The sequence below is a fragment of the Platalea leucorodia genome (assembly GCF_965183815.1).
Source record: "Platalea leucorodia genome assembly, chromosome: 13".
NCBI lineage: Eukaryota > Metazoa > Chordata > Aves > Pelecaniformes > Threskiornithidae > Platalea > Platalea leucorodia.
This window is the reverse complement of record NC_138835.1, coordinates 5,330,774-5,436,092: the sequence shown is the minus strand read 5'-3', so window position 1 is coordinate 5,436,092 and position 105,319 is coordinate 5,330,774. Positions and strand designations below refer to the sequence as shown.

Here is a 105,319-nt window from a genome sequence, read left to right as displayed (position 1 = left end):
GTTTTGCTTACAGTCATTCAACCTGCTTAACAGCTTGCTCTGCTCATTTGTGGGACAGAAGAGATGTTTGGGCCTCATCCTTCCACTGGGAATGCAGAGCAGGAGCTCACAGGAGCATGATTCCACCTTCTGCTGTTGCATTTCAGTGTCTGCTCCAGATGCTGGGAGCAGCCAGGGAGTTTAGGTGAAGTGGCAATAGATCTGCTTGAGAGACCTGGGGCAGACTAGTGTAAACAATTTCCTGGGTGCAAGTGCAGGAACCAGAAATAGGTACTGTCCTGTTCTTACTGTCTTGTGCAGGTATGTTCACGCAGGAGGACCCTGCAACATGTTGCTGAGGCTGGATCCTGTTGGTGCAGGCATGCTACTGCAGCTCTCCCAGGAGGTAAGAGCTCCTTCATGCTTATTTAGCAAGCCTTCATTAACAATTATGTCACTGACTAAAAGAGTGAGCTGGGCTCGTTCATTCCTCATCCCACCTGCCAGCCTCCTGGGCTGCTCCACATCCTGTCAAAGTCAGGCATCTTATGAGGATTTGCTCATTGTCCCACATCCTTCCCTTCATACCCTCTTCCTGGTGGTAACTAGACCCGTTGATGTTACAATGCCCAATTCTATTTCTGTGTATTTCCTTTCAAAGGAGAGAAGGAAGAGATGTCTGAAAGTGCTTTTTCACATGTTCAGTATGGGGCAGCAGCCTAGGGGAGAGGCACACTGTGGTCCTTCTCATGACAGCTGTGAAATCAGCACCCTGAGCATGGCTGGATCTCAAAGGGCCACCAGAGTGACTCCATGGCTACCCGTTGGCTTCCCTACATGGCATGTGGGTGGTAGGGACCTCAGAGCAGCAACTGAAAAGAACCTATGGGCTGGGCACACCACTGAGCAGTGAGCCAGCGGAGGAGGTAGGGTTGTCTACCTTCCCTGTCATCACTAGCAGTTAGAGCATTTGGCGTGTAGCTCGCAACTGGTGTCCAGTGCCCTCCTTCAGCTGAGTGGGTGCAAAGCTGTCTCCTCTGATTTGGAAGAGTCTTAACATACAAATGGAAAAAAGAAACAAGGAATTTGTGTGCTGCTGCTGTGTTTAGAAGAATGATTCTGTAATACCATGGTCAGGAACCTCGGACGAAAAACTGGGAGACTTGACTTTGCACTGCTCTGAGTTCTGTGCTGCCACACTCGGATCTCAGTGCAATAACTAAGATTTGGACTTTTCTCATCTAGCTGCGCTTGCTGTTTACATCTGGCCAGTCAATTCTGCACAGTGGAACATTGCTATGCAGGTGCCTTCCAGAAATGCCTGTAGATAAATGCGTTTGAGCACCATGATGTTTTATGGTGGAAGATGTAGATTTCAGTCTGAAATAAAGAGGGGGGAAAAGGCAAATCTGGCTTCTCATGTTCCCAGGTGAGTGCTCTCCAAGAACTGCACTGTCATGAAACCAGTCGGCAGGCTCTCTTCTATTTGTGCTTGAAGAGGAAGCAGCAAGTACATTTTGTGGAAAGCCCAGTCAAGGTGTTTGTGTTTGGTGAGCTCCAAGAACATCTGTAGCGGGACGCAAGAATGAAGTATTGCTTAATGCTTGGATCCTGACTGAGCTCAGGTATCAGTCAGAGTATAGCTGCTTAGCGACATTGACTTAGAAGTGGGACTTGGTGTGTGTGTTTAGCCAGAGGGAGTTTTCCTCTTGTCTTTCTCTGTTGGTTGCAGAAAGTGTGTGTAGACAACACTTCTAGATAAGATACTTGCTTTTAGCTGGCAAAAATTGGCTAATGTGAGTCCCACATCCTGTGTTGGCCAATCAGTCTGTGGAGTGCCAATTATAGACATTTATTGCTTTGCCAGACAGCAGGGACAGGATACCTCTCATCTAATTTTAGATGTCTGCGTGGTAAACCTCTGTCACTGACTTTGGCAGCCTGAGCTCTCCTTCTGAGAGAACCTCTCTGAGCTTCTTCCTTCTCTCAGTGGAGAGAGATAAGCACTTTCCTGGCACATTTCATCTGACCTGTGTCAGATGTCTGCTGCAGAGTGAGGTAACTGACTCCCTGGAGTCTGTGGCTGTGCCTCTCCCCACCAACACTGAAGAAGCTCAGCCTGACAAGGCTGGAGATGTTTACATCTTATGTGCTGAGGTCCATGAGAACTTATTGGAGGGAAGGTAGATCATTACCGAACACCAGCTAGAGACAGTGGTGACTCTTTACTTCACAGAATCAGCAACAGTTGTTTATCTGGCAGAAAACAAGCATTTGATGGCTCTTAAAATTCACGCTCTTTTCAGCTCTTTAGGAAGGCAAGAAGTAGGGTGATGTTACCCTTCTTTCATGTTACCACCAAGGTGACGTTATCACCCTGGTAAAGCAGCTCCAGAAAAAGGCCCATCAGGTTATAGCTCCTTCCCTTTGTTTTTTCCCCAAACTTCCTTACATTGTGTTTGGCTGTTCATCTCACATTTTAAGTTAATGTTATTCTTTAAGCTGCTCTAACACTTATTTACACCTGTAAAACTTCTATGCCAGTAGCTTTATTATAATTTTGTCCCATATCTGTTGTCCACAGCTGCTAACTCTGCACCTGCTTGCTGCATTGTAGCACAGCTCTGGCAGGCAACTTAAATTTTCTGATTAAATGTACCTTTGCTTTTCTTCTTCCAGTTTGCATAGTCCTGGTCAGAGTTCGTTCTGACTTCGGGGATCTAAAGACTAGACAGCTAATCTAAACTAAACATCCCACTCCAGCTGTAGTCCATGGAGATTTATAGTCCCTTGGGGACATGATTCATTCCAGCTGACTTAGAACTTAGTGTCTGAATGTGCTGGTTTACACTTAGGCATGACTGTGTTTCTCCATTGACTATAGCTCAGTGATTATTAGAGAGCAGACATTTAGTTTTTAGACGACTTAATTTAGCCTGGATGAATTTAATCTACAGGGTTTTTGTAACTTGTAGATAAAAGGCTAAATGATTAGATCAACTATCCAGCCAGTTCTTCATTCTCTGGTTAGCCTCTGTGGAGTTTAGTAGCTCCAGGGTAAGTGAGCTGAACGGGGTGGGGGAGGTCCACATTGCAGTCTGGGGACTCCTGTGTGCCTCCTGTGCATAGTTTTTCATGTACTGCGTTGTGTGCTGGGCGGTGCATTCCTAACAGCGTTTTAAATTGCATATTAATGTCTGCCTGTATTGTTTCTCCAAAAATAGCTCCATGATGCTTTTGGGAAGCTGGAGTTAACTAATTCCAAAATACACAGCATGTGGACAGTATCGTCATTCACATAGCACCAGACTCCTAAGTTTGAATGTCCCTTCCGTGAAGGATTTCCAGGGAGATGCTAGAAGAACACAAGAGCTATTGCTCTTGTAGCCTGTGGTATCTAATGACATGAGCTGTGCAAAGATTCCTGCTGTGCTTCATACAAACACTGTGACCCTGTGATATCAAAAAAGATGGTGTTTTGGCTTCTCTGCCGGGTGCCGGTCTAGCAGAGCCTGAGCTCCCAAGAAATACTAAGGAGGAGCGTTAGCTATGGTTCAGGGATGAATAAGTTTCTTGGCCGAGTCTGATTACCCACTTGGGATATTTGTATTTCATTATAACTGACACTGAGAAGCATGTTTGATTTGGAACAAATTTCAAGCAGGAACAAGTTTCAGCATCTGCATTTCCACTGTGAGCACAATGAGGGACAAAACAGGTTAGAGCCTGCTTGGCCAAGGGTGGGGACCTCTCAGGAGGGAAGGGGAGGGCAGTACATTAATCAGTTACAAGGAAAGGGAGGGAGCAGCTTGAAGAGCTGATCTTCCTCCCCTTGCAAAAGGACACTCTAAGCACCAAGTATTAGGTGTGTGTCTGAGGAAGCCAATGGAGGGACCTGGGGAAAGCCAGCTCCTCCCCCAGAGTGGGAGGCTGTACCTGGTAATTAACTCCCAAGCGGATGAGTGGAGCTCATGCTGAGTCCTGAAAGAACCTGTTGGGAGGAGCTCAGGAGTGCAAGAGGGTGAGAAAAGATCTGGACTCAGACAGAGGACTAATGCAGCTGGAGAGGCACTTCTTACCATCACCAGTTCCAGTCATGTTCAACTACCTAGCAGTAGAGGTGAGACCCCAGTTCCACCGTGGCTATGGGGGTCAGCAAGCGGTGTCTGGGCCACTGAAGAGCCGCCTAGAGCAGCTGAAGAAGCCGTGGTGGAGGGAACCTACCCCATTGGTGCTCCAGCACAGTGAAACAGCCAGGCTTGCCATAGACGCCTTTCTTGAGCAGGGGGAACGCGGCTACCTGAGTGCCATCACTGAGGAACGGGAGCTGCCTTTTCTTTCCACCCTGGACATGGAATATATGAGCCATCAGAGAAACCAAAGCTTTCCAGATCCAAATGAAATGAAAGACAAAGAGGCTGACCTGGGTGATGCAGATGCTGGAGACAGGTCCTCCCTCAACTCTGAACTAACGTCTGGCACCTACTTTCCGCTCATGTCTGATGTGTACCCTCCAGAGCTGGAGCTGGGGTGGCCAGGGACGCCACTCCTCACAGTGTCTGGCCAGACTCAAGCCACTGTGATTTTCCAAAGAAACAAAGCTAACAGCATTAAGGATTTGCTCCGGTCTCTGATCAGCCGGGCACGGACGGTATGTAAGCTGCGTCCCTTGGGTGGGGTTTTGTGCCACAGCACCCGAGTCCTAGTGGCTGGTCCCACAACTGTACACCACACGCTCCAAGCTGTTGCTGCTCTCTAGATGATCTCTGGCATGATGTGACTGCTTTTTCTCTAGCAGATCTGTAACTGTTCCTGCTCCTTTCCTTTCCTGTAATTTCCTTCCGCCTGGGATTTCATGTCATACAGGCAGTGCCCTTTAAGGCACTCTGTGTCTATATTTGCGGGTATGCAGAGCACGGTACCAAAGCCTGGAGCAAGTGAGTGGCAGGGTGTGCAGCATTAACGCTTAGCTGTCCTCAGCTGGCAAGTGTGCACCAGCCAGCCCTTTTGCCCTCTGCCAGGGAGTTTGCATGGCCAGGGCTTTTCTCGACCCCTGGACATCATGTCAAGGACAAGAGGATACCACTGGTGAGTTGCTGTGGTAGAGAACATACGACCTGAGTAAACTTGTGGGACTGAAAATCCCTGCCTGTGGTTTGAAGTAGGTTAGAATACATCATCATATCTTCTAGACTTGATGTCTGTGCTTCTCTGAGGATGAGTAAGATCAACCCATTTTGCCCCATCACACAGCTTCTGCAGAGATTGCCAACCCTTGGATGTAATAAAAAATGGACAACTACAATACTTGCCTACCAAGCGCAATCCTGGCGTGAATTTACTCACTCGATTATGCTCCTCCTTGTTTCTTTTTACTTTGCCACTATACTGTGTGAGTAGTCCGAGCAGCAGCTCGGACTACTGTATCTCAGACACATTTTCAGCTTCTATTGTCTTTGTCCTCTTTATGGTTCTTTTCATCTGTTCCATGTTAATTTTCTTTTGTAGTCTTTCATTTCAATAGTGTGGCAATATTGAGTAAGGTTTTAGTGTAAAGTTCACTTTTAACTAGTCAGCTTCTAGGCAATTTCTCTTATCACTCCAGTAGTTTCTTATTTAACTTTACAGTCACTCCTTAAATTCATTACTGCCTAGTGCAGAAAGTGGTAGATAAAGAACTGTTAAGCCTGGACTTCAGCTGTGTCAAGAACACAAGCTGTTTCCAGGCAGACTGAGCTGAAGTGTTATCTTCTATCACCATCTGCAGAGTTGAACAAAGTTATGTTGTCCCCAGCAGATGAAACTGTGGCCATGCTGCAGCTCAGATTGCTGTGCAGCATCATAACATCATCAAAGAACCACATATCATTGAAATTTGGGTGTGATATGTGATAAATGGGGATCTTCTTTTTCTTTTGTCCAAAAGAAGACCGTTTTGCCACGTAAGCTACTGCTCAGTTGTAAGCAGCCATTGCCTAATGCCTGAACTTCTGTTGCACCTTTGTAGGCAAATACGGGAAGTTTTGTCCAGGAAGTAAGTGACAAAAAGCTTTGTTTGTCCTTGCAGGCAGCTGATTTATGATATTGTAAATGATCTGAAAAGTCCTGTGACACTTACTGCACCCTTTTCAGCAATGGGGATTAAGACATCATCATGGCAGAATGCACAAAGTAAATGACTACCAAGAAATGTCCCCTTGTCACAGCACGTGTCCTGGATCTCTGATGATATTATGATCCTTTAAACCACATGAAAAACATCTTGCTGTTTTCTCAGTTCACAGGAACTTCTCTATTGCTGCAGGGGAGTTACCCAGGCAGTAGGTGCTTTATTGTACTTTAAGTACATTTTGAGCTTTTTACTTTTTTTGTTTGGTCTGAAAAAGCAGTGACAGTCTTCAGCCCTTTATGTTCAAGCTGGGGATTTTCACACAGTGTTTTTGACGGTTGCGTGAAATGTGAGAATGAGTTTTCAACCATCTTATTGGTTTATTACTGGTGTTTTACTGGCTTCTAGGTTAGCAGCTCTGGCCAGTGCTTCCCATAATTAACTATATGATTGGCGGCAGGTCCAGCTCATTCACAACCCCAGTTACACATCTTTAAGTAGTTACTGAGTCATTTTGCTCATCAAACCATCCAAAAGTATGTTACCTGTATGTCTTTTAATGACAAAAGAGCAACCAGAGGTAAAAACATCTTTTGCTTGAAGTGCCAGTAGCAACTGTGCAGAGAACAGCTTGCTTTTTTGCTTTTCCACTGCTGTTTCTGCATTTCAAATATTTTCTCCACTAGACTTTAAGCTCTCATCATATATCCCTCCTTTAGTGTTTCTCCTCCTGTGTGCTTACAGCTAACATAGAAGGGGGATACAGTGCTGGTGGGGTGTGGGAAAGATGTTGAGATCCCTGAATGCTTTTCCTGGGTCCTGTAGACAGGAAGGCGTGTGTCTTGAAATGTTGTTTGCTGTTTTCTCCTGTACAGTCATACAGAACAACATCAGCTGACATATTTTGCAACAGCGTATTTGTACTGACAAATCAGCAAAAAGGGCATTTGTTTTATTGGTACCTTTTACTGGTGCGGTTTGTCTTTCCACTTTGCTGTATTTAACCAGCTGTCTTTGAAGATGTATTTTCAGATTTGAGCTTTTCTCTTTGCAGACATAAGAAGATGCAACACAGACACACCTTAGCCTTCATTTGATAATACTATTACAATTTTACTTTTGTTGGATGAGCTCCAATCTATTTTGAACTGTCCATGCTTCTTCTTTTGTCCCTCTTGTACAACTCTGACACTAGCTGCACATATGCATTTATGTGTGATGGTAGAATGGTCCCTGATGGTCCCGCAGAGAAGCAATAATCGCTTCAAATGGCAACACTACAGTAATGACCAAAACCACACTGCTATTGGCAAATACCAGTAAAACCAGCTGTGCTGGTTAGAAACCAGACAGATGGCAACCCCAGTGGGGTGCTGGTAAGTGCTGTAATTCCCAAAGTGATGACTGCAGTAACTGCTGAATTGTGAGTTTCCAGAAGTGGATTTAGAAATGTGATGATTTAACCCTGCGATGTCAAGGTGTGAATTTTCTAGAGCCTGTGGGGCAGCTGTGTCTTTCAGTGTCCTGACCCACCAAGGCTGTGCCATGGGCTTGGAGACCGTGATGAGCATGGTGAGGAACAGGGATGCTCTGCGCCAGCCCCAGCCTTGCAGCTCCCACCACTGAAACCTAGGGGGCTGGAGGCATTGGACATATGTTGCTTAGGTTTGTAAGGCCAGATTTACTTAAATGCCCAAGGCTTTTAAATGCAAGACATGAGTTGTCAGGAGCCTGAATTGGAGATGGTACTTGGGTACCTAACTTCCACTCCTTTATAGAGCTGTTAGAAATCATCTTTGAGGCTTTAGACCTTGCTTTTGTGACAATACATTCTTAGGAAGCTTCAAGGGGAAGACTTCCAAGGTCATCTTCCCCCAAAACTTCTTGGCTTTGGGGTTGAGCTGATGTTATTATAAGAGCTGCCTGCTTTGTTTCTCAAGAGGATATGGTGATCTGAGTGGCCCTTACGGTTGCCCTGTGGCACCCATGCTTAGAATGAGCAGCCCCACCATGGGTGCCTGCATCTCCACCACACAAGGCTGTGGCAGGGCACAACCTCCCCTCTCTCCCCGCTGCAATGCTCCTCGCTGCAAACTGCAGTGCACATGGGGCTGCCAGCCTTCTTGCCTGACATCAGCTGTGGGTGCTTGCCAGCACCACCAGGAGCAACTCTACCCAAATCCCTCCTGTGAAGGGATCGCACATGTGGAGGCCGCGAATAGAGCCACAGCCTGTTCCACCTCCTCATGCTAAGTGAAGACCCACTTTGGAAAACATGAGTCTGACTATCACGCAGGGCTCCACCCAGCTTGCACAAGCTGGCGTCCCGCTGCCTGGGGCACTTTCTCCTATGCTGACGCCAGAGCCCTGCCATCAGGCTGCCAGGAGATGCAGGCCTGCCTGGCAGCCAGCTGCATCCAGCCCAGGACACTGCATGCCACATGTGGTGCCATGTGCAGCCATGCTGCTGCCTGCTCAGCCCCATCCCTCTCACAGCAAGCACTGCAGACTGGCAGTGCTGTTTTGGGCAAGCAACAGCCCCAAACTCTGCTAAACCCTGTGAGCACGGCTAGAGAAAAGCAAGATGGCGTGGGCCTTCTGTGCATGCTAGGTGCAAGCAGTGCCTCTGAGCATGTGGGGTCTGGGGACAAAGGAGCATCGGTCTCTCTTGGCTCCATCATATTGACTTCCCAAGCCAAGTTTAGATTGTCACCAGGGCCAAGCCTGCCTCAGACCTAAGTTTGAGATGAGCTGAAATATCGTGAGGCAAGTATGGCTGAGAGGGACTTGCCTGAGGCCCTATACAAGGTTTCGGCTATAGTTTTTTCTTGGTGCTTCATCATTAGAGGATGGGTGGCCCATCAAAGTCATTTTGCTACATTGCCTTTGGTCTTTGGCTGAAGGCCAGTGTGGAAAGACATGGTGAAGTCCTGCTTTTTTGTGTGGGTCTCAGCAGTACCTAATGCTGATAGCCCAGCAGCAACATTAATTTGGAAACTGGAAGATGCTTCTCACTGCTTTCAGAGCTCTTCCAGGGCTGACTTTGCTGTCCATGCCAGATGGGTGCATTTCAGGAGGGGAAAAGAGTTTGCCAGTGCCTCGTAAGACTTCTGGGAAGACAACACTGACAAGGGCTACCAAAGAGGTGCCCTTCGGAGTCAGGCTCTGAAGCCTGTACCTCCCAGGGTCAGGGTGAGAGGGTGGAGATGTGATTTTGGCCTGGACAGTATCAATGATTTTTTAGCTCTTGATGACAGCTGCCTTGTGTCCCACATGGATACCTGGGATCACACCAGCCTCCAGGAAGGTTCTTCCCCAAACCCTGCCGTGGTGGCCCAGGCCTGGGGTCTTCTGCGAGATGTTGAAGACCAATGACAGTGTGTAAGGCATCATCACAGAAATGGTCTTTGGGGACAAATCAGATAGAGCCAAGAAATCTTGTCCATCTGCAAAAGGGATAAATCCCCAAAGGAGCAGAAAGCAACCTTTTGGCATTGCTGCCCTCCTCTGCCACAGCTCTGGTGCAGAGGGTCTCTCTATGGTGTGTGCAGGCAGAGCGGGGCTGAGAGGGGCCAGCTTGCCAAGCAAAAGACTGAGCAGGAGAACATGGAGAAGCCAATGGGGCCCCTCTCTGCCCATGGCAGCTGCCTCCACTCAGGACCTAGGCTATGAGTATGAGCCTGGAAAGTGGCAGCTTATTAATGAAAACAGAGCAGAAGAGTTACTGGGCAGTGGGCGATCTGGGGCCAGCGTGCCAGTCTGGAGGAGAGACATGAGCCTGTCCCCACATCCAAGGACAGTGATACTTGGAGGTCCTCTGCTCTTTTCTGAAGCTGTTCCAGGTCAGACCCATGAACGTGATTCAACCTGTTCCTATTCAAAGCTTGAACCACTGCACACGTAAAAGTCAATCTCACTGCTGTCCTCTGCATTTAACTCTTTGTTTGAAGAGGAGCAGCTGAGCAGAAGTGGCTCACCCTACCTGCTCTGCTCCATAGGGTGGACTAAGGAGAACTGCATTCATGGCCATACTCTAACGTAGGCAGAGGATGTGTTTGAAAACAGGATACCTACCTCCTCATGGGGTGCATGATAAGCAGTAGAACAAACTCTGTCATGCATTTTGTGTGCAAGGTGTAGTGCAGGGCATGAACATTGAGTAGCAGGGTAAAGTAGGCCATTGGAGCTTTACTCCAAAACTCAGTGCTTTTTGGGTCATCTTTATTTGGGCATCCTCTACTAGGTGCAGAAACTCAAAATCAGAGTTATGCACACAACTTACAAGTACCAGTTACCTTATTTACTGCTAAGATATGGTAAAGACTGTGACTAACGTACTTGGTCAGTAGTTCCACTATTTTTTCACCTTTTGAAATGAAGCTGACCTGTCGGTAAATCCTTCACTACTTTACCTTTTTCAGTCCCCTAGTGTGTTGCCATCTTCCATGATTTCTCACTGTTAACTGTTAATGGTTCAAGGTCTAAGTCACCGGACTGCTCTGCAAGCACCCTCAGGTGAAGTGCGTCAGCTCTGATAAATCATCCAGCTCAGCAAGTGCTCTCCTACCTGTCCCTTCCTTCTCCATCATGTCCCCCTGATTCCTGTCACTAATGGTGATGGCCAATAGATGGATCCCAGCAGTCCCTTCCTGATCCAAATAATGTCCGCCTTCATGTTGTCTGCTGGCAGCCTCACTCTATGAGGAACAGTGGAACAGCTTCTCCAGTCACATCTTAATCTATTTATGGTTGATTTCCCTTCATCCATTGTTCTAGTTCCCGGTCATACTGTACTTTGAATTTTCTAGTTCTGGGTCAACTCACTTGTAGTAGGTACTTGTCATGACCTACCTTCCATTTTCTGTATTTTCCTTCCAGTTTTTGGAGAATTCATTTAGCCAAGATGGTCTGCTGCCTCCCCTCCCATCTCCACAGTGGGATGGGTTGCCATGGCCTTCTTCAGTCTCATTCTTTAAAGAACTGGCAGTTCTCTTTAAAATTCTTTTCCTTTTTAAAACACCTCCCTTGGAGACCTTATCTTGCAAGTCTTCAGTTTATTGAGACAGATTTTCTTGAATTCTTTTTTTTTTTTAATAATGTCAGTGTTATTCCTTCTTCCTACTGTTAGGTTTCATAACTATCACTTGCATCCTGGGCTGCATGAGCAGGAGTGCTGCCAGCAGGTAAAGGGAAGGGATCTTTCCCACATGCATTATTCTACGATTTTGTCTAGTCGCCCCTCGGATGTAATCTTGGAACAAGGACATGTACATACTTGATCAAAATACCTTCTCCCTTACCTGGCAGTGCATCCTTCCTGAAAAAATAATACTTCTTTATATTAATATGCTAGTCATCTATGGAGTCACTCATACCGATTGAATAATGATTTTGGTGAGTCTTAGCTCTTCTGTTTATATGCTGTATTTCTGGTATATTTGCTTAAGGCAATATATATTGATGATCCTTGTTGCATCAATGATATTCAGAGTTTGTTCGCATGCATTACCCTTTCAGCTATTTCTTTCTGTGAATGATAGATGAGACAGGAGGTAGCTGGATGGGGAATGTCTTCACAGTTACTAAAAGTGATTTTATCTGCCATGGTGGGGTAAGGGCTGTTAAACACAAAGGTCCAGAAGCAATCTCCATTCATGTGGCCACAGACGCTCAGTAACTCAGGAGGTTTGAATACTTAATTCATAGTTTAAAGCACAATTCACTTGGGCATAAGATTTCAACAGTCTCTTGTTTCCCCCTCCCCCCCCCCCCCTCTTTTCTCCTGGCTAGGTGATAGCAATTGTGATGGATCTGTTTACAGACATGGAAATACTGTGTGACCTGCTGGAGGCCTCAAGCAGACGGCACGTCCCTGTTTACCTGATCCTGGATGAAGAGTACTTGAAGCATTTTGTGGAAATGTGCAATAAAATGGCTCTTACTCAGGACGACTTCCCAGTAAGTTTTCAGTCACACACTGGATATGATAAACAGGTCTTAGAATCGATAAAAACCACATACCCTTTGTTCTGTTCCCTCTGCCTGGTCCCTAGGGCTTATCCCTTCTCCCACTGTCCCAGGCTAAGAGACCACGGCTGTTTGGTCTAGGAAATTCGTATCTGTCTGGAAGCACAAGGGAAGGAGTGGAGGAGCCTCCTAGTCCCATATCTTGATGTTTTGTGGTCCTCATTTCAGTTACACACACAAGAAGTGTGAAGTCAAGCCCAGTAAGATGTAGTGCATTACTGAACGCTTTACTGGGCTGGTGCAGGTAGGCAGACAGAGGTAGACCAGAAAACTTACGTTCATGTGGACCTGTATCATCTCCTTTCCTTGTCCCCTCTCAGCCCCTGCTCTAGGACATACAATTGCAATACTTAAATTGCTCATAGTTCAGAGCCCTGAGCTCAGTTTAGACTCTGGCCAGAGCTGCCGTAGTGCAATAGCTGGGTGGGGAAGGGAAGCAGTGAGTCCTTTCAGATGTCCTGATGCAAAACCTACCATTTCCTCCTAGCCCTGCTGCACTGCGTCAATGTAAAACCACATGTTAAAAATCTCATCTTAAGATCTGCTTTTAGGCTTTGCGATTCAGTTGTGGGTTCATAAGGGATTTGGAAGAGCCTGATTCACCACTCAGTGGGGTGCCCATCAGCAATGGTGTGTGGTGCCCAGAGCAGGCAGACAATAAAAATTAATGTGTCAGTGAGACAAGCTCTCTTGGGAACTTGCAGACTCAGAAATGCACCCCAGTATCTTGCTGCTCCCCATACAGCCTTTCTGGCTACCACCTATCAATGGAAGTTGGTTTCTTATTGTCATTTGTTAGTCCTGCAAGGCCAGCAGTCCTGGCTGTGCTCCTTCACTGGGTGCACAGGATTCCCTGGAGGACTGATTCTCTTCCAGCCACCAATTTCATAGGTTTTCCCTTCGTCTTGGTGGGGAATGCTTGGAAGTTATCCAGTTACCTCAAAACCGTTCTTAACTAAAAAACGGGCTAGGGAAAATGCAAAAAATAATGTTTTACAGCATTCAAAAAGATGCAGTTACAAATGTCTTCATTTCCCCTCATTTTTAACCTGTCTATAGAGACATTAATTTAGAGAGGCCTCCTTCTTCCCCCATGTTGGTGATGCTCTGACCTTTCTTGCTTCTCACAAGCCAAACCCATTTCATCCTGCCTCTTGAGATGGCAACTGTTAGGGAAAACTGCTTCATGCTGAAGCATGTTTGCTTTCATAAACAACTGCATCACTGAACCTATGTGGTGGATCCAGACAAATTCCATCTCTCCAAAATTTGTTTTATTTGCTTCTTATCCAAGAGCCTGGCCATTGTTTTTAATTAAAATTAGAATGAGTTTACATCCATGGAGATGTCTACGTCTCTTTGTTAGGCCTGATGTCATGTCTTGTGCTTGAATGGCTAATTAACACTTGCCTCCCCCATTCAGTGACTCATCAGCAGGTCTCAATGTGAAGTGCCTCTTAAGCTAATGCATCTCAAGCAGTACATTAACATAGATGCTTGATATTCACATCTAAGTGGAATGAGTGTACATATTTTATTTCTGGCTCTGAGTGGTGACAGGATATGATGGTAAATCTCCATTTGGAATAATTGGTGACAATTTGGGGTTTAACGGGGAATTTGGGGCAATTGCCTTCCCAGCATCTTACTTCTAAGAACATTGTGTGAGCCTGCTGGTGTCAAATCCTAGTGCTGAACATCAGCAAATCCCACAGTGGTGCATTGAGCTTTGGCAGCAGTCACAGCAGAAGACTTAACTGTTGGATTTTTTGAAATGGCCATCTGCTGAACCTAAATCTACTGTCTAAATTGAGTGAGAGTGGTAACTGGCAGTATGGCTTTCCTGCAAGACTGCAGGATTCTCATCTTGTTTGGGCAATTCAGGGCCTGGATTGCCAAGAAGAAGAGGATGGAAAAAATGAGCCAGATATCAGAAAATCACCCAGCCTTGGAAAGGATAGAGGGAGTGAAGAAATACCGTGGCGACAAATCTATGGGACATCCCTTGGCTGAAGTGGTTTTAACTTCCCAGGGCAGGGGAAGCTCCTCCCAGTGAGAACTAGTACCTCAGCACTGGAAGGAAAAAAATCCCTGTGTTGATTGGCAACAGGATTAGGTGAACACCTCCCCAAGCATCCAGCGTATCTTGCTCTATATCAGCAACTTGTGGTGGCATTTCAGAGTATCACAGATTAATGGAAGTTGGCAGGGACCTCAGGAAGTCATCAAGTCCAACCTTCTGCTCAAAGCAGCATCACCTGTGAGGTCAGACATAGTTGCTCAGGGCTTTACCTGGTCTAGTCTTGAAAATCTCCAAGCATGGAGACTGCACAACCTCTCTGCGTAACTTGTTCCAATGCATAACTGTCCTTATGGGGAAAAAGTTTCTCCCTTCTCATAGGTGACAGATGAGGACATGTTCAGGGACACAAGAAGGCAACAAGTGAGAGCCACAGTGCAAAGTTTGTGAAGCTTCAGCTCTCTCCCTGCTACAAGTTTCCATGAACTCAAGATAAGACTGGACAAGTACTTAGAGAAGAGGTCCAGGGCGGGTTCCCACTCAGACAAACCACAAGAGGCTCAGAAAATCCCCTGAGCAGAAAACAGTCAGCAGCAGTATTAGGGGGCAGCATCATAAATGATAGCCACCTTCCTGCTCTTCCCCAGCTGCCGTTGCCCACTGCGAGAGATGGACTGTTGGGTCAGATGGACCCCAGTCTGGAGAGCTGCTGCTATTATGAAGCCCTGAAGGCAATGGTGCTCCTTGGGTGGGTGAGGAGACTTCCTCAGCATGATGTGAGAGTCAAGCCTTTCCCACCCTGCTGCGATGAGCTCCCCAGCAGATGTTTCCAGGAAGCCCACCTCCTGCCCACAGGGCCTCTGACGGAAGAGGAAAGCCATCAGGAATGGAGTCACCTGCCGCAAGGTGACTGCCTCCTGTTCCTCACCCCCAAGGCACAACTTCCACATCATGAACCTCACGTGAGGCCTGAGACTGGGCGAGCCGGTCCCTGGCTGTGTACAGGCGGCCTGGGGAGCCCACACATGCTCAACCTGCCCGGGAGGGGGAGAAGAGGGCGCAGCGATGCCCAGGAGCAGCTCCTGAAGGGGTGGCAGGGACATGGGTCTGCACCCTGCGGAGAACATCTGTAGGCAAATCACAACTATTCATGCTTGTCTTCTGTCTGCAGCACTGGCTGTTACAAACTGCTGTGTCTGGCCAGACTGAAATCTGCTGCATGGCGGAGGGGAGGCTGCCACCTCCACCAGGAGCACCCACCGGCCATGGGCAACACCCACCTCCACCAAGAGGCAAAATGGCCCTGGCAGTGTGTACCAGCTACCGTGGGTGTTCATCTTTTGTGGGGCTGATGCTAGGCAGGAATGAGCTGCCCACAAAGGGATCTGCCGGGCCAAACGCAGGGGGTCACAGATTGTGACAGCTCCTGGTGTGCCAAAGCCACTGCAGGCAGCAGGGGAGCTGGCCTGGAGGGGCAGTAAGGGATGAGCTGGCAGGCCAGCGTAGGTGCAGCCTTAGGGAATTTTATTTACATATGAGATGTTTTGTTTGGCACTGTATCGTATAGACCAGGCCAGTAAATCTTTCCAGTTACTGTTCTCTTCTGCCTTCCCCAATTGAAGTGCAAATAACTTTTATTATGGGCAAGAACCATACAAAAAAGGCTCCTTATGGATACTGAGAGCCAAAATTTCCCATTTTGTACTGGGCAGTCAATTTCGCAGGCTGAAGTATCAGAGAAGTTCTTTGCAGTCTTTAAAACAGATGAGGATCAGGTCTGTTTCACTTGAGTACAGCAGCTGAAAATTTTAATATAATTTTTAAATATACCGATAAAAAGCAATTCAAAAATGTAGACATACCTTTCTGTAAATCTCTTTTATTGAGCAATATTTTGGTTTTAAGAAGCCTGTCACTGTATAAAATCAGAACAGCACATTCGATTGATTAGAAACTGGCTAGTTGTTATGGGTCAAAATTTAGTTTAAATGCAGAGCCATCAGCTAGTGTGGTTAGTTGAATATTATCAATAATCTGGAAGAAACTGTATAGTCTTACATACTTCAGAAATTATCTGTAGGCTCATAGGATTCTCCAAATTTTTTTTCAAACCAGCATTTGTACCGAAGTGCAACTTGTTAATACTTGCTGGTATTTTTATCTTACAGTGTGACAAAATATTTGGTACGCAGAAGCCAAGAAATACTTAATGTCTTGCTGCATTCTACCTCTGGGAGCAGAACTCCTGCTTGAGGGAGTCCGTCAATGATGCATAAGGGAACATTTCAGTTTAGTTCAATACACGTCCCCTTACCAACTCTGCTTTCTTTGGTTTCAGAACATGCGCATAAGATGTCTGAGTGGAGACACATATTACAGCAAAGCAGGCAAGAAATTTGCAGGCCAGATTCTGGAGAAGTTTATGCTGATTGATTGTGACCAAGTTCTTGCTGGTACATACAGGTAAGAAAAAGTAGCAACTACTGTGACAAAGACTGGCGACACTGAGAAAATATTAATTACCAAAATACTGAATAATGTAGCTCTTATTTTTTTTCTCCATGATAATGATACACGGTTCTTCCTCTTCATTTCCCCTTATAAATGACAGGTTTCATTTTGGTGCTTTACCTTCTTCTACTATGTCCTCTTGCTCTTACCTTGCTGTTTAGCTTTCAGATAGCATTAACTACTTGTCTGCCAACACTGACAATTCCTGGACACCTCTCTCTCTGAGTATCACTTCATTTCTTAAAAATGTAAAAAATGTTCTACCAGATCAGATGATGCTCCACCTAGCCTAGATTCTGTCTCCAGCTGATGCTCTTTATGGAGAGCAGCCCAAACTGCTCTCTGTGATCCATCCCCGTTGTCCTCCCACAGCACGTGCAATCGTTGCATACATCCCTACTTATTCCCTTCTGTACCTGTTCTGTACCTATCATCCATGAATTTGCCCTAACTCATTGTCTGTTCTAAACCAATCTCCTACTAATTTCATGAAGCGCCCCTAGTTCTAGTGCTGCAGATTGGTAAAATAGCTGTCCTACATTCAGCAAAGTCACTGCTTTCACAATTTTCCAAGCCTCCATCTTACACACCCTCTCTGCCCTTTTCTTATCTAAAGTAAAGACCTCGGCCTTTTCAGTCTCTCCTCATACAGCAGCTGCTGCATCCCTCAGTCATTTTAATTATCTTTCTCTGCACCCGCTCTAACCTCACTATGTCCTTCTTGAGATGCAGAGACCAGAACTGCATGCTGCACCAAGGTGTTATAAAGGGTCAAAATGTCCTCTGCTTTGTTATTATCACCCTTGCTGACAATAGCCAACATTCATTGAATTTTTTAGCTGCCATTGCGCACTGAGCTGATGATTTCAGTGGACTGCTGACAATGATTCTGAGCTCCTTCCTGAGCTCTTCCAGGTTCAGCATCATACAGGCCTGATACAGATCATTCTTCCCTATGGGTACACCATATTTTCCTACACTGAAGTTCATCTGCCACATATTTGTCCACTTGCTCAGTTCTGTGAGGTCCTTCTGGATTTCCTCACCTTCAGTGAGGTATCCAACCACCTGAAGGAACTGAGGATACTCTGCAAACCTGGGGATTTCACTTCACCCCTCCATGCCTGAGGTCACCCATAGGATGAAAACCAGTCCCAGCATCAGTCTCTGGGGCCTCACTGCTGACTCTTACCGCTGCTGAAAAATGACCAAGAAGCCCTACCCTTTGCATCCTATGCTTTCACCAGCTCTTGGTCCATAATACGACCTTTCTTCCGTGCCCATGACAATTTAGTTTCTTAAAAGGCTTTGGTGTCGAACCTTGTCAAAGGCTGTTTGAAAACCCAAAAATATGTAGCTGACTTTTATCCATGTGCTCACTGGCTCCCTCACCGAACTCCAGCAGGTCTGTGAGGCAGGGCTTGCCATTACAGTAGCCCTGTTGACCTTTTTCCAAGAGGCTGTACTTCTCCATGCCATTGGTAATCTTGTTCTTCACAGCACACAGGGTGGAGGTCAGCTCCAGTGGTGTGTGGGCCTCAAGATTACATCCAGAGCCCTCTCTGTAGATGGGATCATATTGGAAACTTCCCAGTCCTCAGCAAAGCAGTGGCCCTGGTACACAGGAGTGAAACACATCTCAGTGTCATCAGCAATGGATGCAAAAAATTCATTGAGGTTCTCTGCTATGGTCTTGCCAACGCTGAATGCCCCTTTTGACCCATAGGTCTCAAATGGACCCACCAGTTTCTTAACTGCCAGTACAGCATTTTTGAACAACCTACAAGCCGTAGTCATCTTGGGTTTTTTGGACTGCTCCTTTTCAGATCTTTTTGACTAATTGCTGCATTTTTACATAGTTAACTTTCTTGAAATTGAATATGCATGTCCTGCATTTATTTAGATTGCTCTCTCCCACTACAGAGTTAAAATTGAGTTGTGGGTATTATTACAAATGAGCTTTTCCACTTCTACCTCTGGAAACAAGTCTTATGCATCATTCCAGACCACATCCTGAATAGCATCTTTTCTTGTGGGTCAAACAATTTAGACTAGTTAATTCTGGCAAGTAATCATTTACTGCTTCCAAAAAGTTTTTCTCCACAGCTCATCCCAGTGAACCATTAACCTACTATGTATATGAGTGGATGAAATCTCCCACTATTACTACCTGTCCTAATTTTGCAGCCTCTGTAATCTCAGTTAACATTGTCTGATCACCATCGCTGTTCTGAGCAGAGGAACAGGAGTACTGTTCTTGTGCTATATTTTTATTACTAGACTCTGAGTTTTCCACCTACAGATCTTCCTCACAGTATTTTCATGGTGTTGCACATCATATTATCCTTCACAAACAGTGCAGCTCCCCAGGACAGACTGTTCTGATATTTCTGTGAATTTGGTGCCCTGGCAATACTTTATTCTCCTTCCACCAGGTCTCCTTGAACACTGCTCTCCCTCTCCCTTTCTCTCTCTTTTCCATCTCCCAGCCACCACGTGCTGGACCCTCAGCCTACCAGTGTCCTCACCAGTGCTGTAGCTCCAAGCTGCACCTTCTCCTCTGCTTCTGACTTCATCACCTCCAAGTGTAGAGGTCTCACCTTATCAAACAGTGAAAAGTAGAAGTACCCGGTTGAAACTGGTTATGTAGAGTCTCTATATAAACAATATGGAGAGCAGTGTCTGGCAGCATTTTGACCATCCTAAGACATGTATCTAAGAACAATGGAGTGAATCACTGCCTGGAAACATCTATCCATCCCCCTTGGCTGCAGGGGGCAAGGATTAGATAACTAAGACCGCTCATTTTTGAATGGCTAAAACTGAGCATGTGTCAGCTGGATTGAACTCCACAGCTGGAGGAACTTCTTATTTCCCTGTGGCCCAAAGTCAGGGTATAGCTTAAAACACAGATTCAGTTCTCTGCTGTCCCAGTAAGCACATGATGTTCTGGACTAAAAGAAACAGTCTCTCTTTGTGGAATTTGTTCAACAGTGGTCAGAAACACTTCTACAGGAGAAAATCAGGAAGTCTGCTACTGGGTATACTGCAGTCTGGTACTATACCTAGTATAGCAGATATTTAGATTACTCCCCCTACAGATGGGAAAGCTAGATTCAAAGGATGAGAATAGTTACTGAGTAAAGCCAAAGTTCCAGGGTGTCTTGGGACGATACAGGAAAGAGGGTAAGAGTGTTCTTACCCAGTGGCTGGTTTTACAGTTTAACAATATTGTGTGCAAGGATCAGAGGTTTCAGAACCTCCAGGGTTATATGTTGTATGTGCTTCCTTATGTTCAATTTGCCATAGGAGACTTTTTCCCACCATGGTTGGCCTCCACAGTACCCTCTGGCAATAGGTTATGCAGTTTAATTTATGTTTTGTGTGAAAAAGTGATCCATTGTATTTACATTAGACCTATTGCTAGATAATTATATTTGATGCCCCCAAATTCCCATAACCTGGGCACAGTAAATCACTGTGTCCTATTTACTTTCTTGACTGCATCCATGATTTTGTCCTCCTCCATTATAATCCTTCATGTGAATTCTCTCTTCTCCAGCTGAAGTATCCTTGGCTGTTCAGTCATTTCTCACGCAGGAGAACTTCCAGGCCTTTAATCATAATGTCTATCTTTTGTGAGACAAATTGACCAGAACTGCATGAAGTGATCAAGATAGCCCCATGCACTGCACTTTAGCATCATGGTATAATGGTGACTTCAGTCTTTTCATCTGTCCCCATTTTGGCAGTTCCTAGTCTGTTGTTTGCCTTGACTAGTGCTAAACATTGAAATGATCATTTTTTTAAACTGTCCATGGGAACTCTGACCTCTTTCCTGAGTGTTAATATCTGAGAACTCATCAATATACAGAGACCGTCAGGGTTTTTGCAACAGTTTGAATTTTTTGACATTGAATTTTGTCTAACATTTTGTCACTTATTCATCCCATACCATGAGATCCTCTTGCAGCTTCTGATTATCCAGTGTTCTTTTGACTACCCATGATAATTTTGTCATGAGCTCCGACATGGACTGTTTCTACCATTTGTCAGGACTTTTCTGAATATGTTGAACAGCAGCAATGCCAGCACAATATTTGTGGGATTCCAGTGGGTAAATTAAAACTATTACTAGCATTTGTATTCCATCTTTAATCAACTGTTACTCCTCAGGAAGACCTTCTTTTGTACTCCATGATCACTTAATTTTTCTAAGAGTCCTTGCTGAATGACTGTGTCAAAAGCTCTTTGAAAATTCAAGTATCCAACATGAAGCAGATCATATGCATCTATGTGCTTGCTGCCTCCTGAACTGCAAGAGGCTTTTGAGGCATGGCTTCCTTCCACAAAAACATGCTGAGTCTTCATAGTTAGCTATTTATGCATCTAATAATTTTACTCTCTATTTGCTTCTACTCGTTTGTTCAGTATGGAAATAAGACTGGCTGGTTTGTAGTTTTCCAGGAGCTCATTAAGAGGTTCACATTTACTACTTTCCATTCCTCTGCTACTATGTTCAATTTTAAATTATAGGTTATTCACTGGTCAATAATTGGAAAATTGCTGACTTCCAGTTTTTGAAGGCTGTTTACTTTCATGTTTTCCTTTAATGCGCCTTTTAACTATGGTGACTTTTTGGATGTTTTAAAATGTCTTTATTTTGATAGGTACATTTTCTCTGAGACTCTAATATAGCATCTTTAAACAATCTTCATGCTGCCTCAAGCATTTAACCTTTTTAGTTACTCTTTTAAATTTCTTTTTAATAGCATTCCTCACTTTCTCTTTTAAGTTAAGTATTACTGTTGTGGATTATTTCAGTCCTGAAAGAATATTTGATATGGGTACGTCATGGTTATTTTTTTGCCGAGTGGCCTTTCCAAAGAAACTTTCTGAACTGGTAATGTTATTTCTCCTTTTGTTGGTTTTCTGGTTAGTTTCTCCAAAAAGCAGTCATTTATAGTGTCTAAAATGCAGTTTCTGCAGCTCTCCTAGTAATGGCCCCCATTCAACATGGGTATAACTGAATCTCCCTTTATTCATCTGCTTTCTGCCCTCTTAGCCTCTCAGCGCTTCCTTAGCATGGCATATTTACCATCAGCATTCTGCTCAGAAAGTTCACAGTATAGCCCCAATACTATGTTTTTCCTATTTGGGAGTGGAATTTTAATCCAACAGGAATATATTTCATTTGTTGATATATCATTTACCTTATATGACTTTTCTTTTTTCATGTATTGTGCCACTGCCAACATATCCTCTATTTGTCCTTTCTGTGTAATTTCCACCCTTGCAGTTCTACTGTTCCTTGATTTTCTTCTACCCAGTAAGTTTCTGAGATGCCTCCTGTGTCAGTCCTCAGTTCAGCTCAGGTATTTCACAACATCTACCTGTTTCTTTAGCTCATAACATTTATGTGTGCATGTAAACATTTGTATCCAATCTGGTTGTTCACCACTGTGCACTTTTCTAAATGCAGTTTTATTTGTTCAGATGTTTTTCATCGATTCTAATTTCTTACCAAAGTGTCATTGATTTCCATCCTGTCCTTATATCAGAATACAATTTTCTTGCTTTTATTCCTAAGGTAAAGTGGGCAATCTCAAACTGTGTGGCCTTCCACACATCACAGTTTTGCTCCAGATTCTAATTTAAAGCCTCCCTATATCTTCTGCATTATTTGGTGCAGCAGCCAGGTTTCGTTTAGGTTAAGATGGAATCCAGCTCTCTTTATAGAGTCATTATGTTCCTACAGTTTTCCATTTCCTTATGATTCTACCATCCTTTCCCTAACATAATTTCCCTAACCATGTCCTGAAATGCTCTTTTACTTCTCCATCCCATTCTAAGCATGGAAGAGGGAGCATTTTATAAGGCTACCAATAAAATCCTGATCTTTTTTAGCTTCCTACTTAGGTGCTTTTATTTTACCCTGAGACTCATCCTGTGTCTTTTGATGTTAATGGGACCTATACAGACATTGACCAGTGGCTTCTCTGTAGTGCTCCATAACTTAGATGTAAATGTCTCTACTATCCTTCATCCCAGCGAGCAACTCACTGTTCATTCTTTGCTGTCATCCTGCCTGAGCATTCAATCATGGAGGACTACATCTGTCTGCTGTCTGTCTCCTACGGACACCAACACAATTTAGTACGTTCCATATAGCTTGGTCTGTACAACCTGGGGACAGTTACCACACTGACCGTCGGTTGTCTCTTTTCCAGACTTAACATCTGCTGTTCCTCAGGGGATTCAAGTCATGTGAAGGGATTACGCATGTCTTGTAGACCACAATGTAGTTCATACACCCACAGGATGTTTTCTTTTTTTCCCAACACTGTGGCGCCACAGACGTGTCTTTTCTTAAGAAAGACACGCTAACCCTAACCCCCAGAGCTGCTGCCTGCTCATTCTCCGGCCTGCGTTTGTGCACCTGATCATGACTGCCTGGAATGTATTTTCCTTGAATATTTTCCTGTTGAATCGCATCCATTTTTTTCAGAACCTTTTTCAAACTCATATCTGTGCTGTCCCTCTCCATTGGATATGATTTGTGAATTTAATGAGTGTACACTCTTCCATTATTTAGGCTACTCATGAAGATATTGGATAGCACCAGAACCAAGATGCTAGATCCCTCTAGAGTTTCAATACATCCTTCTACGTTGACAGTGAATCCAGGTGTCTAGTCTCTCTGCATCCTTTCTTGCAGAGGGGTATTTTCCTACTCTATCCTTGACTATTCAGGTATTCAGTAAGTGTCTTTTAATTCTTCAGCTGTAAGAAGAGACTATTTTCTCCTCAAATGCGTGCTCAAATCATGCCTGAAATCCATTTTTAGTTTCTAGTTATATCTCTAGCCATCAGATTCTCTCTTCTATGAGCCCTATATGCAGTACTACATGCATGCAACAAGAGTAGTATACATATTGACATTTTCATATTGAACCCCATAAGTATATTTTATATTATCCTGGGCTCCAGAAAAAATAGTATGTTTCTTTGAGCACATATTTAACATAACAGAGTGAAGGATATGACGACATTTACTAATGCAGCAGATGAGAGCAGCCTAAAGGCAAATGGGACTAAAAATGGGGCTAAACAGGATCTTGAACAGGAAAACTAGAGTAAACATTTGCCAGGTTAGGACTAGAGAAAAGAGGTGGTATTGTCAGCCTGAAAGGGAGTTACGTGGCTGTTTGAGTTGCCTTAGAGGAGATTAAATTTCTCAGCTCAAAATGGAAGATAGTCAAAGTATCGGTATGTGTTCTGTCACTGGCACAGAGAGGAAAGAGCTCATTGTTTGCTATATTGTAGTGAAAGAAACTCAAGATTTGGGGTTGAAGCCGACACGACAACTGAAACTGAAAAATGAGAGGAGAAAGTTGAGAGCTAAAGCTCTGCACCTGACTTCAGTACACAGGAATTATAAAACGAAGTACATAAGTGTTTGGCAATGGACAGGTAAAGCTACATGAGTTTGAAGCTGGAGGAGGCTTGGAATTTCTTTAAAAGAAAAGTGCTCATACTCTCATGTATCCATGTCCCAAGCAAGAGGAAAGAGCTTTTAAGAGTGAGTTCCAGATCTAACTTGATGAACAGTCACCTCAAGAAAGAAAGTATAATTAAGCAGAAAGTGAGTACATAAGGAATGGAAAGCGTAGTGTATCAGCAAGGAAAGCCTAGGCTGGTATGTACAGCAATAAAGTGGGCATTGCCAGAAGATAAGTTATGTATAACCTTGCAGAGCACACCAAAGCAAAGAGGAGGAAGTCCTCAGGCACGCAGCTGTAAGGATGAATAAGAAATAAGAGATAACTGAGATGGGATGCCCAAATTAATTTAATACATTGCACTGTTTTTAATCAAAATGAGGATGAAAAATGAGGAGTGGAAATGATTTCAAGTGCATTGGAAGCAAGCTTAAAGAGCTTACTACGATAAAATCAGATTATTGTCATCTTATCAAAGAAAATGTCACTTGAAATTAAAGGTCTAGTAAGGAGTGTTATGTAGTATCTGCATTTAGCAATGAGCAAAAATGATACACAGAAGTTTGTATTGGCATACAGAAAGAAAAGAATGCCTCTGACAGCCAAAGTGACAGAAAAGCAAAAAAATGAGTACGAGAAACTACTGAAAAAAACAAAAAAACCTGCTGCAAATTGGTATCTCATCAGCTGGAAATAGCTGAAGCAGAGAAGCTGAGCATGAAGAACTGCAAGTCACCTGTACAATACAGCTGTAGAAAGGCCACTGCAACCCTACCGTATTGCAGTTTTACAGAGAGGCACGCAGAAGAACTAATCATGTTGTCGAAAATGCTGCTGAGACTGAGACTTCGGCTGAAATACCGTAGGGTGCTCTTGCCGCTCATGCTCGACCCAAGCTAGAGCACCAGGGCAGGGGATGCTGCGGTAGGACAGGCAGGTGTCTCCCACCTCCTGGGAGGTGATGTTGCAACTCCATCTCCTGGCCAAAGGCTGAGCTGCACGGGTTCCTGGAGGGTTCCTGCTCCAGGAGTGTCTGAAAGCAAGGCAAGGAAGGGATCCTGTCCTACAGCGATCCTTTTCCAGACTCCTGTAAGTTGTGCCCCAGGGTGATTCAGAACTGGATAAGGCATCTCTGTGTGCAGCAGTTTTTTTATGGAAAAAATAATGGCAGGAAAATCCTACCAGTTTTAGAAACTCACATGAACTTTTAGCATCCACAGTGGCCTGCAGTAAGGAGCTCCACAGCTTGCCTGTGTGTTGTGTTGTGCAAGGAAGTGCCTCTTCTTGTCTGTATTGAATTTGTAACCTGTTAACTTCATTCAGTGCCTCATTTTTATACCAGAAGACCAAGAATGATCATTCCCTGGCTATTTCCTCCATGCCATTCATGGAGGAAAAAACCTTTATCAGTTTGTAGCGATGGGAATAGCCATGGCTGGCAAGGCCACATCGTCCTATCGTGGAAACCTGTACTGTGGCAAGGAGGAGGGCTGTGCCACTGGGGGGACTTGGATCATAGAATAATAGAATCATAGAATCGTCAAGGTTGGAAAAGACCCTTAAGATCATCGAGTCCAACCGTTAACCTATCACTGCCAAGTCCATCTATACTATGTCTTTGAGCACCGTATCTATCTGTTCTTTAAATACCTCCAGGGATGGAGACTCAACCACTTCCCTGGGCAGCCTGTGCCAATGCTTGACCACTCTCTCAGTGAAGAAGTTTTTCCTAATATCTAGCCTAAACCTCCCCTGGCACAGCTTGAGGCCATTTCCTCTTGTCCTATTGCTTGTTACTAGGGAGAAGAGCCCGACCCCCACCTCGCTACAGCCTCCTTTCAGGTAGTTGTAGAGAGCAATAAGGTCTCCCCTCAGCCTCCTCTTCTCCAGGCTAAACAACCCCAGCTCCCTCAGCGGCTCCTCATATGACTTGTGCTCTAGACCCTCCACCGACTTCGTTGCCCTTCTCTGGACACGCTCCAGCCCCTCCATGTCCTTCTTGTAGTGAGGGGCCCAACACTGACCACAGTACTCGAGGTGCGGCCTCACCAGTGCCGAGTACAGGGGCACTATCACCTCCCTGGTCCTGCTGGCCACACTGTTCTTGATACAGGCCAGGATGCCATTGGCCCTCTTGGCCACCTGAGCACACTGCTGGCTCATGTCCAGGCAGCTGTCAACCAACACCCCCAGGTCCTTTTCCGCCAGGCAGCTCTCCAGCCACTCCTCCCCAAGCCTGTAGCATTGCATGGGGTTGTTGTGACCCAAGTGCAGGACCCGGCACTGAGCCTTGTTGAATCTCATGCAGTTGGCCCCGGCCCATTGGTCCAGCCTGTCCAGGTCCCTCTGCAGGGCCTTCCTACCCTCCAGCAGATCGACACTTCCACCCAACTTGGTGTTATCTGCAAACTTCCTGAGGGTGCACTCGATCCCCTCATCCAGATCATCAATGAAGATGTTGAACAGGACCGGCCCCAGTACTGAGCCCTGGGGAGCACCACTCGTGACCGGCCGCCAACTGGATTTGACTCCATTCACCACTACTCTCTGGGCTCGGCCGTCCAGCCAGTTTTTAACCCAGTGTAGAGTGCACCCATCCAAGCCGTGTGCAGCCCGCTTCTCCAGGCGAATGCTGTGGGAGACTGTGTCAAAGGCCTTATTAAAGTCCAAGTTGGAAGGGACCCACAAGGATAATCGAGTCCAACTCCTGTCCCTGCATAGGACAACCCCAAAAATCACACCATATGTCTGAGGGCATTGTCCAAATGCTTCATGAATGTTGTCAGGCTTGGCGCCATGACTACCTCCCAAGGGAGCCTGTTCCAGTGCTGGATGATTCCTTCCAGGTCCTGTTGTGACTCAGAGTGGGCAGACCCCCATTGGATCTGCATGGGAATCTGGGACACAGTATTGCTTGGACTGGGGAAAAGAGCTATAAGAGGCATCAGTGGCAGGGACAGTCATAAGGCCAGGAGAGTGTATTGCTGGATCTGAGGCTGCTCCCCTTACAGGGGAAAGGACAGTTCATGTGGATGAACGGCACTGGTGCGGCCTCATCTTGAGTACTGAGTGCAGTTTTGGGTGCCACAGTACAAAAAGGATACAAAGCTACTAGAGAGTGTCCAGAGGAGAGCCACAAAGATGGTGAAGGGTTTAGAGGGGAAGCCGTATGAGGAGCGGCTGAAGTCACTCGGTCTGTTCAGCCTGGAGAAGGGTAGACTGAGGGGAGACCTCATTGCGGTCTACAGCTTCCTCACAAGGGAAGGAGGAGGGGCAGGTGCTGATCTATTCTCCCTGACAACCAATGATAGGACCCGAGGGAACGGCAGGAAGATATGCCAGGGGAGGTTTAGGTTGGACATTAGGAAAAGGTTCTTCACCCAAAGGGTGGTGGAGCACTGGAACAGGCTCCCTCGGGAGGCAGTCATGGCGCCAAGCCTGACAACATTCAAGAAGCATTTGGACAACACCCTCAGACATATGGTGTGATTTTTGGGGTTGTCCTATGCAGGGACAGGAGTTGGACTCGATGATCCTTGTGGGTCCCTTCCAGCTCAGGATATTCTATGATTCTATGAGAGGAGATGGCTGGGTGTATCTATATCGTGCGTTTCTGTAGGGAGGCAGTACTTTGGTCAGAGGGTCCTGGGAGAAGACAGAAGGTGGAAGTCACTTCGTTTGGGGAGGGAAGGGAAACCTAAGCAAGACCTGTTGTTTACCTCCTGCTAAGGTGAGGCCAGAGACCTTGATGGGTAGCTGTTGTGATGTTCCTGCTGGACCATTTGAGTCTGAGACATGAGACCTCCTAGCCAGAATGAGGAGGGCAAACATGACCACTTGCACAGCTCCGTTTTGAGGTCTGCTGGCAACAGTGGTGCCAGGCTGGGTGAACAGGGATGGCAGGCATTATCCTCCACCTGGCTGACCAGGGTCCTCTTGCAGTTCACAGGACAATGCTTGCAGTGCAAGGGATGCACTGCCCCTCCAGAGGAGAGGGTGCCTAGCCCTCTGAGTGCATTTGTGGTTCTGAGGAGTTCAAGTGAACAAAAGTGTATGAGTGAGTGGAGTAGGTCCTGAGTTGGGATATGTCTAAGCACTGTGCAGTGCAGATGCAGCACTCCTGGGAGCCAGGCAGTGCCCCTGGGATAGATGCCTTTGACAATGTCGATACAGGCTATACAAAATCTCCCCTGTCTGGACTCTTGGATTTCTTCAAAGAACTCTCACAGCTTTGTGAGAGATAACTTTCCTTTGTAAAAGCCACCTTTCCTCTTATATCATATTTCCCTATGTGGCCATTAATAGTATTCTTTAGAAGAGTATCTACTAATTTGTGCTGTTATAAGACTTAATGGTCTGAAACATTAAAAAAATTCTATCTTATTAGCAACCTTCCACTCTTCTGATAACCAAGGCACTTTCAAGTGAGAGATACCACATCCTGATTAGCAGTTGAGCTATTTCATCCTTGCATTCCTTTGGCACTCTTGCGTTAATGTTACCTGGTCCTGCCAGTTTGTTACTATCTGCTTTGTTGATATGTTTTCTAATCTCTTCCGCAGAGATTTCAACATGAGACTGATCCTCCCTTATGTTCTGTATAAAGGTGGGTTCAGGGCAGGGATCACCCCAAGCTCCTGTACAATAAACACTGATGCAGAGGAATTATCTGAGCATTCCTATTACACATGGACCATGTGCTAGCCCCACGGAGAGCTGAATATTATTTCTTATGCCTTTCGCAATGTGTGACCCAACCTTTTTGAAAGATGGGCTTTCTGGTCTTAATAGCTTCTCTTCTGTCATTTAGCCATCCCAGCTGTTTTCTGGTTTGTTTTTTTTTTTTCCTCACATCTCTCTGTGAAGTTGTATGCACTTGCTTTGAGCTTCCAGTATGGTATTTCTGAATACTCTTCATGTCACCCACAAAGGTTTTTCACTCTTTTACTACGTCTTCATTTTTACTTAATTTACCTGTTTTGATATTAAGCAGAAGAGTATTGATCTTTTCATTTTATGTTGCTCTTTGGGGTGGTGTGTATGCTGAATGTAAGTATATTACTTTCTTCCAAACATTATGAACCATAACAACTGCATACTGCTCAGGAACAAGCCAAGAGCTCGTTTTCCTACTAAAAGTTCCCAAATAGCTATCTTGTGAAGTAAACGTTGATGAGATCCCAAAACATAGTGCCAGTATCTTGTCCTGAAATGACATTTACTTGAGAATAATTGGAATCTCCCATTCCGATTGCTCTCCTGTAGTTTTTGTGATTTCATCCTGCTCTTGTCAAAGTCAGTATCTTGCTTTAGCAGTTGATAACGCAGTCCTAAGCGGGTACTTCCATCTGTGAAGGCTCTGTTTTATTTAACACAATTAGTCTGCTAATCTGGGTTGACTATAGCAAGAATAAAAGCAGCAGCTGATGACTGGAATGACCAGGAGCCTGGGGAGCCTAATCTGTAAGAGGAGCATCCCTGTTAAATCTAGGAAAATGAAGATTGGGAGGAGAAATGTGGTTACTATCTGTAGATATATGGGGGGAGAGCTAATTAAGTTATAATTTTGGCACAGACAACAGGTATGGAAATATGCAGAATCACAGTTAGTGAAAGTTCTTCCCCAGCTCGGGCAAAACCTAATTCATTTTAAGGTGGAACATAACTAGCTCCCAGAAAAGATCCCAAGACATTGTACTGCAAGAGCAGGGACTGGACTTGCTGAACAAAGGACTTGTGAACTTCTAACACCATGCATCTCTTAACTGGACAGCAAGGAAAAGATGGAAAGAGTCTGGGAAATCTCACAGCAATACTTATGAAAAACATCGTCAGCCTTCCTGACCTGGGGTATTCCTGTGGGGCTCTGGAGACCTCTGCTCCTCAAGGCAGCGCCTAAGATGTCCATTCCTCACCCTTCTGCTTGCCTAAGCATCTCCTTCAAGTCCATCACATGTTGCAGATGTTAAGGACATGAGAACGTATCTCCTGCCAAGGCAAACAAAGAGAGCAGGAGACCAGGCATGCTTTGATATCCCCCCAAACAGTCTCCTTGCCCTCTGTGGAAGGTATGGTTGCAGTGTACTGTGCTAGCCAGATCTGAGCTAGAACATCTGCAGTAGAGTTGGGCAGAAAGAGCCCTTCAGTGCCCCATGCTTCGTGTCTCATTGTCCCATAGCCACACCATCTCCAGACAGTTGGAGATCTCCTTGCCACTGCCTGCTTGATAGAAACCGCGCACACTGCAGTACCCCCCTGCACAGGCTGACAAGCCTGCCCACAAACGGTTAGCTGGTATTCTCCAACACACGGACGGGATGGGGAATGGGAAACGATGGTTCCTTGCTTATAGGCAGAGAGCGCTGGCAAGAGGAAGCTGGAGAAGAAAAGGCCTGAAACATGCTGCTGTGCTTTTTAGGCAGGGACCAGTTGCTGCTCTACATCTTTCATAAGGCTGAGGAAAACCAGTTTCTTCTTCATTGTTTGTATTTTCATACAGTTAATTACATCACCAACCTGAAATTAAATGACCATTTTAAGGTTGTTCTTTTGTAATTATGTAATGAGTACCTTCATCTCTACAAGTAATCTGACTTGCATACTTCAGACAAAGTTTTAATGACATAAATTGGGTAGAAATAGATCATTCGAATGTTAAAATAAATGCTAGGTATCTTGGCACTCTGTGAACTAATGTTACATGTAGGTTTTTTTCTTTTTTCGCAGTTTCACCTGGCTTTGCAGCCAAGTCCACACCAGCCTGGTGACCCACTTCCGTGGTCAAATTGTTGCAGAGTTTGACAAGGAATTCCGGTACTTGTATGCAGAGTCCAGAGCAGTGACCAGCTTCTGTGTGCCAGATCCTGGAATGTGCCCCTCTTCTCAGAATACCTCAAAAGTTGCCAACTCCCTTTTAAAACCCTTACAGGTGAATGATGCTGAAACCTCGAGCCCTTCCAGCAGCCTTTCCAATGTAAGCATCAGAAGCATAAAAATGTCTCCCTTTCTGAAAAATTCCAGCTGTAATGTACACCAGGAAAAGCAAGATTCAAGTTCTGATTCTGATAATAAGAAGGGGAAGGAAGACACATCTCTGAAGCAGCAAGGAGAACCACCAGACTCACCAAACAGTCCTCCAAATAAATCCACTCCAGCCTTGTATCACAAATCAAATCTCATGACAGCAAGGACATTCTTGCAGCCAGAGCCTTCCCCTGCCCTGAGCTCCAATAAACCTAGTTATCAAGGGGACAATAAGGCTAACAGCAGCCATTGCTCCCCACTAAGACAGGAGCAGACAATGCAGTCCCTTTTGGAGGGTGCCAGTAGCAATGGGACAAGCATGAACCAGAAAGGGCCTACTGCTACCTCCAGGGAACTGACAGCAGAAAATGACAACACTTTTTATGGGATGGAAAAAAGACAAAGTCCCGGACAAGGAAAATTGGACCTGCTATCCCCATACAACCAGCTAAAACGAGATAAAAAGCCTGCAGTTCCTTGCTATGATAAACTCACTGAGGACATGCTGATGGAGAAGAACAGCGCGTACGGGGCTGAGAAAAGAATGACTCTCGGGCACAGTAAGCTGGATCTGATCACCAAGTACAACAAGTTAAAATCTAAACATATACACAGTCGGTTCGAACTCTGACCTGGGCCTTGAGGTGTCCTTTGGTCTTATTTTCAAGTGGTTGGTTTTCCCCACCAATCATCATATCTGGGGTTTGAAATCAAAATATGGGTGGCAAATTAGTCTTGTTCCTATTAAAAGGTGTCTGTGCCGTTTCTAATATATGCAGATGACTGATTCAGATGAGATTAGCAAGTACAGTTCAAATTTTCAATTACAAGATCATGGCACGAGGGAGAAAATGACATAAACATAATCCACGCTTCTGTGTTCTTTTTACCCTTTTGGGAAAGAATCATTTCCCCCCAAACTTACAGCAAAAACCATTGCTATGTCTAGAAACTGTATGGCTACTGAGGTCTTCAGGGTGAACCCAGGTTCTCATTGTGCTGAGCAATTCCTCTCCCTGTATCCATGTGCTGAAAATGAAATAGTCAAAGGCAGGGTGACATTGTTAAAAATAAAGGAGCTGTTGTGCTGGAAAGAGCTGTGTTGGGTCCCTCGTGGGCAGGTGAGCACCCCGAGCTTGGCCAGGGCCCCTCTGTGCTGAGCTGTGCGATGCCAGGAGGATACGGTTGGCATGTCTGGGCGCATGGTTGGCATCTGCACACAGCTGACATTGGCACGTAAGTGGTGTCTGCACACAGGTGGGATCACCACACGGGTGGTGTCTGTACACGGGTGGCGTCTGTACACGGATGGTGTCTCCACACAGGTCATACCTGAACACAGGTGGCAGCTGACACAGGTCATGCCTGGACACGGGTGGCCCCATACATGAGGGGCAGGCTGAGGCACTCGGGTGGCATCTGGATCAAGGGTGGCAAGCCTGCACACAGGTGACACGTCTGCAACCGGGTGCTGTTGTACACGGGTTGTGTCCTCACAAAGGTGGTGCTCAGACACGGGCCGTGCCTGGACAGGGATGGTGTGTCTGCACACGGGTAGCATCCGGACATGGGCTGTGTCTGCACACGGGTGGGGGTGGCCCATGGTGGCGTGTCCAGGCACACAGGCAGCAATGGCATGTCTGGGCCCATGGTGGCATCTTCAGGGACAGGTGGCCTGTGAGGGCACGGGGTGGCCTCAGCCCGTGGTGGTGTATCGGGGCTCCTGGTGACGCGTCATGGCCCTCGGTGACAGGGTGGAGGCCAGGGCGGCGTGTGGTGCCTGGGGACGCGCTGCTGTCATGCAGACCCGCGGGCTGGCGCCGGGACAGCTCCCTCCCGGGGCCGGGGCCTGCGCTCCCCCTCATGGCGGCGGCGGCCAGGGCGACCGCGCCTCCCGGCCGCTGGCGGCGCTATCCCCACCGGGCGCGGCCGGGGCCGCTCTGCCCCGCGCCTTCCGCCCGCCGCCGCCGGAAGCGGAAGCGGCGACGCCGCGTGCGTCCGGCAGAGGGTGCGGCAGCCGTCGCCAGTCCGGCCCGTCCCCGCCGCAGTGCCCGGCCCCGGCCCCGCCATGGCTGTGCGCGCCAGCTTCGAGAACAACAACGAGCTGGGCTGCTTCGCCAAGCTCACCAACGCCTACTGCCTCGTGGCCATCGGCGGCTCCGAGAACTTCTACAGGTGAGGGAGTCCCGAGGGCCTGGCCCGGGCGGCCCGGCTGCCGCCGCCTCGGCGAGCCCCGCGGCAGCACCCTAACGTCGCTTTCTCCTTGCAGCGTCTTCGAGGGGGAACTCTTCGGGACCATCCCGGTGGTGCACGCCTCCATCGCCGGCTGCCGCATCATCGGCAGAATGTGTGTGGGTAGGTGACGGGGCCGTCCTTTGCCCCCGGAGCCTGAGCCCGGCCGGGGCCTCGGGGCGAGGAGAGCCCTGGAGGGGCTCCGGTGGAAACAGGAAAGCAGTCCCGTGTTCGGTTGGTGCACACTGTGACATACTGTGGGTTTAACTGTGTCGGGGAGTCCAACGGGCGGCACTCTTCATCCTCAGAGTTTTTATTTTAATGCTTCAAGTGCCTGAAGAGGAGGAGTGAAAATGGAGAATCTAAAACTTGCCCAGTAATAAAGAGCTGGGATAGTGGGGAGTGTTTGACTCTTAGGGCTTGAAGATGGGCTAAAGACATGCGTAAGTCTACTTTCTGGTAAACTGGCAGAAGTTTCATTTTTCTTAAGGTTAGTGGTCCAGTGCCAGCACTGGAGGGGCAGAGCCCGGGGAGGGGGGAGGCATTAACAACTGTGAAAATCAAAGAAAAGTCTGTCATCTGTCTCTGGCTAGTGAGACCCTATACAGTCAGACAAACTTCTTGCTTGAATTTTGTTCCTGTGAAAAGAATGTCTTTGTCCATCTTATTGCATTGCCACAGTAAAGTAATACAAACAAGCAGCATCTGTACGTTTTGTGGGGCATTTGGCATCTATAGGGGAAATTCCTAGTCAAAGTGTTTCATTGAGAAGCTCTGGCTTCCTTTAGTTCTGTTGAAAAAGAAAAGTGATTAAAGATAGTGCTATTCACCTATTTCTACTCTGAGATAGGTCTTTACTTCATCCTGGTGTTCCCTTACCTGTGGTGCTGTGTTATTTTTAAATTGTAATGTTATTTGTCTTGGGCTGAATTCTGGACTTGGGAGGAGTGGATAGGGCAAGGGCAATTCAAGCCATTATATGAACTTCAGGAAAGTAGGAAGCCCCATGGGAACATTCTTTTTTTTTCTTTTCTCTTTTTTTTTTTTTTTTTTTTTTGGTGTCATTTTAGGAAACAGACATGGACTGTTGGTCCCAAGCAGTACGACAGACCAAGAGCTTCAACATATCCGCAATAGTCTTCCAGATTCTGTACGAATTCAACGAGTAGAAGAGCGCCTGTCAGCACTGGGCAATGTCACTACCTGCAATGACTACGTAGCTCTTGTTCATCCAGATCTTGACAGGGTATATGGCTCTATAATGCTTTTAAATTCATAGTGGATGCACGTGCAACGATTGCTAAGCTGCAGTTTGGGTTTGTAGTTGTTGAGGATTGCAGTATGTAGCATGGGGATCAGAAGACCTATGCTAACAGCTGAGCTAATGTCACATAGGAGGCTGTGCTGCCTCATGTTTCCTTTCTTCTCAAGAGAGAAGTTTCAAAATTGGATTTTGGACTTCTGACTTGGTTTCAGTTGATCTGCCTCTTTTCCTATATTTGTCTTTATTTGTGGATGTGGACCCTGCCCCAGGTATAGCGTGTACCCTCTTGTTCAGCATGCTGTAGTGAATTCTCTTTGTAGAAGGGAAGGAGTGGAATATGAAAGTATATTGTCAGGTGCAATTTGCTTTGCAAATGTAAAATTGAATGAATAAAAGAGAGAGTGCCTGTGTGTAATAAAGAGAGTATAAAGAAGAGTTTAGTAAGGACTACAGCAGTAGTTACAGGCTACTGCTGAGCTAGCTGGAATTTGTAATAGTTGAAAGAGGCCATGGATGTGGCGGTGTGCATGTTTACAGAGGAGTGAAAGAAAAATGGAAGGTTCTTGTATGAAAGTTTAAAATAACGGTAGAGGAGACAAAGTGGCTGCTACTTTATGTTTGAGAACTGATATCTTAATAGCATTAGAGAGAGGTGTGTTGTGTGGCTACAGGTAGTGAAGGTCCTTACAGTGTTTGCTTTCAGTTTGTGCTAAAGGTGATGAAGTAAGGAGACTTGGTGTTAGGAGTGCAAAGGAAAAAAAAAAGAGGGGGTGGAGGGAAGGTAATGGTCTTTGCAGTATATTATGTTTTAAATAAGTGTAAAAAGTAAGGTAAGATGGCCAGAGAATCAAAATCATTCACAGTGAAAACCTGGAGGGGAAGAAAGTTCTTAGAGTTATACAGAAGGATAGGACAATTTTGTCCCAGTGGTCTGGGAGGAGTGGCTCACAGGGAATGCCCAGAGAACAGGTATTGACACAATCGATGCACTGCCAGCATCCTCCAGAAAGAGGGCAGAAGAGCATTTCTCAGTAAAGGCACAGTGTTGTGTTTAGTTATAGTGGCCCAGCTCAGTATACACAGGTAACCGGAGTTACATCTGGAGTATAGAGGTTGAGTAAGCGTTTTATAATGATTGGATTGCAATAGATTGTGAAAGTTTGGGCAGGCTTTCAAAGGGGAGGATCCCAGGTGATGGTTGCATGCAGGAATAGCTTGACTTCAAATTCTACAGTACTGTTTTGCTGAGGACTTTATTCTCTCTTTCTGTTTGCAGGAGACAGAAGAGATCTTGGCAGATGTACTGAAGGTCGAGGTTTTCAGACAAACGGTAGCAGATCAGGTGCTGGTAGGAAGTTACTGTGTTTTTAGCAACCAAGGAGGAATTGTGCACCCCAAGACTTCAATTGATGATCAGGATGAACTGTCTTCATTGCTCCAGGTCCCACTTGTGGTAAGGCATTTGTGGGTTTGTATTTTCTTTTGCCACTCCCTTTCAACCTAGTTCTCAGTTTTAATGTTTCTACATCTCCTAGGCTCCCTATATACTGTTTTCGCTGCAGAGCTGTTCCAAGTGGGAGATGAGAAGACTTGAACAGAGCAAGTCTTCTGAGACATTTTCCCTGGCTTTTCTGAGTCCGAATAAGCTGCTTGGCACCTTTAGTTTGCTTCTGAAACATTGCTCTTCTGGGATTATGCAAGTTGTGCTGATTGATTCATACAGAATGCGAGATTGGCTGTGGTTTGGCCAAAAGCAGTGTTTAAAAAAATTAAGTAATAAAATCCTGTGCCTGCTCAATCGGATTTGTGAATTTCACAATTGCTATGCCTTTATGCTTCCTACTTGTTAGATTTTATTTCACTGAATGTCACACAATTTTCTCTCCGGAGATTAAAGGCTGTCCATCAATCTTTTTATCTGAAATCTTTATAACTTTGTTGATGGCAGAAGCTTTAATCTTTTCAGGAGTGTGAATTGAGGCCCTCTTCTAAAGACTTGTAATAAGGATGTGTAACGAAATGTGTTGCTGTCAGCATACCCTGTTAACTCTGGTGGCTTTGTTTTTGCTAGGCTGGAACGGTGAATCGTGGCAGCGAGGTCATTGCAGCAGGAATGGTTGTAAATGACTGGTGTGCCTTCTGTGGGCTGGATACAACCAGCACTGAGCTCTCCGTCATTGAGAGTATCTTCAGGCTGAATGAATCTCAGCCAAGTACCATTGCTACCAACATGAGAGATTCCTTGATTGACAGGTAAGGATGAGCCAGGTCTGTGTATAATCATGATCAAAACTAGTAAGATTTTACTATAAAAGGAGCTATTTTCACAATTGATTTATCTTTTTTTTAAAATTATTAATTTATTTTATTTTATTTTTTTTACTTCCTCTTTCTTTTTGTTGGATTACTGACAACAATTACCTCATTGCAGAAGGGTTTGTTTCCTTGTAGCTGATGATCCTTCTTAGTCCTGTATGGAGAGGTTTTTGTTGCAGTTATAATACTTGTGAGAAATAGTATCAATTTCAACTTTCAGATACTTTTTCTTCTAGCTGTTCAGTGCTTAGCTATGACATGGATGGATTTTTTTAAACAAGTCTTGTTTTAAAAGTTAAAATGCTAGTGACTTTGCTTGACATCTTGGCTTTTGATTGTTGTGACCCATAAAATTATTATTTCAAATGCCTGCTGCAACCGTTTCTGGAGCCAGAAAGACTTCGGAGCTTGTCTGCTGCTGCCTTAAATATTTTTAATTTTTTTTAAGCCTTTTTGTCAAAAGCTTTGTCCAAGTTACCTTTTAATGGGAGGCAGGTTTTCTTGGTTTCTGCCCGGAATGGTAGTGATATAGGACCTTCCCCATTCATTAATGTATGCAGGTTTTTTTGCAAGGTTTAGGCGTACATATAGATGAATGTCCTATGCAAACTTCATTCGGGCTTTCATCTTATTACAACTCTTATGATCATTGCTGTGGTGCTAGAGGTGTGTTCTTGAGCTACCTCGGCCATTGTAACTTAGTGGCTGAGTTCTCAGTTATCATAAGAATGTATGGGAATGGTTCATGGTATAAGGAAAGAATAAGGAATTCCTTGAACAAAGAACCCTTTGAAAGAGTTCTTTGCTGCCCCCTCACAGTACCTGTATAAAGGCTTGATGTCTCTGAGCATAACAGAGCCATAATTAAACTTGCTCTGAGCTTTTGATAACTACCTAGACCAGGCTGAGTGTGCATTTTGCCTTTGCCAGCTTGACAAGTCTGTTCTTATGGCTGGCTGTTAGCAGCCACTAAGTCTGCTTGCCTCTTTTCATAGACCCTTATATTCTAGGAAGGGAAATTTCTACTGGGCCTTTGTAATTGGAGGCTGAGAACTGACTGCTGGTGTTTTGAAATGCTTTCTGCACTCTCTGGCACTTATCTGCTAAATCTTCTTTCTGTTTTATCTTTCTAGCTTGACATGAACAGTGTTGGTTCCTACTTTCCAGAAAGCTCCTAAGGAGTGAAGTGTCAAGCTGCACTGTGGATTACAGACGTCTAGACCTTCTGATGTTGTTTCTGCAGGCCTAGCCCAAGGAAGAGGCTACAAAACCAACTTTTTGTAGTGTTTTGTAAATTAAGTATTACTGCAAAAACTGACAAATAACATACATAAGTTACAAATAAGGAATGCTCTCTATCCCTTTGCTGACATTTTCCAGTTCTTCAGCTATGCTTTCTGGTTTTGTGATGCTGACTGAGCCCCTCGAATTAGCCCACAATATTTACTCTTGTGGCTCTTGGACATTGATCACTAGAGATTATTTTACCTTAAATAATGCATTAGTGTTCTGCTGCACAGCAGTCTGTTTCAGCACGTACGTGGCACTGCCCTCTCTTTCCACACTCTTGTTAAAGAGTGGTGTTTCTGCTGTAGGTAGACTTAAGAGCCCCTTGTATGTCCAATACCAAAAATATAGTAGTTTACTTGCCACAGAATAATGCAGAAGTCATCACCTGCTCTCTTGGCCTGACTTGCAGCTGTTCCCACAGGGCTGGTGATTCTGAAGTGATCAGCTCTGATTAGAACTGGAGTTTCTTAAAGTCAGTCCAGGGGCTTCTAACAGCAACAATGTGTGACTGCCTCTGGAACAGTGGTATTTGATCTATTGTCTGCGGATGCCTAGTGATATGTGTGCTGCTTCTGAGGCATCTGCAAGAGAGAGCCTAGAAAAGCATGCTGTTGCCAGTGGACTTAAATTTGTTCTACAGGAGTTAGCCACCTACACTGGAAAACTCAGAAGTCAGCAAATCAAAAAGGATTTAAACCGCCTCATCTTGAGTTATCTTGGAGACAAAGGTTAAGTAATACGGTTCTAACCAGTTAGTCCATTCAGTCAGATGTTACAGATTTGGGAGCTTGCTAATTAAGAGCTCTGCCCTTGTCGGGGATTAATGATGATGAAAAGGAGCTGTAGATAATACTTTCAAGGTAGAAGACAGTAATTCGATTCTAAACAGAGCTATTGCTCACTGATCTCTCAGTTGCTTTTCTTCTGCTTGCCTGTTAAAGGTGTACTGAAGGCATAGAAATGCCTCCACTTCCCCTCCTAAGGGTATGTGGAAGCTTCTCGCTTGCTTCCACACAGCTACATTACTCTCAGCTGAGTTCTCTTGAGGAGTGCTGTGCTGAAGGCAGTATGGGCAGAGCTCTTTTTTGGCCCTGGTGTTTCAGGCTTTGTAGAAAATTAATTAAACTTCCATTTTTGTTTTACTGCCTGGATGTTTAGGGAAGGCTTTATAAGTTTTGTTGATTAAAGGTTGCTCCTTAAACTTTTAAATTAAGATTGCCATAGGATCTTCTCTGATCATAGCAGTCCTGCCATCTGGTCTGTCTGGAATGGTAACTGAGCCAGGGGCTGCCATTTCCAGACAGCTCACCTTCCTTCTGCCATTGGGGAAGCTGTAAGCAGCTCATAGCTCCTTGCTACTACGGCTAACAATTTTTGGTGTTTATGGCCCCTTTGATATAGTGGACTACCTTTCCTGGCACTCACTGCAGGTCTCCTCCTTAGCATATCTCAGTATTTAGAGTGAGAAGCTGCTTTGCTTTGGCCACCTCACAGGGCTCTGTTCTTAGGTATAAATGGCAAAGAGTCTGACTATTGCTATTGGTGCTAGCGTGTATTCGTCAAGTGTGAAATGAGTAAGGCTGAAGTTTTCCTCTCCAACTTCTATAACTTTTTTTTTCATTCCGGTTGATAGGCAGGAATCCTGGTTTATATCGCTGATCTTGATGTGTGTTACGTGTTAAAAATTGCTTAGAACAAGAACAAAACAAGAACAAAACAAAAAAGAAAAATAATCCAGTCTTTGTGTATTCCGAATCCTTAAAAAGGAAAGATACTCGTACAGTATTGGGGGTTGTGATATGCCAAAGAGGATTAGAGACAAGAGAGCCCACAGGGATATGGAGAAGGTCTGTTGTAATGTTATTTTTATTTCTCGAAAGGCATTTGGCAGGTTTTTATGCCAAAGGCTTTTAAGGACTGTGGGTGAGTGATCCCATGGAATGGGAGGGAAGCCCTTTTACATGCTTGAGGATGGGGAAAAAAGAATAAATGGTTAGGTTTTCCAGGAGTTTCACAGGGACCTCTGCTGGGAGCCACGATGTTCAGCGTTATTGTGTCCTGTTTGGGAAAGGCAGTGGATTAGTGCAGGGAAGTTTGCCCATACTGACTTATTCTGACTAGTAATGGTGAGGACTGACTGATGGGTTGGTAGAAAGGTAAATTCAGTGCAGCTGAACATGAAGTGAAGCATATGGTGCTTAAGAATCCAAATTTCACGCCCATAGTGATGAACTCTGAGCAGCACAAGAGCAAATTGGCCTGAAGGTATGTATTTGAACAAAGTGTGCGCTCAGTCTTCAGTAACAGTCAAAAAAACGAACAATGTTTGGAGTTCATTAGGAAAAGAAAGCCCAAACAAAGCATCATTATCTGTAAATCCATGATGCATCTTTATCTTGAGTACTATGTGTAGATTAGATGCAAGTGTTGCGCAGTGGTTGCCAAGCTTTTCTGCAAATACATATTTTTGGTAATGCCTATCTACTTCATTGTTTGTTAAATTTTGATTCTTCTGTAAACTAAAAACTCCAAAAGAAGCCAGGGGAAAGGAGTGAGATTCTCATGCTATTGCCGATTACTTCCCATGAGAACCTGCCTAGCAGTGCCGGAGCTTGCAGGTGCAGCACCATGAGGATGAGACCGTGAGAACAACAGTGTGAAACAGTAAGGGAGAAATGACAACTCAGGTGAAGCGTTACAGAATGGCAGAATTGCAAGTGGCAGGCCCTTGGCATTGTGCAGCTTGAGGCACTTAAAGCACTGGGCAACACTTGATTGACCCTTTTTATGTGCTTTATCTCAAAGGTGGCACACTCCAGTGGCGATGCCAAAAGAAGGTGTTAAGGAATAGCCAATAAAACCAAGGTGTATGTCTCCAGTGCTGGGTATTGCTACTGCAGGTTCTCAGGATTCTTAAAAATGAAATTGCTGAACTATGAAGCTGTGGGTTACATACCACTGCTACCTACCACTTTGGCTATCAGGCAGTGGAAGGCAACATGTGACTTCAGGTATTACAAAGGGTTGCAGGAATGATCTGAGGAACTGCATCTGACTCCAGCTGCGCTGGACAAATAAGTCTGATACTATGAGAAAGGTTGGAATCAAGCTCCGGGATGAATGTGACAGGATGGAGAAGAGTTGTCCAGAGGTTTTGAGGGAGGAATGAATGTCTCGCAACTCAAGGTTCAGTGAGGAAGTCACAGGGTGTGTAGCTTTGGCTGCCATAGTGCGCTTTAATGTCCAAAACCTTTTGTTAGGATCTTTCACAGAGCTTTTTAAAAACCTGAGTCCTCATGGTGTGAGATGGGAGATCCCCTTGAAGTTTAATGTGTAATTTGTAAGTTAGGAACAACTAATCCCTCGTACAGTGAAGGACCACCTCTGTTCTGGCTGTAGTGATTGTGTATCCCAGCACATTTCTAACTTACCTGGAAAAGTGAGCCTACTTTACTGGTGATGAAATTATTCAAAGTAGTCAAAAACTGGAAAAAAAAAAATTTAGAATGTTAAGTGCAGTATAGTGTATGTAGTGGGCTGCTTGGCAGAGGGGCTGCAACTGCTGCGCTCAAGGTAAACGTGCCAGGACTCCCCCCGGCTGTACAAATGGCCTGTGCTGCCGGGTGGTGTGTACCATGCCAGGAGCACACCTAGAAGAGCCTCTTGCTTATGGGATTAGAGTTGAATAAGCACTGCTGTTCCCTGCTCCCCTGTGGTGGCAATATGTCCTGGTGGTGCGTTTCTGGACAGGAACTAGAACGTGGCCACCTGTCCATGGGAGGTGCTTTAGCCATGCTGATGGGACGCACACCAAGTAGATTCTCTGCTGATCAGGTACTGTGTTTCTGTAGCATAATACAGGACAATAATGCTGGATCCCAGCAAAGTGCTCAGGTGTGGGAATATTAAGGAATTATCCCTTACACAAATACTGATGTTTGTGCCCAGATCCAGGTCACCCCAGGACTGCACAGGTGCTGATCTTCACAAAAGAGAGATGACAGCGGCGTGAATGGGATTGTACTCAGGGGAAGTGGGTCAACTGCTCACCTGCCTGCCCTGGCCCCCTCCAGTGCCAACACTTGTAACCGTAGAGGGCTGTTCTCAGCCCCTTATACACCTACACAAATACCTCACACCCCTGGAAAGCTCAAATATGTAACATCTGCTCCAGGAGCCAGTCATGAAGCAGTTAAAAAAGGCACCAAACTATTTCTCCAGTTCTTTGAAGCAGCAGCTCTTTGAGGAAGGATGAATTTTGGCAATATAGGGCAGGCGGCTTGCCTTATTGCAGTGGGGTGCCTGGCTCCGCAAGGCGATACGCAGCTGTCTGAGGAAATGGCTCAGCTTGCTACAGACGCCAGCATTGTGCTGCCTGCACAGCTTGTTACTCAGTATAGGGTTTTGAACAGACCAAAAATCTACCTTTGGGCAGGAGGAAAAAAAAATACAAACAAAACCAGACATTTCTCTAGGTTGTAAATTTTTTTTTTTAATGATGGCTGTTGGAAGTTGCTCAAAGGTTTGGGCTGTCACAGTCTCAGAAGAGTTGGCAGCGTACAGATGAGTTCGATGTGCCATGTGGCTGTGGCGTTCATAGTGTGCATTCTACCACGGATATAGTACACATAGCAACGTACGGAGTAGCATGTGTGTGGGGTGTCTAATCAGTAGCTCCGATTTCATTTGGTCCTTTGCACTCCTTCACCCATCATGAGACGTTATCACATTTTTTCACTAAAATTCAAAGTTTTGCATCTACTAGCTTCTCACTTATTTTGTAAATATGTTTGTAATATTTTTTTTTTATGTTTAAACACAATAAACAGCTTGGCTATGGAAATCAATCATGAAGGACAAAATACAGTTTGAGACCACGTGTTATGCAGTCCTAGTGGGCTTCACTAGAAGTATCTATTGTCTATCCTGCTTCACCATAGCAATATTTGAGCACTAGTTAGAAATTCAGAATGCTAATAATCTTCCTGCTTCTTCATTCCTCATCATTGTAATTGGGAATATTTTTAGCATGTTTGTCATCATTGGATTTTTTTTATAGCTGACATTGTAAAGCGGTACTTTTTGTATACTAACTGGACATTCTGTGCATTGCACTTCCATTGCACTGAAGAAAATTCAGTTATAGGCAGAGGGCTTACGCTAATCACCTATTCCTTATAGTGAACGTGCAAAGCAGTTCGTATGCTTACATGAATGGCACTTCTGTACAGGGCTGGACTTCATTACATTGCATTGCAAGAAACTCTTCTTCCACTCTTATTTAACATGGTAGAAATATCAGCATCAACAACAAAATGGACTTCAGTTTGTGGTTAGGACACAATATCCTAAACCATTCACAACTGTAAGAGGGATAAGCAGAAGCTACTGTTGTAGGAAGAGACTTGTGAAAAGTCACTAGCCAAAAGTTCAGATGTTTATCTAGCCTTTACCTGATTTTTATGTCTCTGTCAAATGTGACTAGTGATGAACTCATTCTACGGTGTGGCATGCTTCCTTTGGTCTTTGCCAAATATTTGCCTGTGAAGAAGTGAGCAAAAACAAAAAACAAATTTCGAAGGCATACAATGTTTGTAACATCTACAGGGATTGGATTTAGTTTTATAAACAGGCCTAATTCTTACTGTATTTGACTATTTCAGCAAAATATAATGACGATCTCACTCCAAACAAACATTTCCATTCTCCTGAAACCCAACGTACAAATTCCACAATCTAGTTACACATGCCACATAACAACAATTCATCTTTTCCCAGCATCTTAACAGGGGCAGATTGCAGTCTACTCTATACATATTCTTCAGTATATCGGTAACCATTGGTTCATTGTTTCTTGCTGATGGGAGCTTAAAACAACATCATATGACATTTAAATATTTATTTCATGAATGGCTCCCAAAACAAAAACATGTATTCCCATGAATGTTTTTTTAGACCCAATTACTTTGTCTTCAGATTGTCCCAACCTAGGGCTTGATGTTGCCAGGTAACATTATGGTGTCTGGTTTGGTGCTTCTTGAGCTTCTGCTCTGCACTCGTTTACCTCTTTGAGTGCTTAGTGGTTCCTCATGCACGGTACTGAGTGGCAGCGTTGATCAGTTATGAATGTAAAAAACATCTGACCAGCAGGTATTGGAAAATCGTATCCAGGTAATTCCCTGGATTTTGTAATAAACTAAGAAGATCTTTTAGAATGGTTCAGCATCAGAATGTCTTCTGCTTACGATACTGAATTGTTCCTGTTCATAGATTTCATGATCTTAATTCATTTATGAGACAGCTATTAAAAAAATGGTTCTGTTCAGAGGCGGTTTAGCTACACTGGAGAATGCTGGGTTTAACCGGGAGCACTGGTGCAGGGAACTGAAGGAAGTTTCCCAGCTCAGTTGAAACCTGTCTTGAAGACTCTGAGGTTAGCAGAGTGAGCCTGTGGAGGATGGCACACCAAGACTGACACGCGACTGAGGCAGTAAGAAGGAAAGAGGCTCCACACTGCAAGGCTGCCTGTATTTTTTTTCAGTTTTCCTGCTTCTTTCGGTCCCAGGCTGTCCAAAACTTGTAGGTCACTGAAGTAGTTTGGTAGGCCTTTGAATGCATTTTTTTTTCTTATTTGTTTGTCCATAGTCCTCATCAGATCAATGAGTTGAAATGTGCAGCGAGCTGTGTCATACCCATTCCTGGACAGGTCTTTTGTAATACACAACATTTTGCTGCACCTCTTTGTTTTTAAACTGGAAGATCGTGTATACCAAGACAAGGATACACAGAGACAAAATGCAAGGGATCACAACTGCGATTGCATTTACAGTGCTAGGCACATCGTTTATTGTCACCATAATATCCACATCGTCGTGGGGGAGGCGTCTGTCTTTGCTTCGTTCGACATCCTTCTGGTTACAGCCCATCCAGTCTTTGAGGATTGACCTGGGGTAGCCTGGCTCCACACTCAGCCTCTGGTTATCGAACTTCCAATACTCCTTCCCTTTGTAAAAATAGGTATAAACTAGGAAACAAAACAGAGAATATTTCTCACCATACCGTTTCCAACTTGATAAGCTGTGCTTGTGTGAGGATGTGCAGAGAGCCTGAAAGGCTGGAGGTGGTAGCTGCCTGGGCCAGTAAAACACATTCATCCAGGGCATCCCAAAACCATTGAAAAGTGAAGGTGGTTTTGGAGCTAGGATTTAAAGAAGAAACCATAACCCTGGCTTATGTGTGCGATGTTGCCCACAGACACCATTCCCCTTGGCCAAGACAAGCTGTGAATAATAAAAAAAAACCTAACTAACTTTAAAGTGAGCGTTCTGCAGTGAGTTATTTTTTACTAAAGCATCTGTAAATATGTGCTCAGCATTACCAAGCAATTAACATGATTGCAGAATGATAGCGTGTGCCTGAGTGCGACAGTGTTTGGAAGAATACTTAAGGTTCACCCAGCCTGAGGGAGCAGATGCTGAATAAGATGAGTCCTTTTGGCCCCAGAATCCAGAAGATTTGGCCTTTGTTAAGGAGCAGTCTTGTCCTGCTGCTAATAAAAGGCTGATGGTTTATGCTACGTGTTGTCTGAAGTACCCCTCGTCTCCCCAGATGACTCCTTTCCTAATCACTCTCAAGTGATTGGGGAAAAAAAAAGAAAAAAGGAGAAGGGAACAGTGGTGAAAGCGTTGGCTCCTGCATCTGTCCTCCAGCTTGGCTGGCTCTCACTGCAGTCCTCCAGCTTAGCCCAGCCCTACAGCCCTCATCTCACACTGCAGCCCCAAATTTAAACACGGCCTCAATGGCACAAGCCCCTTCTGTTAGTTCTTTCCCCAACTGGAAGAAGAGGAAGAAATCTTCAAATCAGAGAAAGAAATGTGTTGGAAGGAGCCTCTGGAGGTCCAACCCCTACTCAAGAGTATAGCTAACTTCGAAGTGGATCGGGCAGGTTGGAGCCTGTAACAGAGTGACTGAGCTAGCTACAGGGAAGAAACTAGAAGGAAAATGTAAGTTAGGGTATCCTTGCAATCACGGCCCAGGAAAACTTGGGTAGGGACTGTTCTGTTGTGGCAGCAAAACCAGAAAAAGTCCCCGTTCCATCCCCCAGAGCTGGCATTACGATAAAGTGGTTTAGCAGCCAAGGAGGTACCTGGGTTGGGATGAGGTTCAGGAAGGATCTCAGACTGTTGGTGCTTGCCGGTGCCACTGTGACCCTAGGACTTCTGAGACTTGATTCCTACCTCAGGAAATATTCGAAACACCCCACATCCAACAACCCAACTCCCAAGGTAGACAAGCTATTACCGATCTAACAGGCGTAATGACTGCAGATACATACAGCCTTCTTTGCTGATGAAAGCTCCCTGTGGAGCCTGAGGGATTCCTCTCCACACGGTGATGGGCTTTGGGTATCCTGGATCTGTTGCTCTCTTGTCCTCGTTGTACCTCCAGTACCTGTCACCCTTGAAGAAGTAGGTTTTGCCTACCGGCTCCCAACGCAGAGCCGTGTCGATGCCTTCCCGGGGCAGACAGCTCCCCAGCTCCACCAGACTGTGTGGGTAGCCTGGCTCTGCTGTCACTTCTTTAAAAACCCAGTATTTATCTCCTAGAATGGGGACACAAACAACAAACAGGTTTGCCAAATTAGTAGTTGAATTGATATAAATGTAAAATAGCCACAATGAACCACAGCATGTTGAGGACTTCCAGGCTTAACTGTATTATGTGAAAAAGCTGCTCGTTCTCTTCATTTTGAACCTGAAACCTCCCAATTTCATTTGCTGCTCCTCAGGTCTTGTTTTGCAAGAGATGTTAAACAACCCTTTCCCATTTACCTTCTATAGGCCAGTCACGCTTTCAAAGACTTCTCTCATACCCTCTGTCATCCCTCATTCAGGCTGAGGAGTTCCTTGCAAGAGGTCAGCCCATACTTTTTGATCATTTCTGTTGCCTTTCTCTGAGCCTTCTCAAGTTTTAATACAGTTTATTGAGCTGAGGGACCGAAGCTGCAGACATAAATTCAGATGACCAGGTACTGTGTTTTTGTACGGGGGCATGCCGATGCTTTCCAGCAACTCTTCTTGCTTACAACTTGCTCTCAAGTTACAGGATCCTGTTCAGACACTGTCACAGTGCAAGGAGCTAATGTGGGCCCCAGCATAAAGTTGGTCATTTTGTCTCTTTAGGAGACAATTGTCCAGAAATGTGGTTTGGGAGTGCCCTATAGCTGGAGAGGCCCTAATGCCCTGCTGAAGCATGTTCAAGGAGATAGATAGGTGGGAGACTGACACTCCCTGGGAAATAGGAGCTAATTTCTTGTTATCACATAGAAGCCGACTTCCACTAATATTAGCTTTATACAGGGATTGTCCTGGCAAGGCCAGACCACACTAAGCTATATTTTAAGGATTAGTGGCTGCTTGAAGTGTCCCCTTGGAAAAGGACAGGGATACAGTGTACCTGTTTTCACCATCTTCATAAAAGAAGACTGTGATGTGAGGTAGGTGTGGTAGGCTTGTCCTGAAATGTACTATACCTTTGAAGAAAACGAATTTTCCGTCAGACCGCTCATAGGCTGCATCAATCTTTGCGGGGAGGCCTTTCCAGAATTGCTCAATTTGCATAGGATATCCCTCCTGCACTCGGTTGTTGCGCAGACGCCAGAACCAGCGATCCTAAGAAAACCAGAAGTGTCTTCAGACTGAGTATTTTTATCTTGCAGTCAAATCAGGCTGGGCATCAAGCATTACTAATCCCTGCCTAGGCCCCATAACCATTAAAGACAGAAGTCCTGGTTCAGGTGACAGCTCCAACCCAGCCCAACACTGTCTCCAGTGAGGGAAGTGCTTCGTGGGGAAGATGGCAGCCAAAAGGGTGGGAAGTTGATTGCAGGTGCTGTGAAAAAGGGTGGAAAGAAGGAGAGGAAAAAGGAGCAGGGGGAAGCAAGTCCACAGTTATAAGTGTTATGAATTCATTTGCTATGAACCTCTCTGCGTGTGTCGTCACTGAGGTGTCACACTTGTCCTGGTACAACTGGTGTTCACCTATCAGACCCCAGGAGAGCCATACAGCCTTAACATTACCTGGTGACTGTGTGAAGCACACAACATCCAAAGGCAGAAAGGAGTTTTTAAATAACCCTTTAGATATGAGATCATTAGTTAACGCCATAGTGATGCTCAGGGATGAGTAAGAGCAGGACAGAGCCTGTGAGACTTCTCCCAGATACTGTCCCAGCCTTCAACTATTTTCAGTTCAGGCATTTTCTGCAACTGATGTGTTTTGTCCATTTAATGACCTTCAATATATCTCTCTCCACATTCACACCCTTTGGGCAGAGTGAAAGCTACAGGTATTTGGGAATGGGACTATGTATTTCCATATTCAAGCCACTCTAATGTGGGTTATTGAGCAAAGCCTCTCCTTCCTCCCTGGCTGTAGTTCACAAGCAAGGCTGACTCAAACTCACCAAGAGCTTCAGGTAGGCTGAGTGCTCCCTGAAGCCCAGGGTTCAATGCATGCCATCTCTGGAGGCAAAGAAAGAGGCTTAATCCTTGGTTAGGTACTTGTATTGCTTTCTGGCTTTACAGGTAGCTCCTGAATTCTCTGCCAGCGCATCCAGTTCACACTTTGGTGCACAGGCTGCCTGGGCATTTTGTGAATCCCATCAGGCACTGTTTCCAAATATTACAGAGCCAATCTGCTTACATTTCCTTCTAATATTGCTCATTCATCAACCTCAGAGGAACAGAGCTATTTTCACAGACATTTCAAATCTCACTACCTTATATGTCTATTAGTCTTTTCCAGCAATAAAACTAAAGAAAGACTCATGGGTAAGAAGGAATTCTTAGTACCTTGAAAACAAACATTTCTCCTCTAAAGAGAGCCACAGTGTTAAAGTTGCCATCACAGATGTTCGGTTTTGTGCCAGGAGGAGATGGCCTATCACCCAGAGGAGGACTAGGAGGTCTTGGCTGTCTCTCGTGTTTTCTTTCCGAAGTAGAGTGAATTCTGCGAACAGGAAGAGTCGGTAAAGGCCTGGTTGGCTCCAGGGGCTCAACAGGAGGACCTAGAAGTGAAAAGAAAAATGTTTAGCAATATGTGGATAAATTTGGATTTTCTGTGCTTCCCTCGTAGGTTTTAAAAGGCAACAGGCTGGATGAATAGCATTGTGAGGAATTTACATACTCCTTAAGCAGAGCTCATTCCCTAGAAATGGGGAGCAGAACGAGATGCATCCATACGTGAAAGACGTTCCAAAACAGATGAGTGATAAGAACTGAAGAAGAGCCAGTATGTTTTTGTAGGTCTTCCCAAGGAGGCTGGAGCTAAAAGGAGGGAGGAGCCACACCAATCACGTTCCCAACTGAAATGAAAGGTAATAAGCCTTGAATAGAAATGTTTAGTAGACTATAAAAAAAACCCCAAACCAAAACCAGAAAAAAGTTAGGGTGCGACAATCAATGCTACAATTGAAGGGGAACTGCAGGGGAATTTAGAAATTAGAAAGCAATTACTTTATTACAATTTAGTCCCCAGTCTTTGCTTTCAGAACACCATGGGAACTCTGATGAACAGCCGTGATAAGGGACCATGTTCTAATTCAAATTATACCCCCCACAAGCACAGCTCTCCCCTTCAGTCCTTACCCAGCTCAGATTTGAGATCTGACAAAGCTGCAGGAATGTAAAGAGCTATAAAAAGACAAGTGACAGACTTGGATCAGAGGTCTGCCATAAGACAATTTCATTAACAGTTAGTGATAAAATCTGGACCCAATCTAATTAAAAGAGTCATAGATTTCTTGTTGCTCCTCAGAGAGAGACACAAGCTAGTAAGGCAATAAGCAGAAGGCTACTAGAAGCAAGAGATTTTGGCAAGTTTTCTGATGTAATCAAATGGGATTTAACTGGTCATTTGCATGGATTATGGTTTCTGTCTCTTTCTGAACAGTGCTTTTGAAGGAGCTATGTAGAGAGACTGCAGGACAAACCTCCACCAGTGGGCAGAACGGGGTCTGATTTTCATGGTTGCTATATCAGTCTCACTGGTTTAGGGGTTCAACAGCATTGCCGATGTGCTTCACACCAGCTGGTATTATGGAACACGTGCACTGGTCAAGGCTCATCCTCACAGACTGAGAGTTACCCTGTTGTGGGTGATTGCCTTGCCCATACCCAGAGAAGGAATTTATGAGTAAGGATTTAGATGATGCCCATGGAGGCTACGCACCTGTGGGATTAGAAGAGAACTTTTGCAGATAAATATTTTGAAATATGCTGCCTAAAATGACGGTTAGGTGCCCAAGTCCCCATGTCAACTTAGCTCTTAAATGTTACATTTTCAAAGGGTTCCTATAATGAATGAGTGCTTAACATGTCCTAGAAGGGTGATGGCATTAATGAAAATCATCACAGCTAGTGACAAAGAATTCATCAGAGAAAGCCATCATATTTGTTATTAAGGTTGTAACGGTAAGAATCTTGTATGTAGGTTTCATGGATATTATCTTCAGAAAGTACCACTTAGATAACATAGTCCAACTTCCTGCAGTACCAGGCCAGAAACCTCCACCTGCAAGTCCTGCGATGAGCGTAGTGTTTCTGGTGCAGGTACAGCACATTCTCCAGATTTCAAGCCATAGAAAATCTATAATGCATAGCAAATTGTTCCAATGATTAAGCCCTGTCACTGCTAAAGTCTGTGTCTTACCTATTGTCTGAGTTTGTGCCGCTTTAGATTCAGTGTTTTTTTCCTCATCATCTTTAGCATCTCAATATTTAATCATTTACAGATCTTGATGAGGATGCTTTTTAAATTCTCCTTAATGAGCTAAATAGACAAGTTCTGTTTGTTGCTGCAATGTCTTTTGGTTTTAAGATCTTGAGACTTACTTACTCTTACAGCTCTTTCCTAAAGCTTTTCAAATGGATCATTATATTTCTTCAAGGCGACTTTTCCTCATAATGTGATATTTTGTGCCACATGCAAGTTTTATTGGCAAGTATTTTTATTTACTTCTTTTATTACAAAACTTTAATAAAAGACATCAAATATTGCTCACAGAAATCTTTTACATGAGGATTCTCTGTTGATAATTATTCTTGGAAAGCTGTCTACATGAAAAGGATAAAAATATTATACTGATACTGTGCATTTCTCATCCCCCTCCATTCTTAGCTGTTCAGTGCCCGTTATCTTAGCAGACCATAAAATTCTTTTAAATAAAATTCCCAAACTGTGATACTGCTGCTGCTAGAGATCTGTGAATTTTCCCCAAATGGTATGCAGCAAAGGTCTCCAGATATTGCCTGTCATAGGTGCAACAGGGTCGGAGCCCTTGTTAGCCAGGCAATATGGGTTCATCTACACCCGTGTTTCAGTTCAGCTCAGGAGTGTGCTTTTGAAGAGATTCTCTGTCATTTGGAATTTCTGTGCTTTGATTCACACTGATGTTAATGAAATGCATTCTTTTTTGGACAAAACTAAACTTGAAGATGCACTTCTGGAGCACATCTAGGATACTGCAGCTGCAAATAGGCACAGCTAGAGCTAATCCACAATAATCACCCCCTTCCCTGAAATGCATACAGAGTGGGTGTCAAGTCCTCAGCACTCTATTTACTTAACACCATCCCTAAATACTGCTGTATCTACAGATGTGCTACTATTATTCTTGCTAGCAGCCATAGACGTTGTTTGCAAATACAGCCATAAGCAACTTATTGTGGTGTGATGCACATGGGCTGTGCAAAGGCATCTCCTCCAACAAGTGGCACGCTAGCTGGCACTTCTGGTTCAGGCTGGAAGGCTCATGGAGGTAGGCTTGAGTTGGTACAGTGGGATATGCTGCAGAGGAAGGGAGGGGAATGGGGAAAGAGGTCCCAGACAGATATTACACAAAGAAATCTGGGGTTCTGGTTTGTCCAGATGGGACATGGGAGCACAGTGTCCAGCTCCTGCTTTGGCAAATTAAAGGAGCAGGAAACTGGTAAACCTATTTTGGCTGCCAAAAATGGCACTTGGTGCCAGTTATAGTACCTGAATAAATTAAGTTTGAAAACCAGCAATTTACATGCTTGGTGAAGACAGGAAATGGTTGCATGAAGAAAAAGGCAGTCTTGACTGGGACCTAAGCAAGGAAACAATAAGCAGTGACTTACTGCACACTGCAGGTCTCTCATTAAACAGCAGCGTGATCCTTTTACTCTTGTGCTGCCATCCACATGGCTTTGAGAGGATGAGTTTTGTAAATAACATTGAAAAAACTCTAATGCATGTCCTACATGATAGGATTCCCCTGCCAATGGACTGATACAAGGATCATCTTTCTAAATGAGACTATAGCATGTTGCTACAGAAGCACAAGAGAGGTATAGTTATTCGTTCTCTCCCCTGTGCAAGAGGCTAACGCTGCCATGCACTGACCAAATCAGAGATGCATTTCTGTTGCCATATATGGATCAGATAAGCCTCTTTGGTGGTCAGTTTAATTGACACAGTGGAGCAATTTCATCAGACAGCTATTTGGTAGTTTGCAGAAGACTGCCACCAGTTCCAGCACAGAATAGAACCCTGTGTTGTGAGAGGCAACTAGACGCAAATTCACATGATTGTAAGGAGGACTCCAAAGAGCACTGTTGCCTTTAAAGAGGGTGAGATGTGTAGCAATCTGCAATGCAGAGAGGTACACCTGCTGTCAGAGGGAATTGTCTGGGAGGGACCCAAGAAGTCACTGTGTGTTATGTATTCAAACTGCTTGCTGGAAAGACACAGAGTGTGAAAGGGAGCGATTGCCAAGTTGGGGTGGTTCTGCTTCTCAGACACAGCAAATGGATAGAGATACTCAAATCAACAGCAGTTCTGAATTTCCAGAAACAACAAGCCAAAAACTCCACACTTTGAGAGGAGAAGAGAGCAAGAATAGAGTTTTATTGAGATGACCATGAGCAGTAAGATGAGGGCATGACATTAATTTTTCCCCCCTCTCTTTTAAAGGAAAAAAGGGTGAGACAGGAGTAATATCTGAAGAAAATTATGCGGAATATTTCTGATGGGTCACAAAGACACATAGAATCTGATAGTAAGGTGCAGAATACGGACTATAGTATTGTGGTCATAGGATAGAAATCTAACATCTCATGCATGATCGGAGTTATTATCTCTCTTCACAAGTGAGGACCACTCATATACCAGGTTACAGCCTGCCCTGCCCCTGCTGCAGGACAGCAGTCATGTTCAACTCTCTCACGTTCAATTTAAGTGCCCAAAGTCTGTCACAGTCTTCTGTAGAGAAGAGGAAAGTTAAAATAGCACCTGCAACCCAGGGGACCAATGTAAAAGTTTTAATTAGCCCTAAGTTGCCACTGAAACAGAATGCAGTACAGTTGCAAGGCAGAAGCAGTTATACACACTGCGGTCAGGATGGTGCAAATCAGCAATGATTCAGGTGAACCAGAGATTTGCATTAACTGAAACATTCGCTAGTGCAGTGGAAAGAGATCACAAGTCAGGACCAACAACAGAAGCTGGGCCACCGTACGTACTCACTGCTTGCAGTGGCCAAACTAGCGCTAGCATATTGCTCTGAAGGAGGTACCCAGCACTGAGAAGGCTTCCCACACATTTTCCAGGTGGTACTGCAACTTGCTTGGATGCAGACTTTGTCATTTCACTTAAAATATTCCTCTTACTCTCTTTCCCTGCCAGCCATGGATTTTTCCTTGCTATTTTTCACTTCCCTTCTTGTTTTTACGCATTCTGGGCTTTCTAATTTATCATGATTGAAGTCTTGTCACCTCTTGTGGTTATACAGATTGCATTTTTATTTTTAATTCTGCTTTCGGTTTGTCACTGAGTGAGGGTGGACTTACAGCTAAAGGTGGAAGGTAATCCTACAGTTATGCACATGCAATGAGAGGAGCATACATACAACATGAAAATCCTCTGGTCCAAGTGCTAGGCAGGCAGAATTTGGTCTACGGCTAGGGGGACGGAAAGCAGAAGCACAGCCTGTCCATTGCTGAAAAAAGATGCTGTCTCGTAAGACCTAAGCCACTTCAGAGCACAACCAGGCAGGAAAGCAGAATGAACAGACCCTATATAATTTGCCAGTCATTACTATTTCCAGAATCTCATCACAGCAACCTGCCTCCAAAACAGACGGCTAAAGGCAGGATATAACAGGTTTATTAGCAGCAGAGATGACCGCGTGAAGAAAGAGCTACTTAAGAGATGCTGGCACCTTGGTATTTATTACAGGAACTGATTACACCCACCACTGATATAACTAACCAGGCAGTATCGCACGCAAATCACAGCCTCTATCACTACGTTCCCAAGCAACTTCAGAGAATCAGTCAGAGCAAAGCTCATTGAGAGAAAAATTAAGTGAGAGAGGCTATTGCATGGGTCTGCAATTGGGCCTGAACCTGGTCACCTAGTTATTGCATGTGATCCCAGCACCGGAGCCAAACCCACCCCCGGGGCTGAACCTGCAGCCACTTCCACACAGGAAGCAGGTAAGAAACCTCCTGGAGCTGGAAACTCTACATTCTGGAGGGAAGCAACTTGCTGGGACTTTACAGAAACTTTGTGGAGAAGAAGACTTTCTTCTTCTCTATCACAACCAAGGCAAAGAATGTCAGAAAGCTTTTGCGTCACAGCAGATCACCTTCAGAGTGTGACTTCCACCACTGGCACTTAGCCTCCTCCCTTCATGCTTCCTCTGTCGCAGACCATCTGAATACCAAGGTGACCTGTGAAGATAACACAGAGAGAGGAGGCATTTAGGAGCCACTGTGTCGATAGTTGAGGACAAAATATAATTGTACTGTCCTCCTGGCTATTGACAGAGTGTTCCCTCAACTGCACAACACCTGCCTGGAGGTTCAGCATCTTGCATGGCTCAGCATCTGTCACAGCCAGCTCTCTGTGAGCCAGGCGGCTCTCCAAGCCTGCTAGTGCAGAGGACACCCTTTGTTTCAGATCAGGGAAGATAATGATCCACCTGCAAACAAAGGCCTGTCTTTATCTTCTTAATATTCACTCCAAGAATAAAACTGTCATCCAGACTACAGGCAGGCAGTTACACTTTTGAATAACGTACAGAGGTTTTTTGGTTGTAAAAAGCTGAGCTGCCTGCATGTTTCTGCAGGACTGTACCAGCTGTCCAGGTACACAGGAAAGGCTCCTCAGTTTCAAATCAAAATGTATCATCCAAATGAGCCAGGGAGAGTCAGAGAAACCCACCTGGCTGCTCTGGACTCCAGGGCAGTGGAAAGCAGTCCTTGTTCATATTAAATGAGCTAGCTGCCCACAAGCTATCTGAGGGACAAGAGACAGTCCATCCACAACAGCTCAGAGCTCGCGAAGGACTCCTTTTCCCTGCTTGCTTGGTAAACCTGGCCACAGACCACTTTGCACTTCTAGGGTTAGACCTCAGCAGTGAAGTGAATTAGCTATTTCAGTTAGTTTGAGTATCCTTGCCACAGTGCACTACAGTCTGCAGAACAAGCCCCAGCACCCACAGCGTACTCAACGGTTGGGCAGTTGAGGCCCTTGTGATCATCACTGGGTGGCAGGAAGGGTTTCTCGAGCCTTTCTGGCATAGATGTTCTCCTCTGAATGACCAACTGCCACCCAGGTGAAAAAGCATTCACCTGGTAGACAAGTGTCCATGGCTGAAATCCTTGCTCTAAGCAAAAGCTCTCCTGAGGTCTGTAAAGAGGCGATTCACCTTGCGGTTGGGTTCTCTGCTTTGCGTGCAAGAAAACTGGGTCCAGAATTCCCAGGCTTAAGCAGGCAAATGATGAGAGTTTGGGGTTCTGCAAGATGGTCCTGCTGTGGTGCTTGCAGCCCAGTTCCCCTCTGGAAAAACTTTAAGAAGCCTGACATCTGCTCCACTGCAAAACAGAACATTTTTTTTTATATTCAGACAGATCTGTAGGATGAGAGAAGTATTTCATGCCCAGCCATAACATAAAGCAGTATTTCTCCACCAGCTGAGAAATCTCTCAAGAGAGGTGGGCTCCCCCTCAGCTCCCCCTTCATCAGGAGTCAGCTGATCACTGTGATCAGCTCCCTCCTCTCACACCCCATGTGTGTAGCTCCAGGGCTGATGTTGGCATGAGTGAGTCCCTGTGTCGTGGCAGAGTCCTCTGGGTGTCAGGTGGACCCCAAGGACAGCACCCGGAACCAGGCGGTTACTCCCTGCCTGTTTTTCAGAGGAATGGGAATGGAAACCTGGCATACGGCAGATGAGACTCAGTGGATGCACCGCAGGTGGAGTCTGGTATTTCCTGCTGGGTCCAACAGAGTCTCTGGACAGGAGGAAAAGTGCAAATGAAGCGGTGCAACACAGAAAGGGAGTCTGGTATTTCTGCAACATGCCAGAGATGTGGCACCAGGGCAGATTCCTCCAGCTCTCTTATTGCCACGCATTTTCCTTCCGCTACACTCCTACGAGCATAGCACCATGGGGCATGGATCCAAAAGTCCCCGATCTTGCAGCTTCTATAGATAAGGTCTTGGATGTTACTCTAGTCTCTTCCCACGTTCAATAGGGCATTATCAGAAAACAGTCCTATGCCTAATCTTTCCAGGTCCTGCATGACAGCAAAGCTTGCTCTGATGGTCCCACTCACAATGCAGTGTCACCACGTGGAGCAATTTGCATCAGGTCTTTCTGCTTTTTCATCACAAGCCATCTCACACATACATGTAGGTTACAAGGATCTGGGATTGCTCTATGGGCTGCCATTGGGAAAAGGTGAGGGAGATTATGAAACCCATGCTTGCTGCACAGGAGTCATGAGGCTGGCAGAAGGTGCTATTTGCTAATAGACACTGTGCCCTGCTGATCCCCTGTTCTTGGATGTCAGAGCTGGTGTTGTCTAGTTCCTGGGCCAGGGGCTGGTGTGGTTTCACAAGCACCCTGGACCTCAGCCCTCATGGGATGCAGCATGTACACTGATTGGGAGCTTTTCTCCTGAGCTGCAGAAAAGATGTGTGAAGTTGACACATCCTCAGTGAGATTCGGGAGGACCCAGATCTTTGAGGTTTCTCCAGGCCTAATGATTTGGTCTATCTTTGAGTGATTAGGAGACCTTTCCTTTGTGACCTTAGGCTTTGAAAGGGCCTTGAAGGTAATGGCCTAGTTTACCAGCTCCAAGCATCCGTGTGGACATGAGTTGTTCCTGCACCTCATATCAACCCCTCTGCTCCCCAGGCATAGTGTCAGAAGAGTCACTCCTAACATGAGAGGCTGCTTCACAGCCTACTGCAAAAGGGTACTTAGAGCAGGACGTGAAGAACAGGGGAACCAGTGCTGAAGGATGATCAGTTCAGGCTGTGGGACAAGGCCATGGCTGAGTATGTCTCCTCTCTCCATCTGCACTGTAGCTGCACGCAGCCCTGACTTCAACACTAGCAACATTAAAAGAGGCAGTCAACTTAACAGCAGGGGCCCTACATAATGGTATTATTTCCAGTTTAATTCCTACCTGGGCATGTCACTTGTGACATAGGCATATAAGTATAGTGGGAGACATCCTTCTGAAAAAGACATGTAAAGAACAGTCATGATATTTCCCTCATTTTGTCAAGGAACATGCTACAGGAAGCACCTATCAAAAGATGGAAATGCCACTGACTTGTCTTACAGTCTGCTCTGTCACACACGGTGAGTGGCTGGCCTTTTTATCATTAGTTCATAAGTGGAAATAACACTTTAAGCATTGACGTTATACTAACCAGCATGAAGCACAAATGAGAGTTCACATCACCTACTGTCTCTTTAGGTGAGTTTTGAAATAAATCCAGCAAAAAATAACTTAATAATTCAATAAATCATTACATGACAGATTTAGACATATTTCTTTTCTACTGGATAAACACAGATACAACATAAAAATATGTTTGAAATGCATCATTCTCAAAAGAAGGAGACAAAATGGACTTAAGCTTTAGTAGAGCCCCTGTTCTTTGTTCTAGCAACTTCAGTGGAATGAAAAATTGGAAGTTTTAATTAAATTCATTTTTAAAAAAGAATGCTACAGGCAAGACAGTGGCTCTGGCTCCATGACTTATTTTGCATAGTAGGTTCCTAAATAATATGTATTGAGCACATGCTGCTGCACTGGAGAGAATGTCAAAGCAGCAAGAAAGCAGGAGGTTATGATTTTTGGACAGGTGCTCTGGTAGATGGGCTTTTGGCATTCCCAAGGCACAACAAAGCAGATTGGCACTGTGGAAATAAAACACATTAGTTGAATGTTCCTGCTAAAGCTACAAGAAAGATATTTCAGCAGTCCCTTCTCAGCTGTAAGAAGCTCAGATGAAAGGATCTGTTCTCATATCTCCAGTTCCAGGGAGAAACACAACCTGCATTTTCCATCTTTTCTTTGTGAACCATAAGAGTAAAACCTTTTAAACTGAACTTTAGTTTTTGGACCATAACTTTGTGCTAAGGGCCAAAATCTCTACCTGGGGAATCAAAGCTCCTACTGCAGAAGCTGTTCCTTCTTCTCCTTGCAGGACTAGTTATCTCTACAGCCACCAACACCATCCCCTACCCACTCCAGTTCAAAGGCCTCAGAGAAGAGCCTTGTGTGATTCCATGACAGTCAACAAACTAAGTTGTAGTTACTACCTGCACCAGGTAGTAATTCATTCATGCTGCTTTTTTCAAGCTGAGTTAAAATTTTAAGCATATTATATTGCATACAGAGAATCTTAACATAGTATGTGGCTAAAGTTTAATGTCACTACGCAAGTGAAAAATAAGTGGAAGTGTAATGGTGCTGCTGCCAAGCCACAGGCAGTACAGTACTGAGCTCTCTGCTCTGTCTTAGCTGTGCACAAGACACTGTGCAGTGCTCTCACAAATTGTCAGGGCCCTGAGGACACTAATAGGTCTTAATGGCCCTGACCAGCATCACCCAGTACCCCCACTCCCACCCATGGGCCCAGGAGCCCCATTTCAGCGCAGCCCTGGGCATTGGGTCTCTGCCCAAGCTGTGCTGGGGGAGTGCTGGTCCCCAGCTCAGCCACAGCTGATATTGGCTTGAACCACAAATGTGAAGAAGCATGGCTGTCAATTCCTTATCTGCTCCCTTTCCAAAAAGGTATCTGAAAACAGATAAACCAGTAATTTTTTCCTGATTGCACTTTCACTGCCAGCAATAAGTTAAGATTATTTTTTTTCTTTCTGATTAGTCAAAGTTCACAGGAACTAAACCAACATTTCAAAACAGAAACAGCATAATGACATTTTAGCAGCTTTCAAAAATGAAAACTTAGGTATAATACTTAATGAAAGTTCAATACTTACTACCCCAGCAGTTTATTTCAAAACCATCCAGAGTCTCTGTTATCCTGAATATTCGAATATACACTATGTTAAAGTATGCGTAATTAAATGATACCATAGGACAATTGCCATGCAACTTCATCCTGGTAATGAACAATAAAGAGAAATCTCCAGCTGCACTAATGGGAAAAGCCCGTTCCTCCTGGGTGTCTTATTTTAAATGTTGGACCTTACTTGGGTATCTGCCTTACAGTGAGGATGAACTGCACTTTACAAAAGCCTTTTTTTCCCCATTGCTGAGACAGTAGCCAGGGAAACTAGCCCAGAAAGAGTTTTCTCTTCTTTAGGCATCTACATTTGAACAAATTAATCTCATTCCATTCACAAAAAAAAAAAAAATCAGACTCGAACAATTGACATACAGTTTAGACCTCTAAAGTCTTGCTGTACTGCTTTAGAGTCTTATAGGTCTTGGCACAAATTCTATTAGCAGCAATTTAAAATTCACTGGCAGATCACTGATGCAAACATTGACTAGTGTCAGGTCTGCCACTGATCCCAGCAGCAATCCCTTAGAAACACCAGCTTTCCCACTGACGATCATCTTCTTATAAGGTTTTTTTTCAGGTCTAATTCATATAATATCTGCTGTACTGGTACTGGGAGCTAATATTTGAGTCCAGATGTCAAGCAGCTGCAAATGTTGCATAGCTACATAGCATAGTTGCTCTACGCTACATTTACTAAGTAACCTCTCTGTCAAGCTTGTACTTTCCACAAAGAATGAAATGAGGGATGCTTGACAAAGCCTGTTTTCCATGGGCTGCCACACACTGTACCCATTAGCATCTTCTAGCTCAGCCTCCCCTTGACTGTGGCTCCTGAAACCTGCATTCCCCTCTGCTCCCAGAGTCTCCTTCAGCCAATAATTCTCTGAAAGTCCCTGTCTTCACACCCTGGTATCCATGATCCCATCACATGGTACCACATCATCTCTAGCCCCTTGGTTTTCTCCCATAATCCCTCTGCCTCCTTTTCTCTCTCTTTTCCATGAGCCCATGTCTTTGTGGCACATGTTGTACAGCAATGTTCAGCTGGAAGTTAAAAGAAGTAAAGTGTTCCCTAAGCAGATCCAAACACTTTTTCCCTACCTTCTATATATGGAGAAAAAAATGAGTGCATAAATACTTTTTACCTTTCCTTGATGTTCCATGTTCTTCACATTCTTCCCCTCTATTTGCACTGGCTGTTCCTAATGGACAAACCTTGGGTACAGCAATTGCCTGTTTTTCCCTTTCTAGTGCTCCTTGATATTGGGGACACAGTGAGGGATGGAGCAGCAGTGAGATCAGAGTTTTGGTTATCCTGACTTGTGAAAAGATATTGCCACTGGGATGGTCGTCTGATACTTGGCTGTGGATCAAGGGCTTTAAACTGTTCCCCATTCATCTATGGTAGGAAATCCAGTCCACCAGCTGCAAGCATTTTGGGGGCTACCCATCTGTGGCTGTAAAATACTCACTAGCCTCGAGCTCAGTGTAAATAGATGAGTGGATAGTGTTGCTCACCATAGATTTTCTGAATTCCTTGGAGGTCATCCTGGGGCAGTTTGAAGTTGTGCGTTTCCATGTACTGGTAGAAAGGAGCCATGATAGCACTGGGATCGTTGGAGTGTTCCAGACCCAGCGCATGCCCCAGCTCATGGACTGCGACCAGGAAGAGATCATTCCCTGTGGAAGAAAGGCACAGCCACGTTAGTACACAGCCACAGCCTGACAGCCACATTAGTACACAGCCACAGCTTGACGCAAGCCCATGTCCCACTTACTTATAAAGCAAGAAGCAAATGCTTTGCTATCCTATTGCACAGCAGGTCATAGCGCCAGGGTCAGCTCCTGGAGATGGTTTTAGTCCTGAAAGTCTGTGCAGCTTTTACAGACATTGTCACAGAACGGGCAGGAGGCTCCTAGCCCATGACCACCCATGACCGTGAGCACCCTCAGACCAGGTAAAACAGGCAGCTGCCTGGAGTGAAAGGATACTGACTGTAGACTCTTTTGTAGAGAGTTTACAGAAACGGCCAACAAAATAGGCTGCTCTGATACCACTGCCTCCTTATCTGAGTGCTGCCAGGAGAGGTGAGAGACTGCTAATCCACAAGGGTACCTGGTGGGAAGGGAGCTTTGTCCCCCTTCTGGGTCCTCTGGTGCCATGCTCTGATCTGACCTGGACCACCAAATCCTAGGGGAGATCTGTAAGGCACCTGGCAAGGCAGGAGGAAGGACAGAGAAGACCCGGGCTAACACCCACCGTAGTGCATGTAGTACCTGGGACAACCCCATCTCCTCTAGCACAGGCTCCTCAACATGCTTTTACTTTGCTGGACTCCTAGCACTGCCATGTCTGCGGGAGGAGGTGAGCACAGGTAGCCCATCCTGCAGGAGGCAGAGCCACATAGGGATCCCAATGGCAGGAGGGAGAAGGAGGAAGGAGGAAAGAAGGGACATGCTCCTGACAGGAAGAGAAAGGGCTGAGGAGCTCTGGTCCAGAAGCTGGTAGGGGTGCAAAGTAGGGGTACCTTCAACTCTATGTTACAAGCGTACACTCCTCTTCAGTCCCGTGGGTCTGGGACCCTCATCTCCTTGATCTAGTGTGGTCCCTGGATGTCCTACTCCGTGAGGGAATCTTGACATGGGAGGTGACACAGGCAATGCTGTGTAAGGGATGAAGACACAGCCAAAAAGGACAGATGTAAGAGTCTCCCCATGCCAATAAAATGCCTGAGCCCTCAATACTGCCTGAATCGGGCTTCTCTGCTTTTTTTGGCAAGGCACAAACCAAGAGCACTTGCAATCAGACATGGGAGAAAACAGTGGGCAGTGGCAGCTCAGTGGCTGCTTTGCAGCATCTCCAAACAGCGTATCTCCATTCCCCACATCTCCAACTACGCTTGTCTTAGAGGTAGCAAAGTTCAGTTTTGTGTACACGGCTGAGCTCTCCTTGGGAAAGGTGTTGCAACAGTGATTTATGTAGAACTATCTCCACTTTTTAAATACTTATTGCTTCACTGTTACCCATAAAAACGTGACAACACAGATTCAGGGGTCTGCAAGTCTTCACAGCAGGGTGCTTTGCCAGCATCTCAAGATACCTAAAGTCAGTAACAAACAGTGCTCAACTGGTCATACATACCACACCAAAATGGTTAAATTATCTAAACATTTGAGTTGGAGGCTGTAAGCACCTGAATATGCAAGACATTAAAATATACAAATGCATTTGAAAAAAATGTTCAATTACATTGGTTCAAATACAAATGTCCAAAAACATACATAGGCTAAAATTTAGCCAAATATGTATTTAAAATTCCAGAATTTCTGTATTTGGGAAATCCAAATGGGGACTTACTTAATAATTTTTTCTCATCTGTTGCTGAAAAATCTCATGTGTGCAGAACAAGTCAATCAAATGTCCAACAGCATAGTATAAAATACATTAAGTAGTTTCATGGTAAAGTTTGGAGGACTGATCACTCTTCATAGGTTTTCAAAAACACTCAAGGTTAGAAGATGCACCCAGTTTTCGAAAGGGATTCAAAGACTCGAAGTGCTATTGAAAATTAAAAGGATTTACTCTCCTATATCACTTAAATGCTCATGAAAGCATAATTTTCATTGCTACAACTACTCACACATGGAAGTCCATGGTAAAAGTCACTCAGTACAGAGAAGACTCTTCTCATGAAGGTCAGCTCTGTACTGAGTGACTTTTACCATGGGCTCATGGGCTGTGCCTGTGCTAAGTGCTTGGAGACTTTTCCCTCACCAATTTGGTGCCATTTTCCTCCTTGCTGAAGTATCCGAAGAGTCTTTGTACTGACAGCATGTCTAGAACTTGTCTCTATGTAAGTCTACATATAAATCTATGTAAGTTACTGGCCTCTATGTGCTAAACCTTTATCAGGGGCATAAGATCAGACACTATCTTAATTTAAATTAAATAGCCTTCAATCACTTGTTTCTGCCCAAAACAAATGCCAGCTGGAATACAGCTGGAAAACAGAATCACACAGACTCACAGAATGGTTGAGGTTGGAAGGCACCTCTGGAGATTGTCCAGCCCAACCCCCCAGCTCAAGCAAGGTCAAGCAGGGCAGGTTGCTCCAGATTGTGTCCAGTCAGGTTTTGAATTTCCAGCGTCTTGTATTGGGAAGCCCTGTACATAGCACTCCAGATGTGCTGAGCAAAAAGGAAGGATCATCTCCCTTGACCTGCTGGCAATGCTCTTCCTAATGCAGCCCTGGATGCTGTTGGCCTTCTGAGCTGCAGGGGCACAGTGCTGTCTCATGTTCAACTTGGTGTCAACCAGGCCCCCAAGTCTTTCTCTGCAAAGCTGTTTTCCAGTCTGTCGGCCACCAACAAAGCCGAGGTGCAGGGCTTTGCATTTCTCTTTGCTCAACTTCATTAGGTTCCTGTCAGCCCATTTCTCCAGCCTCCTGAGGTCTCTCCGAATGACAGCATCACTATTTAGTGTATCAACCAGTCCTCCAAATTTTGTATCATCTTCAAACTTGCTGAGGGTGCACTCTGCTGCATGACTGAGGTCATTCATGAAGATATTAAACAGTATTGACCTCAGTATCGACCCCTCTGATGCACATCCTGAACTCCACTATCTCATGGTTACTGCAGCCAAGGATGCTACTGATCTTCACGCTACCCACCAGTTCTTCCTTTTTAAGTATCAGATGCAGCAGGTCACCTGTCTTTGTTGGTTCCTTGATCACCAGTGAAACAACTAGGAAGAGTTCTGAGGTGGTCAGCCAGCCCAGAAAGATGAAGGTTCATACCTGAGTAAGTATGTCAATAAACATGGTGGTCAGGCCAACCTGCTCTTTCACTACTTGAAGAGAAGTGCACCTTTTCCTAGTTACTCTTATGAAATACCTATACCTGGAAATACAGACAACTGCGGAAAACAGCTGCTGCTGTCCAGTTTTAAAACACCATTTTGACTGACAGTAGTGTGCAAGGATGCCATGGAGCATGGAAAATTTTGGCTGGGGAGCTCTGCTTCCTTGCATCTAGAGATAAGAGACTCACTAAGAAATGAACCTTCCCAGTTCTAGCACAGCCACAGAGGCCAGGTCAACAGTGGAGTGGAAAAGCTGTCCTCCTAAGGCATGATACATTGCTAGGAGGCCACTCAAACTGGAGTAGATGTGCTGGGAGGTTGTGGCTGGAGCAGACGAAGTGGAGCTAGGAAATGAAGTGACTTCCACAGAAAGTAGGACAAGAAGCTCCTCTTGCTTCTCAACAAATACTCTCAAATACTCTCTCAATGCTGTGGTTGCTTCTCATCTCAAAGCCTTTGCTGAAAGGCAGTAGAATGGCACTAGCAGACATAGCTCCCTCTCCTGCTTCCTGCCCTGCCCAAAGATTTCTCAGCACTGTTTCATCCCCTCACCTGTCTTTTTGTTCTATCCTCCTCCCAGACACATCCATAGTTCTCTTTCTTCCAGCATGGCCATGTCATCTGCTGTCTCCACCCTGCTATATTCTACAAGAGGATCCCAAGTCTGAAAGCAGCTAAGTCATTCTCAGAGGGCAAGTGGAAAGCATGCATTTCGTGGGGAGAGGAGACAGGACAAAAAAGTCTAAGACTATTTTGTAAGCACAGAGTGCTCGAAAACTCAGCTCTGGAGTTGAAGCAAGTTCCCTTCATTTTTGTAAATGGTAGGGAGTTTCATAGCATGGAAGAGAACACGTTGTTCATTTTCTTTTCAAAGGGTGGGCTAGGATTTGCTCTAAAAAGAAAATATCAAGGTATAAAACTATTGCCTGACAGCATACTTATCTTCTCCCACAGCCCTTAGCTTGCAACTGTGATGGCTCTTTGTGTACTGTTACCCATTGCTGTTTGTCTGCTGTTTGGAAACCGTCCACTCAGCTCATCTGCAGGAGTCCTGAAAGGAGCCTGTACCTCTCAAATTGTTTGTTCGTTCTTGAACATGCAGTAAGGTCTCTGACCTTGATGGTCTCCACAGTTCTTGTCCGAACAGCACTCTTAATAATGTCTATCTTCTTAGTGCAAGGGAGAACTAATAGCCTAGCTTGATACTTTGCTACTCATATGGAAACAAGGTCAGGCAATCAGATAAAGCTCCTTAATTTCCTGTTCAACCCCCTTCCCCAAAGACCAAATAAAAAGTAAAACTTGTATTCAGTGTATACCAGCCACCTGGGTAAGACAGTAGGGTGTAGAAGGAACTGACTACCCTTGCTTTGTATTTGCAGGGAAAGGTCCCGAGAGAAATCCAACAATTTTTGCTCATTTGCACTATCTGTACAAAATAAACAGGTCTGGTTAGAGACCTGCCTGAGCTTTCTCCTTCCCATTTCTCAGGAGGCATCCAAAAGTCCACCAATAAGCACCAGAGAAAGGATGACCCTGTAACACTGGGGGTAGTTTTATCAGTTGGTTCATTGAGTGAAATATTTTGACCTGCTATGCTAAAACATAAAGAAACACAGTTAATTTAGCTTTGAAGTTGCTGATGTGTTTTCCTTACCAAAACAATGTTATCACCAGAGAAAGTTGTAATTGAGGACACACCTATAACAATACAAAAGCATCACCCATTATCATGATGCCAAACCAGGTGAATACACTGCTTATCTTACATTCCGTTTAATACCTCTATACTCCCCATGCACACACCAGACACAGTATACACACAACCTGAAACATACTTTTTAGCTGAATTTTCTTAAGTAATCTAAATTTGTGTTCAGAATAAACCTCCTGTTAGCTGATGTATTCCCAGTTGAGCTAACTTACTTAGGATAAATTGCAATATAATCACACATCAAAACCAGCTCTTTGGTTAAGCACTCTCAAATTGTTTATAATATACTACCTTTCCCTAGAGAGATAAGAAACACATGGTTTTATTGCAACAACACAGAGAACACTGCAGTCACAGATAAACTGTATATGTTATGTGTGATGTTCCTTCTGGTCATATACTCCATCACTTCTTTGATTTTTCATCTTCAGCTGGAAAAATGGCTGTTAAATCAGGTAACAGACATCTTGAGAAAGGTTTTTCTTTATGAAACTGCCAGCACATGCCTTGTTGTACAGTTTCATTCATCTTAATTATGAAAATCTGTATCAAAACCTTTTCTTTATTTGGCTAAGTAACTCATTGCATAGTAGGGTATCCAATTGCTGTAGGTCAGCAAAAACACTCCTTTAAATGCCTATCAGTTTACAGTAATAGGTCACAGGTATACTATTATGGCTACGTTGTGATATTACTATCAGTAACCCTGAGCACGATAGCTGTATATATAGCTGTAATGAGTGTAAGCAGACTCTGTAAAGCACCTAGCACAGTGGAGTGTAAATCCAGACCAGAGTTTCTAAGACAACGGAAGTACAAATAATATTGTATATCTGATAAATAACAGAAAAGCAACTGTAAATCTCTGCTCTTTGTCATATTAGTTTTATACTTTATGAACTGTACCATCATGCTAACATAACTATATACTGCAGTTTACTCAGACATAATTAAAAAGACATATGAAAGATAATTTTGAAATTTTATTAAGGTAAACGATACCGAAGAAGTCAGATCACTGGTTGTGACAATATCATGCCTAGGGTAATTACAGAAAAAATGGTGTGAACTAAACATGCTTTAAATAGACTAAAATGATCCCTTCCATGCCAACAGCCATGCAGAGACAACTGTTTTCCAAGCACAACTTAAAGAAGCTTTAGGGCTACTCTAAGCTGTGCCTTGGTTCTTGCATCTTCAGACCTGGTAGGTCTGAACTATCAAACAGAAGAACATGTGATTTGTCTGTACTCCTCCATTCACCTCCATAACACGCTCTGCTCAAGAAAAGCTTTTCACTCTTCTGAAGACCCTGACGAAGTGGTGATACTGCTCTTCCATTTGTTTGCATCAAATGAGATGTGGAAAACTGCTTTTCTATCTAGAAAGGAAGAAAATACATGTTAAAAAGAAATATAGGTTTCATTTTGTTCATAAATATTATCGTTATAAATGTAGCAATGAATATGATTAAGGACCTAATGAAAACTCATAATAGTGTCTTTAAACAGCTTCACTGGAGAAAGAAGAACGAGTGATACGCAGTGTTAACAGAAATTGTACCCCAGCCATGTTAACAAACCGATCTCCATGAGATCAAGTGACTGCAGAAGGACAAAGGACTGCATTATGTTACCAATCATCATGAAAGACAGGTAGTTTGCCTTATTGTCCCTGAAAGGCAGTGTGCAAACTAGGTCTATTAGTAGTGTTACAAACCTGATTAATGTTCCAAGCTGTGCTTGCATGCAAGCTGACATGGCACAGATGGCACTATGGGGACAATCTCCTGTAGAAATTCACTGGAAAAATACACAATATTTTTCTGGAATGGTGAGACCGAAACTGAGTGATGTGGAGGCAAGAGTAGGCAGCCAGAGAGAGGGGAAGTCGTGACTGCTTCAGCTGGCTCAGCAGCCTGACATTGAATGGAATAAGAGTGTTCTGCTGAAAAATTTTCCCTGTATCTTTCACAAGTGTAGGCTGTAATTCAATAAGCAATTCAATACCAAAGAATTACCAATCCCAAACCGAAAACTCGTATTTGCCTGTATTAGCATATTATTCCCTAATTCGGTAGAACAGATGGTAAAGAAAAGAAAAATGCTCATTAAAAAAATGGAAAATGTAGATATGACTTTAATTCCATCAGTCTTGAAAAGAAGCTATGCTGGTGGTTTTATTTTTTAAAAGTATTTAAATACAGCAGGGTCTACAGACAGAATTTAGTACTTGACCCAGCTGTGGAACAACTGGAAGGTAACTACAAAAAAAAAAAAAAAAAAAAAAAAAAAAAGTATTTTGAAACCATTAGAAGGCTGGCCCAGTGTGTTCCGAACAGGTCCTGGCATAGGCAGTGTGGAAGTGTGGATACAAATCAGTTTGCGCTACTTGGGATTCTTTTCTGCCAGTCGGGTTGAAATTATATTTAACTCCTGATGCTGGCAACAGAGAAAGTGCTGTTCTGGAAGCTATGAGAGTAGCTCTTTGCCACAAAGAGGGTGCTGTTCACTGGCTTTGTTCTCCCCTGACAGAGAAGGTTCCTGATGGGGCTGTAAAGACTGAGTAGGACTGAGAAGTAAAAGAACTGGGATATAAGAGACATTCCCCCCTCAAAGTGGTATTCGTGGTGGATTTGGGTAAAGAAGGCAACACTAGTTAAACTGTCTTCAAATCTTGTGCTCTTCTTCAGAAACAGGAGAGAAAAAAAAAAATTAGTTTAAACAACTCCCAAGTTTGCTACTTGGTTGTGATGTCAAAATCTATAGAGTATTGGGCGTCATTTTATTGCCGATGCTGCAATCCGCCTCTGACTGCAATGACCAGCAAACTCTTTTCAAGACTTCACCTATTTTTCATTTCTCCTCTTCCTGAATGCCTGTTATTTTACTTCTCTCCCCTTCAGCAAGCGGAAAGCTGCAAGTTTATTAGAGACACTGCTGCGTTTTGGCTCACTTCACATCACATGTTTCTGCTTTACAAAGGACGGTGGCAAAAAGAGACTTTTTGGCTCACCTTGATTCTCATGACCTGTCTTTTTTACAGTTGTTTTTTTTCTTCCTTTTTAAGGGAATAACACATCATTTTGATCCCTACTGGCTCCTTCCTACAAATTGCAGATTATCTCATTCTCTGTGGAAAGAAGTAAAATATTTTACTTTGATTATACAGAAATCAATAGGATTCCAAATACCTACATAACTGCATTCAGACTCTGTGTATTAAACAATTACTGACAAAAGCAACGGATAATAATTTTCTTTACAGAACACTGTGAACATCAGGTGTATTTACAAGTACATTGTTTTGGAAGTAGAATTTGCAGGTGATCCTTACGAATGAATTTCAGCTGTAATCAATAACTAGCACTGTCAATACTGCAAAGCTTAAAATCCAGACTGCACTAGCACAGCCCTAGCGTAATGCCACTTCTATGTGTGTATACTGACAGCATATACAACAAAAGAAAGCACTACTTACAGAGACGCTGTCCAGTAGTGAAGAAGAAGAATCTGAAGACAGAAGTCTTCCATGTGTGCTGGCGGGCTTTCTCTCTTCACTTTACTTTTGTAAAAAAAATTAATTTGCAAGTTCTCTATTTACGGCCTTCTATATTTGGATTGACATGACAGGGATGTAATCTCAAACTCTTGCTGATTTAAGCTGCCTGATTTTATTTCTTTTTACTGTGGCTGGCTGTCTTGAGACCATGTGTCTATACGCTTGCTCAAATTTGCTTCAACATTAGCACGATTTTGGAGAACTCTGGCTTATGGGAACAAGTCTCTCTAAGCAGTTACAGGATGAAACCAATGTTAAGTAGGTATATTCTAGAGACTATATACTGAACTGGTCTTCTTCAATGAACCAAAGTACTGACCAACAGCATGATCCAGTGGAGTAAAGTATCATAAAAAGGCCTGGTACAATAAATTGAAATTTTAATACAATTTATGCCCCACCTGACTTCCAACATCTATATGGAAGTCTTTCAGATAACAGGTCTTCTGTGTTAAAGGACACATGAGTAACTTCAAAGCAGCTCTGATTTTCTCTCTGAAAAATACTGATGCTCGTTTTCAACAATAGTCAGAAGCCTGAAAAATAATGATGGATTCAAAATGCCATTTGTTAGAACACAACTCTTTAGATGTGGAGATGTTCTGTACCTGAGAAATCAGAGAAAGAAAATTAAAACAGTATTTAACAGCCAAATAGCACAAAGATTATATGTGTACTGTGTTGTGAGTACATGCGCTCACTGTGAAGTTGCTCATTATATTGGTACTTTGTAGACTGTCTTTGCTGGCCTCAGCATTTCCATAGAAAATGAGTACGAAAAAAGTGGTAAAATTAGAAAGAAATGAGACAGAAAGCAAGGAAAAACACAGAGGATACAGGAATTAATCAAGGATAAAAGACTATCAAGTTCTTTCAGTATGCTGGCTGAAGGTACAGGGGGTAAGGGAAGCCGTATTTTCTTTTTCAGCAAGCATGCACTGTACCTGTACAAGTCAAGGTAAGTGGGTTGCAAGTAGGTAGTAGAAAGTCAACCTAGAAAAGCAGATACCAATACAAATCTCAAAGAAAAAAAAAAAAAAGAAAAGGCAACAACTGGATACTCTTCATTCCTTTTAGTCCCCTCCTTCCATCTAAAACATCACGACTGTAATCAAACAAATCGAATAGGACAAAGAATGTTTAGTCGCCAATGTTTCCAAAGTGATTGGAAACACTTGGAATTCTTTGATAATAAAGAACTACCTGCCCAGGTAAAAAAAAAAAATACCAAACCTACTTACACATGCCACTTAATACTAGGGGATCTGTTACATAATGTATCCTAACATACATTCAATGTTTATATGATTAATCGAGTGAATGCTTACAGAAAGAGTAAGAGGTTGCTGGGAAAAACATGACAGTGATGGGGAGGAAGCATGTGCATAATCCCTTGTGTAGGAGTTTAAATTGAGTGGAGACCTAAAGCATCTGACTGAAGACCTAGAGCGCTAGTCTGCAAACTAAGTTCCAGAAACTGAGAACGGAAAGCATGCTACTTGAATTCTGTTTCTCATTCAAGGTCAAGTTATTTAGGGCTTTGAAAGACACTCATCCCTCCAAGATCCAGGAATCTGAACAGGAAAAGCCATACACATATTCCTTGAGATAGTCTGTAGAAAAAGAAGCTGTTCTAGCTAGACACAGTCCATAAAGTATAATGACATTGCTCAGCAACTGCATTTTTAGAGAAGAAACCTTCCATATTGTATCTCTAATGGCTTCTAGGGTATTCAAGACAAGCGAGCAAGTTCGAGTACTCAGATGTGACAGTAAAGGCAACAAGTATCAGAAGCATGGGACATCCTCCATAAGACACCTAAGATGGACCAAATGGATAAAGGCAAGGGTCAGTGATCTAAATGGGACAGACTGCATGCAGCGGCACTGCTGTGGCAGAAAATCTGTAGGTGCCTGGGCAATTTTAAGAACTTTGTACTCATAGCAAGAATAAAAAGAGTACCAGGACATTCAGGTTCAAGCTCAAATTAACTTGGCGCACCTAATTTCTTAGCAAGAACAGCCCAAGCTGTGACAGGAGAGTGGTTCTCAAAGCTTGGCTAAATGCCTGTGTTTGTGCAACTGAATTCCACTGTAAATTTAGAGGTGAGAGAGAGGATCCCATCTTTAGGAACAGGGATACAAATGCCAAAATAATCAAGACAGTTTGTGATATTAATACTGCCAGGATAGAAAACAGTAAATCTCCAGTGAAGACACTGCTTTGAACACACTGACCAGCAGATTAAATGTCAGCTCAAAGCTATGCATGCCCCCCACCAACAGGTACAACAGGCTGTCATGCTCACCGGCTATCAGTAGCACTCTCCTCCAAAATTAGCTATTCTAATCAAAACTTTCTCCTTGAGATCCTTGCTGAACATCCACATTAGTCAGCTTAGACAGTATTTGGCTGTTCTGAAAAACCTGCTAAGGCTCCTGAACATATGCCATGTCCAGATGGTGGCTTCAGGAGTGCTTGCTCTGTTGTCCAGGTAGATGCCCACTGAAACAATGCTAGTCCTTGTGGTGGAATCACAGAGAAAAATCTGTCCAGTTCCTCTCCTCTGTGGCTAACAGCAGCCTTTCCAGGAGGTGGTTCAGACCCTTTTCCTCCAGACCTTCTGCAGAAGCTCCTGCACTGATTTGGCACTGGAAGTGACCCATGAGGTCTCATCTCCTGTACTGGTTCTGGCAGTGTCTTGTAAGCGCTGGCACTCTTTTTGGTTGGCTTTTCTTCAGAAGCCCCGAACAAGAAGCTTTCCAAAGAAGCCTCTGGAGGAACCCACCAGGATCTATGGGGACATGCTTGTTGTAATGATTACAATACTTGTTTACTTGCTGTTAGCAAAGCTCAGCATTTCTTTCCATTATCTAAAAAGCAGTCACAGTGGTAATCCTACATTTACAAAGAGAACTTGATACAGGTGTGAAGCTGTACGGTGTGGGCAAGTACCTGGAAGAGAGGATACTGAAAGATGAATCCTGTGAACTGCAAAATGATCGAACTTGATGTGAAGTTGAGTTACGCTAGAGTCACTACAGGAATAACTTGTCAGCTGGGGTTGTTTCCTGAAGAAGCTGAAGTGGCCGCCATTGGGCAAACTGCTGCTTAAAATGCCACACAACAAGCAGATGATAGGGAGGCTCTTAGAGCTCAACTCTGGGCATGCTGAAAGAAAAAAATTCTGGTGATCCCTGGCAGGGCATGGATACCTCAGTACTTACCTTGCTTTAGCATTAAAAAAGTTCTCTAAATGTCTTTCCTAAATCAATCCTGCTCCACTTTAAGCCTTCTACTACTGCTTCAGTGCATTTCCTGACCAGTGTGGTGCCTGGTACACATAAGCTTTGGAATGAAATCTGGATTGCACGGGAAGACTGACAGCAGGTATCACCACTGCAGATGAGACAGCCCCAGCAGTGGCAGTTCTCATTACCCACCCTGCAGCAGCAGCAGTGCTTGCTACAGCCATGGGTAGTTACTGCGGAGGTGGGTGCCATTAGCACCAGCACTAGTAAGACACAGGAGCTGTTATTTGCAATGATGGTGACAGAGCAAGTATTATCACTACCAACAAAGGAATATAGCTGATAGCTATATACAGCTATATCTATACAGCTATAAAGCCAATATCTGCAGTGGGCTGGCTAATACCACATATTTAGTGGTATGGTGTTGACAATGTGCATAACAGCAATGCTCTTTTACTTTTAAAAGACCATAAAGAAGAATTGTCTAAGATTATTATTGATACTATTTGCAATGTTAAACTGGAGATTAAAATTTACTTCCTGTAATTAACCTGGATTAAACAAATGTTTGAGTTGTCAGAGGGGTGTAAGAACAGTCATGTGTAATGTGGATATTTAAACTGACAGAAGTTACTTTTAGCTGCTCAGGATTCCTTTTCAACCTGTTGTTGGAGATACATACATATGTAATTATTATTTTCATAAAAAGGCTAGGAAATACTTGATTTGGCCAGTTAATAATGGATTTCGTGCAGCACGTCTATGCTTGAGGCAAGTTAGGCAAGATACTGAGGCAGCCAAGGGAGAGAGATCCCAGCACGGCCAAGTCTGTTTACCCTCTTTCAGGCACAGGCTTTGCTGCCTACAGTGAGCAACCTATGTCAGCAGCTGTGAGTCTTGAGATGGGCAGTTTAAAGTTTGCTTGGCTGTTTCAACAGCACATTTCAAGTAAAAAAAGCCCAAGACTTGGAGAAAATAGAGCAAAATCACCTTTGGTGTTCCTTCTGGTAGTGCAAGCAGTTGGGATACTGAGACTGCCTGCATTGACATGTAACTCAGTGACCAAATGCTGCATCTAAGCAGCCAAGAGGGGCTACTTGGCCTGCGAGCAGCTACACGCAATGTACCGCTAAAAGACAATAACTCCAAAAACAGCTTCAATTGCCTCCAAGTGCCCATACATCATAGCCTAATAAGCCAGAGGCCCTTGCTGCTACAAGTCTGGGATAACCTAAAGGCCATGAGCTGCTTTCAGTTCTATTAAGGAGCACCCTCCAGGAAAAATATGAGATAAGTCCCTGCAACTGTGACCATGCCAGTTGCTCCTCATTGTGTGGTTGTGTAGATGACTTATTTCTAAATGTAAAACCACACTCCTCCTCTTTTTCAGTTGCATCCTGTTTGCCGTATCACTTCTCTGATTTGCCTTGATCCTTCCAAATTCCAATATTCTGCTTCATGCTTCTAGCTGCTTCCATTAACATTCTCATCTGGAAACTTAACAAATGAATTCTGTATCCCATGTTCCCAGTTAATAAGGACTGCTCCAGGAGTTCAACTTCCTTCCTGGTTTTGCACATGCTCATCATAATATTATCTGAATTAATCTTCCACAGCTTGCTTATGGGAATGTCAGAGAAGGCAGTACAATTAAGATGATAAATCAGCATTCATGAATTGAAAGTACAGTATTACTCGGCTAAAGGAATTGTATCCATTAGTGGAACTGTAACTAATATCCAGGTGGAAGAAAACTGCATTCACTTTGAAAGCCTATGCAGGATCATTCTTCACAGCAGAAGACAACAGAAGTGTTGGTGCACATGCCCCTATTACCACGGTCTCCAAAAGACAAGCAACAGCATCGTAGCTATTACAATTCTACTAATAATTTTAAGGGACATGATAATGGCTGTGCTGTCCACAAGGGGCAAAAATCAGTATAATTATGATCATGCAAAATGATAATGAGCTTATAAATCCCAACTAACTATCCACTAGCTGGTGTGATAAAATTGCCAATGAACCCTAGCGGATTACCACACCGTATCTTTACAAGATAGAAACTTTCATCAACAGGATATATCACGTTCTCTGTACAAACCAGAGATGGCTGTTTTCACAGAAAGATCTGTTCAAATCATTCTTCATTCTTTCTGACTGGATGAGACTTCATGTGAAATGTTTCACTTTTATCCATATAATTTGCACTGCTAGTGAAGTCTCCAGAACAGTTCTTCTGTGGGGTGACCACTGCATCCAAACATGGACCTACTGAAACTCTTCAGGTGCCACAACATAGTAAGACAAACGTAGACCAAAAAAAGCAAAGCTTCGGATCGTACTGGTTTGTAACGAAACTATATGGACTAAACAGATCAGCCAAATATTCCGAGAACCTATGGTGCCAGTTTCAGCATCCTGCTCTGTTGACCAGAGATTTACCTTTACAATTGTTTCATGGCTAAGAAAGCTTTGAGGCAGATTGTTCAAATTTTCCCTACAACTAATACACATTCTTGTCAGGATTGGAACATTTTACATGGTGATATTTTGCGGGTTGATGGAAAGATACTATGGCTATTTTAAGATTTCTGTAATCATTGAATGGATGTTGAATGGCCAAAACAGTTCCTTTTTTGCATCTGAATAAATGAGAGCTTTGCTACTGATCGATTGGTAGGGTATTTTTATTCTTTCACTGAGAGACTTCTTCAGTTCCAGACTGAACAACCCCATTGCCCCAAAATACGTATGATAAGGACAACCAAGACCATGTCTGAAGAAATACTTCCTATTAAAAAGACAATATTGTCCTCGCTAACACCTTATTTCCAATGAAAGAGGGCAGTGAACTGATCACAGTGCAGGAAACCTCTGACCAAGAATAAACTCTTTAAGACCTGCTAACAGCATTTCAAGTAAAACACATCAGAGGTGAGAATATGGAGCTAGTGAGAGCTCCAATGACAAGAAATAATGAAACAGAAGGAAAAACCCTCCTAAAAAGGCCTAGATCATCCAGTGAGGAGACAGGACATTTTCACATTTGCATACCAAGGCTAAGAACACAGGCAAAGCCAAATTCCTCACATTTAACACTCATCTATAATGCTCTGACTACAGGCTTACCGCTGTCGTCTTCAACACATGAAATTCCCTTTCTATCATCAGCGCTTCCCCCAGCTGGAGGGGACAAACATGACCCCACCATTCTCAACAACCTCACTTGTGACTTTTTTAAAAGAGTTTTCAAATAACTGTGCTGCTCAGTCTATGCAGCACAATTATTTGAAAACAAATACAGAAATGACATTTATCGTGCGGAATGGAAATCTCAACTCTTCTATCAATTTTGACATTCGGAGCGCACACCAGCCCCTCAAATACCTATTACATGCACTTTGAGGACACTACTCATGACAGTCACTCAGCACACCAGAGAAATACATCATGTTTTTGAAAGAGCCACATGGATACTTCATAAGAAAAAGCTTTTATAAAAAAAGAGACCTTCTACTCATTATATACATTGCTCTCAAACACCATCCCAAAAACTATGGAAAAAAAAAAAAAACTCAAAAAACTGATAATGTATGTTAGAACATCCTACCCAGTGTAAAATTTTCCCCAGAGCCATCCCTGCCAGTCTTTAAGCTGCCTCCCAACCTTGCTAAGCTTATCATCAGAAGGAGGCTTTTTGTATGGAAAAAGAAAAAAAAAAAAAACAAGTACAACTTGTCAAAACCTTGCCTTCCACCTTCCTATAAGGAACCTCTATCCCAGACACCAGCACTCCCAGGTCTCATACATGGACTTACCTGGGAAGTCATATCCAGCACACAAGCCACCCTCACACCCCATAGTTGAGATCAAATAACTACTAAGACCAGACTGAACTCACACAGACCACTGATAAAGCACAAACACACCTAACTGCTGCAAAAGCAGCTCTCACAAGGTAATCACTCGGTCTCTGATTATCAATCCTGATCCTCAAGGGAAACCTATAAACTGCCCTCCAGCCACAAATTTAGGAATAAAACTTCATAACATTTCAAGATAGCAAGACTGTGCTTCTCTGCCACACCACAACCTCCCACGCGCTCCACACTACCCCGCTTCCACATCCCACAGGCTATGACCTCTCTCTTTCTCTGCCTACATCTAACCTAGTCACTTAAACATGCCAGGAAACATTACATCTTTCCCTGAGAAGACAAGTATCATATCATTTCTGCTTTCCTACAAATTAGCATTCCCACGTTGAATTTGCCAGGTCCATTTCCTTTCAAAGATGATCTGATAGATACTGACTCAAAATTCTGAGGGATTTTCTCAATTTGCATTCCATTCTGAAAGAAAGCTGTCACTTTTAGGTCAGGCCTGAAGATGGCTTGCATGCCTGAAAGCTTTTCTCCTCTTCAAACTACACTGTTTGGTCTAATGAAAGACATTACCTCTGCATATGTCCTTAGACATCATGGCCGCAACAATGCTACTATGTTTTTACACAGTTTAAAAATCAAGCCATATTTACATTCCAAGTAAACTTCTAATCCTTATAAAATGTTTCAAAATGTGATTTTTAATCCCTAAAGGTTTAAAGACATGTTGTCCTTCCCAAATCACTAAGACTGTGGAAATTGAAGTGATATTTTATGAGGTCACTGTAAAATTCTGGTCTTCCAACTTAAATTTTTTACAAGTCATCACTATCCTCAATCAAAGGTTTGAAAACAGATCAGAAAGTGCTCATTGCCATTAGAGTAAGATAAAGCTAGAAAGACGCAGAAACTCTTCATTGCTTAATATCACAAAAACAGTTGCCCTAATCATCAGTCTTCCTTAACAAATCAGCCAGCCCCAATCTCTGATGGGAGGAATTATGACCATACTCAGACTGTGGGAAAACAAATATGGATCAAAACGACTTAACATTCGTAAGTCTTCACTCTTTCTGAACTTTCTGTTCACCATTGCAACTAACTCGTAACTGCCCTTGTTAAATATTCCATGAGATACAGAGTATACATTTCAGCACGCTCTTGTTCAGCTTTTCCCTCCCAGAGCTGTGGTTTCTGTAGCAATTATGGTCCAAATCTTGAGAGATGTAAAAAGCCAGCAGACACACACTTCTGTTCACTCCTCAACATTCACACATGTGCGCAGAGGCATGCAGAGTCACAAACCTACTAATAAAATTATTTACCCATTTAAGATAGAATACACGTTTGAAAACATTTGAGATATGTTAGAAAATATTTGAACCATTGTATGGGAGGCAAAAGCTCCGCTAACCAAATACTTTCCAGTTGAAAGCCTGCCAACGTGTCTACATTCAACTTATCCTTGTTTTGAAAAACGACCTGCGCTCTTACCGTCATGATTAGAATTTCCCAGGGTCCATGGCTCATCTGAATCGAAGTGAGTATCTCCTCCTATTCCTGGTCCAGGAAAGTAAGCATGAGCTAGGAATCCACCTTCTCCATCAAATGGAGAACTGTCTCCATGGAAACCAGAAGCAAAAAATATCATAATATCTGCCTCCTTTCTGTCATTTTTAATTTCATGGTAAGGGACCTCTTCAAAGGTAAGTGGTGTCACTCTCTGCCAAACATCAAATGCCTGACGAATGGCTCTCCTTGTATCAATCTCTCCAACCTTGGGGGTATAGTTGTGTACACTGTGTGAATGAGAAAGAAGTGTTGTTTAAATTTGCAGAATACATTAAAGATTTCTTATTATAATTCGAATACATAGCCACATCTACACAGTTTCCATTTCCAAAAGGTCTTTTATTTTTTGCAGACACTACTTTGTGCATGCAAAGTTTTGCTCTCACAAATAAAGTTACCAACAAAACTACAGCCCTGATCTGAAGTCTACATTTATTAATAAGAATCTTCCCAATGCTTTGGTTGATTTTGCATCGCTTCCTAAAAACCTGACAACCTTTCAAATCCTGGTGTAGACAGCTAAGTAACTTAGTTTAAAAACATAAATTACTTCAGATTTTGTCTGAAATTAAAATGGAATCCAGTGTATGAAAAAAACTGACTACTAAAATTCTTTTTGAGAAACAAATCTTTCAGTAAACTATACGACCTTACTTGTATGAGCAGCTTCATTCTCAGGACTACTCAACATACTTAAGAGCTCATAGGAGTGATGGACCTGCCAGTTTTGTGCAACCCATCCCATGACAGCTGATGACACAGAGTTTGGAGGGAGCAGGACAGAGTTCAAGTGCTTCTAAATTTCCCATAATTGCAAACTTTAGCTTAAAAAGTGCTGTTCATGGGGTGTTTTTTGTGTGTGTATATAATAGTCTCAAGATCTATTAAACTTGGCTTGGCAACATGAAATATCTGTGTCGTGGAAACAACTTTCAGTCTCTAATGAAACTGGCTCGATTTAATATAATGATTGACAGATGAAAGACACTAACACATTCAGTGGTAAAACAAGATATCTATCACTTGAATGGCACAGTACAAATACTGAAATTGGAACGTTAAACAACTACTAGTTTGACAATGACAGAAGCACAACCATCTGCCAACCTGCTTCCTATGGTTATACATATGCTTAAGAGATGTTTTATTGATACGATTATATACCAGTTTTCCCTAAGGTCCAGAAAAGGTTAGGAGCAGGATCTGACTCTCAGATCTTCACATACAGAAGGTGTCCCTTTACTATTTGAGCTAAAGGAATGATTATTGGTGGAAGCTCTGAACAAGTCCCCAGAACTAGTCCCTCCTCCCAGTCTCTGCAGTCCCTCACTGTTACTTGAAGAATCCTCCTCCTCCTTTCTCAGAGCTCTGGGCAAAAGCAACAGAGTGCCCCAGCCCCTGATTCTCATTCCCTTCACACCATTATATCTCTTCCTACACATTCTGGCACCTTCCCCATGCTGGTCACTCATATTTCTACCTCTTCACCACAGACTTTCTTTCTGTCTTAGCCGTGCTCACCCATATCTTCTCCTTAATGTCTACATTCCTAATTTTTATTCCTCTGCAACCTCCTTTCCCCATCCAAAAAAATTAAAAGGCTATACTTTCAACTAGAGGGGGATTTAATTTTATTTTGAAGTGACATTCTTATTGTCAGAAGCTTCCATTGGCATCATTCAGCAATTGCCTTTCAAAAGCTAAGGGCCTAAATGACTCAAACAAAACACGTCTGGGAAACAATCACCACTAAACACTCATTTGATACCTGTAGCCCACTTCAGCATATTGCCTCAGCAGGCCTAAGTCTGGAGAAAAGCAAGAGTTCTATTACATGAGCAAAAGTAAAACCTCTGCAAAAATAAATATTCAGTAAAATGTTGCAAATCAGTAGAGGGAGAAAGCATCACACCTTTAGACAATGATGTTCCTTCTGCTTTAACGGTTTGCTAAAGATGACACACGATCTAGGGGGCAGAGCCTCAGATTTCTAAGGGAACAGAAAGGGGCTTACTAGGATTTTTCTGCCAAAATTACACAACCAATGGCTGGGATTTAGGCATCTTTACTGATCAGTTATTTTCTAATTAAGAATAGACTCTTCAAGTAATTACTCCAGTTCTCTGAAAGTATTCCCCTCCACCATATTCTGAGAATGAAAACCTCAACTAGGCATTACAGGGAAAATCTAGTTTTTAAAAGTACTTAAAAAATTTGCATACCAAACAAGTACAGAACATTCTTTCCTCAAACAAAAAGGGGCAGGGAAGGGGCTATACCTGTAGGTTATATGCTTCTGCCTCCACTTCTGTCCAGTTAGTGCATACCGCTTTTTCCTCCGGCTATGGCGTAGGTGGGGATGATCTGGAACTCCACATCGAGGCTTCTTCATCCACCTGGAAGGGAAGGAAAGAAAAAGCAAGCTAACAAAGGGTTTGGAAAAGAGATTCAAAAGAACTCAGGGGTGACTGGAAGACCTCTGATGGATGGTCAAGGCAGACATCAAGAAGGGCTCAGCCTTCCCTCTCTCAGGTTTACACTCTTTGCACAGAGCTGTACACCCCACCTCTGCTGGTGATCCACACACCTCAGCACACCAAAAAGAATTCGTTTTTCCTTTTGGAAACACAGATGCCATATCAGGTAGCCCTTATGCTTGACAAGAGCTTAATGATGATAATGCCACAAAAGGGAGACAGATCAAAATTGCACGTGTGTGTGCACTGGGATCAAACTCTCCTATCACCTACTCGATCCACTCTCCATTTGTTAAAGTGCCCCTGTGCCAGTAAAAAAAACTCCAATTCATAACCGACTAGATAAGACTGAACAAGTGCAAACACGACCCTCCCAGATAATGACTAAGGCTTTCATCTGTAATGACCAGAACAGATCACTCCAATCTGTGGGTCACAGTCATGAAATTCTGTTAGGTCCTCCCCATAACCCTCGACTCTTTTGATGTCACTCATGATGTAGGAAACTCTTGTCCCTATGGCCAGGGGAACTGGAAGATCAAAGGATGCTATCCCTTGCACAGGGATCCATGCACTATTATCAGAGAAGTCAGGTCTCCTCACCTATCTCCCTTACCTTCAGCCTTAACAGATCTTTTGCTTATTTCTTGCACCAGCTTGAGGGTGGTCCAACACTGGCACAGGTTGCCCAGAGAAGTGGTAGAGTCTCCATCCTTGGAGGTATTCAAAACCCAACTGGACATGGTCCTGGGCAATCTGCTCTAGCTGTCCCTCTTTGAGCAGGGGGTTGGAGTAGACAATCTCAAGAGGTCCCTTCCAACCTGAATGATTCTCTGACAAAGAGAAATAGACTGTACCCCAGAATATTATCCTGCTTGCTGGTGTGGGTACACTCTAGAGAAGTCAGAAGTGGCTTATGGAGGAATGAATCTGCCCATCACTGCAAGCAGCAGCAGGGGAAAAAGGAGATAGGGACAGAAACAGAGGAACTACAGGTAATGGTCTCCAAAGGTCCCAGCACAGCAACTTTCTGTCCCAGCCACATTCTTCAGGATTTTGCAGTGCAGCCCAGGACAGGAGACCAGAGCCCAGGAACAATGCGAGCAGTCTCTCACCACAGCCTCCCAAGCACACTGGTGCTGCCCTCAGCCTCTGCCTTGGGCTGCTGTTGAGGACATTGCCACTGGCATTCTTCAGGCATTTTATGCATTTGATCCACTTACTCCGATGGCAAAGGCAAGTGTCCGCTGTGACACAATGCCTTGACAACACATTGCAGGCCATGGGATGCAGAAACATGCCGCTGCTTGGTCACACACAAGAAGAGCATTGTAGCCAATCCTGGCAGATTTCTCACACAGGACACTAAATTCTCTCCCCTCTCCTCAGTAGGGCTTCCCCCACATCGCTGGCCATGTGGGGGACAACTTTTGGCCTCCAAATGCAGACATTCCTCCATCAACTGCAGCCAGCCAATGACAAGTAGTCCGTATGTGCCCACACGCTTGAGCCTAAACAATGTACATCTTATCTACCAAAAATACTAGCCCCACACTTTCAGGAAGGGCGTGTCATCCCATCACCAGTAGATGGTTTACAAGACTTCTTCCCAGGACACCTTTTAAATAAAAAACAAATAGACAGACACTTTGCCTTGTACAGCCTCACAAGAACATTCTTTCATAGCACACATACCTGCTCCCCGTTCAGACAGTCAAGCAGCTGACCTTTCCTTAGTCTACTTCCTATATGTAAAAAATACGGGTGCCTACAAATTTCAGTGCAGTCATCTGTCATCTTCTCCCCACCAAGAACAGAGCAAATGAGAGTCGTTATACATATTGTACTGTACCTGACAAGAACCCAAGCTGAGTATATAAAGCTAGCACATATCTTCCCCACTTACATTACCTTACATTTATCAGTACAGTATGTCTTTCAGAAATCTAAGCAACCTGTGGAAATCAGATCTGTCTTGCCCACACAACTGCTGCCACCTTCAAAGAAAAGCGGTACATCTAAGGTTTGCTTTTAGAAAAGCCATATTAATTCAACGTTAATACACTGTGTTTTTCCAAGTGTCCTTTATTTGTGTTCTTTTGCATTGCTTCTACCACTTTGCTAGAGAGATGCTAGGCTTACTATAGCCTGTATTCTCCTAGGTATTTCCTGAGTATTTTTTTTTAAAAATCCAGTCATATGATATGGTACAGAGTTTTTTAGCATAACGTTACACAAACCGCAGTGTGAATTAGGTTTTCATCTCTTGAGCTTCATGAGAACTCCAGTACTCTGAACATCACCATCACCAGGCCCTGATTACAGTCAGAAAATGACCTTCTATTTTATCTTTACTAGTATCATCTAGAAGACAAAAAGATAACAGGGGAGTGCTACCAAACCAACATCGATGTGTAGGACAAGTCACCAGGACTTTCCAGGACAGTGCTAGCTGTGCTGACATGCTAGCAATACACGGCCAAGTCCCTCACACCTCAATATCTGTTTCATGTATGAATACCACCTGCCCCTTCCCAACACCTGCCCTATGCCATGCAGGCTGCTGGAAATCACACACACTCCCCCCCCCCCCCCCCGATTAGTCCCATGCTGTCAAAGCCTATCAGAACTGCACAGACACCCAACCAAAAGCTAATTCCCTCAAAGACAGTCAAATTCCCTGGCCCTGTGCCAGCTCCATCACAACATACGGACACAGGGCTGTTCCAGAGGCAAGCTGCAATACCGGCACCCTGGGCTTTAGGGACTTCTTGAGCCAAAGCTTCCAAAGTATCAGCATTTGCAGAGCTGCCAATAGACTTATGCTACGCACAGCTGCCTAGCTCCTGTTTCAACCCCATTACACTTAGGCCTGTCTGAACACCCGTGTTCTACCACAGTTTGTTCCAGGGCTCACCTACACACTTTCTGAAACAGACATAGTAAAAAAGCCCAACTACCTGGTTAGAGCTAGGCAGTACCCAAGTTGTCAACAGCCTGTGCTAATGTCAAGCTAAGAATGTCTTTCTGGATCAGTTCCCTGATTCAACTTACTTCCCAGGCATATGGGCCCTAATCTAAGCACATGGGCCAGGGTACAAGTCCAGCCATCTCTTCTTTTCTCAGCAGAATAATCATGAAGCTATCGCTTGCTGCCGTTGATCTTCTTTAGCTGAGCTTTTTAACAGCCATTCTCTACTGAGCAGTTTGGATAACCCTTTCTGTGTTCCAGGGGATTTATAAAAACACATCACATCAGAAACAACAACAACAGACAATTACTTGAAGCAGGCTTCAAGTATTTATGGTTGCTTCCCCCCCCCCTTTTTTTTTAAATGGGAGCACCAATAACACTAGATCATCAAAATTTATACTTGGCACTGTTTACTCATAGACTATTGCATTCCTCCAGCTGCTTGGCATGCAGAAAACACGTAATTTCCAAAAGCAGTGACATCCAGCTCTTGTCCAGATACAGCTGTTTTCCCCAGGTCAGGCTCCAAGCCCTCCACAAGACTCCCCTAAATAGAGGAAGCTGTCATGCTCAATCACCTACTATTGAGCTGGTGGGAGTGGTATCTTTAAAAAGCTGTGTCGTGCATTGCAAGGTGAGGGACCAACACAACAGGCTCAAGACAAAGCACAAGACAAATGAGACACTTCCAACACAAGTAAGACTATTTCTTGGTGCCCTCCAGGGCCATGTGATTGATTATGACAAACACAACAGTCGCCACTTTTGTTAGGCGCTAGCATGCCTTCTCTCCCGGCACACTCCCAGGACTATATCCTTGCCTAGCTGCTGAGCAAAATTACAATTCAACCCACTGGCTGCAGGCAGATGCAAAGTTTGCCGAGGCACTGTCAATTGCACGGTACGAGGAGGCCATTTTACATATTCTCCCCTGTTCTCCTTACAGGAAACTACACATCCTCAACCTCTACCTCAAGACAGCCCCTCTGCTGAACAGGCCCCCACCCCACCTCCCTTTCAGGTACCAGTAAGCAACACCAATGGTGTTGTTCCTTCCCATTTCCCACTCCCACTGACAGCGCCTGCATGGTATGTTTCACACACTTGGGTACCACTCTTGGAGGAAAGAACAACCTCAGGATTTGGGGGCGTGTGGGAAAGGAGATGAAAAACTTTAGGCTTCCATAATAAGTGTAAACAGAACATGCAGAATTTGTTGCCTAACAAAGAAACCATAGAAAATAACAACTTCGCACTCTGACTGATTCTAAAGTCACTTTAAAAGGACAGAGCTTACAATACTGACAGAAGTGACAGAAAAGTTCATAATTGCAATCTCAAAACTCATAACACAGACTGAAGCAACAGCTTAGCAAATGCCTGAGTAATTCAGACCCTCAGAGTCAGCCTGCCTTGCCAGCTCTTCTTTTACTCAGTTTCCACAACCAGGTCTGAGGAAGTGACAGCCCAACAAGGCCCAGCCAGACATGCCCCTCCAACTCAAAATACAGACTCACTGCTAATAGCAATTAGGACCTCTTTTTCCTTTCATCTAATTTCTAGGTAGGTACTCCTGCTCCACCCTGCCGTACAACATATAGACCTACTAGTTCAGGACAGATGGAGGCAGAGCAACCGAACATGCCTGCAAAGCACACCTGCATTTGGTTGCAGCTGAGGTTTCAAGCTTTTGGAGACTTGAGTTTCAGAAGAGGGAACCATCTAGGTTTTTCACCCATCAGCCTTTGGGTGTTCATGCACCAATCAACCCCTGCCCATATATAAACTGAGTAAAATGTGGGTAACACCTTCCTTTGCTGCAGAAAAATACTTTTACTTACTAAAGCAGGGACTTCCACATGCGGTTTGCTCCCTTCCCCTGTCATCCACAGGGCAGCAGAAGCAGCTCCCTAACTTCCCAAAGTAGCACCCCAGTATCATAGCCCCTTCTTCCCCCACCCCATTCCAACTCATAAGCATCCCAACTGCAAGCTTCTACACACCAACTGCACGTACACAATGTTGCTCTCTGGCTCTGCTTCAGCATTCACTTACAAACTGTGTTATTAATGGCAAAGAGATCTCAGATGGAAAATCCCCACCTTTAAAAAGCATTTAATTTTCAACTCATTCAAAAAGCAAACAAACAGGATTTTCTCTGTCCCTCAATGGAGAACAAGGGGCTTTTCCTGTGAGCTAAAGGAGGGAATGTTACATTCACTGGAAAGGCACTCCCAGTCCAGGATGATCCCCTCCTGCCTAATTCACTAGTTTCTTCTGTTTCTCCCTCTTCAAATAACACTATTTGGTTACTTTGTGCCCCCTTCTTTTGTGCTACTGTGTCCCTTTTGCCAGCAGAGTGCAGTAACAGGAGAAACAAAGAACTAGGCAGAGCAGACTCTAAAAGGGTCTGCTAAGGCAGCAAGAAAAGGTCAAGGGAAAACTCTCAGGCAGGGCCTAAGCGAGTTCTATTATTTCTGCTTTCTTCTTTTGCTCACCATGAGATGCTGCTTTCCCCCAGAAAGCATTAGTAAGATCTTATCTGCATTCTGCTTTAGTCAACAGATGCTCCCCTAGTCCAGACCAACAGCAGACAGATTCAGCCAATACACGACACCCAGGCAATCAGACGACAGGAAGCCAGTCAGGTAGCAGCAACAACCACCACTTCCACACCACACTTGGCAGTACACACTGAAGAGCAGACTAAAGGCAACAGCCTTCAAAGAACAAAGTCCCTCCAGCCTAGGTGATTTAGACCAATGCTTCTGTGCTATCAAGACACCAATCACAAACAACAAATAACACGTGGTCAACGTACAGCAGAGAACATCTAATGTCCAACAAATGGCAACTATCATCAGCTAAGTAGTCTTGACTATCGTCCTCAGACTACAACAACTCACTTCAACTTGGAACTACAGATCTCCATAAATAGCATCTATGGAGATCCACAACTCCAATTAATTAAGAAATACATTAGAAGACATTTCTGGAGCCAGATTTTCACCTAAATCCAGACAGAGATGCAAATAAATGAAACCCTTGACATTCTCCACTTTCAGAAGCTCACAGGATTCACGCTTTGCCTGTGCACCAGCAATGGGGATCTATCTACAAGGAATGACATTTAACAAGAGCTTCTCCTCACACTCACAAACAGTACTGTTGGCAAAAAGAAAAGGTGGAATTGTCCACATGTTTTTGTTAGGGACACCTTTTCATGATCAAGACTTCTCTGGCTGAGTCAGTCAAATCTACCCCTTTTGAGGGCTTCTTGTAGCTGGAGTAATTACCCAGGTAACATGACAATATGTTAAGAAAGGGAAAGACAAAATTAGTCTATGTTAATCTTACTCAATAGTTGTCTGGTCCAAAACTCCTGTTACTGGGATCCCATAAAACTGTTGCATAGTGGCAACTGCAGACTGCACAGCTTTTCCTGACTGCAAGGCAGACATTTGGCTGTCAGATGGAAGTAAGTAGCCGTAAGTTTTTAACCAACCCTGAAAAAGAAAGAAACAGATGGTAAGATGCCACGTTACGTTTTCAACTTAACAGATCAGAACATTTCCTCAAAAGAAAAAGTGACAAACTAGCCCAAAAAATTCAACCACCTCTCTTTTTTTGGTTAGGTTTGGTAATATAATCTAATCCCCAGTAAGGGCTGAAGACCCAGCTTAATATCATCTATCCTGACAGGACAATGCAGACCTGCCAATTAAAAACATCAGTCATGTCTACTGACTAACTGGGGCAGACTTAGGTCTTTGGAGCACCAGAAATGCTCAAGAAGCTTTGCCCTTGTTCCAGCAATCTCCTGCGCACCCTGTCACCTTGCCATCATGAGATTTCTCAGTCCCCACAGCAGCATGATCCGAATAACCCACAGCCCACCACCTACTGCTGCCTCTGGACCATCACTCCAAGCAAACAGCTTAACAGGCCTGGGCAATCCCCACAAACACAGGTTCAGCTTTACACTTGCACTGAGCACAGGAGTATTTCTTTCAAAAAAAAAAAAAAACAAACCCCCCAAAAAAAACCAAAAAACCATACTCAGAAAGTTTGCAGGGACTCTGGTCAGATGGACTTTTCCTCTGTTAATAGCAGATATCTAGCAAATTGTCAGAACAGGAAACTAGCCAGCTCTCCTCAAGGAGCTTTGTCCCTTTTCCCCACCTCCCCCCCAAAATGCAGCCTTAGATAAAACCACATGTCAAACTTGTCAAAATGCTAAGGAGAGCATTTTAAAAAACACCCATTAATTCAGGATTTTTTTTCCTCCCCTCTCTTCCGCACCCCTCACTTTGATACCATGAGAAAGAGCAATATCAATTCACCATTAAGTGCAAATGCCAATAAAACCTGAATGAAGGCTTGCTTTCATAAACTTTTCACCATAACTTTTCATGCACACACTCCACTGTTTCTTTCTTCTGGCCAACACCCCAGCCCTCCAATTCAATACTTAGACCAGGATTACTGTGAGATCGACATATATCCCGTAAGCTTTTTCCAGCCACAAGGACAATCCATCTGACCCACAGGACACAGTCCTCAACACAAAAGCGCTGGTGAATCATCTGCGTGCGGTGCTCTCACATTGGCAGCTTGATCACTCAGAGCAGGGGAGAGAGAAGAGGCACGTCTTTCCTTAACATAACACAGCAGTGGGAAAGAGGCTCAAGCCAGGAGGAGCACAAGAGGGAGAACAATCCCCATTTCATTGTGGTAAGAAGATACCAGAATCCATTGGGAAAAGAGAAAGGCCTTGCTTCCAAAGCAGGAGAAAGGTGTAAGACAGTGTCTGGGCCAGGCATGCTGAAGTTCACCAAGTAAATGGACATCCAGCACAATTTAACACGGACATCACCAATGTCTCAAGACAAAGCCAAGCTGCAAAACTGCTTGGAGGCTGGACATTTGCTACCACTGCCTTGGCATCTAGCGTTGGCCTCTGACAAACACAGCATGCTGGAACATGCGGACCTTCAGTCTGACCAAAATAAGCTGTCCTTGAGCAGCAAGGGCAGGGCACACTAACCAAAGCAGCTCTGAGTAGGGCTACCCTTGCGTATCCCCTTCCCTCCCGGGCAGACTCGGACGGGACAGCGGGCAAGGGAAAGGGACGTCACAGGATGCCCGCACAGGCACTAAGATCAGCTCCTCCCGGGAGGCTGATGCTCAGGAGCACACAGGAGGGGCACGGCTGCCTCCGCCTGCCCAGGCACAGGCAGAGGAGCTGCCAGCGACTACGGCCACACACCTGAGCCCAGCCCGGCAGCAGCAACCAAGACCGGCCGCTTCGGAGAGCGGCACGACGAGGGCCTACAGGAGATGCAGGAAGGCTTCTGGCGAGCAGCAGCGCCCAGGCGCGGCGACGGGGCTGGAGCCGAGCGCGGAGGAGCCGGGGAGCCGCTGCCCGCCCAACTTTCCAGCCCGCCGTCGGGCCAACACAGCGCACAACCCGACCCCGGGCTTCCCGGTCCCCGCTGCGGCACCACCGGCCTCGCCGCCCCACAGAGCCGCCCGGCCCCGCTCCGCTCAGCGCCCCGCCCGGCCTCGGCTCCCGCTTCCAGACCTACCCGGCCGGTGCTGGTGTCGGCGGCGGCGGCGGCGCGGAGCAGGGCGCAGAGCAGCGGCAGCAGGGAGCCCGCCGCGGCCAGGCCCCGGCGCCGCCTCGGCGCCATGGCAGCGCGGCGGGGCTCGGGCCAGCGCTCCGGCCCAGCGGCGCGGCTGCGGCTGCGCGGCGAGGCCGGAAGTGGAAGGCAGCCCCCGCCGCGCCCCCTCTTCCTCCGCCGGGGCGCGCTGGTGGCAGCGGCCGGGGCTGCAGCGCCAAGGGGCGCGGCGCGGCCCTGGGGAGGTGCGCCCGGCCGGCGGGAGGCCCTGGCCGCGCTTCCCCCGCGGAAGGGCGCAGAGCCGGATCCCAGCGGCCCCGGGTCGCAGCCCCTCGGGGTTTTTTCCACGCACCCGCCTCTGGCTGCAGGCAGGGGAGAGAGCGGAGGGGCTCGCAGCGGCCCCGGGCCCTGCCGCAGCACCGGAACAGATGCAGGAGGGCCGAGGTCTTTCTCTGCGGGCCTCTTCTCTCACGACGGCGTTGTTACCTCTTCTCAAAGGTGCCACCCCTGCCAAAGTTGCCTCACGTTGTCTTTGGCTGCAGCCTGAAGAACTTCAGCAGGCGTGTGTAGAAGACCCAGGTGCAGGAGGCTAGCTCTATACACCTCATCATAACGAGCCTGAGAAGAACAGGAAAAGTGGTGCTGGCAGTTTGTTGGCCAGTGGTCCCGCCCTGAAGCCGTCCCAGTCTGAAAGGAGGCGGCCTGCTTCTGAGATGTGTGCCCAGGTGGAAGCATGGGCTTCTGTGCTACCTCAGAGAGACCCGAGGGCTTTTTCACACTCTGTTTCTCTCCTTTGTTTATCTCAGGACCAAAAATGATGCCTCGTGGTGACAGGTTGGAGGAGGAGGAGGAGGAGGTTGTGGATGGCAGGTGCCCTAGCCCAGCCTCGTTGAGTTCAGAGGGTCTGAAGAAGCAGTCAGCAGCCTGCACTTCCACACATGCTCAATAAATTATTTTTATCAGGTATTTTCAGCGGAGGGAAACGCTCTGCCACCAGGCAAATTTCTTGCTCTGTCATTGGCTTAACCATACCAACACCAGAAGTTTAAATTCTTACCTGCTGGGAAGGGAATCTTGGAGCACTGCGCCCACAGCCAGCCTGGCACACAGGGCAGCGTGGCTGGCAAATCTGAGCTGTGCAACAGGCGTCAGCGCACCAGTGACATGCTTGGAGCTGGAGGAGTCACTGTGCATGAGAATCCCAGGACAGAAGGTGCTGCTGCTCCCTTGGAGAAACAGTGACGACATTGGGTTTTAGAAACGCGGACAGGGATTTCATCTTTTTGTCAAAATATTTATTAACATGCTCTGCTGCGTGAACAGCCAGTGCTGCCTTTTCCCTGTTGACTCAAGCAGACAGCAGCTCAGCTCACACACCACTGAGGCAGCAGCTATGCTCAGGATAGCCTCTTTGCCCTGACTGCAGAAGCTGGAGGGGAACCCTTTGCCAAGACAAGGCAGCAGAGCTCCCCCACCCTGCTGATGCCAGGCTTCTTGGTTTTTTGCCCAAGGAGAGCTCAGGCTGCCATTTCTACTGAGGACACACCTCAGGCTGCCATTTTTACCCCCTGCCTTGCTGTAGCAATCCTTCTCCCCTGCCATTGCTACTTTATCAGACCATCCCATTCACCATCACACCACATCTCTTTGGGAACTGGAGGAATTGTAGTGCTTTTTGCATACAAATAGAATAGAATTTAGAATAGAATGATGATTTTCAGTTGGAAGGGACCTACAGCAATCATCTAGTCCAACTGCCTGACCGCTTCAGGCATGACCAAAAGTTAAAGCATGGTATTAAGGGCATTGTCCAAATGACAGCACTGACAGGCATGGGACACCGACCACCTTCTCTAGGAAGCCTGTTCCAGTGTTTGTCCACCCTCTTGGTAAAGAAATGCTTCCTAATGTCCAGTCTGAACCTTCTCTGATGCAGCTTTGAACCATTCCCATGCATCCTGTCACTGGATACCAGGGAGAAGAGATCAGCACCTCCCTCTCCACGTCCCCTCCTCAGGAAGCTGTAGAGAGCAACGAGGTCACCCCTCAGCCTCCTTTTCTCCAAACTAGACAAACCCAGCTTCCTTACCCACTCCTCATAGGACCTTCCTTCCAGCCCCTTCACCAGCTTTTTTGCCCTCCTCTAGACGCATTCAAGGACCTTCGCATCCTTCTTAAATTGTGGGGCCCAGAACTGCACATGGTACTCAAGGTGAGGGTGCACCAATGCTGAATACAGTGGGATAATCACCTCTTTTGACTGGATGGTTATGCTGTGTTTGATGCCCCCCCGGATGCAGTTTGCCCTCCTGGCTGCCAGGGCACACTGCTGACTCATACTGAGCCTGCTGCTGACCAGCACCCCCAGATCCCTTTCTGCAGGGCTGCTCCAGCCACTCCTCTCCCAATTTACACTTGTGCCCGGTGTTACTTCATCCCAGGTGCAGAATCCAGCATTTGTTCTTATTAACTTTCATGCCATTAATGATTGCCCAATGCTCCAATCTATCTAGATCCTTCTGCAAGGCCTCTTGTCCCTCAAGAGTGTAAACAGCACCTCCCAGTTTGGTATCATCAGCAAGCTTGCTAATGGTGCATTCAACTCCTGCATCCAGATCATTCATTGATAAAAATATTGAAGAGAACTGGCCCTAGGATTGAGCCCTGAGGAACACCACTGGTGACTGGCTATCAGTCAGATGTAGCCCCATTCACTACAAGCCTTTGGGCCCTGCTGTTCAGCCAGTTCTTCACCAAGTGCACCATGTACGTGCTCATCTCACAGTTACCTAGAAGGATGCAGTGAGGGACAATTATCAAAAGCCTTACTAAAATCCAGAAAACCATCCCCCGATCCTCAGGGATGTTAACTCAAAGCCTTTGGGGAACGACAACATCTAATTGCATATTCAACTCAGCCAGATCCAGTAGCTCAAGGATCTGTTGCCTGCATCTGTGCAATCACTGCTGCAGCACTCCTAGTTGAACAGAGCAAAAAAATCTAGTGCTTGAACATCCTCTGATGGCACAAGTTACGCAGGCAATGTCACCACAGCAAATACATCATTATGACCTGATTCTCCTAACAATGGAAAGCATAACACTTAAACAGTGTAATACACTGAACCCTGCTATTCTACTCCCTTTACCTGGGGAAGGAACTCCATAACATGATTGTGTAGTAACAATCTCTGAAGCTGAAAAGGCTTGAGGAGATTTAACAGATGTGCCGTTTCCAGATCCCAATCTGCAACTATTTGTAGACGAGTCCTCGTATTATCTGAACGGCAACTGTGTTATGGGTTATTCAATAACTACAGTGAATGGAGTAGTGGAGACTTCACCACTCAGTCTGAAACGGCACAAGCAGCAGATTAACTGCATTAAGAAAGGCCTGTCAGCTGGCCAAAGAAAAGACTGTAAATATTTATACTGATTCTCAATATGCATTTGGAGCATGCTATGCTACTGGGCAGTTATGGAAGCTGTGTGGGTTTATACCTCTAGTGGAAGTAAAACATCAAATGCTCCTCAAATTACTGAACTGTTAAAAGCTATACAATTCCAGAGAAACTTGCTATTGTTCATCAGCCAGCCCATACCGGCAGAAGGACAAAAGAAGAGATAAGAAATAGTCTAACAGATAATGCCACTAAAGCCACAGCACAGCAGCCGTATGAACCACCTGGCTTACAAACAGTCCAACCCGGTGTTGCTTGCTCCTGAAAAGATATGTTTGACTGTTCCTGCTGAAGAAATTTACTGTAGGAAAAGATATGAAGTGACCAAAGATTCCCAGGGAATATGGAAAGCAGGTATGGAAAACCTTCCTATTTTACCGAAGCAATACCTGATTCCCGTAGCAAAAGTGCATCACCACCTAGAGCATTTTGGGACTCCTGCACTAGCTCAGACAGTGCTAAAAATTGGTTTGCACCAGGAATTTATGCTGCAGCCACATAGGTAACTGTGTCTTGCATGCACCACCTTTAGCCTTAATGAACATTTAACAAAGAAAGACCTCAACAAACAACAAAACTGTCTCCCTGTGAAATACTATTTGAAAGACTGATACAACTGCCTGGAACTGATGTACGCACTCATATAATTCTACTAGCAGGAAATGAAAATGTGATGCAGTATATTTTACAGGTTCAGAAATTATTAAAATACAATCAGGCCCAGGCACAGCTAATACAACCAGTACCTCTAGAAGGGGCTCTGCACCCCTTCAATCTAGGGAATTAACATTTGGGTAAAAGTACACAAAAGAAAGGATAACTTATCTCCTCAGTGGGAGGGACCATTTGTTATTGCTAACCTTTCTCAGCAGTAAAGGTAGAGGAAAAATTGACTTGAATCCATCACTCCCACTTAAAAGCTGCATCCAGTCTAGAAGTGGAACCACGAAACCCTCCTGCCACTAAGGAGACTGATTCACCCACAGCTGGGAGCTTACACAGAGCCAGCGGATTGGCTGTGAAACCACTGATCTTGCTTAAGAATTCAGCAACAGGGAAGTGGAAAGTGATCTGATACTTATGAATTGCCCATGGACTGAACCATACCCTTACTTAGAATTAGCGTGCAATCAAGGTATAATTATTTTTGCTATTTGTGTCTGTTTGGTTTTCCTGTTAATAGTGATTTGGAAGCCTAGATTTTGATACGAGAGCCTTTCTTATAAACCTGTGGTGGAATATTGATTATACATATTCATTCCATACTTCAGCCATAGCAACAGTCCAAACTATTGCAGCAGAGGCAAATAGGCCTGACTGCTGGAAATGCACTAAAAGCCTATCCTCTACCAGGAATGAACTCTCCTGGATTTCTGTCCCATTGAATTCTCCATGGTACAAGGACAGGCATATATGTTACAGATTTTCACTAAAGAAAGGAAGGAGAAACCCAAGAAGGATTTGTCACTAGTTTGAAAGGAGACCCTTGGGTATACTTAGAGAGCAAACCTATTGAGAAGCATACTCACTTTGTGAGGGCTGGGAATTGAAAATGCCAATATATCTTTAAAATTAATAGAATTAATGGAAATGGATAATTCAGATCTTGGGTCCATATACATGAAAAGGGGATCCTTTTGCCTGGAATGTTCCATAGATCTATTTCTATGCCTAAAGGCAATCTGTATTCCTCCATATATTCTTCCAAAACCTTACTATATACTACATCCACTGAGCGCGAAAGGGAAATTCTCCAAAAGCCCTTACATAAAACCAATTATAATAAGACATCACTCGGTATATTTGTTCCTGGATGGAGTTTAACAGGCCCTGCAGACTCCAAGACAATGCAGATATTCACAGACAGATTAACCTGATATTCTGCAGGAAGCCATAATCAAACTAAAGATAATTATAAAATTTTGGTTTCCACTGTGGGCCTATAGGATCCTGATTGCTCTGAGTAATCTAATCTGGGTCTGAACCTTACTGGTTTACTTACACAACCAAACCTGGCACATGCTAACCATTTTGCAGGACATAGTTTACATGACTCAGATTTATTTGAAGATTATAGTACCCTATTTACACAACACCGGGGCAATATTGGGTAGGTGGAGAAAGGGCATTCGAATATTTACCCACAACCTGACCTGAAAAGCATATTGTAAGTGCATTAATACCATCCGCACAGGTTAGAACCAGTATCTCTTCTGCTTCTGTAGCTCGTAACTACTGATATATATGAGAAAAAGCGTTACAACCCTCTGACAGAATGTGGCACTGAGTTCCACCTGTTTGTAAGAGCTTTTATCCCATGGTTAAGGGTTGCAAAACTAGAAACAGTGATTGCAAATGTGTCAAAATACTTAGAAAAAGCCATTAATGAAATCGCAAATAATATTATAGTAGAAATCAAATTATTATCACAAATGGCAATACAGAATCCATTAGCCTTACACTACCTATTGGCAGCGCAGGACAGAGTATGTGCATTATTGAATAATAGCTGCTGGTTTTATGTAAAGCAAGACCAGAAAAATAAAACTGATATAAACAAGGTAAAGACTCATTTTAAAATATTGCATGAAGACAGACAAGGATCTCCCCTAAATCTATGTGGATGGTTAACCTCTTGGGTCCCAGACCTAGGTATAGGACTGTGAGCTAAAAGGATTTTGGTTTTGTATTCACTATCTTATTTTGCTTCATAATTATATATGTGTGTTTACAGTGTTGTATTACTTTATGAACTCAATTAACTACTAAATTAATGAATACTGTGGTGTGACGCTGACAGTCAAAGAAAAAGGAGGGACTATTAGGAAAAAACTCATTCCCTAACTATTGTACCAATTAGTCTTTAGAGTATGAAATTGTATGAACTTTCTTAAGATATATATAGTCTAAGTTGTATACTGCATATTCATGGTTAAGTAAGCATGACTAAAGGACCCCAGCTCATTGCGAGGAGAGGGACAGACCCCAGCCTGAAGAAGAAGGGATACCCCTGGACTACTGAGATAACACTAGCATCACAGTCCCTCCGACTCCTTGGTGAAACCCTCCCATAATCTGGCATCATAGATAAGTAACTAGCAAGAACGACTCCAGGGACATTTAGATTAAGAAGCAGATGGATGATGACACCATAAAACTATAGATGCTTTGACCCCACTTGGGGTCAAGATCCCTCTGCTGCCCAGCTCCAATAGTTGACAGTGAAGAGGAAATTCAAATTGTAAGTGCTCAGCAGTGGTAATCTGTGACTGAGGAATGATCTGGCATGGATGGCAAGAAGGCCTCACTGCAAGAAGGGTTTAAACTGGCTGGAAGCACAGGTGCCAAATAGCCTTCCTGGAATGGGAGCTCTCAGGGGCCAGCTCCGGGCAGCAGAGCTGGTCCAGGCGATGGACCCACAGCCCTGCTGAGGTGCCCCATGCAAACCACTCACAGGATGGGTGCAGGTGCAAGTGGATATAAGGAATCTGCTTATGACACATCTTTGCAGACTCCATGTAGAACCACTTATTGCAGTAGGACTCTACCAAATGCATTGTTGGTTAATTTTTTTTTTTTTGGTATTTAAGCACAAACGTGTGTTTAATTCGCCTTGAGGGGTACCATAAAAATTTCCCAATAGCAGGAAACAGAGCCTGGCCTACCCACAAAACCTCTCAAGTCTTTGGTTTAACACTCTCTCCATCTGCAGAGAGAAAGTAACACCAGCTGCAGGTAGCCTACAGCAGGCACCTCAAGGGGCAGTGACAGCCCTTGGGACACAGGGACCAAGGGACATGTTGCGCAGAAATTCTTTAGCGCTAACTTCTGGAAGGCCTTCCCACATGAACTGCTGTGTATTGGAGGCTGTGGGCAGCGGATCAAGATAAGGCCTGAATTCCCTCAGTCTCTCTCTCCATCCCAGCCTCTTTCCCAGGACATTTCCAGCCCTTCAGGATCACCAGCACTCACCCCCACACCTCCACAGCCAGCCCCTCTCTCTCCCAGGCTAAAGGAGTCTTTCTCTCCTGGCTGGCCAAACTGTGGTTCCCTCCTGTTCCCTGGCAAGATGGTCAGCATGCAGAGAGGGAAGTGCTCGCTACACACAGCTAGATGTGCTCCTGAGCAGCTTGGCTGCCACTGTGAGCACCCAGCCCCTCAGACCCTCTTCTCAGTCATGTCAGCACCCAGCAGCCAAAACATCTTCCCTCTGCTACTCCAGCCCTGCAAGGTCACTCTTGCTTCTGTTCTTAATTTTCTTCTTTTTTGTCATGCCCTGTTCTAGACTGGAATGGCAAAACCGTGTTACATTTGGGTGAGAATATGTTTGTAACCAAACTGGCGGTGAGGACAGAGGTAGGCAGCACTGCCTTCCTCTGTCTCCTCTGCACATCAGCCCCTGCCAACACTTTTGGCAGAGACCTCTTTCCTCCTGCCCTCGCTGAGCTCCTGAAGTTCTCTGCTGTAAACTTCAGCAGATTGCTTTGCGGGGATGTCACCATGCTCGTAACATCACAGGCTATCCCAGCTGATGTGTAGCCATCAGATCCTTTCTGTGATCCTTACTGATATCCCAACACACTACAGGTATGAAATAGTCTTTCTTTTTAAAATGATTGAACTGCAGAGGTCAGACAAAACTTTCAAGGGGGTGTTAGTTTAACTAGTTCCTTTTACTTTTTGGTGTCCCTGACTTCCACTGCACAGGGTATTGTGCTGTGCCTTGCCTGGCTTCTTACAGGCAGAGCCCGGCAGATGCATGGCCTGAGGTCTGCTCCAGCTCTCGGGCATCCCTGTGCTTTCCAGCTGCAAAGGAACTGCACATAGGGCCTCATACTTCCCCTACAGGGACCACATACTTGATGCAGCTCCATTAGCACTTCCTGAGGGTGTGAATGTCTGTGAACATGGACCAAGGGTCATCGCTCTTGTGGCTGAGGAGTCAATGCAGGAGAGGGAAGCTGGGGCACAGCCGGTGCTGCTCCTCCACTCGCAAAGCAGAAGAGCTGCAGCTGGAGCACGTGCAAGACACTGCTTTGGAAGGAGAGTAACATCATTCCTGGGCTGTGCACTTTGCTGTTTCACATGAGACCTATGGTAATCATCTGCATGTAAAATTTATAACTCTCCCTGTTTCTTGCCTTTGTTTAACGAGCTAGCCTGGCAGGACCTCTTCAGTTTAAAAGCTGCCGTCCTGTGTGCATGAGGATCTTGCAAGTGCGTTCGTCCCTGCTGCTCTCTCCTGCCCCATTCACGCTCTGGAACATCTCTCTTACAGCTTCACCAGCCCTCATGCTATTTTAACCTGGGAGATCCCTACTGTTGCCTAATGCGCGCAGAGCACAACAGCCTGCGTGATCCATATCTGCAGGCGTACCACAAACAGCAAAGACAACTTCCAGAGGCTGAAGAGAGAGGGTGACATCACCAGCGATGGTAAAGTAGGTTTGGACATTGTCAGGCTGGTAAAAACGGTTCCCTCCGAGCAGGGTTCCCCGAGTGCAGAGGGAGCGTGTGCAGAGGAGCAGCTCCCCTCCTGCTGGGTTCGGTCTGTTTTGGGGAAGGCAGTCTGCATAGCTGGCTTGACGGTGCTTGGGTGATTTCTCCCCTCGGCTCTCCATAGGTGGTTTGCACTCTGAAGGAGTTCAGTGAGTACAGGCAGTATCTGACCACACTCAAGCTGGAGAGTGGTCTGGCAGAGACCACTGGCAGAGAAAATGTTTAGGCGAGAAGAGGTAGGCAAAGCGGTCTGTTCGCGGACACCTGTCAGCAGCACAGTGCCGAGGGCTGGGGCTTTACTTGCTGCTTCTTGGGGAGGTGGTCAGTGCAGAAGAGGTGAGGGCTGTGCTGGTGGGCCAGGCATTGTGGCGGGGAAAGGACTACCCGGCTTGGAGCTGAGCTAGCACAGGGTGCTGGGGTGGGCACAGGAAGGAAGGTCATGCACAATCATGCGGCGTCTTGAGGGAAGCCCTTCTCTTCTGCCCTCATCGCGTGGCTGAAGCAGAGCGCTGGCCTGGGCGGGCGTGAAGCCTCAGCACACCGGGGCGGGAGCACTTGTCCAGGCAACAGCGAGCCACAACCTGGTGTCACCTTTCAGGAAAAGCTTTGGCAACACCTGGCCAGCTTAAAGCATTCCCCCAAACTGCCGGGAGCAATTAACACTTCTTGCCTGGCAGAGCGGCTGCTGCAACCTCAAAGACCATCTTGTCCACTGCCACCCAAGAGCAGAAAGAGCTCCCTAAAAATGGGTTGATGCAGAAGAGTGAAAACAGCTTTGGACAAAGGCCAAACCTACTCCCAACCTGAGCTGGGACAGGAAGGTGCCAAGCTGCCCAGGAGCGTCAGTGGTGATGCTGCCTCCAAGAAGAAGCCAGGCGTGGCTGGAAACAGTGTGTTCAAAGCTGCGTTTGAACAACAAACTGCAGCGGAAGCCCAGAAGCTTGAAGGGGTGGCTCAGGCTGTGGTGCAGGAAGTGTTAGAGAGGGTGAAGGCTCCTTGGGATCAGTCTGTCTGCATTTTAAGGAGGGCTGCCCTGGGGATCAGAGGAAGATTGTGTGGCAGCACCGGAAGAACAGAGCCTTTGGAGACTTCTCCTCCAGATCGCGGGCAGGAAATCAGACTGGTGGCCAAAGAGCTCGTAGCGACTGTGTTGGAGAGCTTGGGGAAGCGTTTGGCATCCAGCACATCCAAAGCATCTGAGCCAGGGCCGGCAGCCAGGCGGAAGGAGCAGCCTGTTGCCGGAGGAGCCACCTGAGCGGGCAAATCCGAGGAAGAGAAATCGGGGCAAGCTGAAATAGCAGCTTCCAACGGAGCATCTTCACAGGCTTCCCTTGACAAACTCACCAGAGAAGTTGTTGACAATGTTTGCTGCACCTTGGAATCCTTTGTAGCTTCTCAGTTTGAACAAGACTCTAGCTGTGAATATTCCAAAATCCTGGAGCTTCCCAGGGGAAATCTCTCCAACAGACAGCCACAGCCATCTCAAATGCCTTTCTCAGGGCAGCGTATGGAAGAAGGACAGGGGTTTCCCAGAGCATCTGAACAGCAGAGCCTGGAAGCAAGGAAGGGAGCAAAGATGTGTGTGTAACAACCACTGCCAAATACAACCGCTGCTGATGTCTCAAACTGAGTCGCACGATTGCCAGGGAGAGCATCCAAAATGCCATCTCCAGGGTTCAGCAGCGCCGTGCACAACGGACTGGGTATGCCAGAACCATTGTCCCTGAGGTTCCTGCAACAGTGAAGAAGTTAGAGAGAGAAATGAAGCCAGAGCCAACAGTCTTAGCCAACACTTTGGCTATAAGGACCATGGCAAGTCAGATTGTTGACTCTGTATTAGAGTGCATCCATCAACCTGGGCCTGAACTGACACTGTACACAAAACTCATCTGAATTGTTTAAGGCAGTCTTTGCTTAATAATAGCCACCAGTTTCAACTTGGAGTTACATGTTGTAGTGGAATTCCTCAGATCGTGTTTGACAGCAACAAAAGGAGGATCATGGCCAGGAGTTTGGTGCAGCGTTCCCCTGAGAGTGGTGGATCCAAGCGTCTTTACCTGCAACTTTAAGAACAGAATAGGTACATAACAATACTTGCACAGGACCGTCCTGCTTGGGTTGTAATGCATCTTTAGTTTTATAGACCTTTATCATGACATAATCTCTGGGTCAATATGGATGCAAACAGTTTCCTAAAGGTAAAGTTTGCATAATTACAGCTTCGTACCATTTTTTTTTTTTTTAAACTAGCCTGTAGATATAAGACATATTGGGTAAATGCTTTGTCCCCTGCCAAAAGGCCTGTATGTGCTGGAACAAAGGTTCCTGGGATTCTATCTTGTCTTCCGAATAAAATCTCAAACAAAGTTAATTTATGACCTGGGTTTGGGCACCACCTTAATTCCCATAGTGCTAATGGTAAAGCTTCTGTCCATTTTAATTGAGTTTCTCTACAAATTTTTGCCAGTTTACTGTTTAGGGTACAGTTCATTCTGTCTACCTGTCCCAAGGATTGGAGGGTGGTAAGGTGTATGCAGTCCTTGTTGAATTCCTAAAGCTTTATACAGGTTTTCTAATATTTCAGCTGTAAAATGTGATCCTTTATTGGAGTCTATTTCTTCAGGCTCTCCAAAACATGATGTGATATCTTTCAGTAAAGCTTTAAGCACCACTTGAGCAGTTGCTTTTTGGGTAGGAAATGCCTCTACCCAATGGGATAATTGATCCATTATAAGCAGTAGGTGTTTTAGTCCATCTTTTGGAGGCATATCTGCGAAGTCAATTTGTAGTTTCTGGAACGGTGTCCAGGCCCAAGGGTGCCCTCCCTTTGGTTCTGCCTCTATCTTGGGCTTTGTGTTACATTCTGCACATATCAAACATCCTTTTGTGGCTTGTAATATTGCTTGCGTCAATCCAGGTGCCACCCCTGATTGAGAGACTTGATTTTCTAGGTAAGATGCTCCTCCATGTGTCCAATAGTGAAGTTCTCTGACCAAAGTTATCAACATAGTCCTAGGGAGAAAAGGTTTTCTTTCTAATGTCCAGGTTCCATTTATTCATTTTGCTCCTGAATGTTCCCATTTTTCAGTTTCTTTTGTGGGTAAGGGATTTCACATGCCACGCTGGTCTAAGGTCATCTTTGTTTCTGCATTCAAAACAATGCAGATGTTACAGGTAAATAAGGCATGCCCCCCCCCGAGTTACTACAGCTTGCAGCGCATGGGGCACCGTTACCGTTACGGGGTGCCCCAGGACAACACGGCCTGCTTTCTCCATCATCAAACTCCTGCTGCAACAGCCCGAGCGCATGGAATCCTGCCTGGAATTACCAGGTCTAGTTGGCCTGAGTAATATGCTACAGCTCGCAGGCGTTGGGCTGCTCTCTGGGTCAACGTGCCACTGCCTATTCCTTTTTGTTCAAGTAAATATAATATGAAAGATTTGTTAGAAGGAGCTTTTTGTAGGTTTTTCTTATGTAAAGAGCGAGAGGTAGAAGGTGAGCGCAGCAGGAACCGGCAGCCAGGCTCCTACCGGCTTTCCCCAGGAAGCAGCTAGGGGAACAGGGAGCAGAAAGGAAAAAGGGGTACAAAGCCAGTAAAATTGGAGGCAGCGGTAGGAAGCGAGGGCAGAAGGGAGCAGCGCAGCAGGTGGCCCAGCTCCCACCCTGTCCTCCACAGGAGAAAGCCGCGGGCTGTACGGGGCAGAAATGGCGGGGCTGGGGCTGGGGCCGGGGCTGGGGGCGCCGCCCGGGGGGGCCGGCCCGGAGCCGCGCCACTCGGGGCCGCGGCGGCCCGCTGGGCAAGGAGCGTCCGGCCCCTCCGCGCCAGAGCTGCGGCCAATCGGAGGAGGCCGTGACACGGGCGCTGCGACCAATCAGAGGAGCGCACGGCGCCGCTGCTGCGGCTTGCGTGGAGCGGCTGGGGCAGGAGGCGGGAGCGGAGCTGTGGGGGCGCGGGGCGGCGGCGCGCGTGGGGAGACGGAGCCTGGGGGGGCCGCGGCACAGGAGGAAACGATGTGAGGAAACCCTGTGTGGAGGAGACCTGCCGGAGCAGGAAGAACAGGTGAGAGGGAAGGGACAGCAGAAGGGCAGAGGGAAAGGCAAACAGTGGCAGAGAGGAACCATCCCACAGTGATGCAGAACGTCCTGTGCCACCCGTCGCCTCCCAGGAGGCACTGGCAGAGACCGAGGGTGTCACACAGCAGAAACGAGGACAGGGGAGACTGGGAAGGGGGCAGAGAGGTGTCTGGGCTGAAGGGGAGCCTGAGGAGGAGAGGGGTTTCCCTCAGCCTGCGTTTGTCTTCTGTGTTTCTCAAGACGCAAATCAGGAATTAGATGTTGACAGCAATGGGCCAACAATCCAATTCAGTGCAATTCCCCGAGTTGAGGCTGCTTTGCCCGTGACAGGGAAGAGGTTTAAAAACGACAAGGGGGTAAACTGAGTGCTTTTGGTGTGGCAGTTCCCTGCATTTCTTCCCGGTTGGCGAGGATGCCTGCTTCGCTTCGCCGAATCACAGAGCAGTTGAGGTGGGAAGGGGCCTGTAGAGATGACCTCTCAAAGGTGGGTCAGCAAGAGTGGGTGGCCCACAGGCCTGTCCAGGCGGGCCCCCCCATGGGCCAGTGGACAGCAGCCGGGCGGCAGCACGGCAACGCAGTAATGTGACAATGCGGCAATGCAACGATGCAACAAGGCACGATTGCTCTATATAGCCGCTCACTGGGAGACTGGCTGGGGCGGCCACAGCTGCGTGCCTCTGGAGCAAGAGGAGTCAGCGCAGGGTCGCAGCTCCAGGAGAGTGCTTGGAAGGAGCCGTGGAGCACTGTCTCGCTGCTGGCGTCCAAAAGGCAGACGCACTGCTGAGTGCACTGGCAAAGAGGAGAGAGGGGAGCAGCGGGCCGATGGAGAGGGCTCAGCTGGGGAGCCTGGGACATGGGGGGCTGCTGTGGGGCCTCGGGACGTGCCCTTTCTTGCAGCTGCCACGCAGGAGGCTTATTGAGCTAGCGCCTGAGTGTCTCTGCCTTCCTAGCTCGGGCACAAAAGACAGCACACAAACTGCCAGGAGCAATTGACACTTCTTGCCTGGCAGAGCGGCTGCTGCAGCGTCAAAGACCATCTTGCCCACTGCCACCCAAGAGCAGAAAGACCCCCCCTAAAATCAGGTCAATGCAGAAGAGTGAAAGCAGCTTTGGACAAAGGCCAAACCTACTCCCAACCTGAGCTGGGACAGGAAGGTGCCAAGCTGCCCAGGAGGGTCAGTGGTGATGCTGCCTCCAAGAGGAAGCCAGGCGTGGCTGCAAACAGTGTGTTCAAAGCTGCGTTTGAACAACAAACTGCAGCGGAAGCCCAGAAGCTTGAAGGGGTGGCTCAGGCTGTGGTGCAGGAAGTGTTAGGGAGGGTGAAGGCTCCTCAGGATCAGTCTGTCTGCATTTTAAGGAGGGCTGCCCTGGGGATCAGAGGAAGATTGTGTGGCAGCACCAGAAGAACACAGCCTTCGGAGACTTCTCCTCCAGATCGCGGGCAGGAAATCAGACTGGTGGCCAAAGAGCTCGTAGCGACTGTGTTGGAGAGCTTGGGGAAGCGTTTGGCATCCAGCACATCCAAAGCATCTGAGCCAGGGCCGGCAGCCAGGCGGAAGGAGCAGCCTGTTGCCGGAGGAGCCACCTGAGCGGGCAAATCCGAGGAAGAGAAATCGGGGCAAGCTGAAATAGCAGCTTCCGACGGAGCATCTTCACAGGCTTCCCTTGACAAACTCACCAGAGAAGTTGTTGACAATGTTTGCTGCACCTTGGAATCCTTTGTAGCTTCTCAGTTTGAACAAGACTCTAGCTGTGAATATTCCAAAATCCTGGAGCTTCTCAGGGGAAATCTCTCCAACAGACAGCCACAGCCATCTCAAATGCCTTTCTCAGGGCAGGGGGTGGAAAAAGGAAAAGGATGGTGGATGCAAAGCTGGACATGATCCAGCAATGTGCAGTTGCAGCCCAGAAAGCCAACGATATCCTGGGCTGCATCAAAAGCAGCGTGGCCAGCAGGGCGAGGGAGGGGATTCTGCCCCTCTGCTCTGGTGAGACCCCACCTGGAGCACTGCATCCAGCTCTGGAGTTCTGAGCACAGGAAGGACATGGACCTGTTGGAGCGGGTCCAGAGGAGGCCACAAAAATGATCAGAGGGCTGGAACACCTCTCCTATGAAGAAAGGCTGAGAGAGCTGGGGTTGTTCAGCGTGGAGAAAGCTCCAGGGAGACCTTATTTGCAGCCTTTCAATACTTAAAGGGGGCTTATAAGAAAGATGGGGACAGACTTTTAAAAAGTTGGGTCTGTTGCGATAGGACAAGGGGTAATGGTTTTAAACTAAGAGAGGGTAGATTTAGACTAGATACAAGGAAGAAATTTTTTATGATGATGGTGGTGAACACTGGGAACAGGTTGCCCAGAGAGGTGGTAGATGCTTCAACCCTGGAAACACTCAAGGTCAAGTTGAACAGGGCTCTGAGCAACCTGATCTAGCTAGAATACAATCATTTAGGTTGGAAAAGACCTTTTGAGATCATCGAGTCCAACTGTTCACCTAACATTGCCAAGTCCACCACTAAACCATGTCCCTAAGTGCTACGTCCACACGTCTTTTAAATACCTCCAGGGATGGGGACTCAACCGCTTCCCTGGGCAGCCTGTGCCAATGCTTGACCACCCTTTCAATAAAGAAATTATTCCTAATACCCAATCTAAACCTCCCCTGGCACAACTTGAGGCTATTTCCTCTCATATAATCGGTTGTTACTTGGGAGAAGACACTGACCCCC

At 45.1% G+C, this 105,319-nt stretch overlaps 3 protein-coding genes across 3 annotated transcripts; 2 read left to right on the top strand and 1 right to left on the bottom strand.

Moving 5' to 3' along the window:
- Nucleotides 1-3,950: 3,950 nt before the first annotated feature.
- FAM83C (family with sequence similarity 83 member C) lies at nucleotides 3,951-31,802 on the top strand (the record flags this gene model as incomplete). Its single annotated transcript, XM_082325783.1, is given in 5 exon segments — nucleotides 3,951-4,001; nucleotides 4,004-4,630; nucleotides 11,879-12,046; nucleotides 16,474-16,598; nucleotides 30,875-31,802. Coding segments are annotated over 5 exon segments (1,899 nt in total).
- A 1,361-nt stretch (nucleotides 31,803-33,163) lies between these two features.
- On the top strand, nucleotides 33,164-43,096 carry EIF6 (eukaryotic translation initiation factor 6). Its single transcript, XM_082325859.1, has 6 exons — nucleotides 33,164-33,346; nucleotides 33,441-33,526; nucleotides 34,474-34,649; nucleotides 35,944-36,120; nucleotides 36,739-36,920; nucleotides 38,117-43,096. Exons 1-6 carry the CDS (start codon nucleotides 33,240-33,242, stop codon nucleotides 38,124-38,126), a joined length of 738 nt encoding a protein of 245 aa, XP_082181985.1. The 5' UTR covers nucleotides 33,164-33,239; the 3' UTR covers nucleotides 38,127-43,096.
- Nucleotides 43,097-43,217: 121 nt separating this feature from the next.
- Nucleotides 43,218-89,630, bottom strand: MMP24 (matrix metallopeptidase 24; the record flags this gene model as incomplete). The annotated part of the gene is made up of 9 exons (XM_082325858.1): nucleotides 43,218-45,297; nucleotides 46,609-46,875; nucleotides 47,806-47,944; nucleotides 49,127-49,341; nucleotides 61,152-61,313; nucleotides 78,409-78,713; nucleotides 80,766-80,882; nucleotides 87,295-87,443; nucleotides 89,526-89,630. The coding sequence occupies 9 exons, from the start codon at nucleotides 89,628-89,630 to the stop codon at nucleotides 44,960-44,962; spliced, it is 1,797 nt and encodes a 598-aa protein (XP_082181984.1). The 3' UTR covers nucleotides 43,218-44,959.
- Nucleotides 89,631-105,319: the final 15,689 nt, after the last annotated feature.

Coding starts and splice junctions, on each gene's coding strand:
- EIF6 (XM_082325859.1), top strand. CDS start 33,240: ATGGCTGTGCGCGCCAGCTTCGAGAACAACAACGAGCTGGGCTGCTTC. Junction 34,650..35,943: donor TTCATCCAGATCTTGACAGG/GTATATGGCTCT, acceptor TTCTGTTTGCAG/GAGACAGAAGAGATCTTGGC. Junction 36,121..36,738: donor TGCTCCAGGTCCCACTTGTG/GTAAGGCATTTG, acceptor TGTTTTTGCTAG/GCTGGAACGGTGAATCGTGG.